Source organism: Bufo gargarizans, chromosome 4, assembly GCF_014858855.1.
Source record: "Bufo gargarizans isolate SCDJY-AF-19 chromosome 4, ASM1485885v1, whole genome shotgun sequence".
Classification (NCBI taxonomy): domain Eukaryota; kingdom Metazoa; phylum Chordata; class Amphibia; order Anura; family Bufonidae; genus Bufo; species Bufo gargarizans.
The window spans coordinates 60,769,609-60,909,839 of NC_058083.1; the positions used below are offsets into that span (position 1 = coordinate 60,769,609).

General features: G+C 45.2%; 2 protein-coding genes across 2 annotated transcripts; both read left to right on the forward strand.

Moving 5' to 3' along the window:
• The first annotated feature begins 4,080 nt into the window (after positions 1 to 4,080).
• LOC122933871 (gastrula zinc finger protein XlCGF17.1-like) lies at positions 4,081 to 50,371 on the forward strand. The gene is made up of 3 exons (XM_044288957.1): positions 4,081 to 4,162; positions 43,632 to 44,603; positions 49,415 to 50,371. Exons 1-3 carry the CDS (start codon positions 4,138 to 4,140, stop codon positions 49,513 to 49,515), a joined length of 1,098 nt encoding a protein of 365 aa, XP_044144892.1. The 5' UTR covers positions 4,081 to 4,137; the 3' UTR covers positions 49,516 to 50,371.
• Positions 50,372 to 57,682: 7,311 nt separating this feature from the next.
• Positions 57,683 to 102,416, forward strand: LOC122933882. The gene is made up of 4 exons (XM_044288981.1): positions 57,683 to 57,738; positions 83,431 to 83,522; positions 100,423 to 100,561; positions 101,685 to 102,416. The coding sequence occupies exons 1-4, from the start codon at positions 57,698 to 57,700 to the stop codon at positions 102,217 to 102,219; spliced, it is 807 nt and encodes a 268-aa protein (XP_044144916.1). The 5' UTR covers positions 57,683 to 57,697; the 3' UTR covers positions 102,220 to 102,416.
• Positions 102,417 to 140,231: the final 37,815 nt, after the last annotated feature.

Sequence of the window (140,231 nt, forward strand, 5' to 3'; positions counted from 1 at the left end):
AGACCTGAGGACATTTCAGTAAGTACATTTCAAAGAATGCTCGAACAAGCCCCTCCTGAGGAAAAAGAACTTTAGGCAAAACAAGGGGCCAAACCTGATGAACATGGAAATTGGACAAACAATTACAAAATGTGTCTACCGCGCCCTCTATACCCAGCTATGGCTCAGGAGGCCCACGGACCCACTCACCTATCAAATGGTGCCATGGTAAGTGTGGTTAATGCAGGGTGCATTGCTCCAGGATTTTCTACAGAAGCCGCTCGATTTGTACAAGGAAGTATGGTCTGTGCATTTTAAAATCCAGATCAAGTGGTGAAGACTACAAGCAAGCACACCCCCAGGCCACTTTACCCGTTCCAGAGACTGCAGATAGACTATACACAACTGCCTAAGGTAGGAGGATAGGAATTTGTCCTTGTGTGTGTTGATCTCTTTTCAGGGTGGCCGGAAGCCTTCCCAGTAGCAAAGGCAAATGCAAAGAACACAGCAAAGAAGCTGGTCAGCGAACTGGTGTGCAGGTATGGTGTCCCTGAAGTTATGGAATCAGACAGGGGTTCCCACTTACCAGGAGAAGTAATGAGGGAAGTGATGCAGGCTTTAGGGGTCACCCAAGCTTTCCATACAGCGTACCATCCACAAATCAGCGGCTGCGTCGAGCACCTAAATGGCACGCTCAAAATTGAAAATTCAGAAAGCCATGCAGGAAACTTGGCGTCCTTGGCCTTTAGCCTTATACTCAGTCAGGACCACTCCAAACAGAAAGACCAGATTATCCCCATTTGAGATTCTGTTTGGAAGCGCCCCCAGATTGTATTTTCCACAACAGTTGCAAATGAACAATGATCGCCTAACAAGCTACATGCGGGCCTCACAAGGAGGCTTGAGCACAGCCATAAACAAGTGTTTGCTTCCCTTCCAGATCCAGATTCAGTAGAAGGAACACAGAGTCTGCAACCAGGAGACTGGGTGGTGATAAAACGACATGTGAGGAAAGGCCTGGATCTCAGATTGGATGGTTCTTTCCAAGTTCTGTTGACTACTCATACAGCAGTAAAGGTTTAAGGAAAACCTAACTGGATACACGCTTCACACTGCAAGAAAGTTCTGACGTTCAAGGATGAAGATCCTCATGCGGATGGCCGCCCTAAAGGTCCATTCACACATCCGCAAGTGTTATTCGGTCCGCAAATTGCGGATCCGCAAAACACAGACACCGGCCATGTACTTTCCGCATTTTGCGGACCGTACATGGCCGGCACTTTAATAGAAATGTCTTTTCTTGACCGTGTCTGCCGACAAGAATAGGACATGTTCTATTTTTGCCGGAACGGAAGTGCGGATGCGGACAGCACACTAATCCTGGGAATAACGGCCCTGTACCAACCACTGAAGGATAACTGGGACAATGCACTTATCCGACACCACCAGGTGCTGTTTACAGGACACAATGACACTGACAGTAAAATTAAAGACTGTGGGGGGTTCAGTCCGCACAACCCTATGCAGGTGCAGATTGCTATGGTGAAATACAGATACAAACGCAAAAACACAAATGCAATCGCACTCTGCACCCAGCGCTCTGCCCTGCCTCTATGCTGGATGTTGAATGAGGCATTGGTGTACATTTTGGCCAAAGCGTAATAAGCCACTCACCACGTCAAGGTCGCTTCCATGAGTGGCCCCTAACACTAGTTCCTACCTATGGGCCACGACAGCCACATAAAGTCCAGGGAGCGCAGGCACAGCATGCACGCCAAGCACACTCTGCTTTTAACCCCGTCCGGTGCCATTACAGCTTCCATCGGATCCAGGGATGCAACTACCAACACGGGGCCGGTGTGAATGTATCCTGGGGGCCACAGCCAGCGAGGGCTGTAGATATATATATATATCCTCTGTATACAGGGGCCGGTGTGAATGTATCCTGGGGCCACAGCCAGCGAGGGCTGTATATATATATCCTCTGTATCCTGGGGCCACAGCCAGCGAGGGCTGTATATATATATATATATATATCCTCTGTATACATGGGCCGGTGTGAATGTATCCTGGGGCCACAGCCAGCGAGGGCTGTATATATATATATATCCTCTGTATACAGGGGCCGGTGTGAATGTATCCTGGGGCCACAGTCAGCGAGGGCTGTATATATATATCCTCTGTATACAGGGGCCGGTGTGAATGTATCCTGGGGCCACAGCCAGCGAGGGCTGTATATATATATCCTCTGTATACGGGGCTGGTGTGAATGTATCCTGGGGCCACAGCAAGCGAGGGCTGTATATATATATATATATATATATATATATCTCCTCTGTATACAGGGGCCGGTGTGACTGTATCCTGGGGCCACAGCCAGCGAAGGCTGTATATATACAGTACAGACCAAAAGTTTGGACACACCTTCTCATTCAAAGCGTTTTCTTTATTTTCATGACTATGACAATTGTAGATTCACACTGAAGGCATCAAAACTATGAATTATCACATGTGGAATTATATACATAACAAAAAAGTGTGAAACAACTGAAAATATGTCATATTCTAGGTTCTTCACAGTAGCCGCCTTTTGCTTTGATTACTGCTTTGCACACTCTTGGCATTCTCTTGATGAGCTTCAAGAGGTAGTCACCTGAAATGGTCTTCACTTCACAGGTGTGCCCTGTCAGGTGTAATAAGTGGGATTTCTTGCCTTATAAATGGGGTTGGGACCATCAGTTGCGTTGTGGAGAAGTCAGGTGGATGCACAGCTGATAGTCCTACTGAATAGACTGTTAGAATTTGTATTATGGCAAGAAAAAAGCAGCTAAGTAAAGAAAAACGAGCGGCCATCATTACTTTAAGAAATGAAGGTCAGTCAGTCCGAAAAATTGGGAAAACTTTGAAAGTGTCCCCAAGTGCAGTCACAAAAACCATCAAGCGCTACAAAGAAACTGGCTCACATGCGGGCCGCCCCAGGAAAGGAAGACCAAGAGTCACCTCTGCTGTGGAGGATAAGTTCATCCGAGTCACCAGCCTCAGAAATCGCAGGTTAACAGCAGCTCAGATTAGAGACCAGGTCAATGCCACACAGAGTTCCAGCAGCAGACACATCTCTACACTCACCTAAAGAATTATTAGGACCACCATACTAATACGGTGTTGGACCCCCTTTTGTCTTCAGAACTGCCTTCATTCTACGTGGCATTGATTCCACAAGGTGCTGATGGCATCTTTAGAAATGTTGGCCCATATTGATAGGATAGCATCTTGCAGTTGATGGAGATTTGAGGGATGCACATCCAGGGCACGAAGCTCCCGTTCCACCACATCCCAAAGATGCTCTATTGGGTTGAGATCTGGTGACTGTGGGGCCATTTTAGGACAGTGAACTCATTGTCATGTTCAAGAAACCAATTTGAAATGATTCGAGCTTTGTGACATGGTGCATTATCCTGCTGGAAATAGCCATCAGAGGATGGGCACATGGTGGTCACGAAGGGATGGACATGGTCAGAAACAATGCTCAGGTAGCCCGTGGCATTTAAACGATGTCCAATTGGCACTAAGGGGCCTAAAGTGTGCCCAGAAAACATCCCCCACACCATTACACCACCTCCACCAGCCTGCACAGTGGTAACAAGGCATGATGGACACATGTTCTCATTCTCATTCCTGGGGGCCACAGTCAGCGAGGGCTGTATATATATATACACTGTATACAGAGAACGGGCAGAGATCCGCGCTGCACACCCACTTCCGGTGTCTCCCGCTCAGAACCCGCCGTCTACCTGCTGCTCCAGCTGCTCCACCTGTGATAAAGCCTCGGACTGCTCAGCTCCGCCCCTCATGTCACATGACTGCAGTGTCACCCCAGGTCCTTCAGCACCACCAGCCTCCACTGCTCAGCTCCGCCCCTTAATCATATGACAGTGTTGTCATCCCAGGTCTTTCAGTAACACTTTTTTTCTCCACTGCTCAGCTCCGCCCCCTTTATCACTGGTCACATGACATTGACGTCTTTACAGGTCCTTCATCACTTTACATCTAAGCTCCGCCTCCTGAGAAATCACGTGGTGACATCATCCCAGGTCTTTCAGTGACACTTCTTCTCTTCACTGCTGCTTATTTCCGGTGCTGTGTAGAGAAGCGCCCGGGATGGAGGCCTCCTTCACATCAGCAGGTGAGAGGCCCCGGTGTAGATGTAGTCGGGGCGGCAGTGCACCTGCTCCACCTGCAGGGGGCTCCACAGAAACTGATGGGGGTCCCAGCGGTCAGACCCCTCCCATATTATAGTCACCCGACCCCTGGGGATGGGGACAACCTGCTGCACCCGGAGTGCCCCTTTAAGTCTTCCCTTTAACCCTTCAGGACCAGGAGGATTTTTAGTTCCGCTGTAGCCGCACAGAGCGGACATTCTGCGGTTACTGTGGAGGAGACTGAGGAGCTGTCTGCCCGGGAGACGCCAAGCAGCCCTTTATTAGAGGGGTCCTCCGCTCAGCGCAGTCCATTCATATCCGATCAGCGGGGTCCGGCTCTATCGGTATATACTACAGGAGGAGGGATGTGCCCTGTATACAGGAAATGTGTCCGGCTCTATCGGTATATACTACAGGAGGAGGGATGTGCCCTGTATACAGGAAATGTGTCCGGCTCTATCGGTATATACTACAGGAGGAGGGATGTGCCCTGTATACAGGAAATGTGTCCGGCTCTATCGGTATATACTACAGGAGGAGGGATGTGCCCTGTATACAGGAAATGTGTCCGGCTCTATCGGTATATACTACAGGAGGAGGGATGTGCCCCGTATACAGGAAATGTGTCCGGCTCTATCGGTATATACTACAGGAGGAGGGATGTGCCCCGTATACAGGAAATGTGTCCGGCTCTATCGGTATATACTACAGGAGGAGGGATGTGCCCCGTATACAGGAAATGTGTCCGGCTCTATCGGTATATACTACAGGAGGAGGGATGTGCCCTGTATACAGGAAATGTGTCCGGCTCTATCTGTATATACTACAGGAGGAGGGATGTGTCCCGTATACAGGAAATGTGTCCGGCTCTATCTGTATATACTACAGGAGGAGGGATGTGTCCCGTATACAGGAAATGTGTCCGGCTCTATCGGTATATACTACAGGAGGAGGGATGTGCCCCGTATACAGGAAATGTGTCCGGCTCTATCGGTATATACTACAGGAGGAGGGATGTGCCCTGTATACAGGAAATTTGTCCGGCTCTATCGGTATATACTACAGGAGGAGGGATGTGCCCTGTATACAGGAAATGTGTCCGGCTCTATCGGTATATACTACAGGAGGAGGGATGTGCCCTGTATACAGGAAATGTGTCCGGCTCTATCGGTATATACTACAGGAGGAGGGATGTGCCCTGTATACAGGAAATGTGTCCAGCTCTATCGGTATATACTACAGGAGGAGGGATGTGCCCTGTATACAGGAAATGTGTCCGGCTCTATCGGTATATACTACAGGAGGAGGGATGTGCCCCGTATACAGGAAATGTGTCCGGCTCTATCTGTATATACTACATGATGAGGGATGTGTCCCGTATACAGGAAATTTGTCCGGCTCTATCGGTATATACTACAGGAGGAGGGATGTGCCCCGTATACAGGAAATGTGTCCGGCTCTATCGGTGTATACTACAGGAGGAGGGATGTGCCCTGTATACAGGAAATGTGCTCGGCTCTATCTGTATATACTACAGGAGGAGGGATGTGTCCTGTATACAGGAAATGTGTCCGGCTCTATCGGTATATACTACAGGAGGAGGGATGTGCCCCGTATACAGGAAATGTGTCCGGCTCTATCGGTATATACTACAGGAGGAGGGATGTGCCCTGTATACAGGAAATTTGTCCGGCTCTATCGGTATATACTACAGGAGGAGGGATGTGCCCTGTATACAGGAAATGTGTCCGGCTCTATCGGTATATACTACAGGAGGAGGGATGTGCCCTGTATACAGGAAATGTGTCCGGCTCTATCGGTATATACTACAGGAGGAGGGATGTGCCCTGTATACAGGAAATGTGTCCAGCTCTATCGGTATATACTACAGGAGGAGGGATGTGCCCTGTATACAGGAAATGTGTCCGGCTCTATCGGTATATACTACAGGAGGAGGGATGTGCCCCGTATACAGGAAATGTGTCCGGCTCTATCTGTATATACTACATGAGGAGGGATGTGTCCCGTATACAGGAAATTTGTCCGGCTCTATCGGTATATACTACAGGAGGAGGGATGTGCCCCGTATACAGGAAATGTGTCCGGCTCTATCGGTGTATACTACAGGAGGAGGGATGTGCCCCGTATACAGGAAATGTGTCCGGCTCTATCGGTGTATACTACAGGAGGAGGGATGTGCCCCGTATACAGGAAATGTGTCCGGCTCTATCGGTATATACTACAGGAGGAGGGATGTGCCCTGTATACAGGAAATGTGTCCGGCTCTATCGGTATATACTACAGGAGGAGGGATGTGCCCTGTATACAGGAAATGTGTCCGGCTCTATCGGTATATACTACAGGAGGAGGGATGTGCCCTGTATACAGGAAATGTGTCCGGCTCTATCGGTATATACTACAGGAGGAGGGATTGGTCCTGTATACAGGAAATGTGTCCGGCTCTATCTGTATATACTACAGGAGGAGGGATGTGCCCTGTATACAGGAAATGTGTCCGGCTCTATCTGTATATACTACAGGAGGAGGGATGTGTCCTGTATACAGGAAATGTGTCCGGCTCTATCGGTATATACTACAGGAGGAGGGATGTGTCCGGCTCTATCTGTATATACTACAGGAGGAGGGATGTGTCCGGCTCTATCTGTATATACTACAGGAGGAGGGATGTGCCCCGTATACAGGAAATGTGTCCGGCTCTATCGGTATATACTACAGGAGGAGGGATGTGCCCTGTATACAGGAAATGTGTCCGGCTCTATCGGTATATACTACAGGAGGAGGGATGTGCCCTGTATACAGGAAATGTGTCCGGCTCTATCGGTATATACTACAGGAGGAGGGATGTGCCCCGTATACAGGAAATGTGTCCGGCTCTATCTGTATATACTACAGGAGGAGGGATGTGTCCCGTATACAGGAAATTTGTCCGGCTCTATCGGTATATACTACAGGAGGAGGGATGTGCCCCGTATACAGGAAATGTGTCCGGCTCTATCGGTGTATACTACAGGAGGAGGGATGTGCCCCGTATACAGGAAATGTGTCCGGCTCTATCGGTGTATACTACAGGAGGAGGGATGTGCCCCGTATACAGGAAATGTGTCCGGCTCTATCGGTATATACTACAGGAGGAGGGATGTGCCCTGTATACAGGAAATGTGTCCGGCTCTATCGGTATATACTACAGGAGGAGGGATGTGCCCTGTATACAGGAAATGTGTCCGGCTCTATCGGTATATACTACAGGAGGAGGGATGTGCCCTGTATACAGGAAATGTGTCCGGCTCTATCTGTATATACTACAGGAGGAGGGATGTGTCCTGTATGCAGGAAATGTGTCCGGCTCTATCGGTATATACTACAGGAGGAGGGATGTGTCCGGCTCTATCTGTATATACTACAGGAGGAGGGATGTGTCCGGCTCTATCTGTATATACTACAGGAGGAGGGATGTGCCCTGTATATACTCTATCGGTATATACTACAGGCGGAGGGATGTGCCCTGTATACAGGAAATGTGTCCGGCTCTATAGGTGTATACTACAGGCGGAGGGATGTGCTGTGTATACAGGAAATGTGTCCGGCTCTATCGGTATATACTACAGGAGGGGGGATGTGCCCTGTATACAGGAAATGTGTCCGGCTCTATCTGTATATACTACAGGAGGAGGGATGTGCCCTGTATACAGGAAATGTGTCCGGCTCTATCGGTATATACTACAGGAGGAGGGATGTGTCCTGTATACAGGAAATGTATCCGGCTCTATCCCCTTCTGAGGTTCGGTATGAGTCCGGCGATGCCAAATAATTTTATTGTATTTTAATCCAAAAAAAACCCACAATAAAGCCTCTGAAAAAATAAAACCTATTTTGCATCGCCGTATTCAGACCCCATCACTTTTAATATTTCCAGGTACAGAGCTGAGGGAGGGCTGGGTTTTTGTGGGGCGAGCTGCAGGTTGTTTTAGTCTTTTATCATTTTTGGGTCGGTTCGACTTTCCGATCGCTTTATTTATGTTTACTCAGATTTTTATTATTTTCATAGAATGACAAAAATAGCATGAAAGTCTCTTGAAAATGTATAAATAATACTACTATTACTATAGGATCACACAGGATCCCCTCAATTTAAGCTTCTGCAGTTGAAACCACTTGGAGAATTGCTGTGAACTTCGTGCAGTAATAAAATCACTTTTTAAATCATCCTGGTCTGTCGTAGTATTTGAATAATTACACATAGACTGACAAACGGGGGGGGGGGGGGGACAGTAGAGGAAAGAGAAGGCAGGGGAAGATATTAAGGGGGGTATTCTGTAAGAACGGTCAAAGTCTCAATTGAGTCATCTCAAATGTTAAAGCATTAACCCTCAACTAGAATTAGAGAAGGTTCCGTAAGTTAAGTGACAGCATGCACCCCAACGTCAATTGCCGCAGAGATTTCAGAGGAGCCAAGGAAATCAGAGAGACTACGCCATCTGCGTTCGAATCTCTCGCCTTGTTCATGCGAAAGAGCGATCAACTCTTCTATTCTCAATAGATGCTGAAGTTCCTTAGCCCATTCACACAGAGATGGAATTCTGACAGATTTCCAATGTCTCGGAATCGTCATGCGAGCTGCCTTGAGGAAGAATCTAAGCGCGTTTTTCCTCACTTGCGCCATAGAACCAGGTACCAGCGAGAGAAGGATAATTTTGGGAATGTTCTCCACCTCCTTCCCAGAGAACTTTTTATAGACCCGTAGCACCTTATCCCAGGAGTTTTTGATCATTGGGCATGCCCACCAAATATGTAACAGAGTACCTTCATCTGCCTTGCACCTCCAACATAAATTGGAAGCAGAAGGAAACCTTTTATGAAGGGTCGATGGACAGTAATACCATCTAGAACGAATCTTGAAGTTTTTTTTCCTGTGCCGAAGTTGATATAGAAAATCCATGAGAGAACGTACACATTTTGCCAACCTCTTCGGGCAAGAAAGACACTCGGAGATCCGTTTCCCATTTTTGGAAATAAGCTGCAAAATCATCATTACATTGTTTCAATAAGATTTTGTAGAGCTGTGAAAGAAGTTTGTCATGTGCGTCGGGATTGAGAAAGAGGGAGTCAGAATCAGTCATTGCCGGATATGAGGAGAGTGCAAACAATTCTTCAACAAATGCTTTTAATTGAGCCAAGAACATCCGAGGGCACCGAGGCATCAAACCGAGTCAATGTAGAATCCGACATGACATCCCTAACTCTTGGACACGTGGATTGGGGCCATTTTAGGAATTTGTTCACTTGACACCCTGGGGAAAAGGCGGGATTGCCCATAAGAGGAGTCATTGGACCTGGTCTATGAGACAATTGAGAATTCAGGAGCCATCTGTCCCATTGAGTGAGGGTATGACGCACTAAAAAGGGCCATTTCTCTATCAGAGAACCTTTCATGGGTCCAGACATTATAAACTAAGGATCAGGATACGTAGGGCATAGTGCAGGGATCTAAATGCACTTACTATGTTTTCTGGGGACCGCTCCGTTCGCCCGCTGTGGTCCCCTTGTATTCTCCTGCCTGGTATGCTAATTTTAGCATCGGAACAATGAGGAGGAGACTGAGTCTTTCTCCGTGGCCGTTTCCTTCTCCCTGGCTGTAGCGCTGTCCAATCGCAGCAGAGAGCGTCACAGCCAGGGAGAAAAAAACAAAACCTCACCATCTCCCTGACTGTGACTCGCTCCGCTGCGATTGGACAGCGCTACAGCCAGGGAGAAGGAGACGCCCACGGAGAAAGACTCAGTCTCCTCCTCATTGTTCCGATGTTAAAATTAGCATACCAGACGGGAGAATACAACAGGGACCACAGCGGGCGAACGGAGCGGCGCCCAGAAGAAATAGTAAGTGCAGTTAGATCCCTGCACTATGCCCTACGTATCCTGATACTTAGTTTATAATGTCTGGACCCATGAAAGTTCCTCTTTCATTTGGACATTTTAAGACCTGCTGATACCTTTTTTAGATCTTACTTTAAAAAAAAAAAAAAACATTGGAAAATGATTTGAATTTTTGGATTTTTAATTATCATTTTTTTTTTTTTTTGCTGTAGTGTTTAGTCCCCTCAGGACTTGTACGTGTGATCTTATTGCTCATAGACTTTAATAGAATACTATTGCAGTCTATGGGATATTTACTGCCTGTCTATCAAGTCACAAGGCCCAAGGCTGTCATAGCAACATATTGGAGCCTCTCAATTTCTCACCTGTGTGTCTCCACAGATGGATCCAGGAGGAGAAATCCCCCAGAGAGATGTCCCCGTCCTCTGTATTCCCAGGACTGTCCAGAGGAGAAGCTCCCAGAGAACCATCAGGTAGATGGAGCTGAAGTCTCCTCAGAATCTGACCAGAAAGGGATTGAACCAAAGACCATTTTACATTTCTCTTCTTTAGGATGAAAATCTGATGGATATTAAGGTTGAGGTTAAAGATGAAGCAAAAGAGGAGACTGATTTATGGGGTAATCAGCAGGGTAAGGAGGGGGGTTGTCATGGGTCACCTGGATACTACTCCCATCGTATCATCATCACATGTAATAATCTCTCCTGTCCCTGTGTGTTTACTACAGATGGACTTGAGGAAGGAAATCCCCCCGAGAGATGTCCCCGTCCTCTGTATTCCCAGGACTGTCCAGAGGAGAAGCTCCCAGAGAACCATCAGGTAGATGGAGCTGAAGTCTCCCCAGAATCTGACCAGAAAGGGACTGAACCAAAAACCATTTTACATTTCTCTTGTTTAGGATGAAAATCTGATAGATATTAAGGCTGAGGTTAAAGATGAACCAGAAGAGGAGACGGATTTATGGGGCGACCAGCAGGGTAAGGAGGGGGGCTGTCATTTGTCACCTGGATACTACTCCCATCATCTCATCATCACATGTAATAATCTCTCCTGTCCCTGTGTTTCCTACAGATGGACTCATAGAAGGAAATCCCCCCGAGAGATGTCCCCGTCCTCTGTATTCCCAGGACTGTCCAGAGGAGACGCTCCCAGAGAACCATCAGGTAGATGGAGCTGAGCCCTATACACATCTATATAGGGGGTCCTGCAGTCATAGAGGGGTCATAGATGGTGGGGGTCTCTTATGTGGATCTGTCAGATTTCCCACCTGTCTGCTGTATTGTCCTGAATTGTTACAGATGACAAATCAGGGGGAAGATCTGACTGATATTAAAGTGGAGGATGAAGAAGAGCGGATGATGGGCGATCCCCCGTGTAAGAGTGAGGTGGAGGAGGACATTCCAGTCCATGTGACCACAGGTATGGAATCATGAATGGAGGAAGGGAATTGGGAGGTTTCTTCAGGTGCTTTGCCGAACAAAACTTCAGGTTTGGATCCTCTTTATAGAGAGACTCTTTACTGCAGCTACACTTCAAATTAAGGTGAAAACTACAATTAAAATGAATTTTTATATTAATGTATTATATAAAACAGTAATAGTATACCCATATATGTACACAAAGAATAGAAAACTTACATCACTGACTGATATAACATCATCGGTCAGACACCTCGTCTGTGAAGCCCTTTCCAGCAGAAGCAGTCGGTCTTGATGGAGAGCTCCGTTTTCTATTCAAAGTGTCCTTCTGTAGATGGACTTTGACCAGTAGCTGAAAAGTTCCAGCTTTTATATAGTTTAACCAGTGATCTTCACCTCCTAGTGGAATGTCGCCAGCTCCTGCAGTCTGTAAGTCACTGCGTGTATGGTGTTTATCCCTTACGCCCATGACAGCACCCTTGAGAGAGGTCCGGGGCCTTTCTCCACCTGCCTGGGCAACTTACAGAGGCGGGGGGAGAATTTTGTTCACATGACATACGCGCAAACCGGAAGTTGTGCTGCGCAACTTTCGGTATTTGGAACGCACGCGGTGAGCGTTTCCGGAAGTGGGGGAGTGACTTCTCCTACGAAGGCCTCATGGGAGCACCGGCAGGGACCCGACCTGGGTTATTTAAATTCCCTCTGCGTGTGGTCAAAAGGAGCCCAGTCAGCCTACAAGCATCAGTGGATCTCTATGGAAGACGCTCTATCCCTGTCTGCTATAATGGAGGATGAGAGTAGTCAGTGCGCAGATGTCCAGGAGGGTCATGACGCCAGACTGGTACTCCTGCTGAGGTAAGGGGGTCAATCCAGAACTTTTATTTTTCCTCTGTCAGGTTCTAATAGACCAGAGGGAAAGAGTGTGTTGTATGCAAGAAAAAGCTTGCCCCTTCCTGGTCTAAGTTATTATGTCAGCATTGTGTCGATAAAGTGGTAGAAGAGGAATCCCCATCTCTGCTTCAGAGTATTAAGGATATTGTCAAATCTGAAGTTTCTGATTTAATGAAAATGTTTAAGAAGTGCCTCCCTTCCTCATCCTCTGGCAAACAGAGTCACGCTGCCATGGTATCTGATTCCGATTCCCCAGAAGAGAACGAGCAAGGAGAAATCCTAGAAAGTTCAAACCAGTCTTCAGATGAAGAAACCACGGGTAGACCTTTATTTTCCCCTGAGGATACAGAATCTCTGCTGAAGGCTATTAGAGCCACTATGAAAATTGATGAATCTAGAGAACAAAAGTCGGCCCAAGATATAATGTTTGGTGATCTGGGGCACAAAAGATCAAGAGTGTTTCCATTAATTGAAAACATAAATTTTTTAATTAAAAAAGAATGGAAAAAACCTGACAAGAATTTTTTTACTCAAAAAAAGTGAAAAGAAAATACCCCTTTCATGAGGCTGAGTCCTCCTGCTGGGATAGGTCTCCTAAATTGGATGCCCCAATCGCAAAGATCTCTAAAAAATCTGCTTTGCCATTTGGAGATCTCGGCGCTTTAAAAGATTCTATGGATAGATGAGCAGAAGTTTAGGGTAAAAAAAGTATGGGAAGCCTCTAGCCAGGCATTTAAACCGAATATTGCACCTACTTCTACTGCCTGGTCGTTAAAATTATGGTTACAAGAACTGGAGTCCCATATTCAGAATAAAACCTCCAGAGACCAGTTACTAGCAGTGTTCCCCACCATTCTTAAAGCAGTAGACTTCATCTCGGATGCTTCTGCGGATGTATTAAAATTGAATGCAAGGTCAGCGGCCCTATCTAATTCGGCAAGGAGAGCATTTGGCTTAAGGGATGGTCTGGTGACACGGGTTCAAAGAATAAACTCTGCTCTATTCCGTGCCAGGGAGATTATCTCTTTGGAACAGTTTTGGATGACCTTCTAGAGAAGGCCTCTGATATTCCAAAAAAGGGTTTCCTGTCTCCAGCTTTTTTGGAAAAAATAATAAAAAATTCAATATAGAGAAAAGACAGAATTTCCGACAAGAGAACAGAAATAGGAAGGATAAGGGATTCCTGTTTAATTCTCAGTCCACTTTAGGGTCCAAGGCTAATCAACAATGTCGGTTTCTGTCCCGTGTGGGGAAGACTTTCTGTTTTCTCAGGCTTGGGAAAAAATCTCGTCAAGCCCCTGGATTCTTGTTTTTTTCCCTTTTAGAGAAAAAGGTTCTAGTTGCTGTTCCAGACTGAGAGAAGGGGAGGGGAGTTTATTCATCCCTTTTCCTTGTACCCAAGCCAGACGGCGCATTCAGAATGATCATAAACCTGAGAGACTTAAATCAGTTCCTAAGATACAAAAAATTCACAATGGAATCTATACAGGCAATAAAACATCTATTCAAAGACTGTGTCATGGCCACCATAGACATAAAAGATGCCTATTACCACATCCCTATTCATGCAGATTTCCAAAAATATCTCAGAGTGGCAGTTTCCATGAAAGGCCAAGTCCATCATCTACAATACAGAGCACTTCCGTTTGGAATATCTCGGGCCCCCAGGCTCTTTATAAAGTTCATGGCAGAGGTTATGGCCCACATAAGGGAAAGAGACATTTTGGTTATTCCTTATTTGGACGATCTTCTAGTGGTGGCAGAAAAAATTGGATGCCCCGCTTCCTCTCACCCCTCAGGTGATACAATCCTTAATTCAGTGGCTGGATCCTTCAAATCTATCTCAGGGTCTCCCTTGGGATCTACAGGCGCAGATAACCATCACCACAGACGCCAGTCCAACCGCGTGGGGTGCCTATTGTCGGTGGTTTGTTCGACAAGGGGTATGGAGCTCAATGGAGAGTCATAACTCCCAGAACATGAGAGAGCTCAGAGCAGTTGTATTTGCCTTAAGAGAATTCCTACCCATAATACAAGGGAAAGGAATAAACTTCTCAGACAGAGCCACGGTGGTATCCTACCTAAACCAACAAGGAGGGACCAGATAAAAAAATCTTATGTCCTTAGCCGCAGACATTTTTTTCCCCTGATTTATTCCTTATGTTCCTTTTTATCAAAGCAGTACACTTAAAGGGAACAGAAAACAAGGTGGCAGACTGTCTAAGCAGAAACCTTCTAGACCAGGGAGAATGGTGTTTAAACCAAGAAGTCTTCAACCAGATAATTCAGCTCTGGGGCCATCCTCAAGTAGACCTATTTACTACCAGGGAAAACAAAAAAATGCAACCTATTCTTTTCCCTAAATTTGGAAGATTCTCCGACAGGGATAGACGCCTTCTCCTTTCCGTGGCCGAATCAGCTTCTGTACGCCTTCCCCCCGCGGAGGCTTCTTCCGAAAGTCTTACAAAAGCTAAGACAGGAACAGGCGAGGAATATTTTGATCGCCCCCCTTCTGGCCAAAGAGAACATGGCTCACCTGGTTGAGGAAGCTTTCTTTAACAGATAGCTGGATTCTTCCGGACAGGCAGGATCTGTTGTTTCAGGGTCCTGTCTTCCATCCGAAAGTGAGACACCTTTTTTATTTTTTTTCTCCATAATTTCCCGTTTTAATTTTGTCCAAATTATTGCATAACCTGGTTTCTAATATATTCAGTTCCTCCGTTTTGGGGAGTTTATCTGTCATAATTTTCATATCCGCTATTTTTTTGGTAGTCTTTTAATGATCAAATTGGTTAGGGCTACAGATTAATAACCCTTCCAGCTCTCTGAAGATTTTACCTATACACACTTCATCTCTATTACCACTATTAACATTTTCTTCAAAGGTAAAATTTTCCACTTTTTGATTCTTAGATTCCACATGATTCCACATATCCATAGTTTTTAGACAGTCCGTCTAAAATTGAACGGGAAATTATGAAGAAAAAAATAAAATAAAATATTTCCATAATAATAAAAGAGAGAAAGGAAAGGGAAGGTCAACGGGTGGAGAGGGAAAGAATAGAGGATTTTAGGGAGGATAGTCAGGTGGGGACCAATACCAATCCACAAGAGAATCACACTAAAGACACAAATAGGCACAGTAATTTTAATATACCTATTCACAATAGATTTGAGATTTTTGAGGAAAGGGAGTCTTTTTTTTTAGATCGGACCCCAGCTCATCACCGAATACGCATGAGGAAAGCATCACCCCCGAGGGGATTACAGAAGACACATTACAAACCACCAATAGATCACCAGTACAATTTGAGAGACAGGTCACAACCACACAGGGCACAACAGGATTCCAGGATACAGAAAATAGGGAAGCATTACCAGTCACACAATCAACACAACCACAACACGAGACATCACGAAGAAGAAAGGGGAAGGTACGGAGAGGAAGGAGGAAGGGAACGGCACCATCACAGGTAGTGGAACCACAAGTGACCAACGACTCCATTATAAATTTAAGTTCAATTACATTACCTAATGTCCAAAAACATCTTTTAAATAAAGGCTTAAAATTTGCCCCAACAGAAAAACTGAATAAATTCTCAACCTTTATAGGGGTAGAGAAATTCATACGGCGACTATGCCTCAAGAAATATTTTGTAAAAAACCTGGTTGGGAGAGAAATAGAAAGTAACATCCACAGTGAAAAATATACACATACTAAGCTAAAAAATCGCTCTAAAAAATATCCAAGGAACGAAATTAGCCACGAAATGGTGACATTTAAAGAAAGCGTGGAGAATGATCTGCCCAAGATAAAAGACACCCACATATATAGACGAAAAAATTTAACTAAGGGAGAAATCGGCACTCTAAAACAATTACAGAAGGACAATAGTATTATTATTCGCCCAGCCGATAAAGGGGGGTCAATAGTTATACAAGATATAGATAAATAAAATCAGGAATGCTACAGACAATTGTCAGATAAGGATACATACCAGAAGTTAATGAAAGACCCCACAGGTGACTTCCACATAGAACTAACCACTTTGGTGGAAGATGGTAAATCGAAAGGGATCTTAACAGATAATGAATATAATTTCATACTAAATAAACACCCAAGAATACCGGTATTCTATTGCATACCGAAGGTACATAAGGATATTAACAACCCGCCTGGCCGCCCTATAATCTCTGGGATAGAGTCATTAACTTGCAATCTATCTAAATATATTGACGTTTTATTACAACCGACGGTTAAAAAGATTGCTTCATATACTAAGAACTCGACACAGATAATACGTTTTATAGAAAATATGGAATTTGAAGAGGACTGGTGGATGGGCACATTGGATGTTCAATCCTTATATACTATTATTAAACACGACCAAGGGAAACAAGCAGTTGAGACCCAATTGAGACAAGAAGGAAGGCTGAAGGAGGAACAAATTAATTTTTTAATTCAGAGTGTAGATTTTATATTAACGCATAATTATTTTAATTTTGAAACAGATTTTTATCTACAAACCCAGGGCACAGCCATGGGCACCAGGTTCGCCCCCAGTTATGCTAATCTGTTTATGGCGGATTGGGAGGAACGTACCATCGCCCCCCGACTGGGGGTGGACCTGGTGCTATGGAAGAGGTATATAGATGACGTGCTTTTTATTTGGAGATCGGGTAAGGAATCCTTGGAGAATTTTTTAGGGGAAATGAATCTTAACAACTTTAACTTAAAATTCACCCATACCATTAATAAGGAGACACTAGAATTTGTAGACTTGAAAATTTTTGTAGAGGACAAGGTACTAACAAGCTGCACATATATGAAACCTACCATGAGAAACAGCTACATTTTGTATAACAGCTGTCACCTACCTAGCTGGTTGATAAACATACCGCAGGGCCAATTCCAAAAAATAAAGCGCAATTGTACATCAGAAAACCAGTTTGAAAAAGAAGCCAATAAGATGAAAGAGGCCTTTCTAGAAAAAGACTATCCCGAGGAATTAATAATTGGATCCTTGAATAAAGTGAGAGGCATGAGAAGGGAGGATTTCTTTTCAGATAAGGTGAAAAATAAGGAAGGTGAGAAGGAAGAAATAAGGATCATTCTACCATTTAATGATGAGTTTAGGAGGATCCAGAGAATAATAGGTAGGCATTGGTATCTACTAAAAAAGGATAAAACAATAGGTCCCTTAATCCCAGAGAAACCTCGGATTACTTTCACCAAAGCCCCCAATTTAGGTAATAAGGTGGCCCCAACAATAAAAAGAAGAGATAAAGAAAGTAACTCTATACAAAATTGGCTAAATATGGAGGGTTTTCATAGATGCGGGAATTGCAGAATTACTACATTTCCCCGCAAGACAAAGGAAATTATATCTACGGTAAACAACCATAAACATATAATAAAAGATTTCCTCACGTGTAACTCTGACAACGTTATATACATCATAGAGTGCCCATGCGGGCGTCAATATGTTGGGAGAACAAAAAGACTTTTAAAAAAACGCATCTCTGAACATGAAAACGCATCTCTGAAAAGGGCCTGGAAACACATACACTGTCCAAACATTTCAAGCTAATGCATGACAAAAAACCCTCAGGTATGAAATTCGCAGCAGTCGATAAAGTGGATAAAGGATGGAGAGGAGGGGACCATATAAGTAAAATGTCAAGACTAGAGTCCCAACTAATATATGAATTGAATACACTGATGCCGGGTGGATTGAACGCAGAGTTCGAGTTGTTCGGATTTCTGTGAACCTGGTGGATGTCCCCCGCGGACGGCAAAACCCCCTTCCAGGTTTTTCCCTTTCCTGGGGGGTTCGGCCCTTTGCGGGGGACCCTCACCCGTCATCTTATCCCCGGCTTTGGAAGATTCAATCAACTCCCCTATCCAAAGTGACCAGGAGATATGTATAACGAATAGATAGAATAAATAAAAAATAAATAATTGTAAAAAAAAATTCTTCTTAAGATACATCAGGGATGGTCTAATGACTATGGTCCACAGAAGATATTGGAGTGCTGCGTTATTTGGGATTTAGAAATAGACAAGTATGGAGACAGACATCAGAACTGGACACTAAGGGGTTAAGGCAAGATCTAGCCTTCTTGAGATAGAGAATAGGAATATATGTATCATGGTAGGTTTATATATAATGTGTATCAGGGAGGTAGGGGTAGGTCTATATATAACTCGCCACCCAAATCCCTCTGAGTAATAGAGAATATACCAAAAACCGCATCGATACCGCAAGAAAGTTGTTTTTCCGAGATGAAAGAAAATGTAGTGAATAAACTAAGATGGTAATATAGTGCATTCAAGATTATGACTAAAGTATATAAAGTGTATAGAGGTGTGTGAATATTAAAGATTTAATAGATAGGTAACTTTTTAACGTGGTGGTTTTTTAACCCCTTAAGGACCAGGCTCATTTTCACCTTAAGGACCAGGCCATTTTTTGCAAATCTGACCAGTGTCACTTTAAGTGCTGATAACTTTAAAACGCTTTGACTTATCCAGGCCATTCTGAGATTGTTTTTTCGTCACATATTGTACTTCATGACACTGGTAAAATAAAGTCAAAAAAATAAATTTTTTTGCATAATAAAATACCTAATTTACCAAAAATTTGGAAAAATTAGCAAATTTCAAAGTTTCAGTTTCTCTACTTCTGTAATACATAGTAATACCCCCAAAAATTGTGATGACTTAACATTCCCCATATGTCTACTTCATGTTTGAATTATTTTGGGAATGATATTTTATTTTTTGGGGATGTTACAAGGCTTAGAAGTTTAGAAGCAAATCTTGAAATTTTTCAGAAATTTACAAAAACCCAATTTTTAGGGACCACTACAGCTCTGAAGTCACTTTGCGAGGCTTACATAATAGAAACCGCCCAAAAATGACCCCATTCTATAAACTACACCCCTCAAGGTATTCAAAACTGATTTTACAAACTCTGTTAACCCTTTGGGTGTTGCACAAGAGTTATTGGCAAATGGGGATGAAATTTGAGAATTTAATTTTTTTGGCTAATTTTCCATTTTAACCCATTTTTTCCACAAACAAAACAAGGGTTAACAGCCAAACAAGACTGTATCTTTATTGCCCTGACTCTGCTGTTTACAGAAACACCCCATATGTGGCCATAAACTACTGTACGGCCACACAGCGGGGCGTAGAGTTAAAGGTGCGCCGTGTGGTTTTTGGAAGCCAGATTTTGCTGGACAGTTTTTTTGACACCATGTCCCATTTGAAGCCCCCCTGATGCACCCCTAGAGTAGAAACTCCATAAAAGTGACCCCATCTAAGAAACGACACCCCTCAAGGTATTCAAAACTGATTTTACAAACTTTGTTAACCCTTTAGGTGTTGCACAAGATTTAATGGAAAATAGAGATACAATTTCAAAATTTCACTTTTTTGGCAGATTTTCCATTTTAATATTTTTTCTCCAGTTACAAAGCAAGGGTTAACAGCCAAACAAAACTCATTATTTATGGCCCTGATTCTGTAGTTTACAGAAACACCCCATATGTGGTCGTAAACTGCTGTAAGGGCACACGGCAGGGCGCAGAAGGAAAGGAATGCCATACGGTTTTTGGAAGGCAGATTTTGCTGGACTGGTTTTTTGACACCATGTCCCATTTGAAGCCCCCCTGATGCACCCCTAGAGTAGAAACTCCCAAAAAAGTGACCCCATTTTAGAAAGTACGGAATAGGGTGGCAGTATTGTTGGTACTAGTTCAGGGTACATATGATTTTTGGTTGCTCTATATTACACTTTTTGTGCGGCAAGGTAACAAGAAATAGCTTTTTTGGCACGTTTTATTTTTGTTATTTACAACATTCATCTGACAGGTTAGATCACGTGGTAATTTTATAGAGCAGGTTGTCACGGACGCGGCGATACCTAATATGTATACAATTTTTTTTATTTATGTAAGTTTTATACAATAACTTCATTTTTAAAACCAAAAAATTGTTTAGTGTCTCCATAGTCTAAGAGCCATAGTTTTTTCAGTTTTTGGGCGATTATCTTGAGTAGGGTCTAATTTTTTGCGGGATGAGATGACAGTTTGATTGGCACTATTTTGGGGTGCACATGACCCTTTGATCGCTTGCTATTACACTTTTTGTGACGTAAGATGGCAAAAAAAATTTTTGCTTTTTTTACACAGTTTTATTTTTATTTTTTTTACGGTGGTCACCTGAGGGGTTAGGTCATGTGATATTTATATAGAGCCGGTCGATACGGACGCGGCAATACCTAATATGTATACTTTATTTTTATTTATGTATGTTTTACACAATGATTTTATTTTTGAAACAAAAAAAATGATGTTTTAGTGTTTCCATAGTCTAAGAGCCATAGTTTTTTCAGTTTTTGGCCGATTATCTTGAGTAGGGTCTCATTTTTTGCGGGATGAGATGACGGTTTGATTGGTACTATTTTGGCGTACATGCGACTTTTTTGATCTCTTTTATTACCTTTTTTGGGAAGTAAGGTGGGCAAAATGTCAATTTTCTCATAGTTTTTATTTTTTTATTTTTATGGCGTTCACTGTGCGGGGAAAGTAACATGACCGTTTTATAGATCAGGTCGTTACGGACGCGGCGATACCTAATATGTGTAGTGTATTTAATTTTTTTAATTTTTATTCAGTGATAAATGTTTTTTTTTTATCTTAACTTTTTTTACTTATTTTTTAAAAAATTTGACCCAGACCCACTTGGTTCTTGAAGATCCAGTGGGTCTGATGTCTGTAAAATACAGTACAGAACCTATATAGGTTTCTGTACTGTATTTTACTTACACTGAACAGATCTATTTCAGCACAGATCTGTTCAGCACCATGGACAGCAGGACGCCTGAGCAGGCGTCCTGTTGCCATGGGAACCTTCCCCGTCTGCCACAACTTCGCAGACGGGGAAGGGTGAGGACGGGGCTTCGGGGGGGCTGTCTGGGGGCTCTCTCCCTCTCCCATCGGGGGGCTGCAAAGGCACAGCAGCCCCCCGATCGGAGAGGGAGGGAGCTCCTTCTTACTGTTAACTCTTTCCATACAGCGGTCCGTACGGACCGCTGTATGGAAAGGGTTAAACGGCTGACATCGCATCAACGATGTCAGCCGTTTATACCAGGGTGCCAGCAATGTGCTGGCACCCTGGTATACCCACTCTACACCAACGATTATGCAATGGGAGGCGGGCGGGGGATCGCCCACAACGCCCCCACCGCCTGCGACACCCCCCCTGCACCACACGCCGCCATCAAATCGTGCAGGGGTGCAGGGGGGGGTGTACAATATTGATTTTAGGCACTCTAAAGCTTCTGATCCCCACGGTCAGGGACTGCGGGGATCAGAAACTGCAAAAAGCGCAGCAAACCGCAGGTCTGAATTGACCTGCGGTTTGTTGCGATCGCCGACACGGGGGGGGGGGGGGTCACATGACCCCCCTGGCGTTTTAACAGGATGCCGGCTGAATGATTTCAGCCGTCATCTTGTTCAAATTAACCCCTGGGGCGCCGGAATGCCGATTTTAACCCCTTAAGGACACAGGGCGTACCGGTACGCCCTATTTCCCGAGTCCTTAAGGACCAAGGGCGTACCGGTACGTCCTGACTTAAAATCGGCATTCCGGCGCCGCGGGGGTTAATCGGAACGGGATTTCAGCTGAAATCATTCAGCCGGCATCCCGTAACAACGCAGGGGGGGTCATTTGACCCCCCCGTATCGGCGATCGCAGAAAACCGCAGGTCAATTCAGACCTGCGGTTTTCTGCGTTTCCGGTCCATTCGGGTGTCCGGTGACCCGATGAACCGGAAAAAGACTGCGATCGGTGGCGTAATTATACACCACCAATCGCAGTCCGAGGATTTGAGGAGGCGGTGCTGGCCCTGGTGCTGAACACTGCTGTCCAGGGTGCTGATTGGTGCAGGGGAGAGAGGCGCGAGATTCAAACTTCCTGCGCTCCTCTCTCCCCTCCTCTTCCTGTTCTGCACGAGCACCCGGCAGCATCGTCCAGCACCAGCTCCTGTGTCCCCCTAATCGCCATCCATCACCCTCCTGCACCCATCGCCACCCAGGTAGGTTAGGGTCAGTGAGGGAGAGGCATCGTTAGGCAGGGAAAGAAGGGAAAAGTTAGTTAGGAAAAAAAAAAAAAAAAAAAAACTTTTAACTTTTACACAAAACTTTTTTTGATCAATCTATCAGACCCCAGACCCCCCCCTGCCACTTGCCCCCCCCTACCAGCCCCCCACCACCACCAGCCCCCCCACCCCCTCCACCCATCCCCCCACCACTCCCCTAGACCCGGTGGCTGGACGCCGGTCAGTGCAGCCGAAATGAGGACATTTTGGGGCCTCGTGCTGCATATGGGTCTAGTCCAAAAACCCAGTGTCAGGCAATACTGGAGTGGGGACGTCCTGTACCAGACCCCACTGTACAGTATGGTCATGACACGCTCCCGGTTTGAGGCCATCCGGAAATGTCTGCATTATTCCGATAATGCAGCATGTCCACCCCGAGGTGATCCTGCCTATGACCGGCTGTATAAGATACGGCCGGTCATCGATCACTTTGGGGCCACATTTCAGCAGGCCTACGTACCTGGAAGGGAGGTCGCGGTTGATGAGTCGCTCATTGCGTTCAAGGGGAGACTCAGTTTCCGCCAATATATTCCCACAAAGCGAGCGAGGTATGGCGTGAAGCTATACAAAATTTGTGAGAGTACCTCAGGGTACACTTACAAATTTCGTGTGTACGAGGGGCGAGATTCCCGTATTCAACCCCCAGAATGTCCCCCCACTCTGGGTGTTAGCGGGAAACTCGTGTGGGACCTTATGTACCCACTGCTGGATAATGGTTACCACTTGTACGTGGATAACTTTTATACCAGCATTCCCTTGTTCAGGTCCCTTGCCGCCAGATCTACGTTCGCTTGTGGGACCGTGCGGAAAAATCAGCGCGGCCTCCCTGCCTACCCCCTCCAGGTACCTATCCCCAGGGGTGAGACCCGTGCACTTACCAGTGGAAACCTGTTGCTGGTCAGGTATAAGGACAAGAGGGATGTCCTTATGCTGTCCACAATCCACGGTAACGGCACCACCCCAGTCCCTGTGCGAGGTACCGCGGCAACGGTCCTCAAGCCCGATTGTATCGTCGACTACAATCGGTATATGGGAGGAGTTGATCTCTCGGATCAAGTCCTCACGCCATATAACGCCATGCGCAAAACCCGGGCATGGTACAAAAAAGTTGCGGTCTACTTGGTGCAGGTTGCCATGTACAACTCTTTTGTACTATCCCGAAGCGCTGGCAGCACAGGGACATTCCTCCAATTCTATGAGGCAGTCCTCAAGGACCTGATCTTTTCGGACCGGGAAAGAGCAGGCCGGAGTACCTCGGGAACTGGAGGCGCCCGGATCGTCCCTGGCCAACACTTTCCAGGTGTGGTCCCCCATACTGGAAAGAAGGGACGAACCCAAAAAAAGTGCAGAGTGTGTCGCAGGAGGGGGATACGGAAGGACACCACCACTCAGTGCGACACGTGCCCCGATCATCCGGGCCTCTGCGTTATCGATTGCTTCAGGGAGTATCACACTTCCATGGAGTACAAAATTTTTATAATCCCCAACAGTTCACTAGAGAACATAAAACACTATGGCTCTCAGACTTTGGAGACACGAAAACTATTTTTCTTTCCCCCAAAAATATTAGTTTTAGTGCAGGCATCCTCAAACTGCGGCCCTCCAGATGTTGTAAAACTATAACTCCCAGCATGCCCAGACAACCTACAGCCATCAGCAGGGCATGGTGGGAATTGTAGTTTTACAACATCTGGAGGGCCGCAGTTTTAGGATGCCTGCTTAGTGTCTCCAAAGTCTGAGAGCCATACATATTGGGCATCGTCGCGTGCGTAAAAGTCGTCGCTATAAAAATAACTTTTGACCAAACGCCTCGGATGAACGGTGTTAAAAATATAAAATAAAAACGGTGCCAAAACACCTATTTTTGGGCAAAATTTCAATTTAAATCCATTTTGCCGGTAATAAAGCAAGGGTTAACAGCCAAACAAAACTAAATATTTATTGCCCCGATTCTGTCGTTTGCAGAAACACCCCATATGTGGTCGTAAATGGCTATATAGCCGCACGGCAGGGCATAGAACGAAGGGAACTCCATACGGTTTCTGGAAGGCAGATTTTGATGGACAGTTTTTTTTTTGACACCATGTCCCATTAGAAGCCCCCCCTGATGTAGCCCAGACTAGAAACTCCAAAAAAGTGACCCCATCTAAGAAACTACACCCCTCAAGGTATTCAAAAGTTACTTTACAAACTATGTTAACCCTTTAGGTGTTCCACAAAACTAAATAGCGAATGTAGAAACAATTTTAGATTTTAATTTTTTTGTTACATTGCCTCAAAAAAGAGTAATATAGAGCAACCAAATATCAAATTTACCCCAAAAATAGTCCCAAAACAACAACCACCTTATCCCGTAGTTTCCTAGATGGGGTCACTTTTATGGAGTTTCTACTCTAGGGGTGCATCAGGGGGCTTGAAAGGGTACATGGTGTAAATAAACCAGTCCAGCAAAATCTGCCTTCCAAAAACCATATGGCGTTCCCCTTCTTCTATGTCCTGCCGTTTAGCCAAATAGTAGTTTACCACCACATATGGGGTGTTTCTGCAAACTACAGAATCAGGGCAACCCATTTTGAGTGTTGTTTGGCAGTTAACCCTTGTTTTACTCCTAGAAAAAATTGATTATATTGGATAATTTTCCAAAAAATTGAAATTTCATAATTGTTTCTCCATCTGCCATTAACTCTTGTGGAACACCTAAAGGGTTAACAAAGTTTGTAAACCCAGTTTTGAATACCTTGAGGGGTGTACTTTCTTAGATGGAGTCACTTTTTTGAAATTTCTATTCTAGGGGTGCAACAGGGGGCTTCAAATGGGACATGGTATAAACAAAACCAGTCCTGCAAAATCTGCCTTCCAAAACCCATATGGTGTTCCCCTCCTTCTATGTGCTACCGTTCGGCCAAACAGTAGTTTACGACCACATATGGGGTGTTTTTGCAAACTACAGAATCAGGGCAACCCATTTTGAGTGTTGTTTGGCAGTTAACCCTTGTTTTACTCCTAGAAAAAATTGATTATATTGGAAAATTTTCCAAAAAATTGAAATTTCATAATTGTTTCTCCATCTGCCATTAACTCTTGTGGAACACCTAAAGGGTTAACAAAGTTTGTAAACCCAGTTTTGAATACCTTGAGGGGTGTACTTTCTTAGATGGAGTCACTTTTTTGAAATTTCTATTCTAGGGGTGCAACAGGGGGCTTCAAATGGGACATGGTATAAACAAAACCAGTCCTGCAAAATCTGCCTTCCAAAACCCATATGGTGTTCCCCTCCTTCTATGTGCTACCGTTCGGCCAAACAGTAGTTTACGACCACATATGGGGTGTTTTTGCAAACTACAGAATCAGGGCAACCCATTGTGAGTGTTGTTTGGCAGTTAACCCTTGTTTTACTCCTAGAAGAAATTGATTATATTGGAAAATTTTCCAAAAAATTGAAATTTCATAATTGTTTCTCCATCTGCCATTAACTCTTGTGGAACACCTAAAGGGTTAACAAAGTTTGTAAACCCAGTTTTGAATACCTTGAGGGGTGTACTTTCTTAGATGGAGTCACTTTTTTGAAATTTCTATTCTAGGGGTGCAACAGGGGGCTTCAAATGGGACATGGTATAAACAAAACCAGTCCTGCAAAATCTGCCTTCCAAAACCCATATGGTGTTCCCCTCCTTCTATGTGCTACCGTTCGGCCAAACAGTAGTTTACGACCACATATGGGGTGTTTTTGCAAACTACAGAATCAGGGCAACCCATTTTGAGTGTTGTTTGGCAGTTAACCCTTATTTTACTCCTGGAAAAAATTTATTATATTGGAAAATTTTCCAAAAAATAGAAATTTCAAAATTGTTTCTCCATCTGCCATTAACTCTTCAGGAACACCTAAAGGGTTAATAAAGTTTGAAAAAACAGTTTTGAATACCTTGAGGGGTGTAGTTTCTAGAATGGGGTCATTTTTGGGAGGTTTCTATTATCTAAGCCTCACAATATGACTTCAAACCTGAACTGGTCCATAAAAAGTGGGATTTTGAAGATTTCTCAAAAATTTCAAATTTGCTTCTAAACTTCTAAGCCTTGTAACATCCCCAAAAAATAAAATATCATTCCCAAAATGCTACAAACATGAAGTAGACATATGGGGAATGTAAAGTCATCACAATTTTTGGGGGTATTACTATGTATTACAGAAGTAGAGAAACTGAAACTTTGAAATTTGCTAATTTTTCAAAATTTTTGGTAAAAAATGTATTTTTTTATGCAAAAAAAATAACTTTTTTGACCCAATTTTAGCAGTGTCATGAAGTACAATATGTGACGAAAAAACAATCTCAGAACGGCCTGGGTAAGTCAAAGCGTTTGAAAGTTATGAGCACTTAAAGTGACACTGGTCAGATTTGCAAAAAATGGCCCGGTCCTTAAGGTGAAAATGAGCCCGGTCCTTAAGGGGTTAAAGTTAGGACGTACCGGTACGTCCTTGGTCCTTAAGGACTCGGGAAATAGGGCGTACCGGTACGTCCTATGTCCTTAAGGGGTTAATGGAAGATTAGGTCCAAATCCACAATGAATGACTATAAAAATCCGTACCAGCTTTTGCGAAGAATGGGGAGAACCAACACCTGTTTGAGGAATTTGAATTTACACTTTCCTCCAACATATGCTGAAATTATCCAAGGCTGATCTCCACTAAAGCACGAACACCCTGTGAGTAACCAAGTCCTGACACGCCAACTACTAAAGTATGCAGCACGAGGATACAAGGTATCGTGTCTGAGTAAATTCGGCGTGGGAGAAGGCGACTTGAGTCTCAGGGAACACCGGCTCTCGGGAACTATGGAGCGGTGCCCAGATCATTTCAGGGTGACGGCAGTGGAAGCCTGTGAGACAACATATACAGCACGAGTTTGGATCGCAAGCACATCAGTAGAAAATTTCCAGCGCTGCGCAGTGAGTATAGCGGGACGCTGCGATAATACACTTACTAGTAATCAGCCACCAAAACTGCAGTATCTTAAACCATTAAGAGGGAACTCGAATTGTGGGTAGTAAAGGACTTCCAGAGAAGATATCCATTAGCCGCAAGGTATATTTAAACGGCTAGTTTGGTTCTCAAAACCCCATTGTCCACAAGGTATCGCGTTGTCAATATTTCCAAGAGACTATCATATGTATATGTTAGCACAATAGTCATATTGTGGTTTTTACATTATCTAGCGATTTATTGTACGATTTTAGCAAGTTTTTTATATATATATTTTTATATCTCCAAGGTACTATCTATTATATATATAAGTCATGTTTAAATGTCTATATGTCCAATAAATTGCATAATAATGATACTTGTATGTATGAAACAAAAATTTAATAAAAGACTATATTTAAAAAAAATAATAATAATAATGCTCCATGCCTCTCTGTAGATCTTTTTAATACAAAATCACAGTGATATCAAGTTGTCACCGTGATTTTGTATTAAAAAGGTCTTGGCGCTCTTTCACGCAGTGGATTCCATGGTATCCGCTCGTGTTAAAGAGCCCCAAGAGCTGCTGGTTGCTGCGATACCTTTGTGGTTAGTCAGAGAGTAAAAATATGAACTGGACTATATTGTATTGCCTACAGGAGATATGGCGCAAAAACAAAGCCCTATAAGGCTCCTGGTTGGGAGTAAGAAGATGGGCTGAACTATATAGTTTGAGTGGCCTACATGAGGTATGGCACACCAGCAAAACCCTATAAATACTTGCTGCCGATCTGGAAGTCCCATTGAGTCCCTGGAGGGTCGACGGTTGTCTGCTGGGGTCTTTCGTGCGGTAGTTCTGGCGGTGTGGACACTAGGAGGTCTGAAGGGTCCAAGGGGCTCTTTAGATATCTTGCAGCAGATCCATAGGCATCTCTGGAAGGATGGATGCCACAGTATGGTTCCATCATGGTTGCCAGATTGCGAGGAAAATTGGAGATTTTTGCATCTGAAGTACTTCTAATAGATGTAACATAAAAGAGAGGGGCCTCCAGCATGTCATAGTTAGGATTGTATTTATTTAGTAATACGGTAAGGTGCCATCTGGTTAGTATCTTTTAGCCACTTTCTTGCATTCTTACACATTTTGATGGATTGTTTAGGTGCGAGGAAGAGCCTTTGAAGTTCCTTGGGTAGGAATTTCCGACCCAAATCCGATTCACAAGCCTGAATGAAGGAATGTGTTATGTCTATTGATGAAGACAGTAGTTCCCTATTAAGGGTTGATATCACCTTTTTAGGCGGTTTCTGTTGAACGAGGAGAGATTCAAATTTGGTCAGTGATTGTCACGGCTGAGGATGGGGGAAATCCTCAGCCGTGCGGTGAAGGAGGATGTCCAGTCGCTACTCGGCCAGGACCACAGAATTAGGGAGCAGGTCACCTCCTATTGCGTCCCTAACGCTGACCCTGTCCCCTGTCTGTATGAGCCGACCTTGGTGGTAGGAGGGCTCATACGCTGGAACCTTATAGTCCCTACAAGCCCTCAAGTCGGCCCTGAACTAGAGAACAGAGTAAGATAACCCACTCCTCCTAGGCACGGAGGAGCAGGAGTCTCACTGGCCAAGCAGCATGAAGATGGGGAACATAAACAGGACTATGGATAAGACAGGTGAACCAAACAGTTCCACACAAACCTGTCTCAGCCTTGCTGACTGGAACCCGTGCTCAGAAAACGCTGTCCACACAACATAAGAGAAACAGCACACACATACGAACACTCAGGAACCAGGACATCCATAGCCGCACTAAAAAGCAAAGACATAGGACATCAACAGCACATCACGGTGATAGAACTTATGACCGGAAGGGTGGCCCTTACAAGAAGATGGAAATCACAGGAGGCTGCTACAGCAAAGCATGACTGAAGCAACCTACTGAGCCATGCCAAAGTGAGAGGCTTTATAGGCCTAAGAGGCCACACCCAACGGTCAGACACACCCAGTGACTCACACACACTGGGAAGGGAGTTAACCCTTCCAGCACCAGGGAAGGGAAACACCAACTAAAGGAAAAGTGTCCAACACAACAAACACACTGTGGTTGTTGCCGCAGGCAACGACATGGGTGGCAACCGTGTCCTGGGAGTCAGCCCAAAGGCCGGGACACTGCCACCACATGTACACATCACCAAACGTTGCCACGGGCAACCACAGTGCAGGAAAGGTGTCAGTGCACACCACACAATACACAGAGTGCACACAGACAAACAACAGTGCATACATACACGCACACAAACTCCAAGGGAACCGCACACATACCTGTTGTCCGCGGCAACCGCACTTGAGGCAAACAACATCATGCCTCAAGCTGCGGTTGAAACAACAACCCAAACCGCGGGCAACTGTATGCGGCTCCCAAGGAGTCACGGCCATAACCGTGGCCGTGACACTCCCACCCCTCAAAGCCCCCCCCCCAAAAAAAGTGAGGGACTCACACAAGGGGATGGGAGAAGGGGACGTCCACTCTGACACGGTTCCCAAAAAGTCGCTGTCAGCTGCATCCTCTCCCAGCACACAACTAAGCCAGTCCGACGAGGCCTTCAGCCCGCACCAGCGACACGGGAGAGAACCACTGAGAGATGGACGAGGGGACTCTCCACTCACGTCCCCACTCCAGTCGCTGCCAGCAGACACTCCTAACCAGCACGCAGCCGGACCACTTACGGAGTGCTGCCAGCAAACGACCAGAGATGGGAACATGGAGAGGGATGAGGGATCACCAATACGGAAGGTAAGGTGGCAGGGAAAAGCCACCAACCGTGCCGTAAACGGTGATCCCCCCGGAACGCTCTCCCTCCGGAGAACGCGCATGCAGGCCACAAGAGGATGGCACTGCATGCTGCACCCTCTTTCGAAGGTGTGCACCCGCACACCAAACAAACACACCGGTGCAATAAAAACTCAGGGGACGCCAAGACAGAGCACGGTGAAGGGATGGCGGGGAAACGCCACTCACCACGCCGTCAGCGGCAAAACCCCCACAACGCTCTCCCTCCGAAGAGCGCGCATGCACCCCATCCGCAGATGGCGGTACATGCTTCACCCTCTTTCGAGGGAACCTCCAAGCAAGGAGCCATTCCGGTCATACTGTCACGGCTGAGGATGGGGGAAATCCTCAGCCGTGCGGTGAAGGAGGATGTCCAGTCGCTACTCGGCCAGGACCACAGAATTAGGGAGCAGGTCACCTCCTATTGCATCCCTAACGCTGACCCTGTCCCCTGTCTGTATGAGCCGACCTTGGTGGTAGGAGGGCTCATACGCTGGAACCTTATAGTCCCTACAACCTAGGCACGGAGGAGCAGGAGTCTCACTGGCCAAGCAGCATGAAGATGGGGAACATAAACAGGACAATGAATAAGACAAGTGAACCAAACAGTTCCACACAAACCTGTCTCAGCCTTGCTGACTGGAACCCGTGCTCAGAAAACGCTGTCCACACAACATAAGAGAAACAGCACACACATACGAACACTCAGGAACCAGGACATCCATAGCCGCACTAAAAAGCAAAGACATAGGACATCAACAACACATCACGGTGATAGAACTTATGACCGGAAGGGTGGCCCTTACAAGAAGATGGAAATCACAGGAGGCTGCTACAGCAAAGCATGACTGAAGCAACCTACTGAGCCATGCCAAATGGAGAGGCTTTATAGGCCTAAGAGGCCACACCCAACGGTCAGACACACCCAGTGACTCACACACACTGGGAAGGGAGTTAACCCTTCCAGCACCAGGGAAGGGAAACACCAACTAAAGGAAAAGTGTCCAACACAACAATCACACTGTGGTTGTTGCCGCAGGCAACGACATGGGTGGCAACCGTGTCCTGGGAGTCAGCCCAAAGGCCGGGACACTGCCACCACATGTACACATCACGAAACGTTGCCACGGGCAACCACAGTGCAGGAAAGGTGTCGGTGCACACAGACAAACAGTGCATACATACACGCACACAAACGGCAAGGGAACCGCACACATACCTGTTGTCCGCGGCAACCGCACTTGAGGCAAACAACATCATGCCTCAAGCTGCGGTTGAAACAACAACCCAAACCGCGGGCAACTGTATGCGGCTCCCAAGGAGTCACGGCCATAACCGTGGCTGTGACAGTGATCTATTAAGGTTTCCTACACGTATGAGCTGTTTAGAAGAGAGCTTAAGTTTATTATAGAGTAATAGAGATAATAAGGGACACTGTAGCTGTCTGGTCAGTGCTTCATACGAAGGGAATGTATCTTGAAGCAATAAAGAGTCAACTTCGGTCTTGTTGACTTGGATCTCTTTCAGTAGGGTATTGTTGTATGTGGCATCTGTGGTTTTGGAAATATCTCTGATTTGCATCAGTGGAGATGGGAAGGGGGAGCATTTTGAGCGCACCTCATCAAGATTCCAGATTCTGCAAGTTTTTGAGGTCAGGATATTGCTGACTTTGGGGAGGGGTGGTTTCTTTTTTTTCAGAAAAGACTATCTGTCTAAGTGGGAATTGTAGAATGTCTTCCTCTATAGGGATCCATAATTTTGCAGGAGGTCTCCTGATCCAGTCAATTATCCTATTGAGGTGGACTACTTGGGTAAATATTCGTGGGGTAGGGAGATCAATACCTCCGAGGTGTCGTAGAAGTTGAAGAGTTGAGTATTTAATACGTGTTTTTTTAGAATTCCAAACATATTTAGAGAGGGTCTCATTGACCATTGTTTGAAAGGAATTGGGAATATGTATAGGCAATACCTGTAGTAAGTATGTAATTTTTAGCCAAATGAGGCATTTAGCAATGTTTATGCAGCCTAGCCAAGACATATACGGGGTTGGCCAAGATGATAATATTTTTTAATTTCCTGCAGTAACGGGGGAAAGGTAATTTTGTATTATTGTGAAGGGTTTGGAGGAATCTTTATGCCGATGAATTTAATATGGGGTTGTGACCAGTCGAAGGGGGATGTATCGGAGAGTAAAGAGGATTGATGACTGGGAAGAGAGATATTTAATACCTTGGATTTGCTCATATTTACTTTAAAGTTGGAGATCCTGCCAAATAGTTGTTCTATAATGGGGAGTGAGTCTGACGGGTTAGATAGTAATAGCAGGTCATCTGCATATGCTGCAGCCTTGTGCGCTCTATCTCCACAGCTAATCCCATGTATACGGGAGTCCTGTCAGATTTTTTGCAGCAGGGTCTCCATCATCAAAACAAAAAGTAGGGGGGATAGTGGGCGTCCTTGTCGGGTACCGTTGGAGATACAGAACACAGACGATAGGAAGTCATTTACCATCACTCAAGCCGTAGGTTATTTGTACATTGAAATTATTGCCGCAATAAACATGGGTGGAATACCGAAGCCAGACAGTGAGGACTGCAAGTAGTCCTAATCAACCCTGTCGAATGCCTTTTCAGCGTCAGTGCTGAGCAGTATCAAAGGTTTGGCTGTGAGTTTGGCAAATTGGATCGGTTGTAAAACCCTATAGATGTTGCCTTTTCCCTCTCTATTAGGCACGAATCCGACTTGATCAGGGGAAATGAGAGGGGGAAGGATATTCTGCAACCTATTTGCTATAAATTTTGCAAAAAGCTTCAAGTCAGTGTTAAGAAGAGATCGGTCAATAATTATTACATAGGGCCGGGTCCTTCCCATCTTTATGTATTATAGATATTTGGGCTGATAGTGTTTGTTTATGGAAAGGGGTTCCTTTCAATGCTTCGATGAACAGTTTACTCAGGTATAGAATCAAACAGTCCTGAAATGTGTTATAGTAAAAGGAGGATAGACCGTCTGGGCCGGGGCATTTAGTCTTAGGAGTTTTCACAATGGTGTCTGATTTCTCGTTGTGTAATAGGAGAGCAGAGATCCTGGGATTGGCCTATTGTTATTTGAGGTAGTGTTAAGGAGCATAAGTAGTGGCATATCAATTATTTTTTAAATGTTGTAAGGTAACCGGGCACACTCAATATATTGGGATCATATAGAATTGAATGTATTCATAAAATCATACATATATTCATAAAATGACTAGGATGATTAGCCTGAAATAACCACAAAATGAATAAATAATTAATATAGATAATGGATAGTCTACAATAAAAATCGAACAGTGCAATAGATAGATATGACGATACAATAGTCCTGTATTGAGCAAGTGCGCTAGGGACGCTCTCCCAATATCAACCTTTGCTGGTCACTTAGTGATAAAATTTGCTTCCAATGGTAGTCTATGCCAGCATCAAGTCTAGGTTGCTGATACCAAAATATTCATGGATGGTATGTATAATCTCAATGATGCGATAATATACTGAATTGTGCTTTCAGTGAGTCAAAGTGTAGCGGCGTCCCGCTGAGCTGTTGTAAATGCTGCTTCTTCCCAATGTGAGCTCTTCTTGTCCTCCTGTTTGAAAGAGTGCTTACCGTGCCTGTTGAATACCCCTGTTATCGCTCTGGACACCTCTCGTGTGGAAAGGAGACCGGTGTCCTGCAAGCTCTATCCGTCCGACTTCTACCGCTACTAGAACTCGTGGTAGTGCAGTAACTTTCCACTCCTCGCGCACTGGACAGTTTCTTGTGGGTCAGTTTACACACAGACAATTTGTATCCAATATTGTTCTAATATTCCTGGAGGATCCTTGGCCAAACGTGTTTCTGGGTTCTAAATGACCCCTTCCTCAGTAGTTCTCAGTCTCCCATAAAATCAACCCCTTATATAGGGTGTTCTGGCCTTCTCAAAGATCCGATGTGGATTTTTTTTTGAATGGATAGATTTCATTCCATTTGTGTCATTGCATCCCTAATAAATGTCACTGATAAATATTCTTGAGCACTCCTATGCATCTTATGTATCATCTTATTAAATAATTCAGACCATTATAATAATAGAGAATATCACTATTGAATAAAATACTCTAAAAAACATTCTACAAACATAATATAAAATACTCAAGCAATCCTTCATACGCATGATATTCTATACACTTTCCTATCAAAGGTCCCTGCTTCCTTTACACTTCAAAACACTATGGGACCCCTGCGATATCAATGCGGTTTTGATGCGATTTCTCATATCTCTCAAAGATTTATATTTTTATTAAATTTCATTGCTACATGGTGTAGTATGCAATCAACCCAAGAAGTAACCATTCTTTATAATACATTTATCCATACATCTAAGATTTCTTACACTATGGATAGTGTTTTTATGTTACGTTTGAAGATTAAAAAAGAGTTGTATATGAGATATCAGAATGACTTATACTGTTTGAGGTATAAGAATGAAAGAATGAACTGGAAGGTGATCCGATGACATGGACGGACGCCCGCCGCCAAGGGAACCCCCCCTCCAGATAAAATAGACTGGGTTGGGTTGTACCATCGACCGCGGGCGCCCATCAAGATCACAGAAAACCAAAAAGCTCAAACTCTGCATTCAATCCTCCTGGGAGCAGTGTGTTTAATTCATATATCCGTTGAGTTTCCAATCTAGACATCTTGCTTATATGGTTGTCCCCTCTCCAATCTCTATTAACCTTACCGATGGCTGCAAACTTGATGCCCATTGGATTTTTATTATGAACCTCCTTGAAATGATTAGACCGTGTATGAGTTTCAAGACCTTTTCTAGTGTTAGTGAAGTGTTCTGCAATACGTTTTTTTAAAGTCCTCTTTGTCCTTACCACATATTGTTTACCACATGGGCATTCTATGATATATATTACATCTGAGTTGCAGGATAGGAATTCTTTTATTTTATGTTTATGTTTATTCACAGTTGAAGTGATTTCGCTTGTCTTCTGTGGGAATGAAGTAATTTTACAATTCCCACATTGGCCATGTCTAAAAAATCCCTCCATACTCGCCCAGTTTTGTACTGAACCCACCATGTTCCTTTTCTTTTTGATTGTTGGCGCTACCATATTGCCCAAATTTGACGCCTTGGTAAATGTAATTTGGGGCCTGATTGGGATAATGGATCCTATTATTCTATCTTTCCTTGTATGCCAATGTTTGTGTATTATCTTCTGGATTTTTTTATATTCATTATTGAACGGTAAGATTATGCGGAAATCCTCTTTCTTCCCTTCTTTATCCACTTTATTATTCTCTTTAAAAAAAAATCCTCCCTTTTCATTTCTCTCACTTTATTCAGTGTTTCATTTAAAAGTTCTGTGGGATAATCTTTTTCCATAAATGCCTTTTTCATTCTATCAGCTTCTATTTCAAATTGTTCATTTGACGTGCAGTTATGTTTAATTCTACGGAATTGGCCCTGAGGTATGTTAATGAGCCAACTCGGCAGATGGCAACTGCTGTATAGAAGGTAGCTGTTTCTAGTGGATTGTTTAGTGAATGTGCAACTTTTTAGTTTATTCGCCTCCACATATATTCTTAAGTCCAAAAATTCTAAACTCTCTTTGCTCGTAGTTTGTGTAAATTTCAAGTTCAAATTATTCGAGTTAATTTCCCTTAAAAAATTATCCAAATTTTCCTTGCCTGATCGCCAAATGAACAGTATGTCATCGATATATCGCTTCCAAAGCACCAGGTCCGTCCCCAGTCGAGGGGCGAACCTGGTGCCCATAGCTGTCCCTTGAGTCTGCAGCTAAAAATCACCATTAAAATAAATAGTTGTGTGTCAATATAAAATCAATGCTATTCACTAAAAACGCTATTTGTCCAGGATCTAATCTTCCCTCTTCTTGTAATTGGGTATTAACCCCCTGTTTACCATGTTCATGGTTAGTGATTGTGTACAATGATTGTACATCTAGAGTACCCATCCACCAATCTTCTTCAAGATTAAAATTTTCTATAATTTTGATTATCTGGTTAGTATCTTTTGTATATGAGGGGATTTCTTTAACCCTTGGTTGCAATAACACATCTATATACTGGGATAGATTACACTTTAAGGAATATATCCCAGAGACAATAGGGCGTCCCGGAGGATTATCTTTATAAATCTTCGGTATACAATAAAATACCGGAATTCGTGGATGTTTATTTAATATAAATTTATTATCATCTTCTTCTTTTAAAATCCCATTCAATTTGCCTTCTTCACAAAAATTGACTAGTTCTGTATAAAATGTATTGGTTGGATCTCCCATTGGTTTCTGGTAAGTATTTGTATCGGACAGTTGTCGTATACATTCTGCATTGTATCTTTCTACATCTTGTATTACTATTGACCCGATCGGTGGGACGGATTATAATGTTATTGTCCTTCTGTAGTTGTTTTAAGGTAATAATCTCTTCTTTAGTTAGGTTTTGTCTTTTATATTTAGTTTTTTCTTGAATTTTACGTAAATCATATTCTACACACTCTTTAAATGTTGCTATCTCCTGACTAATCTCATTCCTTGGGTATTTTTTTGAAAAATTTTTCAGAGTAGTATGGATATACTTATCTGGTTGAGTGTTCTCTATTTCCTTAATTATTGGATTTTTTGCAAAATATTTCTTTAGACATAGTCGGCGTATAAATTTCTCCACCCCAATGAATGTAGCAAATTTATTTAATTTTTCTGTTGGAGCAAATTTTAAACCTTTATTCAGTAATTGACTTTGGGTATTGGTTAGGATAATGGAGCTTAAATTAATAATAGAGTCATTGCTAACCTGTGATTCTGTTATCTGTGATAGTGTCGTTCTCTTTCTTCTTCCCCCTCCTTGTCTTCCTCGTGTTCTCTCTTTCTGGGTTGATATCTCTGATTGTGTTGGTTGTAATATTGGTTGTGTTGTCTCCCTATTGGTGGTGTTCTGTGGTCTTGTTTTGGAAATTGTTGTCTGTTCCTCAAATTGTAGTGGTGATCTGTGGATGTGTCATTTGTGATCTCCTTGGGGGTGATTGCTGCCTCGTGCGTATCCTGTAGTGAGGTGGTGTTCGGTCTAAAAAAAGACTCCCTTTCTTCTAAAATTTCTAATCTATTGTGAATGGGTATATTACAGTAATTATAAGTGTCTTTATCTTTAGTGTAATTCTCTCTTAAATTGGTGACTAACGGAAAATGTGTAACTTCATTCCTTCCTTCTACCCTCTCCTCTTCTATATATTGCTCCTTCCTCTCTTTTCTCCCCCTCTTATTAAAGTGAAATTTCTTCACTTTTTTATCTATTATTTGTCGTTTTAGTTTGTCTAGATTATTACATAATCTTGTTTGGAGAGTGTTAAGTTCATCATTCTTGGGAAATTGGTCTGTTAATGTCTTAATCTCAGCGATTTTTTTCGTAGTTTCCTCCAAGATTTTAGCACGTCTTTTAATAGTCAAGTTGGTTAATGCTACTGATTGTGCATGTAAAAAAGCTTCCCACTCTTTATTAAAATCGACGACACACAAATCTTGGGCTGGAATTTCGATTAACATCAAGCCTTTTGGGATCTGGTTTATCTCTATACATCTTTTTAAAGATTTAATTTCCCATCTTTGTCTTAATTGGCAAATCAACTGTATTTCTAGTTCTTTAAAAACTTTCCCTATACATCCATGAATATTTTGGTATCAGCAACATAGACTTGATGCTGGCATAGACTACCATTGGAAGCGAATTTTATCACTAAGTGACCAGCAAAGGTTGATATTGGGAGAGCGTCCCCAGCGCACTTGCTCAATACAGGACTATTGTATCGTCATATCTATCTATTGCACTGTTCGATTTTTATTGTAGACTATCCATTATCTATATTAATTATTTATTAATTTTGTGTCTATTTTGTGGTTATTTCAGGCTAATCATCCTAGTCATTTTATGAATATATGTATGGTTTTATGATTTTATGAATACATTAAATTCTATATGATCCCAATATATTGAGTGTGCCCGGTTACCTTGCAACATTTATTTATCTATTTGAGAGGAAGGATGAATCATCTTATACTGTGTGCACCTCTACCATTGGTTTGTGTGTCACTCCTGTGCGTCACATCAGTTCAATTTCAATTCTGTGTCTCCATCTTGAGAGGATCGTAAGTTTTATATAGTTTGGTATAAGAATTACTGAATTCTCGTGCTATTTCTTCTGTTTTATACAGGAAGTTGCCGGAGGAGTCTTTAAGGTTAGAAATGTATGATTTATTTTTCCTGTTCTTAATCTGGGCTAGCATATATCTAGTTGGTTTGTCTCTGTGGGCATAATGTTTATACTTCGCATATAGATAGGCTTTGGCTGAGCACAGATTAAGCACATTTTTCAGTTCTATACATCGAGCCGTTAAGTCAGCTAAGTGCATCTTAAGTAGAGATCTCTTATGCAGACACTCCAGTTTCGAGATCGTTTGCTGTAGTTCTGCAATTCCTTTTGCCTTTTCTTTATTAGTATGAATGGAGAGGGATATGAATTCACCTCTTATATGGGATTTATGAGCTTCCCAAAGTGTCTGCAAATTGTCATTTATCTAAAAAAAAAACTGCTCTGTTTCTTTATCCTTTGGACATTCTGGGGAAGGGGGGGGGGGGGGTAAATCATTTAGTCTCCAGCAACGGGGGCTCGGGGAGGAGGAAGATATTGTGTAAACCAGTTCTATTGGGGAATGATCCGACAGGACTTGAGACAGTATGGTCATAGATTGGCAGTTTTGAATCTGGTTAGTACGTAGGAATATGTAATAGATTCTTTGATAGGAATTATGCGGGGTAGAATAATGGGACAAGTCTTTGACCGAGGGATTCAATGCCCCCCAGGAATCAGACATGTTTAGGTATAGAAGTTGTCGTTTGAGTTTCGCTAGTGCTCTATAGCTAGTTGATGTTTTCCCACTGGATGTGTCGATTAATGGATTTAAAGAGATGTTAAAGTCACCTCCCATAATAAGTATGTGTGACTATCAGTGTGGGGGGGAAACTCCACACTAAACACAGGAGGGAAGGGGAACAGTAACTGGGCCTGGAAACTAGGGAAGAAACAGGTCATCTTCTAGACAACCCTAATCCGGGGCCCTGACTACCTATCAATATGAATAGAACTTGAAGGTAGGAATATTCATAAGCAGGATACCTAGGCCCTGATTTCCCTTTAAGGCCCTGGAATAAGTATAGTACCAGAGACAACCCATTCCTCCCCAGATGGAGGATTGGAAGTCTCTGTCTCAGGCCCAGATACAACAACAGGGAATATAACAAATACAAACAAACACAACACTTAACTTCTGTAGAGATGGAAGAACAGGAACACCAGAGAGGATCTCACACCAGCTCAGCCAAACCCAATTGAAGCTATCAACCACATAGTCAGAAGGGTGGGGTGAGACTATAAAGGGTAGAAGTGATGACCACTGAGCAACAGCTGAGAAAAGGGAAGTGGTCATTAACCCTATCAACACTGAATCAAGAGAAATCAAGGAGGCTGTTAGATTCCGCCACGCTCAGCTAATCTCCTTGATCTCCTGACATCAGTCATCTGAGGAACCGTGACAGTATGCCGTCGGGAACAGCATTACAGTTTTTTCATGGTAGAAATAAGCCATGAGACTTGGCCTTTGTTGGGGGCGTATATGTTCTCTATGGTTACTTTGAAGTTGCCTATCTTTCCTTTAATAAATATATAACGGCCGTCTGGGTCTGTACACTTACCTGACAAAGGGAAGGCCTTGCTATCAAAACCTAAGTGGAACCAAGTGTAAAAATATTTTAAGGTTCATCGTAGGAATCGGTGTGTCTCTTGTAAAAGACAGATGTCTGCTTTGTGTTTTTTGAGAAAATAAACCACCTGACCTCTTTTGGATGGAGAGTTTAGCCCACGCACGTTGTAGGATATTATTCTAAGTCACGTCATTGAGGCGTAATAGTGAGTAGAAGGTTATGCATGTGGAGTCCTCCATTGTCCAGGACCTAAATAGAGGGAGGGGGAGGTGTGAGCAAGGATAGAAGGGGAGGGAGGGTGGGACGGAGCAGAGTATGACAAAAAGCAACAAGTTATTGCACAAATAACATTAAAGAAATACGAAAGTGGAACATTCATCGTATAACTATAATAATGAACTCAAATAATAAACTGATAGGGACGATTAGTTCGCCCTGAAGATATATGAATATGAGTAAAAGTTGTGGTCTCTGACACCTCAGTCGGAGAGACCCAACTATCTTAATAGTGTGGTGAAGTAGGCAATGATGGAAGGAAAAGAAGCAGATAGAAAAGGTGTGAACTTAAAGTTGCTGCAAGAAGGCGGCAGAGTTCAGAGATAGAGAGTAGATAAGAATGTGTATAAAGGATGGAAACTGAAGGACCAACAGGTCCGGTCAGTCTCCCCCATTCATGTTTTAGTGAGGTGTAGTATTGGGCCATTGTAGGCCTATTAGAGGCATGTTTCAGATACTTGAAAGGGAATAGTAGAGAAAACGTTGTAATGCAGGTAGGGGTGATAAAGCCATAGAAGATATGGTGAAGAATGGGTCCGAGTGCTGTGAGAGGTGCCATAAAGTTGTAGAAGTGTGTACTCCAAAAATAAATAATATATAAGATGTAACAACATTTATACCATAAATGTATTAATTATAGTCTCTTAATAGTGGGAGGAAGGGTTAAATGGGGGGGGGGGGATAATAGGGTTCATAGCAATATCTGGCCATTAAAAGGGGTATGGGGGAGAAATTGGGAAGGGATAGGGAAGGGTGAGAGACAATTTACCACCAAGTTTGATGATTTAAAAATGGAATAAAGTCATATCAAGCACTGGAGCGTTTTCAAGTGTTGTCAGTGATAAGGTTCCTGGGCGTCAGTTTTCATATGTTGTAGGATTTCTTCTTTCACTCTGTAATGACATCTCTTGGCGGCTCAGAGTCTTTAGGTATTCTCCGTAGTACTCTGTGGGCTCACTCTGTGATTATGTCTTCTGGGCATGAGTCTTTCAGTATTGATTTAAATATTATCAGTATAGCATTTAAGGCTGTAGGAGCTATGGTTTCTGGGAAGCCCTTTATTTGTAGGTTATTTCTGCGGCCTCTGTTCTCTTGGTCTTCTAGAGCCTCAAAAGCAACGTTAAGGTTTTGGCAAGTGGACATACTTTCAGTAACGGCAGTGCTGAAGCTGCATATGGCCGTATGTGCGTTTTCGAGTTGTTCTACGCGGGTGCCAATATGTTTTATTTTTTGCTTTATATCTTGTAAGTCCCTTGAAAGAGGATCTAGTGCTTTGGCCAATGTTTTTTCCAGGGATTTTTGCAAGAAGCGAGAAATTGGAAGGGAATCTTAGAGTGATGGGTTGTCCGTCTCAATGTCTCAGTCATCTCCAGTGTCCACTTGGGCTACTGGGAGAGAGGCTGGACTGTGTTAATCCGATGGCTAAGGATTAAGCTTTGAGAGCTGAAGAGCTCAGCGAGACGCGTCTTGGCAGATCAGCGGTAGGCCCATCCCCCTCCCCCATGGTTTGTTAAATCTGTTACGATTATTTATATAAGCACTTATTGAGGAAGCCATGTGGGATTTCTTTTATAGGATTATGACTGGTTTAAAGTCTAATGTCTAGTTTTTAAAAGTTCCTGGGTTTTAGGATGTTTCTTGATAAGACTTTTTTAGTCCGGACCTCTTGTTAGCCTAAGGTGCCTTCTACTTACTCCTGGATCTTCTTAGTATAGAATACTTTTTAAGCACTGTCTCTCCCGAGGGGTGTTTTATTCCTCTGCTATTCGGTCTCTCTATGGTGCTGTCATAAGTGAAGGGAAAATGATAAGTATATTTACCGGTAATTTGATTTCCCCTCCCTGGCGCTTGTGGTTGATGACAATTGTTTGTCTTTGATAAAGAATAAAAAAAAATGGAAAAAAGAAGAAGTTATATGAATTGCATTTGTACGGCTCCTACTGATCTACTCTGGAATCAACATTGAAGGAGGAAGTGGGTGTTCCCTTTTTTAATTGCTCTGAGGCTTCCTGTCTGTGGGGGGTGGATCCATTTCTCTCTATGGCGCTGTCTTGGGTTTTTGGAAAATCAATTTATTGGTAATTATCATTTTTTATCCATTCCTTAGGTGATTACTGGTGTACTTTGTGTCATTATCTTGCATAAGCCAGTGTCTGGTCAACTTGAGGAACACCTTCTCCTGTAAATTCTTTTCACACACCTTAGAAACCATTGTTCCCTCAATGATCCTTAGGTGTCCGGGACCTGAGGCAGTAAAATAGCCTGAAATCATGACAACCCTCCACCATGCTTCACAGTTGGGAGGGGTGTTGGTGTGCAGTATGCTTTATTCCTCCATAGTATAGTTAGTTGTGTTAAAGGTGCTGGAACCTTTATTACTGATTCTGATTGATGACCTCACTCGGTCTGTTCCACTTCATCCTAAATAAGTCCCTAAAAATTTGATCTGGTTTGTATGTGGCCATTAGGCTATACAGACCTTATGGCATGTTGTCTTGTTCCAGGTGGAGGACTGGTCACCACTCCTGATGTGTTTCCTTAAAATAATGATTCTGAAGTATCTTTTCATAAAACTATGTTCCGTTTCTGTGTTATTGGACGAAAGGGATATTGCTCATGAAGAAATATAACGGCACCTGACGAGTTAGGAAACCCTAACATATATAGAGATTATTGTGTACGGGTGTTATTTATCGCAGTGGGACTCATGCCCACAACTTGTTGGACATTGTACAATTGTCTTGCCAACTTCACCACCCGGTGTGCAAGAGTGTCTCTTCATGCCCAATGTCAGATCAGGTGGGACAGTAAGTTTGGAGGGACACTATAAAGTGATGCCCAAGTTGCATTGATGGGCTGAATAAATTGGTAGAGGATAGTCCTGGTTACCAGACAATGTTTTGATGCTTATCAGATTTTTGAGTTGTGATAAAAGTGATCACTGAGTGTAGAGCAGAGTCCTGGACACTATCACTGATACATGTTATAGAATGGAGACTATAAAGGAAGGACATCTTCCTGCATTTCTAGATCTGGTTAAAAGAAAAGAAATGTATCAAACTGGTGTAAAGTAGAACTGGCTTAGTTGCCCAAAGCAACCAATCAAATTCCTCCTTTAATTTTCCAGTTTGATAAATTACCCCTATGTGTGTTTGTAGAGTAATATGAATGTTATAAATTTGTCTATTTTGTCTTTTCACAAATATCCACTTTTTATTATCACAGAAAATCTCAGTAGGAACTCTGAAGAAAACTTCATGTTATCACAGAACGATAAAGTAGAAGATGAAGATCTCATGCAGCGCTTATCACGAGAAAACCTCAATACCAGAAATGTGCATCCTGGACTTCAGAATACAGATCTGTCATATTATACAGCTAAGTGTGAGGAACCTTCTCCTGACCAAACACAAATTGGTGCCACAAGTACAAATCAGAAAGAGGAAACAAGTTTTCAGTGCTGGGAATGTGGAAAACAGTTTTCATACCGCTCAGGTCTTCTTATGCACAGAAGAATTCACATAGAACCGAAGCTGTACTCCTGTTCAGAATGTGGGAAACGTTTCGCAGACAAACCAAGGCTTGTTGCCCATGAAAAAATTCACTCAAGTGAGAAGCCATATTCATGTTCAGAATGTGGGAAATGTTTTGCCAATCTATCAACTCTTGTTAGACATGAGATAACTCACACAGGAGAGAAACCATATTCATGTTTAGAATGTGGGAAAAGTTACACAGATAAATCACAACTTGTTAACCATGAGAGACTTCACAAAGGAGAGAGGCCGTATTCATGTTTATTATGTGGGCAACGTTTTAGCTATAAATCACACCTTGATTATCATGAGAGCAGTCACACAGGAGAAAAGCCATACCCATGTTCTGAATGTGAGAAATGTTTTCCTAATAAAGCACGACTTGCTAAACATAAGAGAGTTCACACAGGAGAGAGGCCGTATTCATGTTCAGAATGCGGGAAATGCTTTGCAGTGAAATCAGGTCTTTCTGCACATCAGAGAATTCACACAGGAGAAAAGCCATACCCATGTCCTGAATGTGGAAAATGTTTTCATGTTAAATCAAAACTTGCTAGCCATAAGAGAGTTCATACAGGAGAAAAGCCGTATTCATGTTCAGAATGTGGCAAATGTTTCTCAGAAAAAGCACCTCTTGTTATCCATCAGAGAATTCATACAGGTGAGAAGCCATATTCATGTTTAGAATGTGGGAAATGTTATGCAAATAAATCAAGTCTTGTTACCCACGAGAAAACTCACACAGGAGAGAAGCCATATTCATGTTTAGAATGTGGGAAAAGTTACACATATAAATCAGATCTTATTGTACATGAGAGAACTCACACAGGAGAGAGGCCGTATTCATGTTTAGAATGTGGGAAAAGTTACACATATAGATCACTACTTCTTAACCATGAGAGAGTTCACACAGGAGAGAGGCCATATTCATGTTCATTATGTGGGAAACGTTTTAGATATAGGTCAAATCTTAGTTATCACAAGAGAAGTCACACAGAAGAAAAGTAATACCCATGTTCTGAATATGAGATATCCTTTCCTGTGTGAGAGTTAGGTTTTTAAATAAAATGTATAAACCATGTACTACTTATATTTGACCACTAGAGGGCAGCTAATGAGCTATGTAAGGGTGTGTTCACATCACCGTTTTGGTTTTCGTTATCAGACGGATCAGTTTTTTACACAACGGAAACGTCTGACTTACGGAAAGCAACTAAAGCGACATTGTTCTTTTCTTTATCATCCACCATGACGGCTACCATAGAGAGATTGACCCTTGTCCTCTATAGGGGCAGGAGCACAGAGAGTTCAAAAGGCCACCACCCACTCTCAGTGTTTCCTGTCCCTATGGAGCACCTACACAGAGCACCTTCGGTGGGAAGTATCGCTTTAAGAAGAAAATTGTTCGGTACCTGTATTGTGAGGTATCATTCCTATCTCCCTCTGCCCTCCTGCGGTACATTCCAACGCTGGGCAGAGGTGTAGCACTTGAGGGAACTCGCCCCTGTTATCGGGGGCCTGCTTTCCCTTCATGACCCGGGGTCTCCCTTCCCTCCGGTGAGGAAGCAGACCGCCATACGGCATCCTTACCTGCCGCAGATCTGGCGCTGTGGCATTTCCGGGTGGGGATGGAGCTAGGCATCAGTGGAGAGCGCGCGCGCATACGAATGATGTCAGACGCCGCTCTGCGCATGTAAGAGCGGCACATTCGAATGATTCTTGCCTCCACTGATAGTCCTATTCAGTTCCAGGAGATGTCTGCTCCAGGTACCCCAGCAAGCCACATGGAATCGGTGGACCCTCCTTCGGCCACTCCAACAGTGAGTTACCCTGTGGGGGATAAGAAACAAATTGTTTCTTTCTATGTGCCTTATGCTTGTCTAATGCATAGTCGCTCCTCTCTTATATGGTGCAAAAGCTAAGATCAAGGCCAGAAACGCAAGATGTGCTACTTGTGCTAAAAGGCTACAGGAAGGCTATACTGAAAAAACTCTGTCAGCCTTGTATTAATGATCTGGTTAAAGAGGAACAGCCATCTATCCTCATGGAGGTTAAGTCCATGATACAGAGCGAAGTTAAGTCCATGATACAGAGCGAAGTTAAGTCCATGATACAGAGCGAAATTAAAGTCCTCCTTGGCCTCGCTTAAGTCTGTTTCCTTACCTCCGCCCAAAAAACCCAGAATATCTATTCCATCCTCCTCTGACGATGAGGACATGGACTTGGGTGCCTCCGACTCCAGACAGTTTGATCAAGACTTAAACTTGTCTAAGAGCGAAAATGTGGAGGATGCAAGGAAATTTTTTTTTTTTCTGAAGACATTGACGGTCTATTAGGAGCCGTACGGACTACTATGGGCATCGAGGATGTCCAAAAGCCCAAATCGGTTCAGGATCCTCTCGTACCATCATAAATCTCAAAGAATTAAACAAGCACATAACCTACCGAAAATTCAAGATGGAGTTGATTGCTCCATAATTCCCCTATTAAAAAAATCATGTCCCCATACATCAAAAATCGTAAACCTACCTCAGGTTCACGCTAAAAGATCAGAAAGGAATAATAAATCATTTTCAATTCACAGCGTTGCCTTTCGGCATTTCTTCTGACCAAAGGGTTTTTATGAAAATTATAATAGAAATCATAGCATACTTCAGACTAAAGGGTCTAAAACATTTTCCTTATTTAGACGACTTCCTCATTGTAGGAGAGTCTTCGCTGATAACATCCAGTCTGACGGACTATGTCATACAAGAGATGTCAAAACTGGGCTGGCTAATAAACACGAAAAAGTCTTGTTTAATACCAGACACGAAAATAAAAATTCTGGGAGTATTGCTAGACTCAGGTTCCCAGTCATCATCCCTCCCACTAGAAAAGCTAGAGGCTTTCAGGGAAAGGATACAAAAATTCCAGGCTCAGAAAAATTGCCCGATAAGAGAAGCCATGAGCATACTGGGGTCAATGACATCATGCATTACGACCGTAGCTTGGGCCCAAGCACACTCCAAAACGACACAAACCTGGATACTGCGGAATTGGGACGGAGAGCAATCCTCTTTAGACTGAAAACTTTAAATTCCTCACCATGTAAAACTAGACCTAAATTGGTGGAAGGAAAGAAAGAACCTATTAAATTGCGTAACCTGGGAGACAGTCCCAGAAGTCCAAATCATAACGGACGCAAGGCAAGGCAAATGGTCAGACGAAGTAAAAACCAGATCGTCAAATTACAAAGAGTTGAGAGCCGTGTGGGAAACCATAAAGGTATCTCACAACTTACTACTCAAAATTCATGATTAAGAACCATCTGGTTCGAAACGCGTAGACCGTATTGGGGCTTGCACCTTGAGGATTTTTCACCACTGTATATTTGGTTATGTGGAATAAAACATTGTTAAGCACGAAAAATCGAGGTGCTGGATTTTTTCCTTTCAAGTATATGAGTCTGGGTCTCTTCCCATCCGTGCACCTTCCAAACTACTGATGCAGGTGAGGTGGACTGTTACTATTGTTTACTCAAAAAACATCTGAAAGTATTTTCAGACAATACAACAACGGTAGCCTACCTAAAACACCAGGGGGGCACGAAATCTCTAGGTCTAAAGAAGCTTGCAGAAGAAAATGTTCTTTCCATTACAGCTGTCCATTTGAAAGGCTCAGAAAATATAGAAGATGCCTACCTTAGCAGGAAGACTCTAGACCACGGGGAGTGGTCTCTGTGCCAGGAAACTTTTCTGAAGATCTGCAAGAAATAGGGAACACGCTTGCTCTGCCAAGTGGACATGGGATCTAGCGTACGCTTTTCCTCCCTGGGCTCTAATTCCCAGAGTCTTGCAAAAAATATCAACGGATCCCGTAACAGTAATACTGGTAGTCCCATATTGGCCCAAGAGAAGCTGGTTTTCCTTCCTAAAGGAGCTGGCCATGGAGGATCCATGGGAAATTCCATCCCAAGTGAACCTTTTATCTCAAAGTCCAATCATACATCAGAACCCCAGCCTGTTCAGACTATCGGCATGGATCCTCAGGGCGAAATGTTAAAAAGCAAGGTCCTTTCAGAAAAGGTTATCAATACTCTGAAATCTAGCCGTAAAAAAGTCACCACGGCTATTTATCTTAAAATATGGAATAAATACTGCTCCTGGCTAGGGGATGCCTCTCCCAATAAATCTCCCCCTTGCATTCAGAAAATTTTAGATTTTCTCCAAAGGGGCCTGGACATGGGACTTAAACTAAGTACATTAAAAGTACAAATTTCTGCATTGGGAGCTTTCTATGACTCTGACCTAGCCAGCCACCGGTGGATTAGGAGGTTCATACGAGCGGTGTCCAGAATAAGACCATTCCTTACCCTGAGGGTACCACAATGGAACTTAAATGTAGTATTGAGAGGTCTGACGAAGCCCCCATTCACGCATTCACGCCTTTGTGAGACATCTCTCTCAAACACCTGTCGTACAAGATGGAATTTTTAATCGCCATTACATCGGCTAGACGCCTAGCGAAAATCCAGCCCCTATCCTGCCGAGAACCCTACCTTTCGGTATTTCCAGACAGAATAGTACTTAAATTAGATCCGGGTTTCCGTCCCAAGGTGGTGTCAAACTTCCACAGAGACCGGGAAATCATTCTGCTATCCTTTCCTACAGATGTTCTTAGCCCAGATGAGACACAATTCCATCTCCTCGACGTAAGAGATGCCATTATCCTGTAGATTTTAGGAAAGATGATAACCTCCTAGTTCAGTTTGCAGGGCAGAACAAAGGGAAAAAAGTTTCCAAGGCCTCTATTGGGCGCTGGATTAAATCTACTATCTCATGCTGTTACTTCATGGTAGGTCTGTCTAGCCCGACCAACATTAGAGCCCATTCTACCAGGGCAATGGCATCCTCTTGGGCAGAGAAGGCTGGTGTCTCCCTAGATACCATCTGAAAAGCTGCTATCTGGTTAAGTATAAACACATTCATAAAACACTATCGTGTTAATGTTTCAGCTGGTGCAGACTTGTCCTTTGGTCAAAAAATTCTGCAAGCTGCTATTACCCCCCACCAAGTAATCTGGTAGTTCTCTATGGTAGCCGTCATGCTGGATGATAAGGAAAACTCTAATTAGACTCACCGGTAATTTTGTTTCCTTGAATCCACCATGACGGCTCGGATATTCCCACTCTGTATATATTTAAGATCTGAGTATGACGGAATACTCAGGTTCTTTGCTCGCTAAAAATAATAATAAAATATATATATATATCTCATGGATAGATTTATTTATTTTATAGACACTTAGGTTGCACCCACTTTGGTAATTTGTAAACACTGAGGGTGAGAGTGGGTGGTGGCCTTTTAAACTCTCTGCGATCCTGCCCCTATAGAGGACAAGGGTCAATCTCTCTATAGTAGCCGTCATGGTGGATTCAAGGAAACAAAATTACCGTTAAGTCTAATTAATTTTTTTATTTTTTTTTAACAGATCCGTTTGGGATTTGTGTTTTAATAACGGATCCGTTCGTTTCCGCTACACTCCGTGATTCATTTCTGCTAAAGTATCTGTTTTATCATAATCTCCCATGATTTGTAATTGGCGTTGGTTTTGTGGTGTCCCAGGTATATAATATCCTGCATTTCACCTTAGGATTTGTGAGCTGTGTGTTTTATTGTCTAAAGCCATGTTGCCAGCTCACCTTCTGTTCGTGGAATTATGGGATTCTGCGGCGCCGATGGAGTCGAAGACGTCGTCCCATGCATATTCATGTTTAGAATGTGGGAAATGTTTTGCTGTTAAAGTAAGTCTTTCTACATTGCATGAATAGAGGAAAGGAATCGCGGCACTCACCCCGTTATAAAAAAGCTTCAATGCTTTATTGCTTTCATTTCTTAGCAAAGAGATTCGCAGGCTGGGGAGCGGATAGGCCCAGGTGTGGATGAGCGGTGACGGCCGTTTCGCGCTTAGCTTGCGCTTCCTCGGACCGCTATTAAGTCTTTCTACACATCAGAAAACTGGGAAATGTGTTCCTACCAAATCACAACTTTAGTCATATCAGAGTTTACACAGTTGAAAAGCCGTAATCATGTTCAGAATGTAGGAAATGTTTCTTTAAAAAGGCAAATTGGGTTATACATGAGAAAAATCACCAAGGAGAGGGTTATTTATGTCCAGAATGTGGGAAATATTATTCAAGTAAATCTAATCTTGCTGGAAATATCTGAGTTCACACAGGAGAGAAACCATATTCATGTTCAGAATTTAACATTTCTACAGCCAGTCACATGTATCATCAGAAAAGTTACTGTAGAGAAGCCAATTTGATGTTCTTCATATCGAAAATTTTATCCAGAAATCAAATTTTAAAAAATTCACACGAGAACATATTGTATTCTTATATGGAATTTGGGAAATGTAATAAAAGCAAGAGATATGTTTAACCCATATTGACAGTATGTGAACTTTATTTTTCAAAAGGGAACCTGTCACCATTAACCACTTCAGCCCCGCTAGCTAAAACCCCCTTAATGACCAGGCCACTTTTTACACTTCTGCACTGCACTACTTTCACCGTTTATCGCTCGGTCATGCAACTTACCACCCAAATTAATTTTACCTCCTTTTCTTCTCACTAATAGAGCTTTCATTTGGTGGTATTTCATTGCTGCTGACATTTTTACTTTTTTTGTTATTAATCGAAATTTAACGATTTTTTTGCAAAATTTATTGTTCTACATGTCTTTGATAAAAAAAAAAATGTTTGGGCAAAAAAAAAAAATGGTTTGGGTAAAAGTTATAGCGTTTACAAACTATGGTACAAAAATGTGAATTTCCACTTTTTGAAGCAGCTCTGACTTTCTGAGCACCTGTCATGTTTCCTGAGGTTCTACAATGCCCAAACAGTAGAAAAACCCCACAAATGACCCCATTTCGGAAAGTAGACACCCTAAGGTATTCGCTGATGGGCATAGTGAGTTCATAGAACTTTTTATTTTTTGTCACAAATTAGCGGAAAATGATGATTTTATTTTAATTTTTTTTTTTTCTTACAAAGTCTCATATTCCACTAACTTGCGACAAAAAATAAAAAATTCCAGGAACTCGCCATGCCCCTCACGGAATACCCTGAGGTGTCTTCTTTCCAAAATGGGGTCACATGTGGGGTATTTATACTGCCCTGGCTTTTTAGGGGCCCTAAAGAGTGAGAAGAAGTCTGGAATATAAATGTCTAAAAATGTTTACGCATTTGGATTCCGTGAGGGGCATGGTGAGTTCATGTGAGATTTTATTTTTTGACACAAGTTAGTGGAATATGAGACTTAGTAAGAAAAAACAAACAAAAAAATATATATATTTCCGCTAACTTGGGCCAAAAAAATGTCTGAATGGAGCCTGACGGGGTGATCAATGACAGGGGGGGTGATCAATGACAGGGGGGTGATCATCCATATAGACTCCCTGATCACCCCCCTGTCACTGATCACCCCCCCTGGTAAGGCTCCATTCAGACGTCCGTATGATTTTTTACGGATCCACGGATACATGGATCGGATCCGCAAAACCCATACGGACGTCTGAATGGAGCCTTACAGGGGGGTGATCAATGACAGGGGGTGATCAGGGAGTCTATATGGGTGATCACCCCCTGTCATTGATCACCCCCCTGTAAGGCTCCATTCAGACGTCCGTATGTGTTTTGCGGATCCGATCCATGTATCCGTAAAAAATCATACGGACGTCTGAATGGAGCCTTACAGGGGGGTGATCAATGACGGGGTGATCAGGGAGTCTATATGGGTGATCACCCCCCTGTCATTGATCACCCCCCTGTCATTGATCACCCCCCTGGTAAGGCTCCATTCAGACGTCCGTATGATTTTTACGGATCCATGGATCAGATCCGCAAAACACATGCGGACGTCTGAATGGAGCCTTACCAGGGGGGTGATCAATGACAGGGGGTGATCAGGGAGTGTATATGGGTGATCACCCCCCTGTCATTGATCACCCCCCTGTAAGGCTCCATTCAGACGTCCGTATGATTTTTACGGATCCATGGATACATGGATCGGATCCGCAAAACACATGCGGACGTCTGAATGGAGCCTTACAGGGGGGTGATCAATGACAGGGGGGTGATCAATGACAGGGGGTGATCAGGGAGTGTATATGGGTGATCACCCGCCTGTCATTGATCACCCCCCTGTAAGGCTCCATTCAGATGTCTGCATGTGTTTTGCGGATCCGATCCATGTATCCGTGGATCCGTAAAAATCATACGGATGTCTGAACAAAGCCTGACAGGGGGGTGATCAGTGACAGGGGGGTGATCACCCATATACACTCCCTGATCACCCCCCTGTCAGGCTTTGTTCAGACGTCCGTATGATTTTTACGGATCCACGGATACATGGATCGGATCCGCAAAACACATGCGGACGTCTGAATGGAGCCTTACAGGGGGGGTGATCAATGACAGGGGGTGATCAGGGAGTGTATATGGGTGATCACCCGCCTGTCATTGATCACCCCCCTGTAAGGCTCCATTCAGATGTCCGCATGTGTTTTGCGGATCCGATCCATGTATCCGTGGATCCGTAAAAATCATACGGATGTCTGAACAAAGCCTGACAGGGGGGTGATCAATGACAGGGGGGTGATCAGGGAGTTTATATGGGGTGATCATGGGTGATCAGGGGTTCATAAGTGACCGGGGGGGGGGGGTGTAGTGTAGTGTGGTGTTTGGTGTGACTTTACTGACCTACCTGTGTCCTCTGGTGGTCGATCCTAACAACAGGGACCACCAGAGGACCAGGTAGCAGGTATATTAGACGCTGTTATCAAAACAGCGTCTAATATACCTGTTAGGGGTTAAAAAAATCAGATCTCCAGCCTGCCAGCGAGCGATCGCCGCTGGCAGGCTGGAGATCCACTCGCTTACCTTCCGTTCCTGTGAGCGCGCGCGCCTGTGTGCGCGCGTTCACAGGAAATCCCGGCCCTCGCGAGATGACGCGTATATGCGTCGTTGTGCGCAGGGCTGCCGCCTCCGGACCGCACATCTGCGTTAGGCGGTCCGGAGGCGGTTAAAATGCAGTGTAGTCGCAGGCACCATGTTCTAGAGCAGGAAGAGCTGAGCAGATTGATTTATAACTTTGTGGGAAAGATTCAGTAAACCTTTTATTTCATTCGTGTTCATTCCTATCGGTGATTGACAGCCTTCCCTCCATGACTGTGTATACCGAGATAGCTGTCAATCACTGATAGGACCGCCTCCTGGACTTCAAAGCCCAGAATAAGCAGGAATATGTGTAAATTACAAGTTTTACTGAATCTTTCTACAAAACTAGATATTCAGTTCAGCTCCTCCTGCTCTGCAGCTTGACACCTTCAGCTAAAACACCAAGTTCAATGTGACAGGTTCCCTTTAACGTGTTGACACATCAATAGTTTTTCTTAAGGCTAGTTTCACACCAGGGTTCAGAGATCTGGCAAGGATCAACCTGCAGATTTCTCTGGAACCGGCATTGCCGGACGCTGCCTGAATGCCAGTCAGTCCCATTAACCATAATGTGGATCAGTGGAGATCCAGCCACAACCCGGCAAATATGAAGAGAATTGAAACAACTCTGCGCAGTGGTATTTGTCCAGCAGATTCTGGGTATATTTGCCAGCTTGTGGTTGGACCTCCGCTGGTCCCCATTATAGTTAATGGGAACCAGTGGGCATTCAGGCATTGTGTCCGTAAACGCCGGATCTAGAGAGCTCCTCTAGGCTGTTCCCTGCCGAAACAGCCTGACGGGTCTCTGAATTCTAGTGTGAAATTAGCCTTATTCAAGTACTAAGTAAAGGTAATAGAATTAAAGGGGTTCTCTGGGATTTTAATATTGATCTATCCTCAGGATAGGTCATCAGTATCGGATCAGCAGGGGTCCGACACCCCAAGTGATTAGCTGGTAGAAGAGAAGGCCGCGTTCTTGCTCGCCGTCGACTTCTCAGCGGTGATCAGTGTAATTACAGGAAGCCGTCTCATTCACTTCTATGGACGGCTCGTTCCTATAGACTTGAATATTACAGAGTCATCCATTGTAATTACACTGATCACTGCTGCAAAGTCAACGGTGAGCAGGTAAACAATGAAGGGAAGGCTGAGCTCGCACAGAGCCCGGACTTCTCTTCAACCAGCTAATCGGCGGGGGTGCCGGATGTTGGACTATTAATCTGATATTGATGACCTTTCCTGAGGATAGTTTGCAGAGAATAGGTAATTGGCTGGATTGTAATGGAGTAGCATGAAGGTTGGTAGTGGGATATGCCATTCCCTCCTCCAGTCCAGTACATTACTTCCCCCAACCAGGCAATCTCAGGTGTATCTGCTGGCATCATTACTGGGGAATAATCGAGGCCTCAGTGTCAAGCATGGTGGCCTGATCCCCTGACATGCTGAAGGCATAGATGACAGTCTCTGTATAGTTAGAGCCCAGACGGGCAGGTGTTTTTTTAAGGTTGTTTTAAATGTTTTTGTACATTAGTGTGCTCTGGCTTCACCCAAGTGGCGGTTCATTTGGACGCCCTATATTGTCTTGTGCTGAATAATAGCTGTTTGGACTTTTAACAGCCAGTACTTCCCAGATGTTTAGGAAAAATCATGAAAAAGCATCTGTCCATTAAGTTTTTAGTGCCCTAGTGCAGTAGAGCCGACACTTGCACTAGAGAATGGAAAAAATTGAATTATTGTGGTTAACCCCCTCAAGACTCCTAAAGCCATAACTTTTTTTTTCCATTCAGATAGTTGCATGAAGGCTTGTTTTCTTGCAGTAAAAGTTTTTTTTTCTAATGGCACCATTGCATACAATGTAGTGGGAAACGGGAAAAAAAAATCCAAATCGGGTGGAATTATATAATTTTTTTTAAATCCACCCATTTTCCAGGTTTTGTTTTTACAGCGTTCTCTACGCGGTAAAACTGACCTGTTCTCGTCATTCTCCAGGTCGGTACGATTACAACAATATCACATATGTATAGTTTTTATTTCTTAAAAAAAAAAAAACTTGAATTTCTTTTTCTTTTGCATGTTCATACTCTGACCCCCATAACTTTTTTTTATTTCTATCTGTATGAAGCTGTGTGAGGTCTCATTTTTTTGATGTGCACTCCTAACCCCCTGAAGTATGAGAGTCTGTCATTGCTGACCGCACCACAAGTAGGCAAACCCACGACTAATCCTAGTGTTGTTCCAGAGGACGACAAAACCCACCCTATGAGGTGGTCGCCAACTGCCATACATTAGATACTGTATTATATCGCATACTGCCTGACAACCAGAATAAATCCCTGGATCAGCCTCCCTTCTCCGGAAATCTAGTGTCTGTAACCTGCAAATGTGTTTATAGTCAACAGACATCAAGGTCCCTTGAATCTCCCATCACCACCCATGGCAGAATCAAGACATTTGCATTTTTTTTTGTAATATAATCTTTATTAGATTTTTTTACATTGTTAATACAACATAAGTGAAAACAAGTACAATAGGTCATCTACACAAGACTGTGTTTCTTTGGCATCTTCTCAGTACAGATTATATATATATACAGTACAGACCAAAAGTTTGGACACAGCTTCTCATTCAAAGAGTTTTCTTTATTTTCATGACTATGACAATTGTAGATTCACACTGAAGGCATCAAAACTATGAATTATCACATGTGGAATTATATACATAACAAAAAGTGTGAAATAACTGAAAATATGTCATATTCTAGGTTCTTCAAAGTAGCCACCTTTTGCTTTGATTACTGCTTTGCACACTCTTGGCATTCTCTTGATGAGCTTCAAGAGGTAGTCACCTGAAATGGTCTTCACTTCACAGGTGTGCCCTGTCAGGGTTAATAAGTGGGATTTCTTGCCTTATAAATGGGGTTGGGACCATCAGTTGCGTTGTGGAGAAGTCAGGTGGACACACACCTGATAGTCCTACTGAATAGACTGTTAGAATTTGTATTATGGCAAGAAAAAAGCAGCTAAGTAAAGAAAAACGAGTGGCCATCATTACTTTAAGAAATGAAGGTCAGTCAGGCCGAAAAATTGGGAAAACTTTGAAAGTGTCCCCAAGTGCAGTCACAAAAACCATCAAGCGCTACAAAGAAACTGGCTCACATGCGGAGCGCCCCAGGAAAGGAAGACCAAGAGTCACCTCTGCTGCGGAGGATAAGTTCATCCGAGTCACCAGCCTCAGAAACCGCAGGTTAACAGCAGCTCAGATTAGAGACCAGGTCAATGCCACCCAGAGTTCTAGCAGCAGACACATCTCTAGAACAACTGTTAGGAGGAGACTGTGTGAATCAGGCCTTCATGGTAGAATATCTGCTAGGAAACCACTGCTAAGGACAGGCAACAAGCAGAAGAGACTTGTTTGGGCTAAAGAACACAAGGAATGGACATTAGACCAGTGGAAATCTGTGCTTTGTCTGATGAGTCAAAATTTGAGATCTTTGGTTCCAACCACCGTGTCTTTGTGCGGCGCAGAAAAGGTGAACGGATGGACTCTACATGTCTGGTTCCCACCGTGAAGCATGGAGGAGGAGGTGTGATGGTGTGGGGGGGCTTTGCTGGTGACACTGTTGGGGATTTATTCAAAATTGAAGGCATACTGAACCAGCATGGCTACCACAGCATCTTGCAGCGGCATGCTATTCCATCCGGTTTGCGTTTAGTTGGACCATCATTTATTGTTCAACAGGACAATGACTCCAAACACACCTCCAGGCTGTGTAAGGGCTATTTGACCATGAAGGAGAGTGATGGGGTGCTGCGCCAGATGACCTGGCCTCCACAGTCACCGGACCTGAACCCAATCGAGATGGTTTGGGGTGAGCTGGACCGCAGAGTGAAGGCAAAAGGGCCAACAAGTGCTAAGCATCTCTGGGAACTCCTTCAAGACTGTTGGAAGACCATTTCAGGTGACTACCTCTTGAAGCTCATCAAGAGAATGCCAAGAGTGTGCAAAGCAGTAATCAAAGCAAAAGGCGGCTACTGTGAAGAACCTAGAATATGACATATTTTCAGTGGTTTCACACTTTTTTGTTATGTATATAATTCCACATGTGATAATTCATAGTTTTGATGCCTTCAGTGTGAATCTACAATTTTCATAGTCATGAAAATAAAGAAAACTCTTTGAATGAGAAGGTGTGTCCAAACTTTTGGTCTGTACTGTATATATATATATCCTCTGTATACAGGGGCCGGTGTGACTGTATCCTGAGGCCACAGTCAGCGAGGGCAGTACATATATATATATACACTGTATACAGAGAACGGGCAGAGATCCGCGCTGCACACCCACTTCCGGTGTCTCCCGCTCAGAACCCGCCGTCTACCTGCTGCCCCGCCAGTGATAAAGCCTCGGACTGCTCAGCTCCGCCCCTCATGTCACATGACTAGTGTCATTCCAGGTCTTTCAGCACCACTTCTTTTCTTCACTGCTGAGCTCCGCCGCCTTTATCACTGGTCACATGACCATGGTGCCCCTCCTCAACACTACACTTCTGTGCCCGCCCCCTCCATCACTGGTCACATGACATTGACGTCTTTACAGGTCCTTCATCACTTCCTAACCTTACTTCTTAACTCCGCCTCCTGATAAGTTACATGGTGACATCATCAAGGTCTTTCAGCAGCACGTCTTCTCTTCTCTGCTTAGCTCCGCCCCGTCCTCCGTTGATCGGTGACGTCACCACATGCAGTTCTGCTTATTTCCGGTGCTGTGTTGAGATGAGAAGCGCCCGGGATGGAGGCCTCCTTCACATCAGCAGGTGAGAGGCCCCGGTGTAGATGTAGTCGGGGCGGCAGTGCACCTGCTCCACCTGCAGGGGGCTCCACAGAAACTGATGGGGGCCCCAGCGGTCAGACCCCTCCCATATTATAGTCACCCCCAACCCCTGGGGATGGGGACAACCTGCTGCACCCGGAGTACCCCTTTAAGTCTTCCCTTTAACCCTTCAGGACCAGGAGGGTTTTTAGTTCCGCTGTAGCCGCACAGAGCGGACATTCTGCGGTTACTGTGGAGGAGACTGAGGAGCTGTCTGCCCGGGAGACGCCAAGCAGCCCTTTATTAGAGGGGTCCTCCGCTCAGCACAGTCCATTCATATCCGATCAGCGGGGTCCGCCCGCCCCCCCCTACTCCATCAGCCGGTAGAAGAGAAGGGGGCGCACTGTGTGACCGCAGCCTTCCCAGCGGAGGTCCGGGTAACTACAAGCATGGCGTCCAATTCACCCCTGTGGTCGGCTGTGGGGCGATCGTCCCCCCTCCTGTGGTCGGCTGTGGGGCGATCGTCCCCCCTCCTGTGGTCGGCTGTGGGGCGATCGTCCCCCCTCGTGTGGTCGGCTGTGGGGCGATCGTCCCCCCTCCTGTGGTCGGCTGTGGGGCGATCGTCCCCCCTCCTGTGGTCGGCTGTGGGGCGATCGTCCCCCCTCCTGTGGTCGGCTGTGGGGCGATCGTCCCCCCTCCTGTGGTCGGCTGTGGGGCGATCGTCCCCCCCTCCTGTGGTCGGCTGTGGGGCGATCGTCCCCCCCCCCTGTGGCCGGCTGTGGGGCGATATCGTCCCCCCCCCCCTGTGGTCGGCTGTGGGGCGATATCGTCCCCCCCCCCCCGTGTGGTCGGCTGTGGGGCGATCGCGTCCCCCCCCCCCGTGTGGTCGGCTGTGGGGCGATCGCGTCCCCCCCCCAGTGTGGTCGGCTGTGGGGCGATCGCGTCCCCCCGTGTGGTCGGCTGTGGGGCGATCGCGTCCCCCCGTGTGGTCGGCTGTGGGGCGATCGCGTCCCCCCCGTGTGGTCGGCAGCGGGGCGATCGTCCCCCCCCCCGTGTGGTCGGCTGTGGGGGCGAGGGCCCCCCCCCCCGTGTGGTCGGCTGTGGGGCGTGGGCCCCCCCCCCCCCCGTGTGGTCGGCTGTGCGGCGAGGGCCCCCCCCCCCTGTGGTCGGCCATACTTGTAATTACACTGGTCATTGTTGCGCGGTCTACAGCGAGAAGGTAAACACTGAAGGGACGGCCGCATCACACAGAGCCCCCCCCCCTCCCCGTTCACACACAGAGCCCCCCCCTCCCGTTCACACACAGAGCCCCCCCCTCCCGTTCACACACAGAGCCCCCCCCTCCCGTTCACACACAGAGCCCCCCCTCCCGTTCACACACAGAGCCCCCCCCTCCCGTTCACACACAGAGCCCCCCCCTCCCGTTCACACACAGAGCCCCCCCCTCCCGTTTCACACACAGAGCCCCCCCCTCCCGTTCACACACAGAGCCCCCCCCTCCCGTTCACACACAGAGCCACCCCCTCCCGTTCACACACAGAGCCCCCCCTCCCGTTCACAACAGAGCCCCCCCCCTCCCGTTCACACACAGAGCCCCCCCCCTCCCGTTCACACACAGAGCCCCCCCCCTCCCGTTCACACACAGAGCCCCCCCCTCCCGTTCACACACAGAGCCCCCCCCCTCCCGTTCACACACAGAGCCACCCCCCTCCCGTTCACACACAGAGCCCCCCCTCCCGTTCACACACAGAGCCCCCCCCTCCCGTTCACACACAGAGCCCCCCCCTCCCGTTCAACACAGAGCCCCCCCCTCCCGTTCACACACAGAGCCCCCCCCTCCCGTTCACACACAGAGCCCCCCCCTCCCGTTCACACACAGAGCCCCCCCCTCCCGTTCACACACAGAGCCCCCCCCTCCCGTTCACACACAGAGCCCCCCCCTCCCGTTCACACACAGAGCCCCCCCCTCCCGTTCACCACACAGAGCCCCCCCCTCCCGTTCACACACAGAGCCCCCCCCTCCCGTTCACACACAGAGCCCCCCCCTCCCGTTCACACACAGAGCCCCCCTCCCGTTCACACACAGAGCCCCCCCCTCCCGTTCACACACAGAGCCCCCCCCCTCCCGTTCACACACAGAGCCCCCCCCCTCCCGTTCACACACAGAGCCCCCCCCCTCCCGTTCACACACAGAGCCCCCCCCCTCCCGTTCACACACAGAGCCCCCCCCCTCCCGTTCACACACAGAGCCCCCCCCTCCCGTTCACACACAGAGCCCCCCCCTCCCGTTCACACACAGAGCCCCCCCCCTCCCGTTCACACACAGAGCCCCCCCCCCTCCCGTTCACACACAGAGCCCCCCCCCCCTCCCGTTCACACACAGAGCCCCCCCTCCCGTTCACACACAGAGCCCCCCCCTCCCGTTCACACACAGAGCCCCTCCCGTTCACACACAGAGCCCCCCCCCTCCCGTTCACACACAGAGCCCCCCCCTCCCGTTCACACACAGAGCCCCCCCCCCCCCCCCGTTCACACACAGAGCCCCCCCCCTCCCGTTCACACACAGAGCCCCCCCCCTCCCGTTCACACACAGAGCCCCCCCCTCCCGTTCACACACAGAGCCCCCCCCCCTCCCGTTCACACACAGAGCCCCCCCCCCTCCCGTTCACACACAGAGCCCCCCCCCCTCCCGTTCACACACAGAGCCCCCCCCCTCCCGTTCACACACAGAGCCCCCCCCCCCTCCCGTTCACACACAGAGCCCCCCCCCCCTCCCGTTCACACACAGAGCCCCCCCCCCCTCCCGTTCACACACAGAGCCCCCCTCCAACCAGCTGACCTGATACTGATGCCTGATCCAGAGGATAGACCATCAATACTAAAATCCTGATCCTGAAAAACCCCTTTAACCCCTTCACTTCCGGGCCATTTACCCCCTTCCTGACGGAGCCTAATTTTGCCAATCTGACCTGTGTCCCTTTATGTGGTGATAACTCTGGGACGCCGTTACTGATCCGAGCCGTTCTGAGACTGATTTCTCGTCACACATTCTACTTCATGTAAATGTCATATTTTTTTTTTTTTTAGGACGTTAGAAGTTTAGATGCAAATCTTACAATTTTTAAGAAAATTACTAAAACCCACTTTTTAAGGCGCAGTTCAGTTCTGAAGTCACTTTGTGGAACCTACATAGTGGAAACCCCCCCATAAATGACCCCATTGTAGAAACTACACCCCTCAAGTTACTCAACACTGATTTTACAAACTGTTAACCCTCAAGAATTAAAGGAAAATGGAGATTAAAATCTTTAAATTTCACTTTTTTGGCAGATTTTACATTTTAATCCATTTTTTTCTTTAACACATCGAGGAGTGATGTGTCCTGTATACAGGAAATGTGTCCGGCTCTATCGGTATATACTACAGGAGGAGGGATGTGCCCTGTATACAGGAAATGTGTCCGGCTCTATCGGTATATACTACAGGAGGAGGGATGTGCCCTGTATACAGGAAATGTGTCCGGCTCTATCGGTATATACTACAGGAGGAGGGATGTGCCCCGTATACAGGAAATGTGTCCGGCTCTATCGGTATATACTACAGGAGGAGGGATGTGCCCTGTATACAGGAAATGTGTCCGGCTCTATCGGTATATACTACAGGAGGAGGGATGTGCCCTGTATACAGGAAATGTGTCCGGCTCTATCTGTATATACTACAGGAGGAGGGATGTGCCCCGTATACAGGAAATGTGTCCGGCTCTATCTGTATATACTACAGGAGGAGGGATGTGCCCTGTATACAGGAAATGTGTCCGGCTCTATCGGTCTATACTACAGGAGGAGGGATGTGCCCTGTATACAGGAAATGTGTCCGGCTCTATCGGTATATACTACAGGAGGAGGGATGTGCCCTGTATACAGGAAATGTGTCCGGCTCTATCGGTATATACTACAGGAGGAGGGATGTGCCCTGTATACAGGAAATGTGTCCGGCTCTATCGGTATATACTACAGGAGGAGGGATGTGCCCTGTATACAGGAAATGTGTCCGGCTCTATCTGTATATACTACAGGAGGAGGGATGTGCCCTGTATACAGGAAATGTGTCCGGCTCTATCGGTATATACTACAGGAGGAGGGATGTGTCCGGCTCTATCGGTATATACTACAGGAGGAGGGATGTGCCCTGTATACAGGAAATGTGTCCGGCTCTATCAGTATATACTACAGGAGGAGGGATGTGCCCTGTATACAGGAAATGTGTCCGGCTCTATCGGTATATACTACAGGAGGAGGGATGTGCCCTGTATACAGGAAATGTGTCCGGCTCTATCGGTATATACTACAGGAGGAGGGATGTGCCCTGTATACAGGAAATGTGTCCGGCTCTATCAGTATATACTACAGGAGGAGGGATGTGCCCTGTATACAGGAAATGTGTCCGGCTCTATCTGTATATACTACAGGAGGAGGGATGTGCCCTGTATACAGGAAATGTGTCCGGCTCTATCGGTATATACTACAGGAGGAGGGATGTGCCCTGTATACAGGAAATGTGTCCGGCTCTATCGGTATATACTACAGGAGGAGGGATGTGCCCTGTATACAGGAAATGTGTCCGGCTCTATCGGTATATACTACAGGAGGAGGGATGTGCCCTGTATACAGGAAATGTGTCCGGCTCTACCCCCTTCTGAGGTTCTGTACAAGTACGGCGATGCCAAATCTATATTATTTTATTCCTTTAAAAAAAAAAAAAAAAAATCCTCTGAAATAATAAAACATATTTTGCATCGCTGTATTCAGACCCCATCACTCTTGAATATTTCCATGTACAGAGCTGAGGGAGCGCTGGGTTTTTGTCGGGCGAGCTGCAGGGTGTTTTTGTCTTATCATTTTTGGGTCGGTTCGACTCTCTGATCGCTTTTTTTAATTTTCTTTCCTCTTCAGCGTTCACTGCTCAGGTAAATTTATATTGTAATGAACTGTAAAGCGCTATATAAAGATTATTAATATTATTTTGGACATTTTAAGACCCGCTGATACCTTTTTTTATATCTTACTTTTAAAAAAAAACTACTTTTGTTGGGGTTTTTTTTATTTCTGTAATGTTTAGTCCCCTCGGGACTTGTACGTGTGATCTTATTGCTCAGAGACTGTAATAGTATACTATTGCAGTCTATGGGATTTTTACTGGCTGTCTATCAAGGCCCAAAGCTGTCATGGCAACATATTGGAGCCTCTAATTTCTCACCTCTGTGTCTCCACAGATGGATCCAGGAGGAGAAATCTCTCCAAGAGATGTCCCCGTCATCTGTATTCCCAGGACTGTCCAGAGGAGAAGCTCCCAGAGAACCATCAGGTAGATGGAGCTGAAGTCTCCCCAGAATCTGACCAGAAAGGGAGTAAACAAAACATGAATAAAACGTAATTAGTCTTACCGGTAATTCCGTTTCCTTGAATCCACCATGACGGCCACAATAAGATGACCCTTGACCTCTGTAGGGGCAGAAACACACAGAGTTTAAATCTAGCCCCCACCACTCACCCCTTCAGTGTTTAACAAATTACCAAGGTAGGTGAACTGTAATAGGAGTTCCTAGGATGTTTCTTCATACCCTAGTTCCATATATAATTATATATATTTATTTTTTTGGGAAGGATTTTTACGGGCCGTCATGGTGGATTCAAGGAAACTGAATTACCGGTAAGACTAATTACGGTTTTTCCATTTCATCCACCATGACCGCCACAATTAGAATTTAGAAAGCTTCTTTGCTTTATTTTTGCCTTAAAACTGGATCAATAGGTTATCATCCTTCCTAAATTCTTTGCAGGCTTTTAAGTACTGCAAGACGGTACGTCTTACATCTAAGAGTCTCCTCTTTTCCTCGATCTCCTCCTTTTCCTGAAAGTTGGGGATCGAGGGAAAGACTATCTGTTCACAATGAAAGTCTGAGACTACTTTAGGTAAGAACCCTGGATCTAATCTTAGTCTTATATCATCGTCAAGAATCTGGAGGTAAGGTTCTCTACAAGAAATTGCCTGGATCTCCCCTATACGTCTTAAGAAAGTGATGACTATTAAAAAGGCTGTCTTGAAAGAAAGGTGTTTCATCGAAATTTCAGATAAGGGAACAAAGGGTGGTTTTGTTGGTCCTACTAGTGCTATGTTTGGGTCCCACTAAGGAACTCTGGACCTTAACGTTGGTCTTAACCTATTGGCAGCTCTTATGAATCTCCTTATCCACCTACAGTCGGGTCCATAAATATTGGGACATGAACACAATTCTAACATTTTTGGCTCTATACACCACCAGAATGGATTTGAAATTAAACAAACAAGATGCGCTTTACCTGCAGACTGTCAGCTTTACCTGCAGACTGTCGGCTGTAATTTGAGGTATTTACATCCAAATCAGGGGAACGGTGCAGGAATTACAGCAGTTTGCATCTGTGCCTTCCACTTGTTAAGGGACCAAAAGTAATGGGACAATTGTCTTCTCAGCTGTTCCATGGCCGGTGTGTGTTATTCCCTCATTATCCCAATTACAATGAGCAGATACAAGGTCCAGAGGTCATTTCCAGTCTGCTATCTGCATTTGGAATCTGTTGCTGTCAACTCTCAAGACGAGATCGAAAGAGCGGTCACTATCAGTGAAGCCATCATTAGGCTGAAAAAACACAACAAACCCATCAGAGAGATAGCAAAAACATTAGGCACTGCCAAAACAACTGCTTGGAACATTCTTAAAAAGAAGGAACGCACCGGTGAGCTCAGCAACACCAAAAGACTCGGAAGACCACAGAAAACAACTGTGGTGGATGACCGAAGAATTCTTTCCCTGGTGAAGAAAACACCCTTCACAACAGTTGGCCAGATCAAGAACACTCTCCAGGAGGTAGGTGTATGTGTGTCAAAGTCAACAATCAGGAGAAGACTTCACCAGAGTGAATACAGTGGGTTCACCACAAGATGTAAACCATTGGTGAGCCTCAAAAACAGGAAGGCCAGATTAGAGTTTGCCAAACGACATCTAAAAAAGCCTTCACAGTTCTGGAACAACATCCTATGGACAGATGAGGCCAAGATCAACTTGTACCAGAGCGATGGGAAGAGAAGAGTATGGAGAAGGAAAGGAGCTGCTCATGGTCCTAAGCATACCACCTCATCAGTGAAGCATGGTGGTGGTAGTGTCATGGCGTGGGCATGTATGGCGGCCAATGGAGCTGCTTCTCTTGTATTTATTGATGATGTGACTGCTGACAGAAGCAGCAGGATGAATTCTGAAGGGTTTCGGGCAATATTATCGGCTCATATTCAGCCAAATGCTTCAGAACTCATTGGACGGCGCTTCACAGTGCAGATGGACAATGACCCAAAGCATACTGCAAAAGCAACCAAAGGGTTTAAGGGAAAGAGGTGGAATGTTCTGCAATGGCCGAGTGAATCACCGGACCTGAATCCGATTGAGCATTTCACTGCTGAAGACAAAACTGAAGGGAAAATGCCCCAAGAACAAGCAGGAACTGAAGACAGTGGCAGGAGAGGCCGGGCAGAGCGTCACCAGGGATGAGACCAGCGTCTGGGGATGTCTATGCGTTCCAGACTTCAGGCTGTAATTGACTGCAAAGGATTTGCAACCAAGTATTAAAAAGTGAAAGTTTGATTTATGATTATTATTCTGTCCCATTACTTTTGGTCCCTTCCCAAGTGGGAGGCACAGATGCAACTGCTGTAATTCCTGCACCGTTCACCTGATGTGGATGTAAATCCCCTCAAATTAAAGCTTACAGTCTGCAGGTAAAGCTTACAGTCTGCAGGTAAAGCTTACAGTCTGCGGGTAAAGCTGACAGTCTGCGGGTAAAGCTGACACTCTGCGGGTAAAGCTGACACTCTGCGGGTAAAGCTGACAGTCTGCGGGTAAAGCTGACAGTCTGCGGGTAAAGCTGACAGTCTGCGGGTAAAGCTGACAGTCTGCGGGTAAAGCTGACAGTCTGCGGGTAAAGCTGACAGTCTGCGGGTAAAGCTGACAGTCTGCGGGTAAAGCTGACAGTCTGCGGGTAAAGCTGACAGTCTGCGGGTAAAGCCGACAGTCTGCAGTTAAAGCACATCTAGTTCATTTCATTTCAAATCTATTGTGGTGATGTATAGAGCCAAAAATGTTAGAATTGTGTCCATGTCCCAATATTTATGGATCTGACTATGTTCCGCTAACCGAGTCTTTATAAAAGGTGCTTAAATCTGTTATCTGTACCTTAAGGGTACTAGGTCTTAATCCTAGCTCTAATCCATTCGGTAAAAAATATAAGATCTTGTTTATTGGAGGAGAAGTAGTATCTGGATGTTCCTCTACTAGCCAACTACACAAATCTCTTCCAGACCCTGAGATATATGGCCGATGTTGCTCCTTTCCCGCTGGCTTTCAGGGTAAGAATTCCTTTTTCTGATAGACCCTTGTTCCTGAGTGTCTCGCCTTCAGGATCCAAACAGCTAGTCTGAATATTTGAGGGTTTGGATGTTGTATGGGACCCTGAATCGGCATGTCTTTCTGGTACGCGATCTCCTACGGTTCCTCCAACGATAATTGTTTGATTTTTTTTTTTTTTAATCTTTTTTTTTTTTTTTTTATCTTTTTTTTTTTATGAAATAAACATTATCACATAACATCATCAAGGAGTTCGTAGTTTTTGTATCGTTGGAAATAAGTACAACAACATATGAAAATATTGGAGTACGCAGACACCTAAGACAATTATGGGAAATTCCAAATAATATGGAGCAATGTTGCGTCCCCTTTCCCACATATAGGACACTTTTGGATCTGAAAATAAATTGTGGGGTTCTATATACTTGATGTATAAGGTACAATTGTGATAGTCGCTGAGATTCACTAACCGTCAAAGGAGTAAGGGCCAGAATATCTGTCCATTGTTCCTGGGACAATGCTCCAAGATCCTTTTCCCATTGGACCTTTGCCTTAATGGTAGTAGAAGAGGAGGAGGTATCAATAATATGTCTATATAGCAAGGATATAAGGCCCTTAGTGGAGGAGCCATTTAATAACTGTTTAACCACAGGGGTCGAATCGGAGATCCGTACACCCTTGGGAAATTGCGTCTGAAACGCATGTCTCAATTGTAAATACTGGTAAAAAAAGATTGTTGAGTAAACTAAACTCCTCCTGCAACTGCGTAAAGGATTTAAAAACTCCATCTCATTGAAGTTGTCCCAAGAACAATAGACCCTTCCTCTCCCATGGAGAAAACCCCTCCAGACGAAATATCTCAGGCACTTGGGGATTACGCCATAAAGGGGTAACATCACAAAAACCATTGATACCTATCATACTTTTACATTTAGACCATACTTTGGTCGCTAGGGACAAAGTAGGGAGTGCGATCCAGCGCAAGGAACCTAATTCCATCGTGGCAATCGGTGCACTTTGTTTTGTTATAAATGAAATAATAGCAGCTGAAGAATCCAACTCCTCAGTCTGGAGCCATCCTTTGAAATGTTGCAGTTGAGCAGCTATGAAATAGAACCATGGATTTGGTAAAGATAGGCCACCCCCCTCTTTACTTTTTTGGAGCGTTGCAATACTTAGCCTTGGCTGCTTTTTCCTCCAAATTAGGGATCTAAAAACCCCTTGATTTTTAAAAAACAGCCTTTGTGGAATCCAGACTGGAGAGTTATGGAGGAGATACAACTGAGGCATAAGTACCATTTTTATGAGATTACTGTGACCAATAACTGATAAAGGCAATTTACACCAAATATTAGATTTAGTGACAAATTTGGCAATCAATTGTTCTATGTTTAACTTCATGTAGTCCGTCAGAGATGAGGTCACCATCACCCCTAGATATTTAAATCTATCAGCTACTTGTAAGGGCAGGCCTTTAACATCTAATGAGGCTGGAAGTGGTTCAAGTGGAAGGATCGTGGACTTATCCCAGTTAATGGTGAGTCCGGAATAAGTCCCAAATCCAACAATTTCCTGCATTATAGAATCTATGGAGTACTGCAGGTCTCCTACATATAGTAACAGGTCGTCCGCGTACAAAGAAACTCTCTCTTCCCGATGGTCCAACTGCAAACCCTGCCAGTGTGTCGATGTACGCAGCAGACAAGCAAGGTGTTCAATGGCGATTGCGAATAGCAAGGGTGACAAGGGGCATCCCTGCCGAGTACGCCTATGTAGAGGGAAATATCTGGATCGCAACCCATTTGCCCTAATTCTTGCAACTGGAGAGTGGTATAGTAACTGTACCCAGGAGATAAAACCCTTACCAAAGTCCATAGCTGTCAGGACCTGCCATAAATAACTCCATTCTATACTGTCGAAGGCCTTAGCAGCGTCCAGTGATATGACAGCCCCCTGTGTGTACCGGTCTTTGTATATTGAGAAACGATCTCCTTAGATTAACGGCCGTGCTTCTATCTGGCATAAACCCAGATTGATCTTTGTGTATTATCGGAGATATGACCTTATCTAGCCTATTGGCCAATACTTTAGCTAATATTTTTACTTCATGCGGTAATGGGGAAACGGGTCTATAAGATTCGGGTTGGGTTAGATCCTTATTTGGCTTTGGGATCACTACCACTATAGCTTCACGCATAGATGCGGGCAGGATACCAACCTGTAGGGCTTCATTGAATGTATTTAATAGGTGAGGAAGAAGACACTCCCTATATCGTGTAAAGAATTCCGCCGGGAGTCCATCTGATCCTGGGGATTTCTCATTAGGAGAGGAGCACAAGGCCATCTCTAATTCTCCTAGTGTTAGGGGTTCTTCCAGGAGAGCAGCCGATTCCGGGGATAGCCTAGTAAGCGATATATGAGCAAGATACTGTTGAATATCTTCCTTATTTGCTGCTATTCTAGAGGAGTACAACTCCCTATAAAAGCCATGGAATGCCTTCAGTATAATATCATCCTCAACGGAAAGACCTCCGTCAGGAGTCCGTATTGCTGCGATTCTAGAAGGACCTTCTTGTGAACGGACTACCCTTGCTAATAAGCTGCCCGTGCTCTCACCCGCCTCAAAATATTGTTGTAGAAAAAAACGCTTATTAGCTATATGTAATAGATGCTCATTGAGCCTAGCTTGCGCCTCCTTCCACTTGGCCTCTACATGTGGGGACGGCGTGCCTATGAACCTGTGTTCCCATGTCTGCACCTCTAGTTGCATGGCCTTTAGTAAGTGCTCTAGACTTAGATTTGCGCCTCTGAATTCTCTGAATAAAGAGGCCCCGTACATACGCCTTCATGGCATCCCAAACCGAATTAAGAGATGTAGACCCTACATTATTATCAAAGAAATCTCTAGTGAGTCTAGTCCGTGGCTCTTCCTCATCCAATAATTGGATTAAGTTTCCATAGTGACATGCCCCGACGACTCCCGGATTCCTCAAGCCAGGTGAATAGGGGAGTGGTCAGAGAGGGTGCAGGGTAAGTATTCCACTACCGATACATAAGAAGAGGCCTCCAGCGACCCAATAGGCAAATCTATCCTGGACAGAGAGGAGTGTGAAGCAGAAAAACAAGAAAATTGTCTCTCCATTGGAAAGCTAATCCTCCAGAGGTCATATAAATCTACCGCTCTCAATAGTCTTTCCAATGAGGTCTCTCCAGAAGGCGCCGCAGCCTGGGACGATGAAAACCTGTCTAATTCAGGATCAAGACAATTCTTAAAATCTCCTACCATCAAAATTGGAATTGCGGTTTGTAAGAGATCCATTCCAAAATCTCCTTGATTGCCACAGTGGAATACGGAGGTGGAACATAGACAGCTATCAATAGAAACTGCACCCTAAAAATAGTACAGTGCAAGCAAACATACCGCCCCCTCCGAATCTAGTTTACTAGAATGGCATTCAAATGGGATGGCTCTGTGGACCAGAATTCTAACCCCTCTAGCTTGCGAAGAGAAGGTAGCATGGAAGGCTTGTGAGATCCAGGGCTTAGCAAGCAGTCTGTGATGCTGGCGTGTCAGATGGGTCTCAGTAAGACATAAGATGGCTGGTTTATAAGGTTGAACAGCTGTAAAGACCGCCTGACGCTTGACTGGACTACCCAAGCCTCTCGCATTACACGCTATAATATTGGTTTTACCCGCCATCACTCAACGGTACATATATCTGAAGGATAACAAGAAATCCGTTATACCAGAGCCTATCGCCCAACCGTATTGTAATAAGAAAAGTTCTCTCTCTGCTCAGAAAATTCCCCCCAAAAAAGAAAGCCTAAGAATAAATTCTACAAGAAGGGACACTCTCGGTAGTCCCAACGGAGAGCGTGAGGCACAGAAAGCTTTCCCGCAACCCACAACATAGGAAGCAATAACAAGCCCACATAAAAAGTAGACATAAAAATAGTCATTAGAACTCCCAAACAGCTACCCCGGCCATTTAACCCCCTCAGCCCCGCTAGCTGAAACCACCTTAATGACCAGACCACTTTTTACACTTCTGTTCTACACTACTTTCACTGTTTATTGCTCGGTCATACAACTTACCACCCAAATGTATTTCACCTCCTTTTCTTCTCACTAATAGAGCTTTCATTTGGTGGTATTTCATTGCTGCTGACATTTTTCCTTTTTTTTGTTATTAATCGAAATTTAACGATTTTTTTGCAAAAAAATGAAATTTTTCAGTTGTAAAATTTTGCAAAAAAAACGACATCCATATATACGTTTTTCGCAAAATTTATTGTTCTACATGTCTTTGATAAAAAAAAAATGTTTGGGCAAAAAAAAAAAAAATGGTTTGGGTAAAAGTTGTTATAGCGTTTACAAACTATGGTACAAAAATGTGAATTTCCGCTTTTTGAAGCGGCTCTGACTTTCTGAGCACCTGTCATGTTTCCTGAGGTTCTACAATGCCCAGACAGTAGAAAACCCCACAAATTACCCCATTTCGGAAAGTAGACACCCTAAGGTATTCACTGATGGGCATAGTGAGTTCATAGAACTTTTTATTTTTTGTCACAAGTTAGCGGAAAATGATGATTTTTTTTATTTATTTTTTTCTTACAAAGTCTCATATTCCACTAACTTGTGACAAAAAATAAAAACTTCCATGAACTCACTATGCCCATCACAAAATACCTTGGGGTGTCTTCTTTCCAAAATGGGGTCACTTGTGGGGTAGTTATACTGCCCTGGCATTTTAGGGGCCCATATGTGTGAGAAGTAGTTTGCAATCAAAATCTGTAAAAAATGACCGGTGAAATCCAAAAGGTGCACTTTGGAATGTGGGCCCCTTTGCCCACCTAGGCTGCAAAAAAGTGTCACACATCTGGTATCGCCGTACTCAGGAGAAGTTGGGGAATGTGTTTTGGGGTGTCATTTTACATATACCCATGCTGGGTGAGAGAAATATCTTGGCTAAAGACAACTTTTACCATTTTATTTATATAAAGTTGGCATTTGACCAAGATATTTATCGCACCCAGCATGGGTATATGTAAAATGACACCCCAAAACACATTCCCCAACTTCTCCTGAGTACGGCGATACCACATGTGTGACACTTTTTTGCAGCCTAGATGCGCAAAGGTGCCCAAATTCCTTTTAGGAGGGCATTTTTAGACATTTGGATCCCAGACTTCTTCTCACGCTTTAGGGCCCCTAAAAAGCCAGGGCAGTATAAATACCCCACATGTGACCCCACTTTGGAAAGAAGACACCCCAAGGTATTCAATGAGGGGCCTGGCAAGTTCATAGAATTTTTTTATTTATTTTTTGGCATCAGTTAGCGGAAATTGATTTATTTATTTTTTGCTTTTGTTTTTTCTCACAAAGTCTCACTTTCCGCTAACTTGGGACAAAAATTAATGAATGAATAAATTAATGAATGAATAAATCATTGCCGGGATTAAAAAAAAAAAAAATTATATACAAAGTGTTTGCCAAAGCATAGGAACGCCGCCTCCTCCTCAGCTCGTATGCCTCGGCAAACGTATCTTTTACTGCAGAGGAGAAATCTCGTCTTGCAGTGCCGCATACACCGACTTGTGTGTAATCTGACAGCAGCGCAATGCTTCTGTCAGAATGCACATCGGTGCTGCAGCTAGTCGATCGGTTGGTCCACCTGGAAGGTAAAAAAGAAAAGAAAAAAACAGGCCGCAACGCAATAATTTTATTAACTTTTGAACAGAACATATAAACTTTAACTTTTTGAACTGAACATTAACCTTTTTGCTTACTGGTGATTTTATTTTATTTTTTTAACTTTTATAGGACAAACCTCTCCTTCCCCATGGGACAATGTGCAAAGCGCAAATCGCCCAATGATGTGGCGAAGTGCGTTATGCACTTTGTCCCAGGTGAAAGGAGAGGTTTGCAGCAGCTCTGTGTGAATGGGCCCTAATGGCCCTGTGTGCCTGTCCTGGTGAGATGTGATCCCTATGCTAGGTGTACCTGTGTGTGGTACTTCCGGAAACACTCCCCTAAGCATAGGGCAGGGTGGTCAGGGCAGTCAGGATAGAAATAGCGGGTGTCACGCCTTTCTCCACTCCTGCTACAGACACAACATCTTTTTCGGGGTGACGGTTGGGTTGAGGTACCGGCAACGACATTGGGGAAATGTCGCTCGTGTAGACGGCTAACTACACTGGTGGATGGGGCCACGGAACCTCCTGGGTACAGGAGGTTCTCGATGATCTCTTCCTGAAATTTGAGGAAGGTTCCTGTTCTCCCAGCCTTACTGTAGAGAACAAAACTATTATACAGAGCCAATTGAATTAGGTATACAGACACCTTCTTATACCAGCGTCTGGTTCTGCGGGACACTAAATACGGAGACAACATCTGGTCATTGAAGTCCACCCCTCCCATGTGAAGGTTATAGTCGTGGACTGAGAGGGGCTTTTCAATGACACGGGTTGCTCGCTCAATTTGGATTGTCGTGTCTGCGTGAATGGAGGAGAGCATGTAAACGTCATGCTTGTCTCTCCATTTCACCGCGAGCAGTTCTTCGTTACACAAGGCAGCCCTCTCCCCCCTTGCAAGACAGGTGGTAACGAGCCGTTGGGGGAAGCCCGCGCGACTAGTTCGTGCGGTGCCACAGCAGCCAATCTGTTCTAGAAACAAATACCTGAAGAGGGCCACACTTGTGTAGAAATTGTCCACATAAAGATGGTACCCCTTGCCGAATAAGGGTGACGTCAAGTCCCAGACTGTCTTCCCACTGCTCCCCAGGTAGTCAGGGCAACCGACCGGCTCCAGGGTCTGATCTTTTCCCTCATAGACACGAAATTTGTGGGTATAGCCTGTGACCCTTTCACAGAGCTTATACAATTTGACCCCATACCGGGCGCGCTTGCTTGGGATGTATTGTTTGAAGCCAAGGCGCCCGGTAAAATGTATTAGGGACTCGTCTACGCAGATGTTTTGCTCAGGGGTATACAAATCTGCAAATTTCTCGTTGAAATGGTCTATGAGGGGCCGAATTTTGTGGAGCCGGTCAAAAGCTGGGTGGCCTCTGGGACGGGAGGCGGTGTTGTCACTAAAGTGCAGGAAACGCAGGATGGCCTCAAAACGTGCCCTGGACATAGCAGCAGAGAACATGGGCATGTGATGAATCGGGTTCGTGGACCAATATGACCGCAATTCATGCTTTTTAGTTAGACCCATGTTGAGGAGAAGGCCCAGAAAAATTTTACATTCGGAAACTTGGACTGGTTTCCACCGGGTAGGCGGTTATAAATTGTGTTGCATACCGATTTGTTTCTGCCACAACTAAGTCTAAGAGCTCCGCAGTCAAGAATAGCTCAAAAAATCCCAGGGCCGAACCGATCTGAGCTGTCTCAACCCGAACTCCAGACTGGGCGGTGAAAGGGGGAACTACAGGTACGGCTGAAGTTGGGTACTGCCAATCAGGGTTTGCCAGCACCTCAGGGATTCTAGGGGCTCTACGGGCCTGTCTGTGCGGTGGCTGCGACGGGGTAACTACTGCACGTGCCACCTTCAACTGCCCTTCTGGTGCTCGCTACTTCACCATGTTCTACGGCAGTGCTGGTACTAGGTCCAGGATGGGCTGTGCTGCTGGTGTATGCCTCACCACGTAATCCGACAGCGCCAGCCCCACTCTGCTGCCCTTGAAGCGCATCCTGCGCAACCTGTGGTCTAGCGACACAGGGCCGGGTACGCCTGGTGCTATCAGGGACCTCAACCTCCTCGTCCGAACTTTGAGTCAGACTGCCACTGCTTTCTACAGGTTCATATTCTGACCCGCTGGATTCATCAGATGAGGGTTCCCATTCCTCATCCGACGGGGTCAGAAGCCAACCCGACCCTGCAACAGGATCCTCAAAGTGAGGAAGAAGCCGAGCTCTCCCCTAAAGAAGCCCATGAGCAGCTTATGACAGCGATCGCTGTGTGCCAGACCTCCCTCACAAGCAAAATTGAGGAGGTGAAGGTAGATGTTGGGCTCCTTAGGCATGATGTGCAGCAGCTGCGGGAAAGAGCGAGACAGACTGAGCACAGGGTGTCAGAGCTGGAAGATATCACCCGACCAATGCAGGTTAAACTGTTGGACCTGGAGCAGAAAGTTCAGCTGTGGCAGCAAAAATTTGACAATTTGGAGAACAGATCCAGACACAATAACATCCGAATCTTAGGCCTTCCGGAAAGGGCTGAAGGAATGGATCAGGCGTCTTTTATAGAAAATTAGTTCAAGACCACATTCCCTGGTGCCGCGTTCTCAGCGACATATGCTGTGGAGAGGGCTCACAAAGTCCCGGCAAGACCTCCTCCGCCGGGGGCTCCCTCCAGACCCCTGCCAGCCAGACTTTTGAATTGGAAGGACATGGATCTGCTGCTCAACTTGGCTAGAACCGCGCAGAACTTATCGTATAATAATTCCAGGATTTCGCTATTCCCTGATTTCTCGGCGGAGTTGCAGAAAAAGAGATCCACCTTTGTGGCTGTCAAGAGGAAGCTACGTGAGCTGAATGTCCAGTACTCCATGTCGTATCCAGCACGGCTCCGGGTTGTAGATGGCGGGAAATCCTTATTTTTCACGGACCCGAGGGAGGCCGATGAATGGGTAGCCAGCAGACCAAGACAGTGATCTGAGGAATTTTGGGATCCATACTACACTTACCTTTTCCAAATCGACATGTGTAGGACGATAATCTGTTTATGGCTGGACTCCGCTCACAGGAACATTCCCTTGGTATCGTATGACCATCACGGTTCCCATTTTGGGGATATGCGGAGTATTAAGTTTTCTGTAATGTTTTAATTTCCTGCACTCGTATTAGTTGATATTTGGCTGTTTAGTTTTACATGGCCACGGGTCTCACCCGGCGAATACCTGCACTGGGTTAACATCTATGTACACCATGCAGGTCCCCGTATATACGGTCACGAATGTTGCGGGCCTAATGCCTGCTTTATATCTGATGTTACTGACATCTAGTTGTTTTTTTATTTTTGTATGTTTGTTCTGGTGGTACGTTACCATTCCCTGGAAAAATCTGACGCAGCTGTATAGAGTGGGTGGCAGAGAGAGGGGCACCGAGATTCTATTTAAGGACACATTACTTATGCAATCCATGGGATTTAGGATAGCATGGCGGGACTAACAGTTATGTCATGGAATGTGAGGGGCTTGGGTGGACCTAGGAAGAGGTTAGCGGTGTTTTCGCATGTGCGTCGGATGGCTCCACATATTCTGGGTTTGCAAGAGACCCACTTAACATTAGAGACGGGCAACAGAATAACGAAGCCGTGGGTTCAGTGGAGTGCCAATGCATATGGGAACTCGTACTCAAGAGGGGTAGCGGTTTTAATACACAGCAGCCTGAGATGGGAAATGCAGAGGCTTGTGGCGGATCCAGACGGACGATACATATTTGTGTATGCATATGTCAATTGTACTCCATACGTTATTATTAATGTGTATAATCCTCCGCCGGCCAGCACATCTGTCCTGCAGGCTGTAGTGAGCTTTGTGGTGCAGTATCCGAATGTCAGATTGATATGTATGGGGGACTTTAATATGCTAATGAATTCGGAGTTAGACCGTTTTCGGGGCCAGGTGGGAGATGTGGTGTCTAGTAGCTCAACTTCAGCACTCCTGAAAGTGGCCACTGAAATGGGATGGCTTGACCTATGGCGGGAGAGACATCCCCTAACTGTGCAGTACTCTTGCTTCACCCCCTCTAGAGGTGCCTTATCCAGGATAGATTACATCATGGGTAATGCACTAACCCTCACTGAATTGGAGAGTATTGAGTACTGCCCGCAGGGGCCCTCTGACCACACCCCGCTGTTAGCAAAGTTCTTACTGTTGGATGGTCGGGAGAGAGGAAACAAAATACTTATACATCCCTTCTGGCTCACCCTAATGGGGTCTAATGATTGTATTCCGGATCAACTCCATATGTTCTTTAAGGTGCAGGGTGACACAACAGACGAGCTACTAATCTGGGAAACGTTAAAAGCTTACTTACGGGGTTGCATTAAATCATCCATAGCTTATATTAAGAGAGTCTCACCGTAGGGAAGTAGAGCTTCAGGAGACTTGCAAGGTAGCCGAGAACGCTTTTATTGGAAATCCCTCTGAGGTTAATAGGGTAGACTGGCTTCTTAAGGGGAGACAATACATGCAACACCTGCAGGAAAAGTGCGACCGCAAACTTTTCTTTCTTAAACAGCAGTCTTTTGAGCAGGGAGGTCAGGCAGGTAAGCTACTGGCACATGTTGCCCAGAATAATTCCTCAGCCCCTCCTTTCCTGCTTATAAGAGGAACAGGCGGAGAGATAAAAGAATAGTCGCCGGACATTCTTGCTAGATTCCAAGAATTCTATCAAGAATTATATAGTTCAGTGTCACATTATTGCAACATACTTACAGGAGGTGACACATCCCCAATTGAGTGCTGAGGATAGGGAAATGCTTGAGAGGGATTTTACACTAGAAGAAATACAGGATGCCATGCGGCACCCGGCCCTGATGGCATCCCGATTGAGGTGTACAATAGGTATGGTGACATTTTGGCCCCTAGAATGAGGAGCATGCTGCAGGCAGCTAAGACTCAACAGAAACTGCCAGACTCCTTTTATGACGCCACCATAGTGATCATCTTGAAGCCAGATAAAGACCCCTTAGAATGTGGTTCGTACAGGCCCATATCCTTGTTAAACCTGGATTATAAGGTTCTTACGAAAATGATTGCCAATAGATTGAAGAGGGAGAGCCTTAGATAGACCATGGGTCCTAGCTTCTTTGGACACGGCCAAGGCCTTTGATTCGGTGGAATGGCCGTCTGGAAGCACTGAAATGTTTTGGTTTTGGTCCAGTATTTGCCCAGTGGGTACAAATGTTATATAGGAAGCCTAAAGTGAATATACTGGTGAACAGTTCACACTCAGGTCATTTTGAATTGGGTAGAGGAACAAGACAAGGGTGCCCCCTGTCACCCCTCCTATTTGCAGTCTCAATAGAGCACCTAGCACTTAGACTAAGGCAGGATGGGGTCTACAGTGGAATATCCTTAGGAGATAGAGAGGACAGAGTCGGGCTATACGCTGACGACCTGATCCTTTTTTATGGATAGGGCGGAGCAGTCGCTACCTAGGGCAATTGAGTTAATTGAAACTTTTGGCCGTTTCTCTGGATTGCATATTAATTGGACCAAGTCTGCTCTGATGCCTCTTAGGCCTGAGGGTTGGCCTGCGATATATTGCAATCTAACAGTTGTAGATCGGTTTAAATACCTGGGTATCATAATAACTAGAGATCCCCCTCAGCATATACTTTGAACATAGAGCCTTTAACCTCGATTTTCACGAAGAAATTTGCAGCGTGGCAATCTCTTCCTATTTCTCTGATAGGGCGTCTGAACCTCATAAAGATGGTCCTTCTTCCCAAAGCTTTATATGTATTGGAACATGCTAGTACGACCATCCCAAGAAGGTTCTTTGATCGCCTCCATTCTATGATGTCCGCCTTCATCTGGGGTAAGGCTAGAAGGAAGTTGGCGCTCCGTACTCTTCAGAGGCCCAAGTTGGGGGGGGGGGGGGAGGGGGGCACTTCCAGACCTGTTCCTGTACTTCCTAGCGGGTCAACTACGTTATCTAACCTCCTGGGTCTCCTCGCAGCCCCTCCCCAATGCGGAGTTCTATTTGCAGGACTTCCTTCAGTTACATTCCCTATGGGCCGGTACTGGAAGATATTAGTCTGTTCCACGGTAGAGCCCTCTTACTACATAGACTGGCTCATCAGGTTTGGGAGGCAGCTAAACTAAAGGCGTACTCTGACCTGCCGGACGCAATACCCCTTTGGGGAAACCCTACGTTTCCGCATTTGAGTAGTCATGAAGGCGCTGCGATGTGGAAGGATCATGGGATACTGACCCTGGGAGACCTATATGAGGGAGGATCCCTGAGATCCTTTTCTCAAATGCAGGATAAATCTGGCATCCCGAGACACATGTTCTTCAGGTATCTACAGATTAGACATGCCCTCTCTGCACAGTTTGGGAGAGGCTCTAGAAAGATCTCCAACTATCCATTGATTGGAGTACTGTCCACACAAGGTCCTAGAGGGCTCATATCGGCTATCTATACACACCTCATAACCACGAAGATGATCACGTCCCCTCTGAACGTAGAAGACAAGTGGAGGAATTGCATTACATCCCTTTCTGAGACAGAATGGGCCGAGGCGTTAGCAGCTCCTACAAGAGTTTCCCCCTCGGTCAACAATAAGATGATACAGCTACACATACTTCATAGGAGCTATCTTACACCTAGCAGGTTGTTTAGAATGGGTAGGATGGAGAACAACAATTGCTTAAGATGTCATCAGGCCAATGCCAATTTCTGGCATATGATGTGGGAGTGTAGAATTATACAGAGTTTTTGGAGGGATGTGACATCCTTATTGTCAGATTTAGTGCCAGGTACTGTTCCCCTATGTCCTAAGATGTGCCTGCTGGGAATTGTAGACGAGGAGCAGTGGTCTCATCACCACAGGATATTCCTGGAGGAAACTTTATTTGTGGCTAGGAAGGCGATAGCCGTTAGGTGGATGGCCGATAGGGTGACTAATGTTAATCACTGGAAACGGGTAATACTAATGTTAATCACTGGAAATTTGAGAAAGTGGGGGGGAGTGGTGTGCGTCCGCTAGTACGCTGAATTCTCGATGAGCTCTCATATCTATTTATCTATGCAGGTTTTGATGGGAAATGTAGAATTATTATTTTTTTCTATGTATTCAATATCCATCTATGATGATGTCCCTGAAATGTCTAGTGTGAAACTCTTTTCGGATTGGTAATGGTGTCTGCCAGTTACCCTGCTGCGTCCAGGGGAAATTATTTTCGGATTAATGTACCACGGAAGGTTTGTTTCTTTTGTTTGTCTAATGTCAACTTGCATGTTGACTTTGAATTTTCATATATTGACTTTATTGACATGTCAAAATGTCATGTATGTTACTATTGCACCTTTATACTCCAATAAAACGAGTTTAAAAAAAAAAAAAAAATCAATAATGATATGTTTCCTAACTCTCATCCATCTCTGGCACATCATTCGAGATCCATTTTCAATTCCCAGTTGCTCTTCCCATTTTCTGTAATCCTCTACCCTGTCTGTTTGGGAATCTGCCTCTTTTAGTCTGAAGTATAATTGCGAAACCGATAATCCCCCGCCCCCCAGATCTAGTATTTTATCTAGAGTGTTTCGGTGATTTCTTTGTGAACAACCACCAAGTTGGACATGATGGCCTTTTTCACTTGTGCATATTATATAGTCTGGAAGGGTCTGAAGGAAATTTTGGCTATCGGCTCCTCCTCTTTAAGCCATCTGGGCTCTTGAGCATGTAAAAGATGCTGCACCAAGAGTATACCCTTCGTTTTCCATTCCAAGAAAAGGCTATTTGTCTGTTCCAATTTGAATTCTGGGTTACTCCACAGCGGTAAGTGCTTTGACACCCTAAAAGTCAATATCGCTTACGCAAAATCCTCCATGCTGCTATGGTATTTTTTATTATGATGGATTGTTTTATCCAAGAGGGAATGACAGTCTGGAATGCAACAGTGCCACCAGTGACCAGGGGGCACAAAACCCCCCCTCCAAGGATAGCGTCGAGTAGTGACTCGTCCCATTGATCCAGTCGGCTATATGCCTCGCCATACACGCAAGGTTGTACCCCCTGATGTCTGGGAAGGCAATGCCACATCTTTCTTTGGTAGCCATCAATTTACATAGTGAGATTCTGGGCCGTTTTCCGTGCCACAAGAATGTGGGTAAGGCTTTATTTAGTTTCTGCACATCCAGGTGTTTTAACAGTAAAGGAATCATTTGCAGGGGATAAAGCCGCTTGGACATGGGCATCATTTTTAATAGGTGGTTCCTACCCATCAGCGGCAATGGTAAGTCGTGCCATTGTTTCAATTCCTTCACTATTTTGTCTATCAGTGGGGCATAGTTCAGCCGATATATGGACTCTAAACTGCTACCTATACGTATTCCAAGATATTTTATATTATATTTCGCTATTGGCACACCTGCTATGGACGCTCTTTGACTACCAGTCTCAACACCTTTTTTGTCCCTAAGAGTGTTTCACTTTTGGTTAGATTTATTCGGAACCCGGAGAAAGACTCAAAATTTGCGTTACTGTATGTAGCTCCCCAACAGGGTCTGCCATAAAGAGTACTATATCATCCGCGAATAGTGCTACTCGCAGACTCTTCTTACCCACCTCCAACCCCACAAATACTCCTTGCGTATCCAGATATCTCGCCAATGGCTCGATAGCCAGGTCAAATAGCAGGGGGGACAATGGGCAGCCCTGTCGAGCCCCTCTTTGAAGATCGAATGTACTGGATAAATGGCCTGCATTGTATATCCTTGCTTTAGGGTTATGGTAAATCTTTTCTAGCACTGTTCTGAAAAGACCTGTGAAACCCATTTCATCTAAGACCAAGTTCATCCAGCTCCAGTTTAGGCTGTCAAAAGCCTTTTCAGCATCTAACGTTACTATGGCAGGATTACGCCCAATATATCTCTCCGTCTTTGCCACCGACAAGGCCAGCAAAACTTTCCTAATATTGGTGACCGCAATATCCACCCTTTTGTTCAGTAAAAAGGACACCACTTCCAAGATTTATACAAGAACATAGAAAGCCTACTTAAAATTTGCAGGAAATAGATAGTGTCACTATCGAGATCCTGATATTCCCCTAATACTGGAATTCCTACAAGCAAGTCTAGATAGAGGACTCAGACCAGGCACCCTTAAAATGCAAGTTTCAGCGTTAAGTAAATTTTCTAGAAACAAAACTCGCTGATCTACCCCTAATAAAACGGTTCCTAAAAGGGGCAACGAGACTATGTCCATTGGTCTATTCCAACATACCTCCTTGGGATTTGAACCTGGCGCTTGACGGATGCGCCCTTTAAACCCTTACAGGATATTTCATTAAAAGTTCTGACGTTTAAGACCACCTTTTTATTGGCAATTACATCGGCTAGAAAAGTTGGGGAAATCCAAGCCTGATCCTGCAGAACACCTTACCTCACAGTCTTAGAAGACAGCATTATTCTCAGTCATGCTCCGATGTTTCTGCCAAAAGTTGTTTCCAGATTCCATCGTCAGCAGGAGGTATCCCTGCCTTCCTTCTGTCCAAATCCATCCTCAGAAACAGATTAAAAAAAAATCAATCTGGATGTAAGAAGATGCATATTAACTTACTTAGATGTCCCCAAATATTTCAGAAACGCGGACCATCTTTGATGTAGGGAAGTTTTGCTTATCGGAAATTGGAGATTTATTATCTATCTGAATTTCGTCCCCTTTTATTCTGTTCCTAAGCTGTTGTCTTTGCTTCAAAAACTCACCTAAAGAATTATTAGGAACACCATACTAATACGGTGTTGGACCCCCTTTTGCCTTCAGAACTGCCTTAATTCTATGTGGCATTGATTCAACAAGGTGCTGATAGCATTCTTTAGAAATGTTGGCCCATATTGATAGGATAGCATCTTGCAGTTGATGGAGATTTGAGGGATGCACATCCAGGGCACGAAGCTCCCGTTCCACCACATCCCAAAGATGCTCTATTGGGTTGAGATCTGGTGACTGTAGGGGCCATTTTAGTACAGTGAACTCATTGTCATGTTCAAGAAACCAATTTGAAATGATTCGAGCTTTGTGACATGGTGCATTATCCTGCTGGAAGTAGCCATCAGAGGATGGGTGCATGGTGGTCATGAAGGGATGGACATGGTCAGAAACAATGCTCAGGTAGCCCGTGGCATTTAAACGATGACCAATTGGCACTAAGGGGCCTAAAGTGTGCCCAGAAAACATCCCCCACACCATTACACCACCACCACCAGCCTGCACAGTGGTAACAAGGCATGATGGATACATGTTCTCATTCTGTTTACGCCAAATTCAGACTCTACCATTTGAATGTCTCAACAGAAATCGAGACTCATCAGACCAGGCAACATTTTTCCAGTCTTCAACAGTCAAATTTTGGTGAGCTTGTGCAAATTGTAGCCTCTTTTTCCTATTTGTAGTGGAGATAAGTGGTACCCGGTGGGGTCTTCTGCTGTTGTAGCCCATCCGCCTCAAGGTTGTGCGTGTTGTGGCTTCACAAATGCTTTGTTGCATACCTCGAGTGGTTATTTCAGTCAACGTTGCTCTTCTATCAGCTTGAATCAGTCGGCCCATTCTTCTCTGACCTCTAGCATCAACAAGGCATTTTCGCCCACAGGACGGCCGCATACTGGATGTTTTTCCCTTTTCACACCATTCTTTGTAAACCCTAGAAATGGTTGTGCGTGAAAATCCCAGTAACTGAGCAGATTGTGAAATACTCAGACCAGCCCGTCTGGCACCAACAACCATGCCACGCTCAAAATTGCTTAAATCACCTTTCTTTCCCATTCTGACATTCAGTTTGGAGTTCAGGAGATTGTCTTGACCAGGACCACAACCCTACATGCATTGAAGCAACTGCCATGTGATTGGTTGACTAGATGGTCGCATTAATGAGAAATAGAACAGGTGTTCCTAATAATTCTTTAGGTGAGTGTATATATCTAATTGACTCTGAAGCGCAAGGTAACAGGTTCCCTGATCTCAGCCGGGGAAAGCTGTTACCGGACCGGAAGCTCGCGACTTCCGGTTCCAGTCTGCGCAGATGCCGTGGTCACATTTTGACCACGGCATTTGAAGGGTAAGATGTATGCGATCAGCGTTATGGCTGATCGCATACATGTGCCGCGGGTCTCTGCTGATTAAAATCGCAAAAGCCCCGCCGGCTAAGGAGCCCGCTGCACGTGCGAGCGAGCGCCAGGTTTAGGGATCGGACCCATGACTTACAGCTACGTCATGGGTCCTTAAAGGGTTAAACTTGAGCTTCTACGTTTCCTGTCCTGGGGAGACGGGGACACCCTCCTGTAAGTTGTTGAGGCTACTGGAAAATCCAATTACCGGTAAGAGTAATTAACCCTTTTACATTTCTCTTCTTTAGGATGAAAATCTGATGGATATTAAGGCTGAGGTTAAAGATAAAGAAGATGAGATGGATTTATGGGGCGATCAGCAGGGTAAGGAGGGGGGCTGTCATGGGTCACCTGGATACTACTCCCATCATCTCATCATCACATGTAATAATCTCTCCTGTCCCTGTGTGTTTCCTACAGATGGATCCAGGAGGAGAAATCCCCCCGAGAGATGTCCCCGTCCTCTGTATTCCCAGGACTGTCCAGAAGAGAAGCTCCCAGAGAACCATCAGGTAGATGGAGCTAAGCCCTATACACATCTATATAGGGGGGTCCTGCAGTCATAGAGGGGTCATAGATTGTGGGGGTCTCCTATGTGGATCTGTTAGATTTCCCACCTGTCTGCTGTATTGTCCTGAATTGTTACAGATGACAAATCAGGGGGAAGATGTGACTGATATTAAAGTGGAGGATGAAGAAGAGCGGATGATGGGCGATCCCCCGTGTAAGAGTGAGGTGGAGGAGGACATTCCAGTCCATGTGACCACAGGTATGGAATCATGAATGGAGGAAGGGAATTGGGAGGTTTCTTCAGGTGTTTTGCCGGACAAAACTTCTTTATAGAGAGACTCTTTACTGCAGCTACACTTCAAATTAAGGTGAAAACTACAATTAAAATGAAGTTTAATATGATATTATTATATAAAACAGTAATAGTATACCCATATATGTACACAAATAGAAAACTTACATCACCGACTGATATAACATCATCGGACAGACACATCGTCTGTGAAGCCCTTTTCAGCAGAAGCAGTCGGTCTTGATGGAGAGCGCCGTTTTCTACGCAAAGTGTCCTTCTGTAGATGGACTTTGACCAGTAGCTGAAAAGTTCCAGCTTTTATATAGTTTAACCAGTGATCTTCACCTCCTAGTGGAATGTCGCCAGCTCCTGCAGCAATAAATCAGAATCCCGAGACACCCCTGGCAGACAATGGCTAAGTCTCTTAAGTCCGTGTTCATTTACAGGTCATAATGATTATTTCTAATAAATGGGACAACACCTTGCAGAAACATTTCATACAGGTCCTCAGTTCATGCACAAACGGTCAGACTTTGTAAGGTGAGGCTTGAGAAAAGTGTTAAAGGAATAGCTCACTCTTATGCAAAGCAGGACCAGGTGCTCTAGGCCAGAAAAGCTGTATCACCCTTACAGATAGGATTAGAAAAATAAATAAATAAATTAAATTACTATAGCGCCGATAAGGGGGGCGCTATAGTAATTTTAAACACTCAGGATTATAACAAAGAGTGCCTAAGACATTTATCCGATGCCGAAACTTATAAGATTTTAAAGGGTGATCCAACTGTCTCTTTTAAAGAAAAATTACTTAAATATAGCACTAAAGGACTAGACTTAGAAATCCTTAGTAAAACGGAATTCAACTTTATTATGGGAACACCTGGTAGGCTACCAGTGCTATATTGCCTACCCAAGGTACATAAAGATGCAGCCTGCCCACCAGGCCGTCCCATAATATCCGGCATCGGATCTTTAACCGCGAATCTGTCCAAACACATAGACTCGTGGTTACAACCAATAGTCAAAAAAACAAAATCATACTTGAAGGATACTACAGAGATTATTGAAATTTTAGAAAAATTGAAGGTAGAAGACAACTGGATCCTAGCAACCTTAGATATCAAATCACTGTACACAGTGATCAATCATAATCAAGGTCTTTGTGCTCTTGAAGCTCAATTAAAGAAAGAAAATCTAAAAGTAGAACAATCAAAATTTATTATAGAAGGTGTCAGACATATATTAGAACATAATTATTTCTTTTTTAAAAATAACTATTATCTCCAGATCACGGGGACCGCCATGGGCACCAGGTTTGCCCCCAGTTATGCTAATTTGTTTTTGGCCCATTGGGAAGAAACGTTCATTGATCCCAATATAGGGGGCAACCTGGTGCTCTGGCGCAGATATATCGATGACGTCATCCTGATCTGGAGAGATAATGAAACTAGTTTATGTTCCTTTATCTCTGAAATGAACAACAATAGCCATAATCTAACGTTTACAGTAAATATGAATCAGTTAGAAACGGAATTCCTTGATTTAAATATAATGAAAAATGAAAATAGATATATATGCCGGACGTTTCAGAAAAAGACAGCCAAAAATGGATACATTTTATATTCAAGTTGCCATTTGCCCCATTGGCTGACGAATGTCCCTGTTGGACAGTTCCGTCGCCTGAAAAGAAATTGCACAGAAGATTCACAATATCAAAAAGAAGCTGAAATATTGAAGGACAAATTCACAGACAAAAGATATCCCACACATGTCCTGGAAACAGCGTTACAGAGGGTAAACGAAATACCAAGAGACACTTTATTTTAAAAAGATCCCAAGAATCCAAATAACTGTACAATAAATAAAATTATAGATAATAAAACGGACTTTAGGATCATATTACCATTTTCCACTCAATATAAAAAAATTGACCGCATTATTAACAAATATTGGCACCTACTGACACAGGATAAAATAATCGGTTCATTTTTACCATCAAGACCAAAAGTTACATACACTCGGGCACAAAATTTGGGCTTAAAAATTGCACCTTCGGTTAAATATAATCCCAAGAAAACCATTCTAACTGGAAATTGGATGAGTCTTAAAGGATTCTACAGATGCGGAAAATGTCAAGGATGCAAAACTACCAAATTTGCAAGAAAAACCACTGACATTAGTTCATCACAAAATACCTTCTCCCTAACGGTAAAAAGCTTTCTCACTTGTAATTCCTCCAGCGTAATCTATCTTATCCAATGTCCGTGTAGAAAACAATACATTGGTAGGACAAAACGATGCCTAAAAACAAGGATAAGTGAACATCTGCGCAATATCAGGAATGGATACATAAAACATTCACTATCCAAACATTTTAAAGAAGTCCATAACAAAGACCCAACAGGTATGTTTTTTATGGCATTACAAAAGATTGATACACACTGGCGGGGAGGGAAGCATATAGATAGAATGTCTAGGGCTGAATCACGTCTGATATTTGACTTTGGGAGTTTCATTCCATTGGGTCTGAACGCCGACTTAGAAATCTTTGGCTTTTTATAGACATGGGTTGTGTGTCCTTTTCTGATGGTGAGCCTCATGTCAGGCTGTCTATCAGCACTGAGTCCCTCCCTCCGGGTTGGACACACACCCCTTTTACCATCTCCTCCTTTTTTCTAATACGTCCGGAAAATAGATTCCTTCTTCTTAATACGTCCGGAAAATAGACTCCTTTTTTTCCAATATGTTCGAAAACTATATTTCTCCTTTCAAATATATCTGAATACTATAGTCTTGCCATTATCGAATGACATCAAGCAATATGTATCAATAATATATGTTTTATTTATTTTTTATATTCATATGTTTTTATCTTTTTCTCTTATACATGTAGTGTGTGTATATATATATATATATAAGATATACACATTTTAATTATCTACATTTTAATGTGCATATATGTTTTTAACCAACCCTCTCGTTCTTATATTTTGCTTGATTATATATTTATATATATATTTATTTTTATAGTTGTTTTGAACTAACCATTGCAGTATTTATTTATTCATTGTATCCATCCAATGTATCCTATTAACAAGTATTCAGTTAGGTTTTAACCAAGTAACGTTTTGAGGTACTGTGTCAATGTTGCACAGAGCAGCACCGATGATAAATGTAACATTGAAATTGAAAATCCAGGCCGCTTTTTGCAAGTACCTATGATGAATGGAACAAAGAACAAGAAACTGGAATCGAGAATCCAAACCACTTTTTATATTTCTCTATGCAGTCTATATAAATTCATTCTAAACTTTGGGAGATCAGCTGCCACTGAGGAAGGGGAAGAGATCCCCGAAACGCGTCTGGCGTAACCAGCTGATATACTCCCATCAGAATTAAGGCCTTCTTCATTTACTCAGATGGAAATATAACCTAAGAATATTTCCTTGTAATAACTGGAGCGCTCCAGTGAATAACTTTATCCAGATTTTTCCGAGCACAGTCTCTGCTATTCGGACTGCCGCACACCAGATCACGCGATATTCTGCTGAAGTCCCGGACTGGAGGTACGTCACGAACCACGTGGGACGCAGTACACATTGCGATACAGACGGCCAAGCCAGTAACACGCAAAAGACCGTACTACTCCAGCGTCTACCATAGCACGCCATAGACCACATTGCTCCGGCGCTTAAGACAATACGTCATATACCGTATCGTTCCAGCACTTACCCCAAACGCGGGATCATCTGCACACGTGAGTGACTGTTTGCTTTTTACTCCAGCGGGTTCAAGGTAAGAATCAATCCAATTCTCTTACCTTGGAACATTACATCCCAGTGACTGCTTTTTATCGCTATCTAGGAGCCGATACATTTGTGCTGAACTTTTTATACAAGTTATACAATCATTGGATCTCATATCTGCATGTGATTGTTTTTTGCACTATATAGCGTGATTGGAAGGACAACTACTCGATTTAAACTATTTTGTTTATTACAAGACACCAACCACATTATATGAACTAACAAAGTTATCAATATATGCTAGTGCTGCTATCCACCAATTTTTAGTATATATATGCTTTTATTATATTGTGTATTTTATTGTGTTATACTATGTCTATGAATTAAACGGTGATCACTTACATTTTACTACACCATTTATTGTATTTATTCCATATCACCACACATACAGAGTGCCAGTCCAATTCAATTTATTTATTTTTGTAAGGTGAGGCTCCAGTAAAGTAGCACTCCGGGCAGTGACCCCTGTGTTATGTGCAGGAGCGGAGGGAGTTGTGACTGCAGATAGAACTTGGTTACCGGCTGCTGCTCTTCTCCTGGACATCCTGCACGCCGCTCATACATTAGGGTCGGAGTTACCTCTCCTACTGCTTGGTTTGTACTGGTGACATTAAGAGCTAACAGAATAATGAGCACTATAGTGCTGTATTGTCTTCCTGGTGTGGTGGACGGGTGTCTGCTCGTCTTCCCCTGGGGCGGACGGGTGTCTGCTCGTCTTCCCCTGGGGCGGACGGGTGTCTGCTCGTCTTCCCCTGGGGCGGACGGGTGTCTGCTCGTCTTCCCCTGGGGCGGACGGGTGTTTGCTCTTGATCAGCCTCTACCTTCACCATTACCTGTACTGCTCAGTGATTCTGGAGCCATTCTGGGTTTCTTCCTAGGAATTTCAGCAAATGTGCGGATCAGACTGTAGGCATGGTGGCAATCTTTGATGGGTCTCTGGTAATTGTGGTATATCCGTGCTTATGCCTGGATCATTCTATAGACATGGTGTCCATTGTTGTTGTGTTTTCTGGTGTTGTAGATTTCCTGTACATGTGAGAGCTTGGCCAGTTCAGATGTTGAGGTGGTGACAATCTTGATAGTCACCAGGGTTGTGGTGGTGTTGGCACAGGAGCCATCATCTGGTACATATATGAGAGCACTGGCATCTTTGGTGGTAATCTGAGTTAGGCTCTGTCAATGTTCTGCATATTTTCTGGAGACAGTGATTTCCTCTGGTGGCCATATGATAGACCAGTATAATCTGTAGACTCTGTGCATGGACTGGAAGTGAGTGCATGCACAGTTTAGGGTGGGCCTTATCCTTGCCGCCATCCTGGTTCTGGGCTCATATTTGCCCAGTTTTGGTGGTTTCTTATTTACCTGCACTGCTATTATTCATCTAGAAATACCTCTTCTGAGTACGAGTCAAAGCACAGTGGTCCAGTCATTATTTATTTATTTTTTACTAAACATCACTTGTTTTTCCGATCTTTTGTGCCCTCCTCCACCAGTAGCAGAGCCCTTCCCTTTTCCATCTGCTTCTTGCTTGGGGGAATATTTAAGCTGAAGTCTTCTACTGGCTGGAGTTGGTAAGCAGGAGCTCATAGCTGTTAGGATGAAGTCCACAGGAGATCTTCTAAGCCCACCTGCAGGAATTGTGATGTGCCACATCCTGATGGATGAATTGGCTTTGTATTAGGCCATGATCCTAACCTGTTTACATTGTCTTAAGGGCCCTTTACACGGGGCGAAAATTGCACAGAATATTGCTAACAAGCGTTCATAGTAACGCTCGTTAGCGATGATTGGGAGGTGTAAATGCACTTCTGATGAACGAGTGGAACACTCATTCATCGGGTAATTCGATCGTTTGCGCATACACCAAAATGATTGTTTACCAGCAGCAGATTGTGCCGTGTAAACACGATCTCCTGCCGGCAGTCAATGAGTTCTTATGGGGAAGAAAATCAATGGAGGGGCAGTAACCTAATAAAACTAAACTTTAAATATTAAGTAAAACCAAATACTCAAGAAGAAAAACCCTACAAACAGATACAGGACCTCAGACCATGCTCTACAATGGTGAAGCAGGGTCACATTGGCTTAGGTCCGTACACCAGAATCCCATAGACTTATTTTGTGTCTGACAAAAAGCCCCTTTTCAAGTAAAAAGGAATGGTCTTACCAGTTTAGGTAGATAATCAACGCTGTTCGCAATGAACGAAATGCCAATAGAAAGGGAGGTTACTTTAATCCTGCAAGCTCAATACCAGTTATCTATACTGGAAAAAATTATTCGGCTGTGAACTTATCAGATAATCAGTCTTGAAAGTGGAGAAGCCTCAGGGAGTAAAAACTGACCCTGTTGCGCCCTACTTGACCTGTTGAACCAGTACCTGGCGCTGCCTCAGTGACGTCAAAGCGTTATGGCGCCCCCGAGGCAAGCGCACTGCTCCTGGTCGGCAAAGTCCAAGTAGAGCTTTACAAAGGCGTCAAGGCATGAGGCCAGAGAAAGCAATAACATGACAGCACTCAAAGACATGGGTGCGTCCATTCAAATCAAGGGGGTGGAGCTGATGGTCAGTAAGGCGGCCAATACATACACCTCCACTGTAGGAAGCCCTGGGGGGGACGGTAAGAAACACCCCCAGTCAAAGACAAAGAGAAGGGACATTAAAGGCAGGGTTAAAAACACACCCGCCAGAGGGGGAACACTCCAGAATACATCCCACTAGCCATAGCAGAGGGGTAACAGTCACACCCCACTGCCCAGAAAAAAAAGTGGGGTAAAGGATAAAGTCTATGAGGGTGTCAAGAATCAGAGAATGCACCCGAACTGTAATTGTTCGTTTAGGCCGTGGGGATTGAAGGTGTTAAGTTTAAAAATCCACCAGCATTCTCTTTGAAGGATGCGTTTATCCCAATTCCCACCCCAGTAGGATTTCTTGACATGTTCGATGCCCAGAAATTTGATAACTGAACTACGGCCACCATGGGCGATCTGTACGTGTCTTGCGATGGGGGTATCCCTGTTGTTCCGTATGTCCCCAATGTGTTCGCCCATGCGCTTGCGTAGTTCCCTGCGGGTCTTACCCACATAACGTTTGCCGCACTCGCAGGTGAGAAGATAAATACACCCGTGGTGCGGCAGTTGATGAAATTACAAATCTGGTAGGCATTACCCGTGGAATCCAGCGTAAAGGATTTTACCTTGTACCAAAAACCTACAGTGGCTGCATTTAAAGCAACCTGTGACTGGTCTGTCTAACCATGTCCCTTGTCTCTCAGGGGGACTATAATGGCTACGTACCAGTTGGTCTCTGAGGTTGGTACCTCTCCTAAACATCACTGAGGGGTGGGGGCTGAGTACCTCGGCCAAGTCTGGGTCCATCAGTAAGGTACCCCAGTTTCTACATAAGATCGCTGCCAAGTCGAAGGTTCCTACAACCCGTATGGTCTTTTGCGGTTCGCTCTCCTGGTCGAGTGTAGTACGTGTTTGTCCCCGGGCCCATTCATAGGCCAGTCTTATCCAGATAGCCCCTTTCCCGAAAGAGTCTTCTCAGTTCATCTGCCTGGCGCTTAAACTCCCCTTGCTCTGAGCAGTTACGTCTCTCTCAGATATTGTTCTATGGGTATCCCCCGTTTAAGTGGGCTGGAGTGACAACTGTCACACCTGAGCAGGGAGTTTGTCGCCGTTGGATTACGATAGATGGAGGTCTGTAGGCCACCGCTACCGTCCCTGGAAATAGAAATGTGCAGGAAGGGCAGATGGTCCCTCACAATTATGGAGGTGAACCTGAGATTAAAGGAATTATGGTTAAGTTCATGGACCAACCTGTTGAAATCACCCTCTGACCCGCTCCACAGGATGAAAACCACATCTATATAGCGGGACCAGAGGGCGATGTATTCTGAGTACCAGCAGGGCGTGTCCCCAAAGACAACCGTCTCCTCCCAACAGCCCAAGAGCAAGTTCACATAGGACGACGCACACAAGCTGCCCATAGCGGTGCCCCTGAGCTGGTGGTATATCCAGCCATCAAACAGGAAAAAATTGCTGGACAGAACAAAGTCCAGCAACTCGAGGACCAAATTATGTGCGGAGTACTGTTGGCCCCTAGCCTTCAGGAAGTGTGCAGTGGCTTTGAGGCCCTTCTCATGGGAAATAGAAAAGTAAAGGGCCTTGACATCTATTGTGGCCAAGAACCAGTATGGTTCTATACATATATTCTCCAATTTAGTCAACAGGTCCCCCGAATCCCTAACATAAGAGGGCAGGGACTATACAAATGGTCGGAGGATATGGTCCACATTAGCGATCACATATTCTGGAGGAGATTGCTGCATGTCTCCTCCGCTAGCGATCAGCAGATTGTCCTTCCCAACAATCTGCTGTAATATCGTCCAGTGTAAAGGGACCTTTACGCTGAAATCTATTACCAACTCCTAAAAACTGATGTGTTAGATTTAATACTGCTCCCAAAAACTCTCTGTAGCACACCCTCAGAAACAGCACTAGTCTGGAGGACCATTGTACAAAAGTACTGTGCGGTGTAGCTGTGAATCCAGCACTGGGGTGGGATAGAAAAGTTGGTCTTCCTTGTTCATCCTCCAGCAGCTCCTCCTCCTCCCATCCCCATAGATATCTGTATGTAGCTTGTAATGTGATCCCTCGATGAGCTAATAGTAGGTCTCCTCTGCCACCAGGATAGTGTCCTTGCCATGATCTTTACTTTTGATCAGCACTGCTAGTTATGGATCAGTGGGTGTGGACCCACTCTGCCAACAAACAGTTTTGACTTGGAGCTAATCCTAATGTCATTATCCTGGCACTCCCCTGGTATTAACCCATTAACCTCTGTACAGGGATTTGGACTTTGCTGCAGGGACACAGGCCAGGCTGATGCCTCATAGGATTGTCCTGGTATATTTGGCAGCTGACCCACTGGGGTCAGGGATTCTGGTGCAGGTACTGGGAGCTCCGGTTATGGAAAACGCATGAAAACCGCAGGTGTAGTCTGAACAGACAGCAAGACTAGAATGCTGTTTTGTTTTTGTTTTAGATCCAGGCAGCACACTTTTAACGTAGATTAGGTCATACACGGGAAAGCTTTCGGTCGGGGTAGTGGTGGGGACATATGCAGGGCAGGCTGGCTACTTGGCAGGACAAGGCAGACATACTGGTTTACTTAAGCCCAAACAGAACTAGAACTGGAAGTGCAGGAACACAGGTAGGAAGGGTACACGACTGAACAACAAAAAGGAACTTATGCAGGATAAACACAGGAGAACTTGAGGAGCACTGGACTTTGACACACCTTTACTGGTCACCAGAGAACCGAAATCTCAGGGTAAATACCCAGGGACCTCAACCAAGGAATGGAAGGGAAGATTTCTTAAGAGTAAGTTTTTTTTTTCTTCAAATTTTGCATAAAGCCAGTTCTGAAGCAGCATTCACATGTCTTTGGGTTGACATGAAGAAGAAACATGAAGGTGACAAAAGAATGTACGCCAATATATACGTACAGAAGGTCTCTGAAAATATCATTGAGCAATCTGTGAAATACGGCTGACACATTACTTAAACCGAAGTGCATCTTTAAATATTCGTAGCAGCCATCTCGAGTACTAAAAAACTGTTTTCCATTTGTCTCCTTGGCGAACCCTGATCAAATTGTAAAAAAAAAAAAAATATATACATATACATTTTGCCTCATGGAGACAATGAAACAATTGAGATTGGAGGCAGCGGATATTTATCCATACGGAGCCATGGCAGCCCCGACTGGCTTCACAATTTTGAAGCATCAATAGAGATCTCTTTCAGAATGCAGTTAACCATTTGCAGATCCAAGGTGATGAAACGCACGGACTCAGAAGTCACCAGCAAGAGTCTTTTGAGATGTCAAACAGGTATGTAATACTGGTCCACCATGTGCTATTGCAGGAAGATACCTGCTGAGCCAGAATCAAGGAGGGCTAACCCGGTGAGCAGAGTACCTCCATAGGGCAAAGATGGCTGTGGCGAGGACTGATCTTCACCTAGGGGCGCCTCTCCAACTGGTCCTGGGCTCTGGAGTTTTCCTGCTTTTGAGGACAGATGCAAAGTGACCACTGCCACCACAGTGCAGGCACAGTCTATTGGTAGGTCTGTGGTTAGAATTTTCATCAGACAGCCTTACTCTGTCCACCTGCATGGGTTCGGGAACAGAAGTTGGTGAAGGAGAAGATAATGGTTTTTAAATTTTGGTGCCAGTTGAAAGGATCTTCTCTTTTGACCCATCTGCTTGGCACATTCCAAGAACTACATGTCTTTCCAGGTGGCCAGAATTATCAGGACATCCAGAGAGGTAGGTTTTCCTTACCAGCCAACTCGCTTTTTTTTTTTGTAATTGTATTTTTATATAAATATTAAAGAAAAATTGTTTCGGATTTTACATGAAACAGAGAGATATGAGCAAGACAAGATGTACAATTCACTTTGCTGGAATAACCTACATAAAGCATCGAAGATCAAAATCAGTCCATGTCTCTGAAATACAAATAAAGGCTAATTGATATCAAGACTTCTTGTTGTGTTCAGTCATTAATAAAAGGATGAATGTCAACAGTATCACAACATAAAGAAGAAGGTCCTAAGAATATATCGATCAAAATATCCTAATGAAATATATATAATCTTTATGGCATCTCAAAAAGACATAACTAATAGTAAATAAATAAAAAGGTGTGGACGTAAGGTGGGGGAGGGTCTATGTCCGCTAAAGGAATCCGCACCGTCGCATTTACAATCATGAAATTCGGCATACAGGTACATCAGGTGTCCGGGAAGGTTTTAGACCGGGTCTCAGGTCTCTAGGACGGTACCGTTCCTGAGATATATTCCCCAAAAATGCATTAGCAAATAGAAGCTTGGTCACATGACACTTATCAGCCAATAGAAGCTCGCAGGCCGTTGGCCTCCACATACAGTTTTACTCCAGGTTTCCATAACAACCCAGCCATTTTTCTTCACTGCTGTAGGAGAGCTTTAAAGGAAATCTGTCACCAGGGTAATTGCTATTGAAGTAAAGCCATGGCCTAATAGCACTTAGTACCTTATTTCCAGATGTGCCTTTGCTCCAGCAATAGTTGTTTTTATCGTCTCAAAATCCAGTTTATTTGGTATGCAAATGAGCCAGTAAGGTGCCCAGAGGAGTATCACTCTTGCAGGAAGGAACCCAGACAACCCCCCTGCCACCCTCAAAAGGCGAAGCTAAAAGCACTCCCCTGATCCGGTTAGGCCGTGCCCCCTCCCACTCCTGAGCCGAAAGGGTTTGAAAAAATGAAGTTAAAAATCAACTTCTGTCAGCTGCAGGGGTGGGAGGGAAGGTGACTTTCTCCCTGCCGCTCACACTTAGACACCACAGTGCTGCTGTCTTAGAGTGAGCTGTTCAAAAGGACACGCCCCCGATCCAGTAAAGGCCACTGTTAAGGGTTGGGCCCATGTGGAGGTCACTGTCAAGGGGGTGGTATGCTGTGAAACTCACTGTTAAAGGGGAAGGCTGCTGTAAACGTCAAAGTTAAGGGGGTGGGCTGCAGTGGAGGTCCAATTTTAATGGATGCGGCACTGTAGGGGGGTCAGTGTTAGGGTGGGGGGCTGTGGAGGTCACTGTTAAGGGATCGGGGTGCTGTAGATGTTACTGTTATATGGTAATAGTGTTGATATCTTTTAACGACCCACAAAAACATTAATTGAAATAGATGAAATATATCCGAGCGAAGCCGGGTCCTTCCGCTAGTTCTATTTAAAGCCTGCCTCATAATTGTCTGGTATTCCAATAAGTGTCCCATGCTTCCCATCTAGTTGGAAATAAATCCACCCTATCCTGTAATAAAGCTGTCATATACTCCATTGTTCTAACCTCTGACACCCTGGTGTAGAGATCAGAGATCTTCTGGGAGTCTTTTAGAAAAACTAGCAATAAGCCAACGGGCCACTGTCCGCACCTGTACTAACAATTTAAGCGAATGTTTAGTTGGAAGGTGTCTGGGTCTGGTGGTACACTGCATCCAAAGAGATCACCTAGGACAGTGCGGATTCTAGACCAGAAGGAGCGAATAAAAGGGTAATCCCAGAAAATATCATGAAGTGTTCCCCAGGATATCCCACATCGCCAGCAAACTCCCGGCACTGCTGGGTTCAGCCTAGTGGAGATCTGGAGTGTGATACCAGTACATTAGTATCTTATACTGGTTCTCCAGAGAGAGAACTGACATTTGAAGACTTTGCCACTCTCCTCCATATGAGACTCCAGGTTGCATCAGGCAGGGTCCTTCCCAAATATTCCTCCCAGCGAACCATATAGGAATGTCTAATGACCCGTTCTGAGACAGGATCTATTAGTAAGGCGTAAATATCGGATATTAGTCCCTTCACGTATGTTCCCTTTCTACAGAGACATTCAAACGAAGATTGTATTTAGCCTGAAGAGCAGAGGAGGATAATAATTCCCTTGAGAACGGGTCAACTATGTCCGCATAGTGAAAGACATTCTGTTGAAACCACGGCCTTGTCACAGACGTGGAGATACTAGCTGGGAGCAGGGGATGGTCTAGGAAAAAAGCCATGGAGGAATGTCGGGGAGGCCAGAGGGGATCTACCGCTGTAGACCCGCCATATAGATCTGGTACAGGCCATGGGACCTAGGAGTTCCTAGGGGAAGTCAGACTATAGTTGTTTGACCATAGCAGGGAATTGGGGTGTATGGGAGCCAACCAGAGCCTATTGATTTGCATCCAAATAGAATAAGGCTGTAAGGAGGCCCATGCCGTCACGCTATGCAACTGGGATGCCCAGTAGTATTTAATTAGATCGGGGAGTCCCAAACCGCCTTGAGATCTGCCAGTCAAAAGTACCGATCTGGGTATCGTGTCATTTTTCGACCCAAATGAATCTAAAGAGCTGTGACTGGATCGACCTGAGGTCTCTTAGAGGAATAGGGATGGGTAGGGTCTCAAACAGGCTCTTCGGAAGAATCGTCATCTTCACCGCTGCAATGCAACCTAAGAAGGATATAGGGGGAGTATTCCATTTGGTGAGAAGATCTCTAAACTCTCTATATATGGGAGGAAAATTACTTTTGTAAAGATCCGTATAATGGGGGGTAAGGTTAATACCCAGATATCACAAACAGTCCGCTTTCCAATTGAAGGGAAAGTTAGCCTGTAGAATACTGAGGGCCACATAGTGAATATTAAAAGGGGGGGGGGGCGTCAGTCTTATGAGAATTGACCTTATACCCCGACAGAATCCTAAACTCTCGCAGTATGGAGTGGAAGTTTAGGAGGGAGGTGTGCGGCCTGGTTAGAGTAAGCATGACATCGTCCGCATACAACGATAATTTGAACGGTTTGTCTCTGACCATGACACCTCAAAGTCTGGGCAAGCATTGATTTTCACCACTAGTGGTTCGATACACAATGCTAACAATAAGGGGGATAGAGGGCACCCCTGTCTTGTTCTATTTTTAATGCATATTGGTTGTGACTCTGCATCTGGTAGTTTAATTGTTGCTGTGGGGGAGGAGTACAAGCCCCTGATGGCCTGAATAAAAGGGCCAGAAAGACCATATGCTTTCAAAGCAGCAAATAGAAACGACCAGAGTAAGCGGTCAAATGCTTTTTCAGTGTCCAGGTTAAGTAGCAAAGCCTCCTCCCCCGACCGACTTATCACATCTAATAAGTCGACGTTCCTTCACGTATTATCGCTTCCCTGCCTGCATGGAACAAAACCAGCTTGGTCTTTATTGATGAACGATGGGAGAAAAACGTTTAATCGAGAAGCTAATATTTTAGTAAAAATCTTAAGGTCAGAATTTAGTAATGCGATAGGTCTATAGTTTTGACATTCCAGAGGGTCTTTTCCAGGTTTCGGGATTAACATAAGATAGGAGGGGGGACATAGAAGTGGGCACTGGATCACCTGAACAGAACCGAATAAAGAGACTTGACATATGGGGCATCAGTTCCGATTTAAAGGTCTTGTAGTACCTATAGGGAAAGCCGTCGGGACCTGGAGACTTGGCCTTAGGTAGATGGTCAATGACCTCATCTATCTCCTCCACAGTAATGGGTCTATTGAGCGCAGTAATATCTTCTGCAGACAGTAGGCAGGTTACACGAGGTCAGGTATGCCTGCAATAAACTCTCTCTGGGCCCTTCACCTGCAGGAAGATCACTTGGTAGATGATAAAGAGCAGTGTAATAAGTAGAGAATCGCGCCGATATCTCCTTGGGTTCATAGACCGTTCAGTCATCTCCTTTGATAGCATATGGACTAGACTGTGGGGGATGGTTTCGGAGCTAATAGGGAACGAGGCTTATTCCCCCAGGCATAATACCGTTGCCGGGTATATGGCATTAGTTTATCAACTTTGCCTTAGGCAATCCTATGTAGTTGGTTCACACGGTGCGCAGTCTGACATTCAGCATAAACCTTTCCCGTCTTCCAAATAAGAGGACTGTTCTCTGTAGTCTAACTTGTTTATTGGTCAACAGGATTGTGAATTGGTAAAACTACAAGAAGACAAATGGCTTGTATAAGGCATTCAAGTCAATGGGTCAGCAAAAGCTGCGGATGCACAACGGAAGCCATCCGTATGTCATCCGCATTTTTTGCGGATACGTTGCCTGGCAACCTGTCTTTAAGACCTTTTGGCAATAAAGTGTAAATAAATAAAAAAAAGTACAAGAAGTTCTTGCCAAGACATTGGTGATTGCTAGCCACCTGTGGCAAAGTTTGGAGTCTGCTTTTGCCATTCTGTGCTTTGTGTCACCAAGATGCCACATTGGAATGTGGAGAAGCTGATCACGTTGGTCCAGGAAAGTCCCGAGTTCTGGAACAGCCGGACCAATGTCTGTCAAGATAGGGTGAGGGAGGAGGTTTCATGGGAGCAAGTGGCCCGTTGCAAGTCCTGCAGATAGCAAAGCTCGTGCTGAGTTCGGTAAGTGCCAGCTATGCCGTTGTAGTGTCCTGCCCCGTGTTGTCAGTAATGATTTTGCTATGACTTCCATGAGGTCATAATCCTGTCCCTTTTATGGTCAGGCTTAATTCTGTAGTGGGCTGTATATGTTTGATTGATTTGTAGTGCAATTTCTACCAGACACTACCATGTTTTAATGGCTGTCCCGACCTTTTTGCTACAGCACACAGTAGTAATGTATACCCGGCATGTGCACTTTTTATTTTGGGACACATGTGGCCCTGTTGTAATTGATCAGCAAATAGGCGTCACAGTCACATATTATAATCTAGTATTTTGAAATGGGCTTGGCAAAATAATCTCCTCCGTCATGTAATTATTGTACATTAGGATACCCACGCCTGCCCTACTGTACCACGTGCTGTTCAATCTGCCGGTTTTTAGCATTTTTTGAATGCAAATTGGTTTTGGTCTAATTTTTGTTTGGTACTTCAGGGCTTCAGACTAAAAGAAATATCAAGGAGCCATTGGCTCCTGACCTGAAAAATGTAGTCGTCAAATTTAAAATGCATATAATTACGGTATAATAAAAACACACACACACGCGTCCTACCTAGGGTTGTCACGATACAAAAATGTTGACTCTATTTCGATACCATAAAAAAGTATTGCGATACTCGATACCACGTGAAAAAAATAAAACGCCCAAAAAGCCGCGTGCATTCCAGATTTTATGGAACGTCTGGACCATAATAGAACAGTCCGATCCTAATTTTTGTCGGTACAAGGTGACAAAAAAATGGCAAATTGCACGATTTTTATATATTTTTCTGTTACGGCATTCACTGCATAGGAGATTTTTTTTTATTTTTTAATAGTTCGCACTTTTTCGGGCGTGGCGATTATGTAATATTTTTTTTTTTTTTTATATTTTATATGTAAAATTTGGCAAGGGGGTGATTTAAACTTAATATTTTGGTGTGTTTTTTTTGTTTTTGTTTTTTTTAAACTTTTTCTTTAATAATTATTTCCCCCCTTATGGGCTAGAACCTGGGATCTTTGATCCCTTGTCCTATTAACCCTGATAGAGCTCTATTATGGTGAATAGGACCTCCCACTGTCCCTGCTGCCCTGTGCTCTGTGCACACAGCAGCAGGGATGTTACCATGGCAGCCAGGGCTTCAGTAGCGTCCTGGCTGCCATGGTAACCGATCGGAGCCCCAGGATTACACTGCTGGGGCTCCGATCGGAACTGCCACTTCCACCAATTATAATAATACTTGGGGGGGTACACTGCGCCACCAATGATTCTACTTTATAATACTGGGGTTGGGTGCATATCCCATTCCCGGCACCCTGCCTCTATGACTGCGCACTGCAATCCGCCGCTATTAACCCCTCAGGTGCGTAACCTGAAGGGTTAATAGCGGCGGATCGCAGCGCGCAGTCATAGAGGCTGAGTGCCGGGTATGGGATATGGCCGGCACCCGAAACGCAGCCTGCGTTTGTATTAAGCATAAACTATATTCATTGGTGGCGCAGTGGCCACAGCCCCTCCCCTCCTCCTCGCTTCAATCAGCCCATTGGTGGCAGCGGCACAGGGGGGAGGGACTGCCTCCTTCTCCCCTGTGCTGTTGAGAAGAAAATGGTGCGCGCTGACAGCAGCGCGTGCCATGTCAGTTCCTCGTGTGTGAGAGGCAGAGCAGCAGAGGGTCTATCCGCAAATGGCGACAAGAAATTTAGCAATTCCAGGTCGCACTGGCGACCATTTTGGTCGCCATCTGGAGCCCTGTACTTGTCGTGTTATTTGTTATAGTTGTTTTTACTATTTTTATTTTAATGTTTGATGTTTTCACAGTGAAGAAGAAAAATACCCGTTGCAACAGCTGCCGGGAACTGAACGAAAAGGGCCGCAGTGGTGATGGAGCTTCCAAAAAAAGGCCGTACTTACATACCCAGCAATTACAGTTTCAATGTCCTGTGATGGATTTGAGGCCGTAAGTATTTTTTATAAATGGAATACTGTATTAAACTGTATCTGTCATTGGCCACGGCAAGAATTATCCAGACATTTCTTATTTGTTTGGTCTGCTATCTACGATGGCGGTGGCCTATCCCAGTTTGTTTCTGGATCATTTGACACAGGATGCACAGTTCGACCCATTTGTGGCCAATTTTTTTTAATTTAGGCTTACCAATTGTTGTAAATCCTTAAAGGGGTTGTCTGGGCTTTGACTATATTGCGGACCTATCCTCAGGATACGTCATCAATATCAGATCGGCGGTGGTACGACACCTGGAACCAACGCCGATTAGCTGTATGAGGAGACGGCGCGTGCAGAGCGCACATGCCGTCTCCCTTCGCTCTTCCTGTGGACCACTACTTTTCTATGCCAAAGACGATAGATATCAGCAGCAGAGCAGGAAGGGAGAAGGGCACGTGCGCTCTGCATCGTCGTGTCCTCATACAGCTGATCGGCAGGGGTGTCGGACCACCGCCGATCTGATATTTATGACCTATCCTGAGGATAGGTCAGCAATATAGTCCAAGGCCTGACAACCCCTTTTAAGGATTTTTGTCCCATAATTGTGCTGTGACATTTTTGGAGGTTCTTTTCAAAAGGTGTTTTTATACAGTAGAAGTGGTCATGTGATTGATGTGTGTAAAATTTATAGTTAACACATTTTTGGTCTTTTACATATTTGCTCCCAAACCAGCTAATTAAATGGCCTTGTGTAGGCTGATCGATATAGGTTGTCCGGGAATGATGTGAGTTGTAGTTTAACCACATCTGGAGGGCCGCTGGTTGAGCAGGCCAGATAAAGACGGACAGAAAATATCAGCACTTGGTTAGCTCCTGGAATGTGTATACATGTTTTTGTCCTGGACAGCTCCAAACACCCAGCAATCTTCAAAATGTTTTTGGCTATTTGAACTCTGTAATGTGTCCTCAATTTTTTAGGCAAAACTTTAACATTTTGAAACCTTATGTCATCTATGCAGGCTCACCTTATATAGTAGACATACAGCAGTATGTTTGCCATAATGTTTATGTAAATGTGTAATGTAATAAAAATAAAAAAATGTTTTATATGTTTTCATCTCCTTTTTCTATACAGTACTGTGAACAGTCTGGATGACCCGGAGGAGTCAGATTTGGGAGGTGGTGATACTCCGGCTGTTTTCTCTTTTGCCACAAGTCCAGCACCAACCCCGGCTGAGGACCAAGCCAACCCGGCCAGGGAAACTGGCGTCATTTCAGAGGGGAGCCCTGAAGCATCCCAACAGCCTAAGCCCAGGCGCAGGAGGGTTGTCCGTCAGTCTTCCTCTGGGCAAGATACTCGGGAATCGATTGATTCCCGAGTAATTGAGTTTCTAGCCCAGAGGAGGACTGAGGGAGAAGAAGAAACTTTATTGATGGGCCTGGCGCCATTACTCAGGCAGGTACCAAGAGAAAGGCATAATCGTTGTATTGCTTCGATAATAATGGTTTTAGAGATGTTTGCCTCCAATTACCAGGGAGACATACTCTCTCATATCAATAATCTCCGTTGTCAAATATTGATGATCCCACCTCAACAGTACGGCACCAGCTACCTGCAACATCCACACCAACCTCAAGGGCCACCTTCCCCCCCTCCAACCCCCCCTTGACCAGTCCAGTAATCTGCCTAGTTATTGAACAGGGGCCCCAGATCCTGGCCATGTCCACCCAGGAACCTCATATGCCCCTGGCTCGTTTACTTGAGACCTTTTGGACCTGTAAGTTTGTTATATTATTGTTTTTATTTTATTATTTATCTGTTGTTAATGTATACAGGTATTTTGCCCGTGTTTTTGATTTTGGGGAGGGGGGGGGGGCGCTATGGTTTAAGTAAATTGTAAAAAATAAAATAAATCAATTGCCTTCTGTTCTTGTTTGTGACGCAAATTCCATTAACAGTACTTCACATTTCAACAGAACATAGACGCACAATACTTCAAGAAATATCACTTTATGCTCATAATTGGTTACGTATTTATTTTTAAATGATGTATTAGAAGGTTTTTGGGATCATTTAGTAAAAAGACTAATGATGTTTCTAAAAATCTACTTTTTGGTAAAACATCATTATTAATTATATTGACCCACGTCAAGGGTCCTCATTCTCTTGCGAGTCCCTTCACTACCACATCAATTCAATAATTTATCTGAAAAAAAATAAATAAATAACAAGCACAGAAGAAATCAAACACTGCCATGGCAAGGACCCCTCTGGGCTAAAAAAAAAGTAGTCTGCATAGAGTTCCCGAACTGTAATACCTGCAGTCCCAGCTCATCTATGCAGGGTCCTATCCAAACCCAAACCTGATGACGTAAGAAATTCTTCCATGTCAACAGAAGAGGAAGCCTCGTGAATCCATTGGAAGTTGTGTAGAACAACACAAGCTTGAATCACCAGGGTAGCATTCTCCGGATCCATCTGTATGGATGACAAAAACACCCTCCACTTGCTAGAGAGTATTCCGAAAGCACACTCAACATACCGACGGGCACGAATCAACCGGTAGTTGAAAATACGCCTCCTGACATCCAAATTATGCTTTGGGAAGGGCCGCATAACATGGTGAGTCAATGCAAACCTTTCAGCCGCCACGATCACAAATGGAGCCGGCGGACCTGCATATCCAGGCAGTCTTCTGGACTGGGGCAGGGCAAGCTGGTTGGCACAAAGCCGCTCACCCATTCTAGAAGCACTAAAGATGCGAGCATCTGCAGTGCTTCCATAGGCCCTGATATCAGCCATTATAAACCGGTAGTTACTGTCAGCAACAGCAATGAGCACTACCGAAAAATATTGCTTATAATTGAAGAATCGGGACCCTGAGTGAGGAGGCTTCTTCACACGAATGTGCTTGCCATCCATTGCCCCAATGCAGTTGGGAAACTGCGCCGATAGATTGAACCCCAATCGTCCGTCTTGGGCTGTGGCATCACCGTCCCTCGGAATCTATGCCAAATGACATGGCAAGTGTGACGCACAATCCGAGAAATCGTTGAGGTTCCCAAAAGAAACTCAAAATGCAGGGCTGCAAAACAGTTCCCAATTGCCAGGAATCTGTGTGTGTGTGTGTGTGTGTATATATATATAGGCATATCATTAACTTTTCAACAAAAAAGGGAACATCATGAACATGCTTCCTATAATGGTTGTTAGGAGACATGTGGTAAACAGTCTATGTCCATTTTAAATCCAATCAATTTATCTTCCAAATTTGGGTGTATGCTCCCAACACTAGCAACAATGGGGTGTGGGCACTTCTCCTACATGCTATATTACGCCTACTGTGTTGACGCCGTTTCCATGCAGAATGTATGGGCAACGTAGGATGATCTAAACACTGCATGATGATGATGTTGGCAAAGGGTTACGCGGCCAACCGTACGCGCATCTTATTCGCTACACCGGCTGCTGACAGGGAATATACCTGTACATAAACTCTAGTAGATTAGAGGGCAGGCATGGGTTAAGTGATCAATGACCAGCCAAGGCCACACAAGTGTCAGGGATTAGGATAATCATATGGCCTATGAGGAATAAACACATGGCACTCTGTAATTGGCTAGCAGGTGTTTAAGTGGTGATCTCCCTGGTTGGTCAGTGCCCACTGTTGTTTTGACAACCTGGGTGTATGTTGCTGTTCACATTCTTCCAGACTACATGTGCATGACCTCAGACTTCCTCAATCCATCTCTAGAGAATACCTGTGGGAAACTTCTATGCGGAACAGTTTGTTTCATGTTGGACCTCAGATTGGACCCTGGAAATGTCTCGTCCCTAGGTACTACGTTACACAGACTATTTCTGTGCATATGAACTTTTGGCCTGGTCTGGCTGTCCCTTGTGAGTTTTCCTACACACATTTTTTTGGATTGATTACCTGCATATGATTTCTGGTCTGGACTGTACTACCGTCATTAAATAAATCCACCATTGTTTAAACTCTACAATGCCTAGCACCTTCCAACAAAGCAATAATCTTTATTAACAAGAAAACAATATGGTAGATGGTGCTGTTGCCTAAATAACTATAGAAATACAGAAATGCAATAGAAAGAAATAGACGTGAACTGAAATGAATCTCCTGCTGGAGGCAGAACACTCCCTGTCTGACGTCAACAGACGCCACCACTGAATTCTTCTTAGCAACCTATTTTGGTCAATGGTGGGACCAAGCTTTTCCAAAGTGTTGTCTTTGGAGACTGTTTGGCTTTTGCTGAGGTAGTCTATTTCCTTAGCATGACATTCACGTTGTACAATGTGAATTATGTCCTTGGACCGATTTCAGATTAGGAGTGGTAAAGGTATGTTTGCAGTGATGCCACCCTTTGCAGGGCTTCTGGCTCACAGGTAATGTCTGAGCTGTATGGACTACACAGGCTATAGCACAAAAGAGCAACATCCAGGTGGAGAACCTGTTGAAACAATGGTATTTGCATTGGTGGTTCGAAGTCACTGTGCGTAGATACTTCAGGACGGATTTCTTCATCTGTATCTAGGTCTACCAATTCGAATGTGTCGGATACGATGTCGCGTTGAACAGTAAAGGAATGCAGGACCCGTAAACTATATTGTGTCCTTAAGGTGCCTAGTTGCGACAGATCTAGTTGCATAGTCTGCAGGATTATGCTGTGTAGGCACGTAGTGCCACTGCTTAGGACAAGTGGATCTCCTGATCCTTAGTACCCAATTGCAGACGTAGACGTTGAAGCATCTGGTTTTGTTGCAGATATATCCTAGGACTACCTTGCTGTCTATGTAAAACTCAATTTTCAGGTTCATTCCAAAAGTTATAAGTTCAGCCAACTCCACTGCAAGCACAGCGGCGCAGAGTTCTAGTCTGGGTATCATGTGTTTGCGGAGTGGTGCCAGTTTGGTCTGGCTCATGACGAATCCTATATGGCATTGTTCTATGACTTCAGTGGTCTGTAGGTATGCTATGGCAGCAATTGCCTTGACTGAAGCATCGCAGCAGATAGTCTTTACATCTTTACTTCAGTTGATGGCATGGGAGCATAGGGTTGTGCCATGTGAAGGCTGGACAAAGCTTCGAGATACATCTTCCAACCTGTCAATAGGTCATTTTTCGCTGCAGGGAGCGGATCATCACAATCAGACGTCTCTGTGGTAAAGTCCCTTAACATAATTTTGCCTTGGATAGTAATAGGCGCTACGAATCCCAGAGGATCATATAAGCTGTTTATGGTGAACAGAACTTCTCTATGTGTGAAGGGCTTTTCTTCCTTGCTGATTTGGAAGCTAAATGTGTCTGCCTTTAAATCAATCGTGGGTGTGGATTTCAAGCAGTCGTTGTAATGGTGCAGAACCCCAAACAACCAGACAGAGTTTAAACAATGGTGGATTTATTTAATGACGGTAGTACAGTCCAGACCAGAAATCATATGCAGGTAATCAATCCAAAAAAATGTGTTTAGGAAAACTCACAAGGGACAGCCAGACCAGGCCAAAAGTTCATATGCACAGAAATAGTCTGTGTAACGTAGTACCTAGGGACGAGACATTTCCAGGGTCCGATCCGAGGTCCAACATGAAACAAACTGTTCTGCATAGAAGTTTCCCACAGGCATTCTCTAGAGATGGATTGAGGAAGTCTGAGGTCATGCACATGTAGTCTGGAAGAATGTGAACAGCAACATACACCCAGGTTGTCAAAACAACAGTGGGCACTGACCAGCCAGGGAGATCACCACTTAAACACCTGCTAGCTAATCACAGAGTGCCATGTGTCTATTCCTCATAGGCCATATGATTATCCTAATCCCTGACACTTGTGTGGCCTTGGCTGGTCATTGATCACTTAACCCATGCCTGCCCTCTAATCTACTAGAGTTTATGTACAGGTATATTCCCTGTCAGCAGCCGGTGTAGCGAATAAGATGCGCGTACGGTTGGCCGCGTAACCCTTTGCGAACCTCCTCTCAAGCGTGCACGTGGACGCTCAAGTGGCCCAGCATGGAGATGCGATCGTGTCGGCACAGACACTGGAACCGCGTCCACCTGCAAAGGAGTCGGAACCAAAGATTACGCAGGCACATGCGTGACCTGTCCCGCTACTCAGATGGGGTCCCCTTCTGGCCGAGCCCGACGAGAAATCCTGGGGGCCCCAGTGGACCGCGAAACAAAAATGTGTCTTACATTACCCCCCCCTTCGAGCAGGCGGCTCAAAAGACTCCAAACAGGCTTTCCCTAAATTCTCATGGTAGAAAGCTGCCACTAATTCATCCGCATTAACCTGGTGGACAGGTACCCATCATCTGGACCAAATCTTTTCCAGTCTACTAAATACTGGCGGGACCTCTGGACAAAACGGGAGTCCAAAATCTTAATCAAAATTAACCTCAAATTCAGGCTCCCCTTTGACCTCCACCGGAGATGGAGTTTGAATGAAGGGAGCTGACTAGGCTGCCAGTTTGAGCAGTGAAACATAAGAGTGTGTCACTCCTCGAATCGATGGAGGAAGAGTGACCTTGTAAGTCACACGATTAATCTTCTGTGTCACCAGATATGGACCAATGAATCTAGGCCCCAGTTTTGCAGACGGTTGGTGCATGGGAATGTTCCAGATGGAGACCAACACTGGATCTCCTACCTTAAACTCTTGCTTTGCAGTGCGATGATGATCAGCAAATCTTTTCTCTTGCGCCACTGCACTACGAAGATTCCGCCGTGCCAACAACCAAATGGGTTGCCTATCCTGGAACCATTGGTCAGCCACCAGTGAGTCAGTGGAGACCCCTACCAGAGAGGAGAGTCTTGGATTCCTGCCTCCATGCACCTGAACGGAGACATCAGGCATGTTCGGAGTTGTTATAAGCCACCTCCGCAAAGGGGAGGTGAGCTGCCCATTACTTCTGGCAGTCTGACATGAAAAACTTGTTCCAGAGTTTGGTTTGTTCTCTCTATCTGCCTGTTAGTCTCTGGGTGAAAATCAGATAACAATGACAGCCTAATCCCAAACCGAGAGCAGAAAGAACGCCAAAACTGGGAGATAAACTGGACTCCTTTATCTGAAACAATATCGTCCGGCGCCCCATGTAATCGGAAGACATGTTTGACAAACGGATCTGCCAGCTCTCCAGCCGATTGCAATCCGGGGAGTGGTATAAAAAGAGCCATCTTACTAAAACGGTCCACCACTACCCAAATTACCATACAACCGGAAGACCTAGGCAGATCTGTTATGAAGTCCATGGACACGTGGGTCCATGGGGCCGAAGAAATAGGCAGCGAAAGCAAAGTACCAGAGGGAGCGGACCGAGCCGGTTTACATCGAGCACAAATACTACATGCCTGAATGTAGGCTTTGATATCAATAAACATCTTAGGCCACCAGACATGACGTTTACAAAGGGACATGGTCTTTTTTATCCCTAGATGCCCGGCCGACTTAGAATCATATAACTGTTGTATGACTCTGAGCCTGAAGTTTACAGGCACAAACAGCCGACCTTCAGGGTTGTTAGGAGGGCTCTCTGCCTGCAAAGGCAGAAGAAGAGAAGACAAATCTTCCATTATATCTGGGGTGTTCAAAGCAGCTACGAAGCACCTCGCAGGAATAATGGGCTCAGGCTCAGAGTCACATACCGAAATTACCTCTGAGAAACAACGGGAGAGGGCATCTGCTTTGACATTTTTGGGTCCCGGTTTGTAAGTTAGCCGGAAATTAAAACGAGTGAAAAATAATGCCCAACGAGCTTGACGAGAATTTAAGCTCTTGGCACCTTTAATGTATTCAAGGTTTTTGTGGTCGGTGTAAACCGTAATGGGATGTTCCGCACCCTCTAGCCAATGTCTCCACTCTTGAAAGGCCAACTTAACTACCAGAAGCTCTCTATTGCCCATGTCATAATTGCATTCGGCTGGTGAGAGTTTCCGGGAGAAAAAGGCACAAGAATAAGCCTCTCAGGATTTACAGAATACTGGGAGAGAACTGCCCCAACACCAACCTCAGAGGAGTCAACCTCGAAGAAAAAAGGTAGAGAAGTGTCTGGATGAATGAGGATTGGAGCGGAGCAGAAGGCCTGCTTCAGTGTCTCAAAGGCGTTCGCCAGCATCTCTTGTCCACTTAGATGGGTTCGCCCTCTTCCTAGTGAGGTTCTTGAGGGGCACTACCCCCGCAGAAAAGTTCTTATAATTTGTGGTAGAAGTTGGCGAAACCTAAGAAACGCTGAAATCCCCTCAGGTCCCTAGGCAGAGGCCAATCCAGAACAGCTGAGAGCTTGGATGGATCCATCGCCAAACCTCGTTAAGAGACAATATACCCTAGGAAGGGCAATTATCTCACCTCAAACAGGCACTTCTTGAGTTTGGCGTATAGGCGATTCTCCGTCAGCTTCTGGAAAACCTGACACACATGATCCCAATGAGTCTGCAGGTCCGATGAGTAGATTAGTATATCATCTAAATAGACGACCATGAATCTACCCAAGAAATCGCGGAGACATCATCAATGAACTACTGGGAAGACTGCTTGGGCATTATAGAGCCCGAAAGGCATTACGTATACTCGAGATACTCATAATGCCCGTCCCTGGTGTTAAATGCGGTCTTCCATACATCACCTTTACAAATGCTTACCAAATTATATGCACCCCGCAAATCGAGTTTGAAGAAGACTCAGGCCCCCGCCACCTGAGAGAATAAGTCCTCAATAAGTGGAAGAGGGTACCGATTCTTTACCGTAATTCGATTGAGGCTGCGGAAATCGATACATGGTCTTAATCCGCCATCTTTCTTCCCCACAAAGAAGAATCCCGTTCCTGCAGGAGAATTAGACGGTCAAATTAAGCCCTTCTCTTTTATATAATCCCGCTGGGCCTGAATCTCAGGCCCAGTGAGATTATACAGATGTCCTCTGGGTGGCATGGTACCTGGCAAGAAATCAATAGAACAGTCATATGGCCTATGAGGAGGTAACACATCCTGAAAGTGATGATAATGTTTAGGTAACACACTCAGAACTTCCGTGGATGCCAGTGGCAACTCCGGACAATTGCACCTAGTGAGACAATCAGAACTCCACTGGCAAATTTGTCCGGAGCGCCAGTCCACTACTGGATTATGAAGTCTCAACCAGGGGAGACCCAAAATCACAGGAGTGGATGGCATGTTCAGGGTTAAGAGGTTTAAGACCTCCCGGTGACCAGACTCCATTGTTACCTGCAACCCGGGTGTCATCCACAACGACCGGCCTTCTTGAATGGGAGACCCGTCCATAGCGGTGACGGAAATGGCTGCTTCTGGCTTAACGACTTGAATCTGTAAACTGTCGAACCAGGGAAGAGTCAATAAAATTTCCGGCAGATCCCAAGTCAAGTAAGGCGGAAAAAGGATGGTCCTTCCCTTGCCATTCAATAGAAATGGGTATGAGAAGCCGACTTCTTTTAAGAGGAGGCAGCAGAGCACCTAGTGGGTTCTCCTTGATTCCCACTAGGCTTTTTCGTTTCCTGGCAGGAGTAATGGGCATCTCTTTAGCTGGTGACCAGCTCCTCTACAATATAGGCAAAGACCCTCGTTTTGGCGACAAGCCCTCTCAGTAGGGGTAAGACGAGAGGACCCCAGTTCCATGGGTTTCTCAGCCGGTTTACTGGGTTTTCGAGATGGACTGGTTGAGGCTGGGCGAGAAGCCCGCTCCAGACGACGTTCCCGAATTCGACTATCAGCGTCGATTGCCTGCTGGATTGCCACATCTAGTGATTGTGGGGATTGTAGAGATAATAAAAAGTCTCTGACAGGGTCAGATAGTCCTAACAATGACCGCTGCCGGAGAACGGCATCCCCCCAGTTGGTAAAAGTGGCCCAGCAACGGAACTCTGCAGCAAATTCCTCCGCTGGGCGTCGTCCTTGATGGAGATGTTCCAGCTGGGTCTCAGCAGTACGAGTGCGGTCTGGATCATCATATAATACACTCATGACATGAAAGAAGGTCTGTACTGAGCTAAATGTGAGAATAAAAGGCCCGACGTTGCGGATCCTTCCTCAATAGGGACATAACAATGCCGATTTTCTGTTTGGTATTCCCCGAAGATGCAGGACGTAATTAAAAAGTGTCGACAGATAAGAACCATTTGGCCCATCTAGTCTGCCCCATATATTGAATACTATAAATAGCCCTTGGCCCTATCGTATATGAAGGATGGCCTTATGCCTATCCCATACATGCTTAAACTCCTTCATTGTATTTGCAGCTACCACTTCTGCAGGAAGTCTATTCCATGCATCCACAACTCTCTCAGGAAAGTAATACTTCCTGATATTACTTTTAAACCTTTGCCACTCTATTACTCTAATTTAAAACTATGTCCTCTTGTAGCAGTTTTTCTTCTTTTAAATATTCTCTCCTCTTTTATCTTGTTGATTCCCTTTATGTATTTAGCAGTTTCTATCATATCCCCTCTGTCTCGTCTTTCTTCCAAGCTCTACATGTTAAGGTCCTTTAATCTTTCCTGGTAAGTTTTATCCTACAATCCATGTACCAGTTTAGTAGCTCTTCTCTGAACTCTCTCCAAAGTATCAATATCCTTCTGGAGATATGGTCTCCAGTACTGAGCACAATACTCCAGATGAGGTCTCACTAGTGCTCTGTAGAGCGGCATGAGCGGCCCCCTCTGTCTACTGGTAATGCCTCTCCCTATACACCCCAGCATTCTGCTATCATTTCCTGCTGCTCTATGACATTGTCTGCCTACCTTTAAGTCTTCTGAAATAATGACCCCTGAATCCCTTTCCTCAGATACTGAGGTTAGGACTGTATCACTGATTTTATATTCTGCTCTTGGGTTTTTACACCCCAGGTGCACTATCTTGCACTTATCAACATTACATTTTAGTTGCCAGATTTTTGACCATTCCTCTAGTTTTCCTAAATCCTTTTCCATTTGGTGTATCCCTCCAGGAACATCAACCCTGTTACAAATCTTTGTGTCATCAGCACAAAGACACACCTTACCATCGAGGCCTTCTGCAATTTCGCTGATAAAGATATTAAACAATATGGGTCCCAGAACAGATCCCTGAGATACCCCACTGGTAACAAGACCATGGTCTGAATATACTCCATTGACTACAACCCTCTGTTGTCTGTCCCTTAGCCACTGCCTAATCCATTAAACAATATGGGAGTCTAAGCTCAAAGACTGTAATTTATTGATAAGCCTTCTGTGTGGGACAGTATCAAAGCCTTACTAAAGTCTAGATAAGCGGTCTACTGCACCTCCTCCATCTATTATTTTAGTCACCCAATCAAAAAAAAATCAATAAGATTAGTTTGACATGATCTCCCTGAAGTAAACCCATGCTGTTTTTCATCCATGGGATTTTAGATGCTCCACAATCCTCTCCTTAAGTATGGTTTCCATTAATTTCCCCACTATTGATGTCAGGCTTACTGGCCTATAGTTGCCCGATTCCTCCCTACTACCTTTCTTGTGAATGGGCACATTTGCTAATTTCCAATCTTCTGGGACGACTCCTGTTACCAGTGATTGGTTAAATAAATCTGTTAATGGTTTTGCTAGTTCACCACTGAGCTCTTTTAATAGCTTTGGGTGTATCCCATCAGGCCCCTGTGACTTATTTGTATTAATTTTAGACAGCTGACTTAGAACCTCTTCTTCTGTAAAGACACACGCATCAAAAGATTCATTAGTCTTCCTTCCTAACTGAGGTCCTTTTCCTTCATTTTCCTTTGTAAAAACTGAACAGAAGTATTCATTGAGGCAGTCAGCTAGTTCTGTATCTTCTTCCATATACCTTCCTTCTTTTGTTTTTAATTTGGTAATTCCTTGTTTTAGTTTCCTTTTTTCATTTATGTCTCTGAAGAATGTCTTATCGCCTTTTTTCACTGACTGAGCTAATTTCTCTTCTACCTGTGCTTTAGAAGCTCTTATAACTTGTTTGGCCTCTCTCTGCCTAATCTTATAAATTTGCCTGTCATCCTCGTTTTTTTAAATTTTTTATAATTACTAAATGCTATATTTTTGTTTTTAATGATTTTGGCCACTTCTGCTGAGTACCACAGTGGTCTCTTCCTTTTTTTTGCTTTTACTGACAAGCCTAATGCAATTTTCTGTTGCCTTCAATAGTGCCCTTTTAAGCAGTTCCATTTCTCCTGGACTCCATTGAAACTATTCCAATCTGATAGGGACTTTTATACCACTAATCTAATTTTAGAAAAGTCAGTTTTTCTGAAATCTAAAACATTTTTGTTTTTGTGTGGTGTGACTTATAGTAAAGCACACTGACTGGTGATCACTAGATCCCAAGCTTTCCCCTACAGTAATATCAGATCCCAAATTCCCATTTGTGAATACTAAATCTAAAATGGCCTCCTTACGGGTTGGCTCCTCAACTACTTGCTGTAGAGATAATCCCAGTAGGGAATTTAGAATATTTGTATTCTTGGCAGAACTAGCTATTTTTTTGTTTTCCAGTTTACATCTTGAAGATTAAAGTCTCCCATAATGATAACCTCCCCTTTCAATGTCATTTTAGCTATTTCCTTAACTAGTTGACTTGGCTAGGTGGTCTATATATCACACCTACACGAGTTACCTTATGATTATCAAGCTGCAAGGTAACCCAAACTGACTCTAAATTGGTCCCGCTAACTTGTATTAAATTTGATTTTATGCTATCTTTCACATACAGGGCCACCCCTCCCCCTTTCTTGCCTTCTCTGTATTTCCTATATAGAGAGAACCCTGGTATTGTTATATGCCAGTCATTACTCCTATTGAACCATGTCTCAGTAACAGCCACTAAATCTATATTCTCAGATGCCATTATAGACTCAAGTTCATTGATCTTATTCCATAAACTGCAAGCATTTGTAGACAAAACTCTGAGCTTGTCATTTCTTAACCTATATGCTACTGGCATCTTCTGGCATTGTTTTGGGGGGCAGTCGGACTGCTGGATTATCACCCTTTGTCCCCCCTTTCCTAGTTTAAATGCTCCTTAGTAAATACTTTGAACTGTGCACTGAGGACATTTGTTCCCTTGAACGAAAGATGCAAACCATCTTTCTTGTACAGTTCTTTTCCATGCCAACGAGAGCTAACATCAGACACAAAGCCAAACCCTTGGTTCAGACACCATTCACCAAGCCATACATTGAATTCCTTAATGTGCATCTTCCTGTCATGCTGAATGTTATGCACAGGCAAAACTGCAGAGAATGAAACAGTTGATGCAATCTCCCGTATATCATTTCCAAGTGTGTGAAAAGCTTCCTTCACATTTGAAACCTCATTGCAAGCCAAATTATTTGTCCCAAGATGGACAATAACATCCACCCCCCTTTCCTGCTTTGCTTGCCTAACAATATTAAGGATACGACTATCCCTGCTAGCGGTAGCACCAGAGAGACATCTCACAACACAATTTTCCTCAATATAAATAGCAGGAATCACGGAAGTTGAGAAACTCCTGCCTATTTCCCCCAAAGAACTCAGGTAGCGGTATCTTGGGTTCCACTCGGGGTTCTGCTGGAGTCGGGTCGGGCAAACACTGAACTCCCTGAAGGAGGAGTTTAAGCTCTTCCCTCGACTGTTGCCAGTTGTGCATGGATCTTGTTGAGATTTACAGCAGAGATGTTCATCCTCTGTTGGACCAAGAGATTGGCTGCTCCGGTCAATTCTACTAATTGCTGCTGGATACGATCCATGATAACTGGAGGTTGGGACCCACTGTTCTGTAATGGTGCAGAAACCCAAACAACCAGACGGAGTTTAAACAATGGTGGATTTATTAAATGACGGCAGTACAGTCCAGACCAGAAATCATATGCAGGCAATCAATTTAAATAATAACTTGTGCAGGAAAACTCACAAGGGACAGCCAGACCAGGCCAAAGTTCATATGCACAGAAATAGTCTGTGTAACGTAGTACCTAGGGACGAGACATTTCCAGGGTCCGATCCGAGGTCCAACAGGAGACAAACTGTTCCGCATAGAAGTTTCCCACAGGCAGTCTCTAGAGATGGATTGAGGAAGTCAGAGGTCATGCACATGTAGTCTGGAAGAATGTGAACAGCAACATACACCTGGGTTCTCAAAACAACAGTGGGCACTGACCAACCAGGGAGATCACCTCTTAAACACCTGCTAGCCAATCACAGAGTGCCATGTGTCTATTCCTCATAGGCCATAAGATTATCCTAATCCCTGACACTTGTGCGGCCTTAGCTGGTCCTTGATCACTTAACCTATTCCTGCCCTCTAATCTACTAGAGTTTATGTACAGGTATATTCCCCGTCAGCGTCCCGCGTAGCAAATAAGATGTGTGTACGTTCCGCTGCGTAACCCTTTGCGAACCTCCTCTCAAGCATGTACATGGACGCTTAAACGACCCAGCATGGATATCCGATCGCGTCGGCACGGATGCCGGAACCGCGTCCGCCCACAAAGGAGTCGGAACCGAAGATTCCGCAGGCACATGTGTAACCTGTCCTGCTACTCCAATGTGGTCCCCCCAGGCCAAGCCCCATGAGAATTCCTGGGGGCCCCAGTGGACCGCGAAACAGGAGAGTGTCTTACAGTCATCCATGTAGAAATCTTTTTACACAAAAGATCTGACATCTGACCCATACTTTGCTTCACCCTCTCAGGCTAAATGTCTGAGACCGTAGATCAGGCATCCTCAAACTGCGGCCCTCCAGCTGTAACTGCACACAATGCCCACAATGCCCTGCTGTAGGCTGATACCTGTAGGCTGTTCGGGCATGCTGGGAGTTGTAGTTTTGCAACAGCTGGAGGGCCGCAGTTTGAGGATGCCTGCCGTAGATAGTGACCGCAGGGGAAGGACTGTTTCCGAAGATGTGCACTCTCATTCGGTACTGTACAATGTCTTCATTGGGGTCGTTGTTGCGGTACCAGAAGAACCTCAAGTAGTTTTTATGTTCTTCCTTGATGAGGAAGCAGTGGAAAATCTGTTTTAAGTCGGACATAAATGCTACGGGATCTCTGCGGAAGCATAGAAGTACCTCCAGAAGTCTGTTGTTGAGGTCTGGACCAGACAGTAAGACATCATTTAGCAAGATGCCTTTGCATCTGGCGCTCGAGTCGAATACTACTCGTATCTGCCCTGGTTTTGTTAGGATGATACACGCTGAATATGGGTAAATACCAACACTCCTCAGAGTCTTGGAGCGTAGGTGCCATTTCTGTGTGATTGTTCTGAAATATTCTTTCCATGAAGGTAAAGAAATGTTCTTTGTCTCTGGTGTCCTCTGAAGTTTGTGTTTGAGGGAGATAAATTGGCTGTAGACAAGTTCTTTGTTGTTAGGTAAGCGTTGTCTTCGGGATTTAAACGGTAGGTGCGACCTAGCTTTTTGACTTGTCTTTTACTATTCCTTGATCCATGATCTCTAAGAACAGCCTGTCTTCTATGGACATTGCGACCCTGTTGTCTTCTCTTGTCCTGTGGAAAACTGTGCACCCTAAGTGATCTTGCTCACCATCGCAGGCGTGGTCTTCACAGGAGGTATCTGCGAAAAGTCTGGCAATTATTTTATCGGGAAACTGCTGTGACATGGCTGGAATAGGGAAGGATGTCCATTTTCAAGTGTGTTGGTGAGCATACTGTTGACTGAGGTCGGCTTGTGTGCTCCTCCTAGACAGACGTCTCCTATGACAACCCATCCTAGGTCGAGTCTCTGGGCGTATGGAGCATTTTGGGAACCGTTAATCTGTCCTCTAACTTTATGAACTCGTAGTATGTCTCTTCAAAGGAGTAAGACTATTGGGGCTTCTGGGTCCAGTTCCAGTTAGCTATACTCCTTAGGTGTGGGTGGTATGCTGCTACCTCTGGTGTAGGTATCTCAGACTGGTTGTCAGGTATGTGATTGCACTCCAGTATGGTTGGCAGGGACATGCAGGTCTGACCATCCACGGGCTCTATCTTGTACCCATCTGCCTTCCTCCCCGCGGTCTCAACGGTACCTGCACATGTCCTTAAGAAGTAGGGAGAACCTGGCCCTATGATGTTGAAGGTGTCGAAGAAGGTGGATTTAGTTAAAGACCGGTTGCTTTGATCATCTAAGACTGCGTATACCTTGATCGCCTTATCTTTGTGGTCGACCGGATAAACTCTGACAAGGCAGATTTCTAGCAGGTCTTCCCTCCTGCAAGTCCTTTACAGATCTCTGTTCAGTGTCTATCTGCTTCCCGTCATGCTCCTCTGCCTGGGGTGATACCTGAGAGGGTGGTCCAGGGTGTAAAGTCGGTTGTGTTCTGTGCTACCGCATTCTGTGCATGTCACACTAACCTTACAGTTCTTGGCGAAGTGCAATGTTGTAGTGCAGCACCTAAAGCAGATGTTGTTTTCTTTGAGAAATTCTTTGCGGTCCTCTAAAGACTTCTCCCTGAAGGCTCTGCATTTTAGTAGAGGATGTGGTTTCTTGTGCAGGGGGCATTCTTTGGTAAGATCTTTGAAATTGTTCTCTTCTTGAGAAGACTTAAACGGCCTAGAAGGAGAACCTGTGGAGGCAAAGTTAGTTTTGTGGACTGCCACTGGTGTTTTATGACACCAGGAGTAGTGGGACATGACAATGTAAAGTCAAAACTGAAATTAATTCTAATCCTTGCCTGTTCAGTGACAGAGTCTACAAACACCACAAAGGGGGGGAATGGTACATTATGAAACAGTTTATAATGGTAAGCATGCGTGATCCACTTCTTTTGTAGATTATAAGGGAGTTTTTGGACAATCGGATTGACACCTCTGGCGGTGTCCAGGAATGTTAGCCCTGGCAGATCTCCTTCTGCCTGAGCAACCTGTACCTCTATTAACAAGTCATTGAGTTCCCTAAGCTTCTGGTAACCCCTACCCACTATTTTTGGAAACTTATCAATCCTCTCGTATAAAGCATTTTCTATAGCTTCTATTGAGCCATATCACTCATCAAGTCTTTTCCACACCATCTTTAGGCCTTCGCCTGGATAGTTTATGTTAATGTCTCTGATTCTTTTGCCGTGTTCAGCAGACTCGCTTCCGAGCCACTTTACCAAAAGATCTAACTCCTCACTACAGGAAAGATCTAAGTCTCTTATGGCGTTCCGGAAGGAGGCCCGCCGTGCCCTGTAGTTCTCGGGGCGATCAGTGAACTTTATAACACATTTGGTAACAAGCTTCCGTTTAGCAAAGAACTTAGCAAAGTCCATGGCGGCCTGGTTAGCGCCAATAATGCATGGTGTGGTGTTGTTATGCTGCATGTGTGGAGTAACACCATACCTCTTAGGGGTTTCTGGCTTAGGGCAGTCTGTATAATACCGTTCTGACGCGAAGTGTGTCCATTTAAGTCAAAGCGAAGGTTGTAGCTTTCGTTCTGCTGGGTGGTAGTTGTGGTCAGCATTGTATTGTCGCATACCGTCCTGCTGGAGGTACTGTGGTTCAAAGTAGGGTCTTTGACACTCTGTATAAGCTGGCTGATATACTGGCTCGTAGTTGTCATCTGTCATGGGATGCTGATGGACATATTCTGAGATGCGCTGTGCTGGATCTTGTTCATCTAGGTCTCGACCAAGTACTTGGCTGCGTTTCTCAGATTCTCTGCTTTGGCTACTGCGGCTGCTGCTTCTTACTCTGTGGCGAGTTTTTCCAGTGATGCTTGCAAACATGCTGTCTCTTCTTCCAGTGCTGCTTGCAGGTGTGCTCTCTCTTTTTCCTTTGACGCTTGCAAGCGTGTTGTCTCTTCTTCCAGTAATGCTCTCTCTTTTTCCCTTGACGCTCTCTCTTTCTTTAGTTGCATCTCTTGTGCAGCAAAGGAAGACCTTACTTTTGCAGCCTCAGCTTCTGCACGGGCGAGAGCAGCCTTTTCTTTTATTGAGGATTTGCTAGGGCAGCTTGCTCGTGACCTGGTCCTGTATGATGATGTCTGGCTAGTGGACATTGTGTGCCTTTTGCTGTCTGCTTGATGTCTCTGTGCAGACTCAGTCTAGGTGGGAACGGACTTCAGTGTGGTATGGAGCATGCTGCACTTGCTGGGGGCTGCACTCTCACTTCTATGCCCAAAATGGCTGCCTATACATAGAATGCATGGCTAGCTAACAGAAATAACTCCCTGAGTGACACTACAACTACTTGAACAGCTCTGCATAACATACTGTTACTGAAACAAAGGTAGATGTCACTCACCAGATATACTTGCACAAAGATGGTGGAGTTTACGAAGGAGAACTGCATGGAACAGCTCTGCTGATGTCCTGTAGTCTGTTTGTGGACTGGAGACTGGGTTCTCTTTCCCAGAATGCCTTGCACTACCCACAATGCCTAGCACCTCCCAACAAAGCAATAATCTTTCTTAACAAGAAAACAAGGTGCAATGCATTTTTACCACCGCTAGATGGTTACCTAACTAATAACTACAGGAATACAGAAATTGCAGCACAATGAATAAGAAATGAAATAGACATGAACTGAAATGAATCTCTCTCCTGCTGGAGGCAGAACAACTATACTTTTAAGGGTACAGTGTGTGAGATGAGCACTCATCTTCGCTTCTAGACGATGTAGGCGCGATCTCAGAGACTGAGCAGTGGCTGCCAAATCCCTCTTTAGCCTAGTGCCCAGGGCAATGCAATGGCCCCGCATTACAGCTTTATGCTCTTCCCAAAGGCAGCGGACATCGTTAACCGATGCCCTGTTGAGCTTCAAATAGGATTTTAGGTGGGTACACAGTTCACCCCGGAGTAACGGTCGCTTAAGGAGGGTATCATTAAGATGCCAATGACATTGGCAAGTGTATACCAAACCAGCATCCAGTAGGACCGCCACTGAGGCATGATCAGACCAAGTGAGCGGTCCCAAAACAGCCCCCTTCAATACTCACAGGGTGGAAAGGGCTTCAAAACAATAGTTAAGTCTGGTATGTGTGCTGTGAGGAGCGGAATAAAATGAAAAGGACCTATCGGTAGAGTGGTTAATTTGGCAAAAATCATAAATTATCTAATCAGCCTGCGAAAGTCCCTAGAGAGTTGCTGCTGTGTCGGATAGGGAGATCTACCAGGTAACGTCAATCTGTCCATAGAATTATAAAAAGTAATGTTAAAGTCTCCCCCTAACAGTACTAATGAATCAGAACCCCTAAAGACCTTGCTGAGTACTTTATTCATAAAATGGATGTGAGAGGTGTTGCAGAGTGTAATTGGTTGACCAGAAAGGCTACCACTCAAGATAATGTAGCGCCTCTGAGGGTCTGGTACTGAAGATTCTATCTTGATGGGACAATGGGCTGATATTAGTATCGCCACTCTGGCCTTCCGACAGGAATGGGTAGCTGAGTATGCAGTAGGGTGTTGGTGAGCCGCAAGCAAAAGCAAAAGTCTCTTGGCATTGGAGTTCAGTAACATTCAGGGTTACACATTGCACAATATTGTAATGGAGAAGGATAGCATAAAGGAGAAATACAGCTCACCAATAGATGCAAAATAATGTCCCATCTCCCCACCATCTGATGACCAGCTGGGTGAGTTCCTGTCTGTTATGAGGTCAGAGCCCGGAAGGGCAGTGTTCTAACGGTACATATAGGCTAAAGAGATAAATGGAAACAAAAGGGATGTAGACAGCACAGAACAAGACAAGAAACAGACCTAAAACTAACACACATAACAAGAGGTACTGAGGGCACTGTCCTCCCACCTGGGAATTTAAGGAACACAATCCTGGCCTAATCCGACCATCCAAGAAATCGGGGTGCAAGGCTTAAACGGAATGAAGTAGAAAACAAGATGCAAAGATAAGCCGCACTCACCATTCGTGTTCACGCTTCTTTATTGTAGGGCATATAGCGGGGGCAGACTCACATGGAGTATCAATCCACAGCGACGGCCGTTTCGCGGTATGACCGCTTCCTCCGGCTGTTTGATCCACTCTGGGAATCAAGTGTGTGCTGGTTTATAGCGTCAATAGGGGGAGGGGTCAGCTGACCCATCACTCAATCACCCTCGACGCTGCACCACCTGCACACACCTGAAACACAGGTGCATCGATACATTAGTGCATGTTTCAGTTTAAAAACAATACTGACACAGATGAAACAATAGTTACAAAAAGTGACACATAGTCTGCGAATAGTATCTAAACACATGGAAGGGTACATAAATATACATGAAAGGGATGCAAAAGTTAATGCAATAATATATAAATTCAAAAACGTATAAATATATATACAGTGACTAAAGATCATCTAAAGTGTATTCATAAGAGAATCATATTTACATAGCGTCCTATTCAATGAATGCTGCCAAATCATTGCGTTCGTCCAAGCCTAAACAACCTGTGGCATCAGTCTTAATAATATACAGAGCTTCTTTCTGGAGCAAGGTACGGTGTCTATCACCTCCCTGAATTGGTGGAGGGACATGTTCTAGGCCCGCAAATCGCAAGACACTTGTGTCTCCCCCATGTTGGCACTGTACATGCTCAATAAGACGAGTACGTCCCTTGCCTGTTTTAATTGAGTTACGATGTTCTCGTACCCGCTCCATTAAGGATCTCTTGGTTTTTCCTATATAAAAGGATCCACATACACAAATTAATACATAGACTACGTACGTCGTTCTACAGTTAATAAATTGATGCACACAGTGTTCCAGACCTCCAAAGAAATACAGCTCACCAATAGATGCAAAATAATGTCCCATCTCCCCACCATCTGATGACCGCATTGTCTTCCAGCTGGGTGAGTTCCTGTCTGTTATGAGGTCAGAGCCCGGAAGGGCAGTGTTCTAATGGTACATATAGGCTAAAGAGATAAATGGAAACAAAAGGGATGTAGACAGCACAGAACAAGACAAGAAACAGACATAAAACTAACACAGGCAATATAATTCCCAGGGATATGCATCCCTGTTAGAGGCAACAAGTAGAGCCTCCGTTGGGGTCACGGTGTCAGAAGATGCCAAAAAAGGCTACAGGAAGAGCAGGAAAAAAACAAGAAAACCTATAGGGGCTGGCTTGTACTCAGCCTAGCCCGCTCGAATAATATAAAGACATGAAAGGTAGCAATGGGATAACTGGCTAATTAGCAAGAAAAACAAAACAATAGTAGACAAGGCGCTCGCAATAGCTGCCAAATAGGATTCATGGGAGAGTGGTAGCGCCAGAGCAGAATACTTCTCCAAGTACAGATTGTAGAAGAGTTTAATCAGGTAGACGGTGCCCAGGAGATGAGGAGATCCGTAGGGATGAAGATGATCCTGTACTCGGTCCACACCCGGGGCAGTGGTGGCATAGGAGGATCAACCTCCCAGTCTGACATAGCAGGAACAGGTTTCACAGAAGGGTTGTAGATTGGAAAAAGAATGGAGAGTCACCAGTTTGCCCTGGTGGAGCACTGATAGGGCAAATGGAAAGCCTCATCTGTAGGCAATATGGCGGTAATGTAGCAATGTCAGGAGAGGCTGAAGGTGTCTTCATTTTTGTAAAGTGATCCATGAAGGGTCAGGGAAGAGCTGCACTGAAGCCCCATCAAACTCAAAATTGCATAAGGTTCGGGCTTTCGCCATGATGGCTTCCTTGAGTATATAGTCGTGGGGCGGGCGATGGTACCCCTAGACTTAAGGGCCCTATGGGCTCTGTTCAGCTTAATTTTATGCGTAGGCGGTTCCCCAAGGATCATGTTGAAGACGGCCGCCAGGGTGACAAAAAGGTTTTCATCTCCCGTTGCCTCCAGAAGGCCTCGGACTCTGTTATTTCTGCGACCCCTATTGTCCCACTCCTCTATATGACGGCCCATATTCCTGAGAACCATGATTTGAGATATGACCGAATGGAGGGTAGAAACGTATTGTCTAGTGTCGTCGTGGGCATTTTCCAATGAGTCCATCCGGTCTACAATGTGTTTAATATCAGAGCGGACAGCAGCAATTTCAGCCCTGCAGGCTCCTTTAATTTCAGATACAAGCATCCGAAAGTCCACTTTGGTAGGGAATTGGCTGAGGTATGCTTCCCATAATTGTGGAGGATCAGACACGGCCAGGGGGTAGACATGGCAGCCAAAGGAGGGGAAATCGGTGAACTAGTCCAGGTGTCTGCAGGGAGAGGGAGACTGCAGCCATCCTCTGCCAAAATAGAGGGTATACAGGGAGTGCAGAATTATTAGGCAAATGAGTATTTTGACCACATCATCCTCTTTATGCATGTTGTCTTACTCCAAGCTGTATAGGCTCGAAAGCCTACTACCAATTAAGCATATTAGGTGATGTGCATCTCTGTAATGAGAAGGGGTGTGGTCTAATGACATCAACACCCTATATCAGGTGTGCATAATTATTAGGCAACTTCCTTTCCTTTGGCAAAATGGGTCAAAAGAAGGACTTGACAGGCTCAGAAAAGTCAAAAATAGTGAGATATCTTGCAGAGGGATGCAGCACTCTTAAAATTGCAAAGCTTCTGAAGCGTGATCATCGAACAATCAAGCGTTTCATTCAAAATAGTCAACAGGGTCGCAAGAAGCGTGTGGAAAAACCAAGGCGCAAAATAACTGCCCATGAACTGAGAAAAGTCAAGCGTGCAGCTGCCAAGATGCCACTTGCCACCAGTTTGGCCATATTTCAGAGCTGCAACATCACTGGAGTGCCCAAAAGCACAAGGTGTGCAATACTCAGAGACATGGCCAAGGTAAGAAAGGCTGAAAGACGACCACCACTGAACAAGACACACAAGCTGAAACGTCAAGACTGGGCCAAGAAATATCTCAAGACTGATTTTTCTAAGGGTTTATGGACTGATGAAATGAGAGTGAGTCTTGATGGGCCAGATGGCTGGATTGGTAAAGGGCAGAGAGCTCCAGTCTGACTCAGACGCCAGCAAGGTGGAGGTGGAGTACTGGTTTGGGCTGGTATCATCAAAGATGAGCTTGTGGGGCCTTTTTGGGTTGAGGATGGAGTCAAGCTCAACTCCCAGTCCTACTGCTAGTTTCTGGAAGACACCTTCTTCAAGCAGTGGTACAGGAAGAAGTCTGCATCCTTCAAGAAAAACATGATTTTCATGCAGGACAATGCTCCATCACACGCGTCCAAGTACTCCACAGCGTGGCTGGCAAGAAAGGGTATAAAAGAAGAAAATCTAATGACATGGCCTCCTTGTTCACCTGATCTGAACCCCATTGAGAACCTGTGGTCCATCATCAAATGTGAGATTTACAAGGAGGGAAAACAGTACACCTCTCTGAACAGTGTCTGGGAGGCTGTGGTTGCTGCTGCACGCAATGTTGATGGTGAACAGATCAAAACACTGACAGAATCCATGGATGGCGGCTTCTGAGTGTCCTTGCAAAGAAAGGTGGCTATATTGGTCACTGATTTGTTTTTGTTTTGTTTTTGAATGTCAGAAATGTATATTTGTGAATGTTGAGATGTTATATTGGTTTCACTGGTAAAAATAAATAATTGAAATGGGTATATATTTGTTTTTTGTTAAGTTGCCTAATAAACTAAAAACTACTTCCAAAAATATTCAGCTTTGATATTAATGAGTTTTTTGGGTTCATTGAGAACATGGTTGTTGTTTAATAATAAAATTAATCCTCAAAAATACAACTTGCCTAATAATTCTGCACTCCCTGTACACTCTGGGTTGTCTGAGTGACTAATGATCTACCGAGGTGGCTGGATGGGATCATGTGAGGATGAAAGGAGGACGGGGCCCACCCCAGCGCGCTGCTGTTTCCCGCTGGGTTTCTGAGCTGAACTCTCCTGCTGCCAGAGAGAGCTGTGTGTTGGCGGTGGGGGATTGAGGCCTGGGGTCTGCAGGTTTCCGTCAGAGGAGAGAATCTCTCCTTGCAGGTGGAATACCCTGAGGCCCGTACGTGCTCTGTGATGGGTTTGCGGGAGGGAACAATTGCGAGGGGCCACAGGCTGAGAGGAGCGCCTCGCCAGAACGGCAGGCCTTGGGGTCCGTGTCCAACACTCCTCAAGGGTCCTGGATGGTGAGATAGATTGCGGGGGAGAAAAGGGTCTGCGGGAGGTGGTTTTCTTCCCCATGGAGCTAGGAGGATCTAAGTCGCTGGCCAGTTTGCTGTGGTGCAGGCAGGAGCTGCGCAATCAAGCAGCCATTGCAGATGGCATCCGGACACACCCAGCCCCCCCCAACCTCACTTTTTAATTTGTATTTAGAGCCTCTCCCCAAAGGCTGTGACTAATGCTTTATCATTCCAGGCCAGTTCCAGGGCCAGGGTTTGGAACTGGATCACATATTGGCCAACAGTACGGGAGCCTTGGCAGAGACAAAGTAGAGCGGAGGACGCAGAAGCACTCGCAGATTATTTAAAAAAAAATTTTAATGAGTCCAGAAAAAGCTGCAGGTTACTAGTGGTAGCACCATTCCTCTTCCATATGGGATTTACCAGTGCCAGGGCCTCTCCACCCAAATGAGAAATAATAAAGGCTACTTTAGCAGCAATAACTCAAAGTACTTAGTACATAGATTTAAAAAACTACGGCAAAATCACCATCCTAACATAGAGAAGAAGGAGGCAATATGAGACTGGTTCCTCTGCCAGAGATGGCTGGCAGAGTAAGGACTCTTTCACACGAGCGGATTCCGTGCGGGTAATATGCTGCGTGAAAGAGTGCCAAGCCCCATTCCGGACAGCAGAGACACGGAGCATTAACATGATTAATAATGCTCCATGCCTCTCTGTGATCTTTTTACTACAAAATCACAGTGAGATAAAGTTGTCACCGTGATTTCGTAGTAAAGAGATCACAGAGAGGCACGGAGCATTATCAGTCATGTTAATGCTCTTTGTCTCTGCTGTCCGGAACGGGGCTTGGCTCTCTTTCACGCGGTGGATTCCATGCATGGAATCCGCTTGTGTGAAAGAGCCCCAAGAGCTGCTGGTTGCTGCGATACCTGTGCGGTTACAGTCAGAGAATCCAGACCGGCTGAGACATGTTGCCCACAGCAAGTATGGCATACCAGCAAAGCCCTTATAAGCCTCCTGGTTGGGAGTAAAATTATGAACTGGACTATATTGTTGGATGTCCTGAAGGAGATATGGCGCAAAAACAAAGCCCTATAAGGCTCCTGGTTAGGAGTAAGAAGATGGGCTGAACTATATAGTCTGATTGGCCTACATGAGGTATGGCACACCAGCAAAACCCTATAAATACTTGCTGCTGATCTGGAAGTCCCATTGAGTCCCTGTAGCGTTGGCGGTTGTTTGCTGGGGTCCTTTGTGCAGTAGTTCTAGCGGTGTGGACCCTAGGAGGTCTGAAGGGTCCAAGGGGCTCTTTAGATCTCTTGCAGAAGATCCATGGGCACCTCCTGAAGGATGGATGCCACAGTAATGTTCCATCATGGTTGCCAGATTGAGAGGAAAATTGCAGATTTTGGCATCTGAAGTACTTCTAAGGCTGGTTTCACACGGGCATTGCGGATTGGGGCCGGATGCGTTCAGAGTGCGTTCAGTGAAACTCGCTATTTTGCAAGCAAGTTCAGTCAGTTTTGTCTGCGGTTGCGTTTAGTTGTTCAGTTTTTTCCGCGCGGGTGCAATGCGTTTTGATGCGTTTTTCACGCGTGTGATAAAAAACTGAATGTTTACAAACAACATCTCTTAGCAACCATCAGTGAAAAACGCATCGCACCCACACTTGCGTGAAAATTTTCATTTACATTGCGTTTGACATATTTTGTTGTGAAAAACAATATTTGGGGTGTTTTTCTAGTGCCAATGTTGGGGAGCGCAGTACTTGAGTGCAGGGTGGGCTGACGGTCATTATTCTGTACGGCACACGGGGGCTTTACACAATTCTTACACACTTCTTGCCCATAACAAGCACTTCCACCTCCCCAGACGTTCCTTCCCGCCGTGTGATTGGTTGTTATTACATTCAGGGTTTTCCATTCTCCTAGTTTTAGGGCTCTTTCACACGAGAAAATCCCTTTCAGGAATCACGTTCCATGTGAGAGACCTATGGACTATGATTGATAATGCTGCGTGCCTCGTTGTGACCTTTCTATAACGGAATCCTAGGGACATAAAGCTGTCAGTATGATTCTGTTACAGAAAGGTTAGGCAGAGGCACAGCATTATCAGTCATAGTCCAGAACGCATGATCCCTCTCTCTCTCGTGGAGCATGATTCCTCCAAGGGGCACGCTGATAGGCCAATCTTCTGGATAGTTCATCAGTATGTGCTGAGTGAATTTCTGACTGATCCTCTGTTCCCTGAATCTGCCCCCACGTGGTAAATAGCACTATGAGCGGAGGCAGACTCTGAATGTGTCTATAGAGTAGTGGCCATGCCTGGTTACTGGTGTTCACACCCGGAGCTGCAGTGTCCTGGCACGCCCGATACGCTTTCCTCACAGCTGTGCTCCCATCTCTGTTAAAAGTGCTATTGCACATGTAGGGGCAGATGCAGGAAAATGATAATTACACTTCCCGGTAATTGGATTTTCCAGAACCCATGAGAGATAGATCCGCCCCCACAATTGTACAGGAAGCCCCAGAGCAATCAAAAAGGGAACACCCTCTTCCTCCCTCAGTGTAGATCAGTAGGAGCCGTACAAAATAGAATTCCTATAACTTCATTCTTCCTTTCTTCTTCTTATTTTTATTTTTACTTGTAAGACAGAAACAATTCACATTAACCATAATCAAAGCACCAGGGATGGAATTAGAGGGGTGCTGTCATCGGTTCTGGAAAATCCATTTACCGGTAAGTGTAATTATCATTTTTCCATTCACCCATGACAGCACCATAGAGAGACCGAATACCAGAGGAGGGGACATGCTTGAAAAATTATTCTGTACTAAGAAGACCCAGAAGGAAGCATAGGGAAAACAAAGACTAACAAGAGGTCCCAACTAAAAAGAGTGGGATCAATAAACATTGTAAAACCTAGGAATTTCAATCCTAGACATTATACTTTAAACCCAGCATAATCTTATAAAAGAAATCTTATATGGATTAAAATTAATCATAACAGATTTAACAAAACATCTTTAGAGAAGTACTTAACTTGCCACAGAATGATCAAACTGAAGATGATTCCTGAACATAGATTCTTTTGGTGCAGATTATATTGCGAGACAGATGTTTTGATCCAAGATCCACTGGAGGCCCTTTGTTATGTTTACCAGAAGAACTTCAGACGCCAAAATCTCCAAATTTCCTCGCAATCTGGCATCCATGATGGAACCCTACCATGGCATCTATCCCTTTTCTGGAGGAGCTTATGGATCTGCTGGACCCCTCAGACCTCCCAGGGTCCCCACTGCCGGAAACTACCGCACGAAGGACCCCAGCAGACAACCGCCGACCCTCCAGGGACTCCCTTGGAAATTTTAGATTAGTGGTAAGTATTTATAGGGTTTTACTGGTGAGCCATAACTCACGTAGGCCACCCAGACTAAATGGACCACCCCATCTTCTTACTCCCATCTAAGAGCCATATAGGGCTTTGTTGGTACGCCATATGTCCTGTAGACCGTCCAAATAACATGGTCCAGCCCATATCTTCACTCACAATTAAGAGACTTATAGGGCTTTGTTGGTGTGCTATGCTTATTGTAAATTATTAAACTACAAATTGGCATTCAAGCATAGCCACAGAACCAGATCCCCATACAGGCATAGCCATCAAGGTAGACCGCTACAAGATATGGTTGCACCTCAGACACAGATGGTCACATAGACACCCACTCAAAGCCAAGTACCGTCATCCAGCTACTGTTACAAGAGCCATCAGCCATGCAGACACACCCGCAGGAACAGCCTGCCCTGCAAAGTAAGCAGCCGAATAAACACAGCTGCACTAGATAAGCCCAGAAGCAGACAGCTACAATGCAAAGCTGCAGAAGCAGTCATCCCAGGCAAGCAGAACATAGAAGCAATCAGCTCCATAGGTACACAAGGCCATGAAATTAGTCACCCTGCCACAAAGACTGACAGTTTTTTCTTTTTTTAATACCACAGGCTCAAGGCAGTCATCCAGAAAGGCCCAGGCTCACAGGCAGCCATCATTTTTAGGCATGAACCCAAAGTATACGCCCAGCCATCCAGGCATATACTCAAAGGCAGTCAGCCAGGAAAGGTAGCCAGCCAGCCAAACAGGCAGAGACTCAAAGGCAGTCGGCCGACCAGGCACGGACTCAAAGGCGTTCAACGAAGCAGGTATAGATGCAAGACATTCAGCCAAGCAAGCATAGATGCTCAGGTGGACAGCTAACCAGGCGTTCAACCAAGCAGGCACAGATGCAAAACTGTTCATCCAGACAGGCATAGACGCACAGGTGTTCAGACAGGCATCAGAATTCAATGAAACCAACATAAGATCAAAGGCATCCAGCCGTAAAGGCCTGAAGTGAGTCATCCAGTCCCTGAAGCCAATATGCAGCCACCCGTGTCCTAAGGCCAAGAGGCAGAAAACCAGGCCCTAAAGCCAAGAGGCAGACAACCAGGCCCTGAAGCCCTGAGGCAGTCAACCAGGCCCTGAAGCCATGAGGCTGTCAACAAGGCCCTGAAGCCATGAGGCCGTCAACCAGGCCCTGAAGCCATGAGGCCGTCAACCAGGCCCTGAAGCCATGAGGCCGTCAAACAGGCCCTGAAGCCATGAGGGCGTCAACCAGGCCCTGAAGCCATGAGGCCGTCAACCAGGCCCTGAAGCCATGAGGCCGTCAAACAGGCCCGGAAGCCATGAGGGCGTCAACCAGGCCCTGAAGCCATGAGGCCGTCAACCAGGCCCTGAAGCCATGAGGCCGTCAACCAGGCCCTGAAGCCATGAGGCCGTCAACAGGTCCTAAAGCCCTGAGGCAGTCCACCCAGCCCTGAAGCCATGAAGCAGACAACTAGGCCCTGACCATTTCGTATCAAAGTTTCACACGTATCAATCATGCTAAAGGCACCAACAGAATCTTACCAACCACATAACACAAATATTCGTTGTATAACCTAAGTTCAATCCTTCATAAGGTGTTCCTTGTATTACAGCCCTGGAGGCTGCATGCTCCAGGCTCCTCTGTCTGGAGGACAGGAAACCACTTTTTTAGTTCAGACCTCTTGTTAGCCTTTGGGTTCCCTATGCTTCCTTCTGGGTCTTCTTAGTATAAAATAAGTTATCAAGCATGTCCCTCCTGAGCGGTGTTTTTTTTAATCTCTTTTACCCTTTCTTTATAGCTTGGCCAGTGAGACTCCTGTTCGTCCGTATCTTGGAGGAACAGGTAGTCTTACCCTGCTCCTTGTTCCAGGGCAATCCTGAGGGCTAGCTGGGATTATAGGTTCCGATGTATGAGCCCTCCCACCATCAGGGTTGGCTCATATGGTTAGGAGTCAGGGTCAGATTAGGGACCCGATAGGAGGTGACCTGCTCCCTAATTCTGTCGTCCTGGCCGAGCAGCCACTAACATCTTCTGGCATCGCACGGCTGAGGGTTTTCCCCATCCTCAGCCGTGACAGTTATCCGGTGTCATCAACTTTTTACGTTCGAACATTTGGGCCATGGAAGCCTGCCTTTTGGCAGATGAACGTGAAGACGGCACAGTGAAGTGGAGGACAAATGGGAGGAGAGAGGAGAAGGAGAAGAGGCAGGATGTGGAGCGCCGGGAGTGTGGCTTTGTGGGTTCTGACGGTGTTGCTCCCGCTGGGCTCGGTGATAGGAGGCCAGATGCCTTCTTAAGGCGATCGTCCCTAGGTGAGTGTTGGGCCTACCGCTTATGCGTTGACAGCACAGGCTGCAGATGGCAACACTATTGTCAGCAGCTGACATGTTAAAAAAAAAGCCCACACTGCGGAGCCATTTGCCGACGTCCTAGGAGCGCCAGATGTGACCATGCATGGTGGATGGCTCGCTCCAGATACATTTGCAGTCTGCTTTTTGCCTCCTGTGCACTGCGAGTTCTGCCCGCTTCTCCTCCTATCTGCTGCTCCGTCTCTCCCTCTGAACTCCCCTCCTCTTCCTCTCTTGTGGGCACCCACGTGACATCCATCGATATGTCATCATAGTCCCCTGACCACCACTGACATTAGAGATCTCGGTTTAGGCAGCAACAGCGGGGACCACCCTCCTTGGGCTGATCTGGGTACTGTCGTCAGACTCGAGTGGAGGGGCTATGGTGGTGGTGGTGTCTTTTGGGGGTGCACACAGCAGAGAGTGAGGTGGGTGCTGATGAAGAGGGTGCAGAAGTGGAAGGCTGAGTGAGCCACTCAACCAACTCTGGTGCGTCATTTGACGTAATCGCATGCACCTTCTCCAACTTTCCACTTTGGGTCTGGCCTGGTGCACCTGCCCGACCCCTACCACCCCTGCAGAATGGCCTGCCTCTTCCTCTGCCTGTCATTTTCAAAATGACCCTGTAGTCCCTATAGAAGAGCAGTATTTGTAGAATCAGGTATACAGAACCCCCCAATGAGTATTTGCTGGGAGCAGGTATATCAAACCCCTTAATCAGTTTATTTTGGGGCAACAGGTACCAGTTGCAATTAGTTATTCCAATTGCGTTTGTCCCTCTGTATAGCTGCGGTATCTCAGCAGAACCGCACAGAAATGCTGCACAATACAAATGCACTATATAGAAAGTATATTATAGGTATATCACACCCCTGCCTCAATCCATTTTTTTGGGGGGCAACTGGTATCACACTATGTGCAATTAGTTGTTCCAATGGCGCTTGTCCCTCTGTATCCCTGCGGTATCTCAGCAGAATCCCACACAAATGCTGCACAATATAAATGCACTATATGGAAAGTATATTATAGGTATATCACACCCCTGCCTCAATCCGTTTTTTTGGGGGGCAACTGGTATATCACACTCCTGCCTCAATCCGTTTTTTTGGGGGGCAACTGGTATATCACACTCCTGCCTCAATCCGTTTTTTTGGGGGGCAACTGGTATATCACACCAGTTGCAATTAGTTGTTCCAATAGTGTTTGTCCCTTCTGTATAGCTGCGGTATCTCAGCAGAACCGCACACAAATGCTGCAGAATACAAATGCACTATAATATACTTTCTACGTTAGAAAGTATATTATAAGTATATCACACCCCTTAGTATGTCACACCTATCGATAGAACACCTATAGCAGTCCCTAAAGGGACTTTTGTGGCCCTATTAGCTAGCGTTTGGTGTCCCTAACAGCCTGTCCCTGCTCCACACAGCAACCTCTCCCTACACTGGCAAAAGACTGAATATAAAATGGCGGCCAGATCGGGTTTATTTATAAGGTAGGGTGTGTGTCCATGTGCTGAAACGTCTCAATTGGCTGTCCTGTTCCACCTGATGGATGTGTCATGGGTCAAAGTTCGGCACAATGCAAAAGAATATGGTGCCGGCGGACATCGCCATATGTTCGCATGTTCGGCGAACGAGTAAAGTTCACTGCAAAACGACTGCCAGGCGAACCGCAAGGCCATCTCTACCCCCAATGCTACACATTTCACTTCTAGCAGCAAAAAGATGCCTCTTTAGAGACTGACTACAGACCCATGTCCCATCAGCAATCGTTAATTTCTAACGATAATTTGTTTTCCCTTAGTCCTAACAGCAGCACAGATGGGGTTAACTGCCCCCCGTGGACTGGTAGGACCGGCGGAATTTTTAATGAGCCCAAAGACCTAAACCAATAAAAGAACTCCAGCTCCCTTAAAGGGAGGGGTTCATCCCCCAGCCCACCGTGTATGTCACAAGAAAAAAAGTACTTTAGGGCGGGAAATTTGTGTGCTGCTGTTAGGACTAAGGGAAAACAAATTATCGTTAGAAATTAACGATTCCCTTACGTCCTACCAGCAGCACAGATGGGGAGATAGCAAGAAGAATCCCCTAGGGAGGGTCCTCATGCTCGGCAGAAGTAAGGACTGTCTGCCCAAAGGCCGAGAACTCAGATATCCTAGCATCGATCCTATAATGGGAGATGAAGGTAGACTCCGAGCTCCAGGAAGCTGCCTTGCAGATCAACTCTAGGGGGAGAAGATTTCTTTCCGCCACAGAGGTAGCTACGGCCCTTGTAGAATGGGCCCTCACAAACTCCGGAGGATCTAAGGCTTGGGAAATGAAGGCTTCCCTAATGGCTTCCTTAACCCAGCGACTAATGGTCGTCTTAGACGCTTTACGGCCTTTTGACTTACCGGCAAACAGGATAAAGAGATTTTCATCCATCCTGAACTCTTTGGATCTATCCACATAGATCTGAAGGCATCTAGCTATGTCCAGTGGATGTCGGACAGGAGCATCTGGGGAGGAGGCAGAGAGTAATACAGGAAGAGAGACTACCTGATTAATATTTTGAAAGGTAGAAACCTTAGGTCTAAAGTAAGGTAGAAATTTCAAAAGGACCCTATCTTGTAAAAACATGGTATAAGGGTATAACGCGGAGAAAGCTTGAAGCTCCGAAACTCTTTTGGCCGAAGTTATGGCCAGAAGAAAAACCATCTTAAGTGTTAAGAGTTTAAAACTTGCCTCCTCCAAGGGTTCAAAGGGGGGAGATGCTAGCCCCCTAAGAACAACTGACAAATCCCATTGAGGAACGGGTCTCAGTATTGTAGGCTTCAATCTTTCCGCTCCTTTAAGGAAGCGCTTGATGAGCGGGTCCCGAGAATATGGTCTGTTAAGACAGGCCGAGATGGCAAATACTTGGACCTTCAGGGTAGAAGGGGAGAGACCTCTGTCTATCCCATCCTGAAGGAACTGTAGGATCGCTGCGAGGGGCGGATCTGCAAACGCCACTTGATTGGAGCTACACCAAGAGGTGAAGATCCTCATAATCCGGGAGTAGGCCAATCTGGTAGACTCTGCTCTGGAATGCGATAATGTTCTCAGGACCGACTCAGAGAGCCCTTCTACTCTGGGAAGGGACTGGTCAACCTCCAGGCTGTCAGGTTGAATCTGTGCAGATCTGGGCAGAGATGAGTGTCCCACGACACCAGGGTCTGCTCCGGGGGGGAGTCTCCAATATTGTCCCCGACTCATCTGAATGAGCTGGGTAAACCAGGATCTCCTGGGCCAAAACGGTATGATGGCTATTACCGAGGCCTGATCCTGACGGATTTTCATCAATACCCTCGGAATCATGGAAAAGGGAGGGAAGATGTACGCCAGCCTGAACCTCCACGGTATTGTCAGAGCATCTATCGCCAGGGGGTTGTCCTCCCTGTAAAGGGAACAGAACCTCTGTACCTTGGCGTTGAACTTGGTTGCCATGAGATCCACCTCTGGCATCCCCCACCTGAGGACTAATTGTTTGAAGATCTAAGGATGTAATGACCATTCCATGGTCGGTAGGCCACGACTTAGGCGGTCCGCGATGACATTGAGGGAGCCTCTGATGTGAGTGGCGGATAGATGGGATAGGTTCAGCTCTGCCCACCGAAGAATTACCCCAATCTCTAAAAGAAGGGGTATGGATCTTGTGCCTCCCTGCTTGTTTATATAAAGCACGGCAGTCATATTGTCTGACTGGACTTTCACTGCTTTGCCCCGAATCCGAGGGGCGAAGTGAAGGAGGGCTAGCCGGATAGCACGCATCTCGCGGAGGTTTGAAGAAAGATGCCGCTCCTGAGGAGACCAGGATCCCCGAACTGGGGACCCGTCTAGATGAGCGCCCCAGCCTACAAGGGACGCGTCCGTGGTCAATATGAGCCAAGCTGGTTGGGTCATAGACTTCCCTTCTGGTAGATGGAACCACCATCTGAGGGAATTCCGGGTTTGGTTGGATAGGGAGCACAGGGAATCTAGCCCCTTGGGGCTGCCGTTCCATTTGCTTAAGACCTCCGATTGAAGAGGTCGGAGGTGCCATAAAGCCCAAGGGACTGCATCCGCAGCCGCTGACATGAGCCCCACCATCTTCATGAGGGTCCGTATGGAGACTCGTCGTGGTACATAAAGGAACCTTGCTAGGTCCTGAATCCGCATTCTTCTTTCCGGTGTCAACTGGAGGGACATCTGCAGAGAGTCGATTATGAATCCCAGATAATGGATAGAAGTCGAAGGGCTCACGTTCGACTTCGACCAGTTGACTATCCAGCCTAGGCGGAGCAGAAAAGAAATTGCGACATGAAGATGGTGGGAAAGTAGCGGGACTGAAGGGGCTAAAAGAAGCCAGTCGTCCAGGTAAGGGACAATGGTCAGACCTTGGAGTCTCAATGCTGCCACAACCGATACTACCACCTTGGTGAAGATCAGGGGGGCAGACGAGATTCCGAAGGGAAGGGCGGCAAACTGGAAATGTTTGCACACTCCTGATATCTGGACCGCGATCCTGAGAAACTTCCGGGAGGAAGGATGGATCGGGATGTGGAGGTAAGCATCTTTGAGGTCCAGAGTAGCCATCACATCCCCAGGGTTGAGGAGGTGGCTGACTGACCTTATGGTTTCCATGCGGAACCTGGTCCTCCTTATGAAACGATTGAGAAATCTCAAATCTATAATCATCCGAAGATCTCCTGTCTTTTTGGGTACCAGGAAAACTGGAGAATAAATCCCTAGACCCTTCTCCCCTGCCGGTACCTCCTCCAGGGCTCCCTTGGAAAGGTAGTCTTGGATATAGGCTTCCAAGACCCTTTGCCTGGTTGGCAAAAAACTGCGTGTGGCAATGAATCTTCCTGGGGGGGGAGAAATAAGGTCTATTAGATAGCCGACGGCTACTATATTTTGGACCCAGGGGTCCCGGATTTCCTGGGCCCATACGTGGCTGAAGTGGAGAAGACGCCCCCCCACAGAAAGGTGGGGGAGGGGTACGGGAAAATCCAGAGGCGTAACGGCAGGGATAGCAGGGTTTATCCAAGAGCCTCTGAGAGGCCCATAGTCAGGAGGGCTTTGCCTCCCTGGTGGGTTTGCGGGAACGCCTAGAAAACTTTCTAGGCGGTCCCCCCCCAATCCTTACGTCCCTGCTGTCCTGGTCGGCCTCCGCGGGCTTGTCTTCCCCTGCCTCGAAAGGGCTGTTGGGGAAGGCTCTTCCCCTTTTTGTCTGATAGACCCTCCATAATGGTGTCTAGCTCAGATCCGAATAGACGATTCGGTTCAAAGGGGAGCCCACAGAGGTTGTATTTGGACGCGTTATCCGCGTTCCACGGTTTGAGCCACAGAGGTCTCCTGGCGGCAGACACTAAAGCCATAGTCTTGGCCGCCAACTTTAATTGGAGTTGAGCTGTGTCACAGAGAAAATCCATGGCTAGGTTGACGGACTTAAAGGCAGCGAGGATATCATCCCGAGAGACACTCTGGTCAACATCCGTCTGGATCTGGTTCAGCTTGGTTCTGAGGAAGGAGGAGACCTCTGTGGCAGCAATAGAAGTCGAGGCCGAGGCTGCGGCCGCCGAGTAACCTCTTCTGAGGGTGCACTCTGCCCTCCTATCTAGGGGGTCCTGCAGGCTAGACCCATCATCTGCAGGGACCAGAGTGCGCCTGGACAACTTGGCAATCGCCATGTCCACCTTAGGAATGGAACCCCATGATTCCACTAAGGGTATAGCCATAGGAAACATTTGTTTGAACTTCCTGGTAAGGACTGGGCCTTTTTCTGGCTTTTTCCACTCCGTGCGCATCACAGAGAGAAGGGTCTCATCTGCCCTAAAGACCCGCTGGGTCCGGCAGGCGGGATCGGAAGACTCCCCTACGTCAACATCATGGTCCCCCGACCTGATGGACCTTAGAAGCTTCTGGGTCTTTTCCGGCGGAAAGAAGCCAGAAGTCGCTTCTTCCTCATCCGAGGAAGATGACCCCACAGAAAGGGGCATAGGCCTATCGGTGGGGGCGGGCACCTCCATAGGTATATGGGAGGGAACGGGTAGTCTCTCGTTAAGGAGACTTACGACCCCCTTGATGGAGTCGTCGACATAAGTCTTAGCCCACTGGTACATATCCTGCATTGAAGGCTCAGTAGCAGTGGCGGAACGACAGCTGTTGCATCTGGAAAATGGGCAGCTGTCCTCAAGAGGCGTATTGCAATCATAGCAAGCCAGGTGTCTCCTCTTGGCGGCTAATTTCCGTGGCTGATCGGGCTCTGCAGGAGAGGCCATAGCTACAAGGAAATAAAAGGAGAGAAATTTTAACATCATAAAAAAATGGAAATAAAGAAAAAACCCTCCAGATTAGCACGAACCAGAGGAGAGAGCAAAGATAGCTGTTAAAGCAAAAAAGACCGGTCTAAAGGCAATGTCTCACAAATGACAGGAGACTCTGGAGCTAGCTTGTTAAAGCAGCGCAGCCAGAGACCGACTGAGGGAATCAGGGAGCTTAAATAGGATAGCTCCGCCCAGGGGAGTGGTGAAGCTCAGGGCTAAATCCTCCCCCTGACACAGCTATACAAAACAGCCTTCCCTTGTTAAAAAGGGGAGAAAAAGGCCTAAGCCTAAGTGAGAGTGTCCCCCCATCACCTATTCCCCCCTGCGCAAGAAAAAACAACAGCCGAACCCCGTTCGGCAGACGCCGGGGAAACCGGAAGTGACGTCGCGCTTAGGTCCGCGTCACTTCCGGTTATGGCGGCGCCCAGGCAAGCTATGGAGCGCTGCCGGCTATCGCAGGGGAGAAGACGGAGGGACGAACTGTGAGCAGGTGAAACCACACTGCAATGGGGCGCAAAAAAATAAGCGCATCCCCCATAGGGGACTAAAGGAGACCTTCTCAGGTCACGCTAACGTCCCAAAACACCCTGTCTAAAATAAATAGACCAGGGAGAAAACTCGCCAGTCCACCTGTCCAAAGGACAGAAAAAAACACGGTGGGCTGGGGGATGAACCCCTCCCTTTAAGGGAGCTGGAGTTCTTTTATTGGTTTAGGTCTTTGGGCTCATTAAAAATTCCGCCGGTCCTACCAGTCCACGGGGGGCAGTTAACCCCATCTGTGCTGCTGGTAGGACGTAAGGGAACAGATGTTTTCCGCCGCATTAAAATATACTTTAATATGGAGAGAGTTGAGGCAGAACAAAACATAAGGGAAAATATGTTAAGAAATTTTTCGAGAGGTGGGAGGTCTTTGTCAATGCGGTGTTCTCAGATGCTGAATTAAAGGAGTTGATGAAGCCCTTCTTAATTTCTGAATGGTACCTAAGGGGGGAAATCGTGAACACTCTGGGAAGACTGCAAGTGGATTAGATAATGGATGGGAATGCGATTGTTTCGAACTGAGAGAGGACTGAAAGGGGCGGGGGGTTTAAATGTTGTTATGTTTAGTCATTTGTGCTGGGCTGAATACTCCGCCTTAATGAGGGCTATATTTAAATCCTGGCTGTATTTACTAGCTGTCAGGTCAGGTTCAGGATTCCCTCTGCATATATAATATATAATTTGTACTGAGAAGATGCCAAAGAAACACCGTCTTGTGTAGATAACCTATTGTTCTTTGTAACCGATCTCCTGGCACCCCGACTAGGTACCTCCGTTGATGGATGCTCCTAGTGCTTCCCAAGGACTCCACTTGACACCGTAAGCACTGCCGACCCCACGAACCGCCGTAGCTTGGTTGGGATCTCACCATCTTCTACCCACCCTGGACCTACGACAAGGCTTCCAGTGGGTGCACCTCTCTTCCTTCAGAGAGCAATGCAGGAACAGGAACAGCTCTTACAAGAGCTAGGGATTATACTCTGGAGAGTATAATGATTATAGCAATCCCCAGAGTGTAGTTCTCCAATCCCTCAAACATGAGCCCAGACTTCATGAAGGGTAGAACAGGACATTTAATGAGGCTACATGCCAGCCTTCTATGCAAGTCTTCCAGCAAGGGACACTCCCCATGCGGACCTTGTGGAAGACTGAGACAGTTTTTACATAAACCAATCACATGCAGTTACAGGCATAAAACACACACATGTGATACAATTAATTAACACAATGGAATAACGTAATCACTCACAGGCAGACACTAACCATTTTTCCCTTTGTAGAATAATGAGCCAGGGATGGGGGGGGAAGGGGTCTCCAAAGTTCTGGGTCCATAGTCCATAGGAAGGAGGCTAGCCCTCAGGCCTCTCCAGCAGCCCCAGTAACGGTTCAGTCCGTCACATACTTGTTTTCACTTATGTTGTATTAAACAATGTAAAAACAAAGATTATGTCACAAAAAAATGCAAATGTCTTGATTCTGCCATGGGTGGTGATGGGAGATTCAAGGGACCTTGATGTCTGTTGACTATAAACACATTTGCAGGTTACGGACACTACATTTCCAGAGAAGGGAGGCTGATCCAGGGATTTATTCTGGTTGTCAGGCAGTATGTGATATAATACAGGATATAATGTATGGCAGTTGGCGAAAACCTCATAGGGTGGGTTTTGTCGTCCTTTGGAACAACACTAAGATTTGTTGTGGGTTTGCCTACTTGTGGTGCTGTCAACAATGACAGACTCTCATACTTCAGGGGTTATGGTGATGCAAAGAAAAAAAAAGAAACACTATACATATGTGATATTGTTGTAATCGTATCGACCTGGAGAATGACGAGAACAGGTCAGTTTTACCACGTAGGAAAAAAAAATAAAAAAAATTTAAAAATTTTAAAAAAATCGCCAAGTCTTGAGGGGGGTTAACGACAAGAATAATTCAATTTTTTTCAACTCTCTAGTGTAAGTCCTGGATCTACTGCACTAGGGCACTAAAAACTTAATGGACAGATGCTTCTTCATGATTTTCCCTAAACTACTGGCTGTTAAAAGTCCACCATGCTTGACACTAAGGCCTTGATTATTCCCCAGTAATGATCCCAGCAGATACACCTGAGATTGCCGGGTTGGGGGAAGTAATGTACTGGACTGGAGGAGGGAATGGCATACCCCACTACCAAACTTTATGCTTCTCCATCACAATCCAGCCAATTAATTTTTCTCTGCAAACTATCTTCAGGAAAGGTCATCAATATCAGATTGATAGTCCAACATTCGGTGTTCCGTTAGATTTCCCTACCCCCTGAGATTTCCCTACCCTCGTCACTTCCGGCCGCACCGGACATGACGTGAGGTGTGCCGCGCAGGCGCACAACGACAGGGTAGGGAAATTTCACAGCAGAGTGAGCTGGACAGACACCGACCAACAATGCGCCGGGAGCCTCACCAGCGGTTAGGGTAGGGAAAAATTACGGGCCAGTGCGCAGGCGCGGTGATCGGATGGATGTTCTCAGCTGGACACTGGCCGACACTGCGCATGCGCTGGGAGCCTCACCAGTGGTTAGGGTAGGAAAAAAAGCACTGGCCCATAATTTTTCCCTAGCCTAACCGCTGGTAAGGATCCCAGCGCATGCGCAGTGTCGGCCGGTGTCCGTCTGAGAACATCCATCCGATCACCACGCGGCCGGAAGTGACGAGGGTAGGGAAATCTAACGGAACGCCGATCAGCTGGTTGAAGAGAAGTCCGGGCTCTGTGCGAGCGCAGCCTTCCCTTCATTGTTTACCTGCTCACCGTTAACTCTGCAGCGGTGGTCAGTGTAATTACAAGAAGCCGTCCCATTCACTTCAATGGATGATTGTAATTACACTGATCACCGCTGAGAAGTCGACGAACGTGGCCTTCTCTTCAACCAGCTGATTAGTGGGGGTGTCCGACCACTGCTGATCTGATGACTTATCCTGAGGATAGGTCATCAATATTAAAATCCCAGAGAACCCCTTTAATTCTATTACCTTTAATTACTACTTGAATAAGGCTAATTTCACACCAGAGTTCAGAG

What these genes read in the sequence shown, in the direction of transcription:
- LOC122933871 (XM_044288957.1), top strand. Translation starts at nt 4,138, where the DNA reads ATGGAGGCCTCCTTCACATCAGCAG. An exon ending in GGCCTCCTTCACATCAGCAG is followed by an intron (nt 4,163 to 43,631) that starts GTGAGAGGCCCC and finishes TTATTATCACAG; the next exon opens with AAAATCTCAGTAGGAACTCT. An exon ending in CCATCAGAGAATTCATACAG is followed by an intron (nt 44,604 to 49,414) that starts GTGAGAAGCCAT and finishes TTTTTTTAACAG; the next exon opens with ATCCGTTTGGGATTTGTGTT.
- LOC122933882 (XM_044288981.1), top strand. Translation starts at nt 57,698, where the DNA reads ATGAGAAGCGCCCGGGATGGAGGCCTCCTTCACATCAGCAG. An exon ending in GGCCTCCTTCACATCAGCAG is followed by an intron (nt 57,739 to 83,430) that starts GTGAGAGGCCCC and finishes TGTTTCCTACAG; the next exon opens with ATGGATCCAGGAGGAGAAAT. An exon ending in CCTGTGATGGATTTGAGGCC is followed by an intron (nt 100,562 to 101,684) that starts GTAAGTATTTTT and finishes TTTTCTATACAG; the next exon opens with TACTGTGAACAGTCTGGATG.